Source organism: Rhineura floridana, chromosome 15, assembly GCF_030035675.1.
Source record: "Rhineura floridana isolate rRhiFlo1 chromosome 15, rRhiFlo1.hap2, whole genome shotgun sequence".
Taxonomy (NCBI): Eukaryota; Metazoa; Chordata; class Lepidosauria; order Squamata; family Rhineuridae; genus Rhineura; species Rhineura floridana.
In genome coordinates this window covers 12,975,079-13,100,378 of record NC_084494.1, presented here as the reverse complement: position 1 = coordinate 13,100,378, position 125,300 = coordinate 12,975,079, and the positions used below count along the sequence as shown (strand labels likewise).

At 42.5% G+C, this 125,300-nt stretch overlaps 6 protein-coding genes across 10 annotated transcripts in view; 5 read left to right on the top strand and 1 right to left on the bottom strand.

Annotated features, from left to right (window-relative positions):
• Positions 1–3,617: 3,617 nt before the first annotated feature.
• Positions 3,618–11,433, top strand: LOC133370747 (fatty acid-binding protein, liver). Its single transcript, XM_061597483.1, has 4 exons — positions 3,618–3,766; positions 6,297–6,469; positions 9,038–9,127; positions 11,313–11,433. The coding sequence occupies exons 1-4, from the start codon at positions 3,700–3,702 to the stop codon at positions 11,361–11,363; spliced, it is 381 nt and encodes a 126-aa protein (XP_061453467.1). The 5' UTR covers positions 3,618–3,699; the 3' UTR covers positions 11,364–11,433.
• An 8,312-nt stretch (positions 11,434–19,745) lies between these two features.
• LOC133370480 (interferon alpha-inducible protein 27-like protein 2A) lies at positions 19,746–27,907 on the top strand. 2 transcript variants are annotated; one of them, XM_061596871.1, is made up of 5 exons: positions 19,746–19,828; positions 23,444–23,501; positions 24,519–24,551; positions 27,372–27,533; positions 27,634–27,907. In XM_061596871.1, exons 2-5 carry the CDS (start codon positions 23,489–23,491, stop codon positions 27,705–27,707), a joined length of 282 nt encoding a protein of 93 aa, XP_061452855.1. In that variant the 5' UTR covers positions 19,746–19,828; positions 23,444–23,488; the 3' UTR covers positions 27,708–27,907. The 2 variants fall into 2 exon arrangements, with proteins under 2 accessions (XP_061452855.1, XP_061452856.1); XM_061596872.1 differs by having other exon boundaries at positions 19,801–19,838.
• Positions 27,908–41,942: 14,035 nt separating this feature from the next.
• SRSF10 (serine and arginine rich splicing factor 10) lies at positions 41,943–50,460 on the top strand. 3 transcript variants are annotated; one of them, XM_061596869.1, is made up of 6 exons: positions 41,944–42,160; positions 45,174–45,280; positions 46,766–46,867; positions 47,882–48,044; positions 48,314–48,367; positions 48,504–50,460. In XM_061596869.1, exons 1-6 carry the CDS (start codon positions 42,096–42,098, stop codon positions 48,799–48,801), a joined length of 789 nt encoding a protein of 262 aa, XP_061452853.1. In that variant the 5' UTR covers positions 41,944–42,095; the 3' UTR covers positions 48,802–50,460. The 3 variants fall into 3 exon arrangements, with proteins under 3 accessions (XP_061452854.1, XP_061452853.1, XP_061452852.1); XM_061596868.1 differs by having other exon boundaries at positions 41,944–42,166; XM_061596870.1 differs by lacking the exon at positions 48,314–48,367 and having other exon boundaries at positions 41,943–42,166.
• A 4,596-nt stretch (positions 50,461–55,056) lies between these two features.
• Positions 55,057–62,797, bottom strand: PNRC2 (proline rich nuclear receptor coactivator 2). Its single transcript, XM_061597295.1, has 3 exons — positions 62,674–62,797; positions 59,096–59,304; positions 55,057–57,816 (listed from the first exon to the last, which is right to left on the bottom strand). Exon 3 carries the CDS (start codon positions 57,796–57,798, stop codon positions 57,382–57,384), a length of 417 nt encoding a protein of 138 aa, XP_061453279.1. The 5' UTR covers positions 57,799–57,816; positions 59,096–59,304; positions 62,674–62,797; the 3' UTR covers positions 55,057–57,381.
• A 36,408-nt stretch (positions 62,798–99,205) lies between these two features.
• CNR2 (cannabinoid receptor 2) lies at positions 99,206–116,714 on the top strand. Of its 2 annotated transcripts, XM_061596488.1 has the most exons (3): positions 99,206–99,532; positions 110,261–110,382; positions 115,535–116,714. In XM_061596488.1, the coding sequence occupies exon 3, from the start codon at positions 115,604–115,606 to the stop codon at positions 116,675–116,677; it is 1,074 nt and encodes a 357-aa protein (XP_061452472.1). In that variant the 5' UTR covers positions 99,206–99,532; positions 110,261–110,382; positions 115,535–115,603; the 3' UTR covers positions 116,678–116,714. The 2 variants fall into 2 exon arrangements, with proteins under 2 accessions (XP_061452472.1, XP_061452473.1); XM_061596489.1 differs by lacking the exon at positions 99,206–99,532 and having other exon boundaries at positions 110,286–110,355.
• A 3,821-nt stretch (positions 116,715–120,535) lies between these two features.
• FUCA1 (alpha-L-fucosidase 1) overlaps positions 120,536–125,300 on the top strand; it is a 14,860-nt gene continuing 10,095 nt past the window's right edge. Inside the window, exons 1-3 of the mRNA XM_061597072.1 lie at positions 120,536–120,996; positions 123,942–124,076; positions 124,208–124,345. Coding sequence (XP_061453056.1) covers positions 120,551–120,996; positions 123,942–124,076; positions 124,208–124,345 — 719 coding nt within the window. The 5' untranslated portion in view covers positions 120,536–120,550. The remainder of the gene's footprint in view (positions 120,997–123,941; positions 124,077–124,207; positions 124,346–125,300) is intronic.

Below are 125,300 nucleotides of genomic sequence, written 5' to 3'. Positions count from 1 at the left end.
TGAAACCGTTTGTGCCCTGCTCTCCCTCTCTAAGGTCTAGGCCTTGTTAGCTAGTGCCACAGATCCTTTAGCATATCAGCTTAAATTTTAGCTTCCCAAGGCCAGCAAGAAGTCAAGAGAGGTAACACTGACAGAGTTGAGCAAAATTGACAAAATGGCAATGAACTTTTCCAATGCTATAGTTCAATGTCCTGGTAGAGCTAAAAGCTTGAAGGCATAAACGGCAATTCTGCTACCATGCAGGAGGCAAAAAAGAGGAAATGCACCAAAAAGAGGGTGCAGATTTGCAGAAAATTGACATGTGCTCATATGCTTATATGTATAGATGCAAGTTTAGAAATAAAGATGACACAGAGCACAAACAGAAGAATGTGAAGGTTTTACATCAGAATTTGTCTCAGTGGCATTATTTGTTGTAGGTCACTTTGGGACGAGCAGGGTAAGATCTTCTAAATGAAATAAAATTAAACATTTCATTCATAGTAGCAGCAGACTGGCAGTTCTGATGACAGTGATGCACTGAATCCATTCCAGGTTTTTGTCTGAATCTTCAAGGAGCTGTCCAAAATGCTTTGAGTTTGGATTAAAACCCGAAGTAGAACCACTCTCACACTGACATCGGAGCCATAGTCTCCATTGTGTAGTAGTTGAGAACAGCAGTGTAATCATCCAGAGTCTCAGGGGGTCTTAGACCCCCTACTCTTTTGGGAGCAGGCTCTCAACAGGGTCCCTATATCTCCAGCATCCTATGAGCCAATCAGCATGAAAGGGGAGTGTGTTAGCCATTGAGGAGAGTCTTCTAACATGCTTCCTTGTCCTTTTTTGCTGATTGGAGCCAATCAGAGTGAAAGGAGGTGAGTCAGCCACTGAGAAGACTCCTCTCAGTAGCTAACAGTCTCCCTCTTTCATGCTTATTGGTTCCTAGGAATGTCTTTGTTGGGGAAGGCATTAACAAGGGAACTAATTCTCAACCCAGCAGCAAAAAAGGGGGAGGGCCAATGGCTGTGACTACAGTAAGGCCCCGCTTACTGGAGCTTTGCATTCCAGCATTCCGCTAATGTGGCGGCGGAAAATTCCCCATTTTAAAGCCATTTTTGCGATTTTGCGGCATTTTTGCAGCATTTTCGCTGCATTTTCGAGCGACGCGCCCCATTATAATCAATGGGGTTCTGCTTTATGGCAATTTCCGCTTTACGGCGGGAGCCTGGTCCCTAACCCGCCGTATAAACAGGGCCCTACTGTATCATGAAGAGACCCTAGGATTCTGAATTTGCCACTGCACTACTGGTTGAGAAGTTCTCACTAGGGACGGGAGACATTTGGTTTGGTAATCTGCACTTCTCAATATGTGAACTGAAGGCCACCCATCCTTTGAACTGTGCAGTTCTCTGAATTTTGCAATGGACTTCATTTCCCCCCCCCATGCAGAATTTTGCATGCAATTTACCAACCAAAAGATGTGGACAAAAATGCATGTAGAAGGCAAAAATGTGCATAAAAATGCATATATCAGAGAATAACATCCAAAAATGCACCATATCCATGAAAATCACTTGCAAAAAATGTGCGGTTTTTATTGAGATGTTCACACTACAATGCTGCTGAATTCTCATGAGGACTTTTTCTTTTTTTTAAAAAAATGCAAACTGATACAGAAATGTGGAAAGAGAACTTAAGATTGGAAAAATGAGAAACTGAGAGAATACTGAAAGTGACAGATTCTCTGATCCTAGACTCAGGCATCTGTCCCTCAACAAGACATGCCACATAAGAAAAGGCCTGCAAGCTCAGGACAGGGAGTGCCCTGGTCACCAAGCCCTTCACCATCTGGAGCGACTCAGCAAAATAGTATTTTGCAGGTGCAGAAACAGGAATCGCAATGTCATCTGTCTCAAAGTTTGGTGTAGAGGTATTAAGGTGATTTCCAGCTCCTGGCACTTTGGAAGGGGGGGGGAAACAAGCTGCAAATAGTTAAGAAGGGGGGGTATTATTTTTCCACTCTGCTATTAAAAGGTGATGGAGAAGATAGATAGTGCTGTGTGTAGGGCTAGAAATTCAGAGCTTGGAAAAGTTACTTTTTTGAACTACAACTCCCATCAGCCCAATCCGGTGGCCATGCTGACTGGGGCTGATGGGAGTTGTAGTTTAAAAAAGTAACTTTTCCAAGCTCTGGATGATGACCTAGGTAGGTCAGAGCAGGTAGGGCACAAGCACTGCTTGAATTAAGCAATGTCATGGCAAACAGGGTTCAACTGCATGTAGACCCTGCCAAAGTTAATAAGCCATGTGTGGTCCTGGAGTGATGATTCATCTCTAGCCTTCAGCCCAGTGCCGGAGATGTCTGAGTACAACAGAAGCCACCACCCCAACCCCAACATCCTCCATGATCTTCAGTAGCCACTCACCTGACCATCCATGGTGAATCTAGACAAGCAGAAATCAAAGCCTTTCACAAAGTGGAAAAGAGTTTGAGTTACTTTTCCCCTTTTTCCTTTTAAGCCACACTGGGGAACCTTTTTGGCTTCTGGCCCCACCCTGTGAACTAACTTTGACAGGTGGGCAGGACAACCAACCTGTCAATCATATGGTGTCATTGTGACATCACATGAATGCCCGGTGAGTTATCCTTGCATGGAGTTCCAAAGTGCCTGACAGCCAGCCCTATGCTCAGTGCTATGGGAAGTGGCAAGCACGGAGCTAGCAAAGCACTTTTTTCTCCCTGATGGGGAGGAGAGAAAAAAGCTAGCCTTTTGTAAGTCCCTCTCACAGCCAAAGCTTACAAAAAAAAAAAAAAAGACCAAAGTTGCAGGCAAACAAGGGGACAGGCACATGTAGGATTTAATCCCTACCAGGAACGGGCATGTACAGCCAAGGCAGAATTTAACCCTGCCCTCCCACCTGTCAACTGGCATCAGCTTAACTAATTTTAAGATTGGAAAAATGCTAGATTTGTCCATCCCTAGCATTCAGTAGCAAAACTCTGAATTTAGGGATGGGGGAAGGGGGAATGGATTCAGTTTGCATTTAAAGGCAAACTACCTATTTCACCCTTTCCAAAACAATACGTCAACTGAAACACAGCCATCCTTCAAAGTGCACTTTTCTGAATGTTGCAATGCAGTCCTTCAGCTGAGTAACATATTCTGAAAAGCATACACTAGGGTAAAATGTGCATTAAAAGGTATATATTCATGAAAATAGCATACACAAATGCATTATATAAAGGGAAGTTGCTTCGCAAAACTTGTGTATATTTTCTATTTATTGACCAGTTTGTGAATGATAAAATTTGCGAAACTGATATAGAAATGTGGAGGATGAACTGAAGAGTGGGAAAATGAAAGAAGCCGAAATGGACAGATTCACCCAGGCCTACTCTGAAGTAAATACGTTGAGGCTTCTTCCCTTCGTTATTATGTCAACCCCTGAATCTTGACATAGTGCATGATTTAGCAACGCCTGTCTCTGTGAAGAGTCAGTCAAGGCTTACACCAACACAATGATCTGGAGGTTATTTCCACAAATCCTCAAATTAGGGTTAATTATTGCTAGTTCCCAGTCTAATCATTTGCAGCTTGAATCTGGCCAGGATGGGGGATTCCCTTCTTTATAAATGGCACCCAACCCATTTGCAGACACCCGCTGCCCTTCTCCGCACCAGCAGAGCTGCCTGCCGATCAATCAGTCCTCGTTTCCAAAATGGCATTCAACGGCACGTGGCAAGTCTATGCCCAAGAGAAATATGAAGAGTTCCTGAAAGCTATTGGTAAGAAGCTCCTTGCTTTTGCTGGAATAGACAAGATCTTTGCAGTATAACGAGGAGGGACCTGCTCTCCCTGCTGTAACTGCTGTCTCAAGGAGTTTGTAAAGTCCTCTGGCAGAAGGACAAAGCCAGGGGTTGGAGACCCATGGCTCTCTAGATCAGTGGTAGCTGGTGGGCTCCCTTGTCAGTGGGACAGTGAATCTGCTATGGGTTTTAGTCCAAACTTTCAAGGAGCTGTCCAAGGTGCTTTCCCTTGGACAGCTCCTTGAAAGTTTGGACTAAAGCCCAGAGTGGATTCTACTGCCCCACTGACATGGAGCTTACCAGCCACCACTGCTCCAGATGTTGCTGGACTCCAACTTCCATCAGTCCTGGCCACCATGGTCAATGGGGCTGGGATGATGGAAGCAACATCTGGAGGATTCCCCATCCCTGGGCAAGGGGAAGGATGAGCAACTTATAGTCCGGAATAAGGCACCATTTGGGGACAAACTACCAAAAGGAGATGCTGATGAACTTTTTTTATTAATGTTGTACAAAAAATGATGAGCATCCAAGCAAAGTGAAACAGTACAGAATATTGTGTTTTTGTTTTCTAAAAATATTTTCTTTTTTACAAAATAAAATCACTTGCAGCATCTCATGATTTTTCACTTTTTCATTGAATTTTTATTAATAGCACAATACATTTCATAGAATCATAGAATAGTAGAGTTGGAAGGGGCCTATGAGGCCATCGAGTCCAACCCTCTGGTCAATGCAGGAATCCAATTAATTCAGCTCAAAGGCTTTCTTTAGGGCTTTCTATAAGAGACAGACAAACATCTTTACAAATGTAAATGTAAACCTGTCTCTACTGATATTAATACAATAGTTTTGAGTTACTCCTATGATCACTATTATACAAATACTGTAAATAACCCACACTGGGCTATGCATAAAAAGTCATCACAAGTTTGTGGACAGCTGTAATGAGCCTGCAGTGGAGTCCCTCAGACTTAGGGTGCTGTGGTCCAATTCAGGGAGGGGCCCCCTGATACTATTGTTGATGCCCCTGAAACTATTGTCATTGAGAGGCTACAGGGAGGGCATGATTGGGGGGTGGCTTATGGATTGCATAAAGCCCCCCTATTCCCCCCCCAATAATTCAAGCACCAATACACTTTGATGAATTGGTGTCAGCACCAATACACTTGTCAAATTTCATTACAGTTTTTAGCTGAAACAATCTCTACAAAGGGTGTCATGTTTGAGTTTCCATATCCCCATCAAAGCAGGCTTCTGGCTAGTTCAGGCCTGAGTGAGCACTGCAAATATGGACACACATCCAGCATGGTAATTATGGATTCTCATTGGCTGGCCTGCAGGGAAGCGTATTTCCTCCTTGGCTACATAAGGGTGAAGAGCATGTGCTATTGGAGAATCTTATTTCAACCACTACTTGCCATTCCTGACATCTTTCCTTGCCCAGTCTAAATTCAAAATCGCCTGAATTCAGACTTTCCCCCCCTGAAAGTGTAAATCCTTTCAACTTCAGAGGATGGCTCTTTTTATTGAGACTATAACTTTTCTTACCTCCAGGCAAGAGGAAGTGACCCTTCAGACAATACATAAATAATGTGTGGAATTCACCCCCACAGGATGTAGTGTTGATAACCACTGCTTTAGATGCCTTTAAAAAGGGCTGAGGCAAATTCATGGGGGAAGAGAGGTCTATCGATGGCTATTAGCCATGCACAGTTGGCACCTGCAAGAAAATGTTGCCATTTAGAGGGCAAAAGAGATCCCAACCAATCGATTACCACCCTCCTCTGACTTCTCCATCTTCCAACAGTCAGCATTCTGTGGTCAATGAGCATGCTCAGTTTTCCTTGGGCTCTCTTGATTTGAGGTTGAGTTTTCCCTCTTAGGAGAGAGCCAGTGTGGCGTAGTGGTTAAGGTGTTGGACTAGGACCTGGGAGCCCAGGGTTCGAATCCCCACAGAGCCATGAAGCTCACTGGGTGACCTTGGACCAGTCACTGCCACTCAGAGGAAGGCAATGGTAAACCCTCTCTGAATACAGCTTACTGTGAAAACCATATTCATAGGGTCGCCATAAGTCAAAATCGACTTGAAGGCAATCCATTTCCATTTTTTTCCCTCTTAAGGGAAGGTGTTTTTTTAATCTCTGCAAGCCTTGCGATTCCCTCAAGCCTGCTGATAGCTCCCACTCATGTTTGGGTGGGACTGTTTTGGCTACACAAAGGATCATCACACACAACCTGAAGAATGGAAATAGAAGGAATTATAGCAAAATGAAGCTTCCATGTTCAGCAGTAGTATGCCTCTGAATACCAGCTGCTGGGGAGCTATGGTGGGGAAGGCTGTGCTCAGATTCTCCTTGTGGGCTTCCCCAGAGACGTCTCAGGGAACTGGGAAGCAGGCTGTTTAAATATGGAGTCCTTTGATCTGATCTAACCAAGCTCATTTATGTCCTTCATTCACGTCCATGCATTTTGGCTTGTGCTGCCTAACAAAGCCTCTCTCCTCCAGCTTTGTCAGATGATATCATCAAAGCTGCTAAAGACATTAAGCCCATTACTGAAATCCAGCAAACTGGGAACCACTTTGTCATCACATCCAAAACCTCCAACAAATCCGTCACAAATTCATTTACCCTGGGAAAAGAAACTGACATGACCACCATGGATGGCAAGAAAGTAAAGGTAAGCAACGTCTTTGCAGGTTCACAGCATCGGCAGGTGGCTCTTCATATAATACCTTGAAGCTGTTGGTCGATCGTTCAGGTGCATCTGCATTATACACCGGGGTGGAGGGAGCCCTTGCCTAGGCTTCCATGCAAGTAGCCTCTGGGGAAAATATAGCTTTGCCCAGACCTTGCTGTGGAGATCCCCAGAAGCCTCTATCAGAACTATAATTCCCATAGTTCTTTGGTGATACAGATGGCGGGAGAGATTCAATCCAGTTTGCAATTAAAGCTGAATTAATCAAATCTGCACTTTCTGAGACAATATGAGAGCCATCCTTATCCGAATTTTGCAGTGCAGTTCTCCAACCAATAAATGTTCACAAAAATGCATATATTAGGGGGAAATGTGCATAAAACAATTAGTGAAAATAACATACATACATGCATTCTATTAGGAGAAATTGCTTGCGCAAATGTGTACATTAGTCAAAACTACATATAAAAATATGTCTGTTAGGAGAATATCACACTAAAATGCTGAAGATTTTAATGAGGATTGTTGTTTTAAAAATGGCAAATTGCTGCAGAAATGCTGAGATCTGAATTTACAAATTATTATTATTATTATTATTTATTAGATTTATATACCGCCCCACTAGCATAGCTCTCTGGGCGGTGTACAACAGAAAAATACAAAATACATCTCATAAAATTGCATAATAAATATTACAAAAACGTATAAAGTGCAGAAATCAGATTACATAATTTTTTAAAAATTTAAATTAAAACGCCATAGAAAAGAGGCAGGTCTTAAGCTGGCACTGAAAAGACAGCAGCATCAGCGCCATACGCACCTCAACGGGGAGACTATTCCAGAGTTCGGGGGCCACCACTGAGAAGGCCCTAGTTCTTGTCACCACCCTCCGAGCCTCTCTATGAGTTGGGACTCGGAGGAGGGCCTTCGATGTAGAGCGCAGTGTCCGGGCAGGTTCATATCAGGAGAGGCGTTCCAACAGGTATTGTGGTCCTGCGCCGTGTAGGGCTTTATAGGTTAAAACCAACACTTTGAATCTGGCCCGGAAGCATATTGGCAGCCAATGTAAGCAAGCCAGAACAGGTGTTATGTGTTCCGACCGCTTGGTCCTCGTTATTAATCTGGCCGCCGCATTTTGGACAAGCTGTAGCTTCCGAACTGTCTTCAAAGGCAGCCCAACGTAGAGCGCATTGCAGTAGTCTAATCGTGAGGTTACCAGAGCATGTACAACTGATGTAAGGTCCTCTCCGCTCAGGTAGGGACGTAGCTGCGCTACCAACCGAAGTTGGTAGAACGCGTTCCAAGCCACCAAGGCCACTTGAGCCTCCAGTGACAAGGAAGGGTCTAAAAGAACTCCCAAATGGAAAAATGAGACACAAAGAGAACCAAACGGACAGGTCCTTCCATCCCTGTTTGGTGGAACGTTGTTATAATTACACTTCTTTCAAACCAGCCTATGTTTAGAGAAGATAGGGCCAGTGCAAGATATTTTGGTGCATAACACAGGAAACCACCAACTCCTCACAGACATGAATTTAACATGCTGCACGATCCCCTCCCATGCTAAGCTTTAGTTCGTGTTCCTCTGACTGAGACTTGAGCAAGAAAACATCCCATAAGGTAGTACCCCGTGTAATTAACTGCCAGGTCAACCCCCCTACTCCAGGTCAATTGATCCCAGTTAGGCATAATCTGTGCCTCCCTTACTAGGGCTCAGTTAAGCAAAACACCAGCCTTGTAAGGTAGGTAGACTGCTACCACCCTTTCACCTGGTCTCCCACTCTGGGCCACGGAGAAACCCAAAGAGCCAGAAATTCTCTGTTAGATTCTTGCCTAACGGTCATGGAGTTTCTCAAACCTTTAGGCAAAACCAGATCTTCTTTACACTTCCAACTCAAAACTATATTCTTTTACTCCACCACCCTCAATGGCATGTGATATCGCAGCTCCCTGGGGCAGCCACCTCATCCTGCTTCGTGATAGGGCTGCCTCTGTCTCTGAATTCATTGCAGACTTGCCAAATCTGGAGAAAAGGGCAGCCGAATGGATGTTTCAGCATTCACAGTTGGATGGGCAGAGAAGTGCTTGCAAAAATGTTTATATTGTGGGAAAGTCACACCAAAATGCTGGTGAATTTTCATGTGGACTTTTTTTTTTAATTGCAAACTGATGTGAAAATATGAAAAACTAAATTTAAGATTAGGAAAACAAGGAACTGAGAGAAACTGAACGGGAGAGCTGCTACACAATGTTTCTTTGGCCTGGGCAGGGCCCTTTCCGGGTCTGGAGCGGGCAACCCTTATTCTCAGGGGTATTCCCTCCCAAGAGGCTATTTTGCTCATGTCCCCTTGCAGTCTATGGAGAAGCTTCTGTTTGCTTGAAGGGGTCAATATTATGCATTATTTCTTTTTAACAGATATATAGCTTTCCCTCATTTTGCTGCAGTTCTGGCTTTTGCAGGCCCTTTGGCTTTGCTCACAGTCAGCTACGCATTTCCTGTTGCCCAAATCTTGTGCAGTAATATTTTCCCCTTCTTCTTCTTTTGAACAGTGCACAGTAACCCTAGTAAATGGAAAACTAATAGCCAAAGCAGACAAATTCACCCATGAGCAGGAAATAGTGGGAAATGAAATGGTAGAGGTGAGTAAACGCCGATATTTTAGGATGAAGAGTGGCAGAAGGGTTCCTTTCTCAAAAAAGAGGGGACTCTAGTCTATCAATCAATTACAGCAGAGGGTGTGCAACCTCAGGTCCAGGGAGCAATTACTGCCCTCCAGGCCTCTCTGTCTGGCTCTTCCAACTCTCCACAGGCCACACCTCCTTTTCCCTGGCTACACTTCATACTGGCCTGCTTCACCCCTCAAATGTGTTTTTGCCTGGTTGGTATCCACAAACTCTGCTTTTTTTTTTGCTGCCTAGAAAGGGGTGTATGAGAATGTGTAGAAAGTAGCCTGTACAAAAGTAACATTTATATTTGTTGCTCTGCCCAGTTTCCCTTCTGGCCCCACCCACAACTGGCAGGTGGCTCTTGGACTGAAAAATGCCCCCTCCTCAATTACAGGCACAGACAAGCATGAAATAGCCTGGCTGTGTCCTTTGCCTTCGGAAGCTCCTGTCCTCCCAATGACAGATAAGTGGGAAGTGTTGATTGAGAATGCAAGTGCTTTACTCATATTTGGGCATTTATATCCTGCCACATGGCTCCACAGAACCCTCAGGCCAACTAGTGAGAGAAAGGCATTTTGTACATGCTCAATGACACAGCTGTGGGTTTTTTTTAAGTGCACTGCCTCTTTTCCAGCTCCATCAGCAGATAATCAGCACTTATAAAGTGCAGAGCTTTGCAGCATGCAAGACCTGTGGGAGGTATTCAACACTAGTCCTGCTCAAAGTACACCCAAAGTAAATGTGCATGACTAACTTTGATTCATTAATTTCAATGGGTCTACTCTGAGTAGGACTTTGTTGACTACCACCCTGCGTACTTACCTGGGCCACTTGACATCATATGTGACGTCAGGTGGGTGTGGCATGGACAAAATAACTTTGTGGGCCAAATGGGGAGACCTGGTGGGACTAATCAGGCCCATAGGCTAGAGGCTCCCCAATGCTGCTTTAGGGGGCTACAGTGAACACCTGTGGTCCTCCACATGTTGCTGGGTGACAACTCCCATTATCAGTAGAGCCTGGTGACTCCATGTCAGTGGGGCAGTGGAATCCACTCTGGGGTTTTCTTGGGGCTGTCCAAGGTGCTGAAACCTATTTTGGGAATAGATTTCAGCACCTTGGACAGCTATGAGGAAAACCCTGGGGCGGATTCCACTGCCTCACTGACATGGAGCCACCAGACTCCACTGCCCATTGGCCATATTAGCTGGAGCTGTTAGAAGTTGGAGTCCAAAAACACAGGGCCTCAGGCTCCCCACTCCTGCCATAAATGAATTCTATCCCACCCTTCTTCTCAAGGAGTTAGTGGTCCTCATGCAGATGTCATGTTATTCTCATATGCAACTCATGGGGGTGGTGAATAGTGTGTGTGTGTGTGTGTGTGTGTGTGTGAGAGAGAGAGAGAGAGAGAGAGAGAGAGAGATGGTGTTCCATTTTACATTCAACGAGTGTACAGCCAAGCACCTATGTACACAAACAGTTGAGCTTCACATGCATAGTTACTCACACGTAATGTCCAATAAGTATAGTCTTTGTACCTGTGTATAGCAGTTGAGCTGTACAAATAAACAAGTGTACACTCTTTCACACAAACACTTGTACATGTGTAGAGATAGCTTGCAGTGTAATGTGTGAACAAGCCTAGAGGGACTTGTCCAAGGCCTTCCAGTCACTTTTATGGGAGAAGGCGGCTTTGAATGTGGGACATCCCTGTTTGGACAGCCATGTGCAAAAGAGGACTGTGCTCCTCATGCACTTTTAATTGTAGTGAGGAAGAGGAATTGAAGCAGGCCTGGTTTGTAACGCATACAAGACGTCCTAGCCCCAATCCAAGGCCAGCCTTCTATTGGCTCCATCACACTGGATCCCATAAGACATATGCTCCCCTGATATACATTGCCCATATTAAACAAAGTGAGAGCCCACTCAAAACAGAATAGTTTCCTTGGAATATGTTTGTTGTTAAGTTTTATGTTTCAATTAATTTCCCATGGAATCCTCTTGTTAACTGCTCCGCTGGCTTCCACGATTGCATCAATGCTCTGGTTATTTGCATCGCCTTGAAAACGGTGTGGTGTGTGCTTGCATTACTTAGAGAAGTTTTACATCTGCTGGTTGCAAGGCAATTTAGATGTCTGTTCCAACTTATCTTCCACAGACCATCTCATCTGGCTCAGCAACTTTTACCAGACAAAGCCGGAAGGTTTAAAAATGCAGAAGACGGCCCTGTTTTGTAGTAGACATTTTTATATTTGGAAAATAAAGTGCACTGTCCATCACTGTTTCCTTTTGTTTACTTGGCTGCCGTGTTAAAGAAAATGTAAAGGGCTGTTGCTCCTGAAACTGAAAACCTTTAAGAAATTTAGTTTTGAAAAGGTGTCAAGAAAATCTTTGGGAGGAAAAGAACACTGGTGTCTCCAAATGAAACAGGTGCTATTTATAAAGAAATAAATCCTACATCCTATCCAGATTCAAGTTGCAAATGATTAAACCAGGAACTACCAATAATTATTTTATAGATACGAGCTTTGTAGAAATAATCTCCTGTTCACTGACCTGTTCATTCTGTTCACTGCAAAATCACATAGTTATAGGAACATATGAACTCAGGAAGCTGCCTGCCTTATAGTTAATCAGACCATCGGAACATCTACCTTAGTTTTGTCAATACTGACTGGTAACAGCTCTCCTGGATTTCAGGAAGTGCCAGGGATTGAACCTGTGACCTTAAGCGTGCAAAGCAGATGCTTTGCCACTGAGCTATGGCCCTTCTGCTAAAGATTCAGCGGTTTAATAGCAATGAAGAGAGAAGGCCTCAACATGTTTACTTCATTCTCATCACTGTGTACGCAGATTTCCTTCAGTGCATGAGTGGATTCTTTGGAACAATCTTCTGAATGAACGAAATAATAATAATTGAATTAGCCAAAGGCATGGAGTGTAATTCCAAACTGATAGGTGATTGGGAAACAAAATGCAAAAAGAACAGACAGTGATAATTACTGAAAGGCAAAACAGTTCCAAGAATAATTAACAAGGCTCTGCTGGCCACGTAACTATGTTGCATTTATGCAACTATCACTGCCTGTTCTTTCTGCGTCTTGTTTTTCCTCTTGACTTTTCCGTGCCTTCTCCCATCCCCCCCCAACCATGTGTGTAAATATCTCTGCCAATTTAGGATAACACTATGCATCTGATAAAGTGGACTCTGGTCCACACAAGCTCATATGCCATAATACGATTGTTAGTCTTTAAGGACCCTTTCAGATTATTGCCATTTTCTGGTGCAATTCAACCACACCCCAGTAAATTTAGGTTGCACCATTAAAGCTTATTTGCAGCCCTTGTGCAACAAACCCACTTCCCCCGCAAATTGGACTTTTTGCATAAGGAAAGTGACAGGGAAATGCACTGGAAAGTGTGGGATAACTTTTGCTTGATGCAATGGCATGAATGAATGCTCAATAAACAGCCGACATTATCTAACCTCCCCACAAACTTTGTGCAAATAAATCAGGATGAATGCTCAATGAACGGTCGTCTGGAAATGGCCCAAGGCAACCTTTCCCAGCTTTGGGTCCCCAGATGTTGTTAGGCTACAACTCCCATCAGCCCCTGCCAGCATGAGCAATGGTCAGGAATGATGGGAACTGTGGTCCAGCAACATATGGGGACCCAAAGGTTGGGAAAGGCTGGCCTAAGGCACCCCAAGATTCCTTGTTGGTATTGTTGCAAGAGACTAACATGGTCAGCAGGGCCAGCACTAAAGGGGTCCCTCCTCTTCCATGATCTGTGGCAGAGTACTGCCACAGATCACAGGGAGAGGGCTTCCCAACCACCCTCCCATTTGCTGGCTCCATCTACCTGTCTCTCTTTTGTGGCTGCGCGCACAGGACTGCCATTAACCAAGATTGTGGCCGAAGTTTCCCTAAGGTGCTGATGCCCCTGCCGCCATCTTGGTTGATGGCAGGGATGAGCATGCGTAGAAGTTAAAAATCTTGCTAGAAAAATAATCAGAACCTCTCCTTAATGTTGATCTGTTTTGTTATTAACAAAATTGGTGCTGTTTTTATTCACGCTTACAAGACTTCATTGGTTTTTGTTAACCTTACCCAGTGGGAATGTTAGGAACTATTTTATTTCTAGGCCCCAAGAGTTGTTCAGAAATGCTAAATTGTAGTTAGAGCTAGTGCCGCAATGAATGACGGAACTAAGAGAGGGTGGGGAACAGAAAACTCTAAGTTTTGTTTCTTCTCTCGTGAGAGATAACACCCAGAGGCGCCTCTCAGGCTGTAACATCTTGGAAAGAAGATAAAGTGTATCCCCTCTGGATTGTTGCTATTTCTCTTGTCTTGCTTCATTTTACACATCCTGTGCATTGTAACAAACTCAGCACAAAGGAAGAAGTGTTCCCAAAATACTTTGCTAGAATTGTATCCATAGCTTTACGTCATACTGCTGAGTGGATAACTTTTACAGGCATACTAGCCCTATCTTTATCTTTTACTGGTGTCAATCTAACTCTTCCTCAGTTCTTATCTCAAATTAAGTTTTCTTAGATTGACAAGTGTATAAACTCTTTATCAATTTCTTGCTTTTTAGGAATTATGAGAAATGTAACAAGGATAAGAAGATGCGCTTGCTTATCTCTGTAATACTGTATTACCCTTTTGTTAAGATTTTAGTAATATTATACCTTGTTTTGCTTCTGAAATCTATATAATGATGCTTCAATTAATAAACCGTGCTCTCTTCCCTGTCAGACTGCTGTCTGTACAGTTTAGAGACCCCTCTTGATCAAGCAGTATTGTGTGTCTACTTTATGTTTGATATCTGGCTGAGCCACTGAGACAGGTAATTAAATTACAAAGCTTGCACTCCTATCCAGGGCTGAGGGGTGCGTTAGCTCGCCCCTTCAGAGGGAAGGGGGGCGCTTAGATTTGGACCCAGCAGGGATAAGAGCCATAACTGGTATGCACCTGATACTGCTGAGATAAATTAAGCAGCATGGCTTGTATCCAATACTAGTTCTACTCCATGGGAGGGTGGTCATTAAGGCAGGATGGGGCAGAGCCCTACCAGCATTTTTACTATGGCATTACTTAAGTGCCCACAGTATCTTTGCAAAGGAGGAGGATGGGAGAAAACCTGAACATATTGGTCCTACCTCTTGTAGGGGTGGGGGAGGACATTGATTCAGCTGAAGCTGAATCTACCTAATTTGCCCTTTCCAGAATAATATATGAACCAAAACAGCCTGTCCTTCAAAATTTGCACTTCTAATTTTGCAGTGAAGTTCTCCAGCCAAGTAATGTGTACAAAAATGCATCATATTGGGGAAATTGCTTGGAAAAAATTTTACATCAGGGAAGGCTGCATACAAAAAGGTGTATATTAGTAGAAAGCCACATTAATATAGTTGCTGGCTAATTTTCCTGAGGACATTTTTATAAAATCTCATTTTGAAATGTGGAAAACTCACTTTGACTGGAAAAATGAGAAATTAAAGACACTAAAATTGACAGCTTCACCCATTCTTAGCCTCTGATTACCTTCTTGACTGCCCCACCAGGTTCACTGGTTATCAGCTGACACTGTTCTACTCATAATTAGATCCATTGAAATTAACAGATGTTACTAGCTTTGGTTCAATAATTGCAATGGATCTAAGTAGGACTTGCCCCACACCTGACCTCATATGTGACGTATAGGGCAAGTGGGCATGGCATGGATGAAACAGCTTCATGGGCCAAAAGAGGAGGCCTGGTAGGACTAATCAAGTCCATGGGCTGGAGACTCCCCACTACTGCTTTAGGAGCCTAAAGCGAATATCTGGGGTGTCCCAGAAGTTGCCAGACTACAACTCCCATTGTTCCTGGCCATTGGCCATACTGGCTGGAACTGTTGGAAGTTGGAGTCCAAAATCACAGGGCCTCAGGCTCCCCACTCTTGCCATAAATGAATTCTATCCCACCCTTCTTCTCAAGGACTTAGTGGTGTGCATGCAGATGTCGCCATGTTATTCTCACATCAATCTCATGAGGTGGGTGAATAGGCTGTGTGTGTGAAAGAGAATAGGTCTACTCTAGGGACGGGTGAGAAATTTGATTCAATTCACATTTAAAGCTGAATTTATGAAATTTGCACTTTCTGAAACAATATGAGAATGGAAACACAGCCATCCTTCGAAATTCGCACTTATCCAAATTTTATGATGCAGTTCTCCAACTAAGCAATGTTTACAAAAAATGCATATATTAGGGTCAAGTGTGCACAAAATTGAATATATTGGTGAAAAGAACATACAAAAATGAATTATATTAAGATAAATTGCTTTACAAATGTGTACATTCATCAAAACTGCATCCAAAAAATGTATTGATTGGGAGAAATTCACACTAAAATGCTGAAGAATTTTCATGAGGATTTTTTTTAAAAATAGCAAATTGCTGCAGAAATGTGGAGAACCAAATTTAAGATTAGAAAATCAGAAACTGAGAGAACCAAAATTGACAGATCATTCCATCCCTAGTCTACTCTGAGTAAAATTTAGCTAGATAAACCCCAGGTTAATTATGTGGAGTTTGCTTCTCATCTAGTGGCAAAGAATAATCTTTAAGCATGAAGTGCCACTCCTTTTCCAGCCTTTTCACTTTCATGTCAGCCAGTCACATATGCTTCCCAGTAGTGCAGTTCCAACCACCCATAGTGTTATGCTGACATATGATAGACCCGCAGCACCTGAGACAAAAGAAGATAAGGGAACACTGTTACTGTGCTGTAAAGCCTCAGCTAGAAGGTCAAACCTTGGCTTGTTCATGTAATCGCTCTCCAATAGTGGCAGACGTACCGATTGACTGGAATAGGGCAACAATGCTCCATGAAGAAACTCCTCCATCATAGATACATGCTAATAGCGACATCATCCATGCAGCTATGGACCCATTCACAATTCCATGAGCACCAAAGCCCAATAGATTTACAATTGTTGGGATAGCAGCTGAGATACCCTTAAAAATATAACAACAAATTAATTACCTTATAGGAACCTTAAAAATAAGTTCAGAATTATTACCCCACACACATCTTTTACAAGCCTGCCTGGATGGACACGTATACCTATTCATCATTTATATCTGGGGATGGGGGAGAATTCAATTCAGTTCACATTTAAAGGCGAATTTATATATTTTGCACTTTCTGAAACAATGTGGACACCAAACCATAGCCATCCTTCAAAATTTGCAGAACACCAGCAGGTGCCCATCTCCAAATTTTTGCAATGCACCTTTCAGCCAAGTAACATGTACAAGAATGCATATATTGGGTTAAAAATGCATAAATTAGTGAAAATAACATACAAAACTGCATTATTTTAGGAGAAACTGCATTGCAAAAATGTGTATATTCGGCAACGTTCTGATTCATGGCTAGTATGTTTTGATGCTATGTTCCTGTTCTAACCTCTGGAATGAAACTCCATTCTTCCAGTCCTGAGACGGCTTCTCTGGTTGGGAGCCAGAACAGCCTGATGTTTTCCAGATGTTTTGAACTACAACTGCCATCACCCCCTGCCAAAATGGGGAAAACTGTGGTTAGGGACGGGGGAGAAACCTCCCTAATTCACATTTTCCAAAACAATACATGAACTAAAACATAGCCATCCTTCAAAATTTGCCCTTCGTTAAATTTTGCCGTGCACTTCTCCAGCCAAGTAATGTACACAAAAACACATGTACTAGGGTAAAGTGTGCATAAAAATGAATATATTGGTAAAAAAACCATACCAATATGCATTATATTAGGGAAACGTGCTTGCACAAATGTGTGCTTGCATTATATTAGGGGAAATTGTTTGCAAAAAACCCCAAGAATTGTAACAGATGGACCTCCAAACGGCCAAGGTGTTGGTTAAAAGACGCCTAATTGATATAGATAATCAAGAATTGGTGGCAGCTGCCACAGGGCCGTGCTCTCCCAGGGCATTGGAACTGCCTGTTTTGCCCTGCTTGGAAGGGATGCGATATCTGTATTGGCTCTCTATTCCTAAGTATAGGCGGGCCTTTACCTTGGCTCGTTGTGATGCCCTTCCTTCGAGATTGTTGGAGGGCAGGTATGAAAAGATCTCAAGGAATCTTCGATTTTGTCCCTGTGACGTGCAAGAGGTGGAGACGACCACGCATGTCCTTTTTAAATGCAAATTTTATGACGGTCTCAGGAGAGATATTTTAAACCCTATTTTTTTAAATTATCGTGGGCGATCAGCCAGTACACTTTTAATGATTCTTATTCAGGGCTCCGATGAATCAGTTACCTTGAGTGTGGCCAAATATTTAAATCAAGCAATGATGATCAGAAAGGACATGATGGGTCCGAAGGCCTGATTATATGCTACCTGAAGTCATCTGACGGTTTACAGCTTATAGTTACTTTGTATTGTAAGTACTGTAAACCAGTGCACTGTAAGAGATTTTGAAAGTGTACAACAATTGTAAAATGTATTTGTCTGTGTATTTGTATCTTGCTGTGAGTGCCTGCTATGGTTTGTTGACTATGCAATAAAGGCTATTGATTGATTGAGAGTTGCTAGGAGACACCTTGTTCCCCTCACAGACCTTCAATCAGAGTGGCTGACTGTTAAACCAGTCTGGCCACTGGAGCTCTGTCAGTGGAACAGGAGTCTTCTCTCAGCACCCTTCACAAACTACACTTCCTAGGATTCTCTGAGGGAAGCCATGACTGTCTCACATGAAATCAAAGTCTGGTGTGGGTGTGGCCCCCTGATTAGCCAAGCCCAGCGGCTGTGAGGCTTTTAGAACACTGACAGTTGGTCCTTATTGAGCATGCCCACCCTTATCATTGGCTTCCAGCCAAAATTTCTTAAATTAATTAAAAATCAGCCAGGCATTTTTTTAACTTTTAAACTGCAGAAAATGAAAGTCACAGTATGGGGCAACGTCAATAACAGGATTACAGGTACTCTGTGAACATGGCTGATTTCTAATGAATGTCAACAGATTATGAGAACTCAGAGAAAAAGTCCAAAAGGGCTCTGGGTCCCCCCCCCTCTTTTTAGGCTTTGAACTCTCAATTCTCTTGGACTGTTTCGTGTATCACCATGAAAATTGAGAGGGTTGTTAAGCAAGCGTTTCTGAGTTCAGGACTATAAGTTTTGTAAGGTTTTGTTTTGAAATGAGCTTATGGGAATCATCAGAATGGCATGGGGGGTATTTACAAAAGCAGGAAGGAGTATTCCATCACTCTGTTTTGTCTTGCATTCCTTCCAACATCATATAAAAGATAATTCATTTTCAAAAAGGTTTTCATTACATACCTCCTGTTGTTTCACTCAGTAATGCCCATGTTAATTTGCTTAATATGATTGCATGTATTCCATAATTTGACATGCCCTCCTAATTTTGGCATTTGTGAGCTCTTCCAGTATGAAGTCCCTGTCGATCTTGGTTTCACAGTTGTATGAAATAACCATTTTTTTCCTATTTTGATTACTGCCCCTTTAATTATTGTTAACAAGAATGTTTTAGGGTCTAAGCTGAGTCTTCCCCCAGAAAATAACATCAATTGCTTTCAATTTTTGTTTCCAACAGCTTCTAGCATAATCATAGGTCCACAACAATGAACGCCCCCCATTTTCCTCTTTCAAATTTCCAACATTTGTCTAAAGAATTTTGAATCATTTTTGGTACATGTACTTGAGTCTCATACCACAGGGTTATAATTTCATTCCTCCCATACATAGTTCCATTTCTTCTCAGAGATTTCCAACTGTAAATTAATTTATATATACTGGATTTTTAAAAAAATAAAATTATTTTGTAGCAAAAGACAATATATTTGGGAAAGTGTTTTCTTAGGGTTCATTTCTCTACGCAGTTGCCTGTCCAAGATCTGTCCTGTGAGGGAGGTGTGTATGTATTGTATTTTAATTTATTTTAATGTTTTTGTGATTTTAATGTTTACAATTTTATTATGTACGTGTTTGATTTTATTTTTGTAAGCTGCCCTGAGTACCCTATTATAGGGTAGAAGCGCAGATAGAAATATTTTAAATAAATAAATAGTATGGCTAGATCAGTTCCTTCCCTAGTAACCACAGTGGTTGCAGCCATTGAGCCAATTCCAAGTTTCCTGCCTCTGTCAGGTTGCATTCAGGGCAGACTGGATGAACTTAGATGGCAAGACAATATATTTGGGAAAGTGTTTTCTTAGGGTTCATTTCATTACCAAAATATGCTCAAACATGTTCGTTTTCTCATATTTCTCTCATGGATCCTAATAAAATGCTTAATTTGTAAATACTTCCATAGGGAGTATTTTTCCAAAAGGGGAAAAAATATGGGCCATGCCTGTAATTGACTGTAAACTAGCCAAATTAGCTAAATAATTTTTTCTCAAGCAGGTATCTAAAAAAAAAAAAGACTATTAATAGGTTTCACTTTCATTCCTTATCTTTTGAAAACTGGGAAACAGAAACCTAAAAGCTTTCTGGGTGTGGTCTCTGGGGAAGAGGGAACTGGATAGTGACCAATCTCTCTGTTCCCATTGGTGGAGGATGCTGTCAGTCACTAGCCACTCCTACCACAGAGGACTTCATAAACAAGAATTTCTCTCTCTACGCAGTTGCCTGTCCAAGATCTGTCCTGTGAGGAAGGCGTAAGTACCAGTGTGTATCAGGGTTACCCAGAGGAATTGAAGAAAGCTGGACTGATAGTATTTTATGTCTTCTACATTAAATTTTACCTTTGTAGTCCCTTTATTTTCACTCCATATATATATATGCGTATATGTGTGTATGTATTGTATTTTAATTTATTTTAATGTTTTTGTGATTTTAATGTTTACAATTTTATTATGTACGTGTTTGATTTTATTTTTGTAAGCTGCCCTGAGTACCCTATTATAGGGTAGAAGCGCAGATAGAAATATTTTAAATAAATAAATAGTATGGCTAGATCAGTTCCTTCCCTAGTAACCACAGTGGTTGCAGCCATTGAGCCAATTCCAAGTTTCCTGCCTCTGTCAGGTTGCATTCAGGGCAGACTGGATGAACTTAGATGGCAAGAATTCTCCAGGTGTGGTTAGAGGCAGACAACAGAATTTAAGAGAGTTTAAGGAAGCTTGAGAGATGTTTTGTTTTTCCATATGTCTTCTGGACCATCCGGGGATGTAGTAGAAAAGACGTCCAAGGTGTAGTGTTTGGTATATTGAGTATCTTGAGCCTGGATCAGCCACTTTTACTGAATTGTTGCAGGGGACCCTGGTTGCTGTAGGTCAGAGCCTTTAGTTATGTCAAGTCTCAGATATTAAATCCTCGGTACTGAATTAGTATGGCAAAGTTATATTAACAGCTTCTGTCTGCTGGGAAAACGGTTGCATTTCTGTCCTAAAGGTACTGTTAAAAGCAAATGGAGAGGACCTAGAAACCATTAAGGTAAGGTAAGATTGGGAAGGGCTGTAGGTCAGTCAGCGGCTGCCACTAGCGGGAGTGCGGGGGGTGCAGACCTCTGGTGCGCGCCCTCCCAGGAGCATGGACGAGGTGGCTGGGCTTGCGTGTGTGCACGCGTGCGCGCGCACTCAAAGCCAGCCACCCCATCCATGCCCCTGGGAGGGCGCGTGCCGGAGGGGCACCCAGCCGGAGAAGGCCTGGGAATGCCAGCGCGCCTCCCTCGCCCCGCCGACGCTGCTCCCTGTCTCGCCCGCCCACCCACCTCTGAGGAGGAGTTGGAGCAGCCTTGCTGGGCAATGGCGTGGGGCGGCTCTGGGTGTCACCCCCCTCATGGTGACACCTGGGTGCGGGCCACACCCTCCGCACCCCGGTAGTGACACCCCTGAGGTCAGTGGTAGACCTTTATGTAAGAAAGTCCCAGGTTCAATGGCTGGCATCTCCAGGTAGATTGAGGAAGACCCCTGTCTGAAACCTGGGGGACCACTGGCAATCACTGGCCTAGGCCAATGGCTGGACTTTAAAAATGCCATTTCCTATGTTTCTGTACTGAGCCTCTCATTATGTTTTTGCTTCACAAAAAATTACATTTTTAGTAGTACTTGGAGGCTACTACAATAAAGCAATAAGATTGTAGATTTAAAATGTTAATTAAAATATAATTCTAAACAGGTGTACTTGGATATAAATCTTATTAAAAGGCAGTATTACTTCTCAGTAAAGTTTTTAGCATCAAATCATTAATTTGGAACAAAGAGATGTTTCTCTTTGGGAGAGTTTAGCATGTGAGACTATGTATCGCCCCTCAGAATCCATGGTTCTTAAGGATGAGTGGATTTTAAATATGCTTGGTGGATGTGTAATGATATGCAGTGTTTTTGGCAGGCTGTCATAAAAAGAATTCAGGGAACATTGGGATGTGAAGTTCCCTTGACCCCCTGGTTTTGTTGTTAGACAAAATGAAGACTCTTGTACAAAGAAAATATATAGCTGTAAAGTTATTAATATATTGTTTGCAACACAAATACCGAATGCTGGTTTTTGAAACAGCAGTATCTTCTATAGAAAGGAAAATCTGGCAAAAGGTAACCTAACATAAACTATTGATTGCATTGTTAACAATGTTAACTTATTATAACAATTATGGGATGGACCGAAACAAGCAAAGATTCCTTGTAGAAATGGAAAGCCATTTGTTAACATTTCTGGAAACAGTTAAAGCCATAGAAAAATGTTAGGCACAACTGTGTCATTGTTCAGTTGTATGCTCCGCACTTAATAATAGTATAGCTTGGTGGGTGGTGTTAACTGGTTTTTTTCTGACACTATGAATGATAAATTGTATATGTTTTCATGTTTTTAATTTCTATTTGGTTATAGTACAAATACAGGGTGGTCTCCAACTAATCTGTTCTGTCAGCAAGGATTTCTTTTTTCACACAGTGGACCTCCATGTCCACCCCCATGAGCTCCTAAATCTTTTCTGGTGTTTCTCCAACCCTTAGCAGCAGATCTGTGGAGGGTGGCTACACCACAGAGGGAGGGGGGAGGAGTTCCACTACACAAGCAGAAATCCTTGCGCTGATGGGTTAGTTGGATACCACCCACAGAACTGAAAAAAGAATTGAACGCTGTCCCTACTCTGTCTCCACCTCCACCTTTTTCTCTCTCCATTTTTTTCTTCATATTTCATCCAAACAAATGAATTTGGTAACCTTCTGAAACAATCCAGCCACCTGCCAAATCTGTTTTATCGGAGGCAAAACCGGGATGAGCGGACAAAGCAAAAGCAGCAGCTCCTCTGTCAGACTGCCTTAAGCTCCAGTGGAGGCTGGTCCATTAGGGCAAGCGGGGGCACTGCCCTACCAACCTCAGTCGGTCCCAAGCAGGCTACCCCTCCCCTGCATGTCTTTCAACTTGCATCCAGTTCAGGGGGGGGGGGTCACTGTCTGGCTGCTTTCTCAGTCTCAGTGTTGCCCCTTTTAGAATTCAGGAGGGTGGGGACAAAACTAGAATGAGTAGCCTTCACGTCACATTGGCTCTGGCTCCACCGACTGTGGGTCTCCCTGCCTTCCGCCCTACCTGTCCCAGGAAGGATGGGATATAATTTCAATTAATAATAATAATAATAAAGGTTGCCTGATACCTAGTGTACGCTAACAATATGGCCAACAATCTCATAGCTGTCTGTTGCAGGGGAGATCAGTTAGTGCTGGAAAAGCTGTTTTTCAGGGACGGTTGCCTTCCATTTTGTGTCTTGTCATTGCATGATGCCTGCCAAGTTCTTGAGATACCTCGGGATTCCCTGAATCATAGTTCTAAAAGCACTATTTTATGCAAAGAATCTTGTCACACTTTAAATACTAACAAATTAAATATGGCACAAGCTTCTACAGTAGGGCCCCACTCATACAGCAGGTTATGTTCCGGACCCCCGCTGTAAAGCGAAAACCACTGTAAAGCGGAACCCATTGAATAGAATGGCGTGCGATGTCCAAAAACCGCAATAAAAGCAGAACAAGCGCCATATGATTGGGGCTTTAGTCTAATTGCATCTAATTGAGACCGCTGTATTAGCAAATCGCTGTAAAGCAAATCGCTGTAAAGCGGGGCCCTACTTTATATACCGGAGCTCTCTTCCAGTCCATGAAAGGTTAGCTTCTGCTGTACAATATACTAGTCTTTATAAAGCACAAAACACTCTTGGCCTCTTTGGGAATTGTTTTAAGTAAATCACTAACAGTGGGGCTGCATAATGTGCAACTGAGTGGTTGTTAGGTGTATGCTGCATTCACCTAACCTGAGTTTCTGGCATCTCTATGCAGGTCTCTTAAAGCTAAGCCAGCACGAACAAAACTACACCAACCAAGATGGTCCTAACATGTAAGAAAGCCTGTTTACTTTTTGGGAACTGGGTAATAATTTTCTAGTCCAAAGTAGTTTCCTCAAATTCTCATTAGTCTGACACAGGTTACCACCACCACCACCCAACCTGAATTAAAATTGGAATTACACTTCCTTGTTTGGCTATGTCCACGCTATGGATGGGGACATTTTCCAAAACTATATGAGAACTGAAACACAGCCATCCTTTGAAATTCGCACTTATCCAAATTTTGTGATGCAGTTCTCCAGCCAAGCAATGTTTACAAAAATGCATATATTCGTGGAAAGTGGGCATAAAAATGAATATATTAGTGAAAACAACATACAAAAATGCATTTTATTAGGAGAAATTGCTTGCAACAATTGCTTACGTTAGGAGAAATTGCTGACATTTTTCAAAACTGCAAAGAAACACGTTTATTAGGAGAAATTAGCACTAAAATGCTGAAGCGTTTTCATGAGGATCTTTTAAAAAAGCAAATTACTCCAGAAATGTACAGAACTGAATTTGACTGGAAAAATGAGAAACTGAGAGAACCAAGTAATGTGCACAGGAATGCATGCATTGAGTTAAAGTGTCCATAAAAATGCATAAATTAGTGAAAATAAAATACAAAATGCATTATTTTAGGAGAAACTGTATTTTAAAAAAGTATATTTGGCACTGTTGCACACCGTTATGCACACTCCACACAGGCTCCTATCTTACAGATATAAAATCACAGGTTTGGAGGGGACCCAGACATCATCCATAACAATCCCCAAATCCTATAACAAAACAAAATAGGTATATTAAGAAAAATCAGCATGAATTTTCTTAGAATATTAATTTGGAAACTAAAGCAGAAATATGAAGAACTGAACTTAAGAATGGAAAAATTGGAAACCAAGAGAAACCGAAATGGACAGATTTGCCCATCCGTTGTCACAGTTGTACCTTACCTGATGTGTTGACCATCTTATATGTGCTTGAGATCTCTAACGTCTTATTAATGCAAGTGTCTCTTTCCATAGCGACAGCGGTTTTGGGGGCTGTGGCCAGCTTTGGTAAGTCGTTGGTTGAATAGCTGTTGGTTTATAGGAGTTGCACTTTGCACAAAACAGACTTTTAGCCCTAGGAAAAGAGAACTGGTGAAGTATGGTAGTTAAGAGACTGAGCTACAAATCTGAATGTCCCCATTTTTGAACCTCCTCTTTTGAATCTCCCCTCTGCCATAAACTCACTAGGTGACTTTAGGCAACCCATTCTCTTCCAGGCTATCTGTTTATTTATTCATCCCGTTTTTTTCAGGGGGGAGGGAAAACGAGCAACATTGGCGATCTAATGAGCATTCATTCTGATTTGTTGGGAGGTTAGATGATAATTGCTTCAAAGCAAGTGTTATCCCATGCTTTCCAGTGCATTTCCCTGTCATCTTCCTTATCGCAAAAAGTGAGATCTTTGGGGGAAGCGCGTTTATGGCGCAGGGTCTCCCAATCAACCATAATTGTACAACCTGAATTTGCCGGTATGTGTTTGAATCGCACATGAAAATAGTGACAGTCTGGAAACGCCTTCAGTCTCAGTCCCCCCAGTTTGCAGTATGGGAGATAATAATACTAACTTGCCTTGCAGGGTTGTTGTAAGGATTACAACTAGATAATGCGTGTGAAGCACTTTGAACGCTTGAATGCACTATAAAATGTTTAATAGTGTAACAAACCATTTAGGAAACTGTAGGAACTTGGTCACATGCTACTTAAAAGCACAACCAAAGGAAGCACCAGCAGCAATTCCAACAGCAGTAGAAAAGAGAAGGAACCATTAATTAGCTTCAGAAGAACTGACACGTGAGGTGTTGTGCAGCAGCAACTCCCAGCACAAAATTAGAACCTAGGCTCTGCCAAAGCTTGGAAGATTACTTTTAAAAAGAAATAAATTAGTTATACTTCCATGGCCCAAAAAAGTAGTAATTACCATTACAATTACAATTGCTCTGAAAGTAACTGATTGCTTTACTTTTTCTCAAAAGTAATCAATACAATTACATGCCTGTTACTTAAAAAAAAAAAAAAAAGCCTACAAGGTGCTGGCCTTGGCTGCTGCACATCTAAGTAGCCTAAAACAACATTAAAAATAAACACACACATACAGAGGTAGTAGAATAATTCTTTTTATCCATAAGATAGCAATGGTGGTCTCTCCGCTGGTAAGGGAGGTGGGGAGGGAGGCAGAGGCCACAGCTCAGACTCTGCATGTCAAACCAAGTGCAGCCCCCTCCCCCAATCAGCCAGCAAGCATAATCTTTCTCACTTAACCACCTCCCGGACCCTGCCCTGCCACCAACTAAGGGACACTCACACAAGCAAACATTTCCCCCCTGAGATGCAAAAGAGTTCATAAGAACTTAAGAAGAGCCTGCTGGATCAGGCCAGTGGCCCATCTAGTCCAGCATCCTGTTCTCACAGTGGCTAACCAGGTGCCTGGGGGAAGCCCGCAAGCAGGACCCAAGTGCAAGAACACTCTCCCCTCCTGAGGCTTCAGGCAACTGGTTTTCAGAAGCATGCTGCCTCTGACTAGGGTGGCAGAGCACAGCCATCATGGCTAGTAGCATTTGCAGTTCAAATACTGCAAATGTAGCACAGTAGCCAGAGAGGGTGGTGGAGGCCACTTTGAGTGCCAGGTGCAAACACAATATTCACACACGGACGTGCGTTGTCATTTTTCACCTCCATGGTTCTTTATCTCCATTCTGCTGCTGCCTCCTTCTCCTCCTTTATCCATGTTCTTGCCCTCCAGCTCCTTTCTCCCTCCACTCCATTCTTCTCCACCATCATCCATTTTTTAAAACAATTATTTTTTCTACTCTACCCCGTCTCACTCTCCACCTCCTCCCTCGTCGCCTCCTAAACACCCAGAGAGCACAAGGGAAGAGTGATGCAGCCTAGAAGCCCAGTTTGAGGCACATGATTTTCATTCACAAATCAGAGGAGTAGAAGACTTCTCCTGCTTCCCTCCCCCCAAGTAATGCCCAAAAGTAATGCTGGAAACATTGCAGTAGGGCCCTGCTTACCAGCGCTTCACTTCCCGGTGTTCTGCTAATTTGATTTCCCTTTTTTAAAGCCGATTTTGCCATTTCGTGGCATTTTCACACAATGCGCCCCATTATACTCAATGGGGTTCCGCTTTACGGCGATCTTCACTTTACGGCAGGGGTCTGGAACGGAACCCGCTATATAAGCGGGGCCCGCCTGTACAATTACTCCACAAAAGTAATAAAATTACTCCTAGTTCTATTACAATCAAAATGTAAAGGAATTACCCACTCATTCCTCAAAAAAGTAATGAATCACAAGTAATTAGTTTTTTTGTAACTAATTACTTCCAAGCCCTGGGCTCTGCGTATTGCCTCTGACAATTTATTCAATTTATATACTGCCCTTACTTCCAAAGAGTCCAGGTAAACACATCAATGATCAAACAATTTTTTTAAAAAAGCATTCTAAAAACATTGTCTCAGCCAGTGATCGAGGGTTCCCAGTAAGAGTGTCTTTCAGCCATCAAATTCCTGGGTGAAAGAGAATGTTTTTAAATTCCTTCTGAAAGTCAGTAACGAGGCAGACAGATCACCTTACCAGGGAGGGCATTCCACAAACAGGAAACCACCACTAGAAAGGCCCTGTCATGGGTTAACACCGAATGGGCAACCAAAGCCTGACCTGCTGATCATAGTCAGAACTACTTCCAGGTGATCACATACGTGGTGGCTCTTTTCTTTTAGGGGAAAAGAGATCAATAGCCAGGCTAGGGAATAATCAGTGTGGTCTAGTAACTTTGGATTTTAGGTTTCTATAATGTAGCGTGTAACTAATTGTGATTTCTTGCAGGGGTGGCCACACTTATTGTCCCTGCTGCACTTGGAGCAGTAGGGTTCACTGGAGCTGGAATTGCATCTGGGTCTCTGGCTGCAAAAATGATGTCATTATCGGCCATAGCCAATGGTGGAGGAGTGGCAGCTGGGAGTCTTGTTGCTGTATGTCAGTCAATCGGTAAGTCTGCCCTTCTCAAAGAGTGATCACATGCTTGGCAGAGCCAATCCCTGCACCTGAGGATTTTCATCTCGATAACTGTTTCTTGATCATCTTCTAGGTGTTACAGGGCTGTCGGTGGCTACCAAAGCTGCTGTGACAGTTGGCGGAGCGCTGCTGCCTCTCATCTTGTAAAGAAAAGACACAAAGGTAGATGACCATGTCCTTGGGAAGAAGAGCACTTGAAGAACTATGCTTTCCTACTAATCAAAAGGACACCACCCCCACCTTGCATAACTTGTTAAGATTTATCATAGCAAACAGAGAGCATTTCGCTAACTTCCTACTGGCTAAAATGTGCAAAAGCAAATAAAGCTTTGAACATTTAAAAAAAACCAGCACTACTGTGTTAACAAGAAAGCAGATGGGTGGTATTGCACAAGGCACATTATAATATCTCCTGACTAATAAAAGATCCTGTTTTTTTCTAGCAGGCTTTTGCCATTGGTGTTTTAAAAGCATGTCTGTATGAGAATTTATCTTCCTCCAGACTGTAATTTTGTGCCGCAGTGGGGAAAATTCATTTCCTCCCCCTTTCCCTAATAATTAAGTTTGTCACTTGAGAAGTCCATTCTGATGTTGGGACAACACAACTAATGCGAACTTCCAGCCATGTACTTGTGGATAGAATCCTCCTCTCCCAGCCCTTAAAATACTTTTAAAACAAATGTATCTTTGAATGAATGAATCTTTATTGTTCAGAGCCATCGGCCGCCACAATAAAATACATTTAAAAGGGAAATACAAAAAACATATTAAAATACAAGTCATATTACAGTAAAACGCAGTTCAACAACATAGAGTAGAAAAATATAAATACATTTCAAATAAAATTTCCACTCCTGAGCGGTAGATATCCTAGCCCACCTCAGGTCTTAGTGTATAAATGCTATGGTCAGGATAACACTGGGGCACCCACTTAGATTTTGGTATCTAAGTCTTACTTTTCCTGCAGCTAGAGCAAATTCTGCCATCTGAGTGGTTATAAATATGTCATTGCCTGCTAGCAGAACTCTACTTAAAATGTAGAGATAGCCATAAGCTTTGATGGCTTTTTTTATCAAAGGGATGTGAATGTTCTTTGAGCTCACCTTTTCATATGTGTGTACCTGTAGCATGGCAGCAAATCAGATACTCATAGCTGCTTTGTGGACGTCACTTTCTCCTTTTTTCTTTACGGACAAAACAGCCAGCCAGCTTACCAGACCAATGTGCTAGCAAGCACTCAGATATACCAATCACATATGAACATACATCTGCTGGATCAGGCCAATGGCCCATCTAATCCAGTAGCCTGTTCTCACTGTGGCTAACCAGATGCTTACGGGAAGCCAGCAGGGAATAGTGATCTAGCAGAGGAAGGGCCCCCAAAAAAGAATAGGGATGTTGGAGTATGTCTTAATAATGCTTTATAAAGCCCAGCACAAGTACTCCTTCAGTCAAAGGTTGTATTAGAAAGCTGTAAGCATGAAAACAGGAAGGGAAGCTTCACTGCTGGGCTGTCAAGAAGGGTGGGTGATCCTTCTAAATTACCTAAGTATACTAAAGTTCTGCATTGTTACTGGGGTCTCATCTTAAAATTGCAGTTTCTCTACCTATGATACTAGGCTGCACTCAACTTAGATACAAGCCAGATTTGGGGGGAAAGTAGCCTATATTCAGACCAATACAGTATTAAGGGGAAATTATCAGTTGTTTCCTTTGGGTAGAAATAAGGATTAAGGAAATAAGGCGGTTGTATAGCCAGCTGCCAGCTGCCTTAAAGGTTTAATAAAGGCAACAGGCCAGGCAGAATTGCACCCTTGGCATTCAACTCATCAGTGCCCATGTGTTACAGATTTGCTCAATTTTTAAGTGCAGTCAGCTACTGGGGGCAGGGGAGAAAGAGGAAAAAAAACCGTGTTATATGCTGTCACCTGCCAGCAATAAATTTCAGCATTCAGTCTTTGTGGTGCTGATATTATAGTGGAGGATGGTGGGATGAATACACAGCCCTGTTCCACCTTGGTTTAAATTGCCCCATAAGCAGCACAGTCCTATAGTGGCATAACATTTAGGGCTGATTCACATATGAGCCTAGATCCATATTAAAAATGCTGCTTTTTCTATCGCGATTGATTTTGACAGTTCACATACTTCTGCCCTCGCTTTGAATAAATTGGCTGTTTTTTGTTGTAGCATTCACACGCGTGTACGTTTATTGCTATCAGCGTTTCCTTGTTGCCGCGCCCACACATTAGCATGTTAACTGCGGAGGCGGGGAAGGGGTGGTGTTTCCCTAAATGAAGGAATAGACGCTTGAAAGAAAGGGAATCGCTCCCACCCGTGGCTGTTAGGCTGTCCCTGCGTGAGATTGGTGTGCCTTTGGCACCCCGGGACAAGCCTCAGCATGTGTCCTAGGAAACATAAAAAAACCCAAACAATTATCTTTAGAGAGACATTAAAGCAGCTACTAAAGGAAGCACTGACCGTTTAATATTATCGCTCTCCCTGAGTGGAGCAGATGCTGGGATGAGACGCCAAGGCAGCTTCCCTTTCCCCTGTGCTTTTCGGCACTTATAAATTACCCCAGCGGCACCTTTGCCAGCCTCCTCTCACCATGGCTGCAAAAAGAGCGCATGCATCAGCCCAAGGGGGGGGAGTGATCCAGCTTGGGGGGGAGCGGAGGGGTGCGACAAGGCAGAAGAGGTCCACACACACACTTTCTCACACTCTCTCGCACACACATATGCCAGGCTAGACGTAAACAACAGCATCAAAACCACAGCTCCGCAGCCAGGCGAGGAGCGCCGCCAGCCAAACACAGAGAGCATGAGCCGGCTCCAAAAAGATAGATTTGTCTTTGTGAAGTGGCCAGGAAGGAATTTTATGAGCTCCAGCTCTTCCCTGCTATCCTTGTGGAGTAAGCGGGAGAAAGAGCGACCGGAAGTTGCTTCGTCAACGGCAGGAAACAAAATGACGCCCAGAGACAGCTAAAGGGGCGGAGAAAAGGGAGGATCTAATGACGAAGAAACTGCAGCCAAAAAAAGGCACTTAAAAGGTAATACACAGTAGAAGCGCACCGAAGCAAGTGCGGATATTAAAGGCAATTTTGGGTTTTTGTCTCATCCATTTAATCTGGAGTTAAAGGCAAAAGCATCTGAATGTAATCACGTTGGCAAAAACTTCATTCAAACAGTCCAAATTAAAAGGATCTGCAAAAAGCACCAGATCCAGATTATACCGGCATCTGAACAGGCCCCTAGAATAGCATCCTGTTGAAAGAAGGGTGAAACGATGAGCCCTTCTAAACAGAGAAGGACAACAAAGGTGGACTCTGCTGCCATCTCCAGTTCAGATCTGGAACTACTTTATACCACTCATTTTGTTGGCCTAAGAGCTGAAAAGCAGAAGGTGATAGTGTTATGATCAGAGCTTGGAAGATTACATTTTAAAAGGAATAAATTACTGTTACATGGACCCAAAAAGAAAGAAATTACCAATACAATTACAATTGTTCTGAATTGATTACTGTTACTCAAAAGTAATCACTACAATTACACTTAAGTTACTTTTTAAAAAACTAGAGTGCCTGCAAGGTGCTGGCCTTGGCTGCTACACACCTAAGTCACCAGAACAACATTAAAAATAAACACACACACAGAAGTAGTAGAATAATTCTTTTAATCCATAAGATAGCAATGGTGGTCTCTCTGCTGGGAAGGGAGGCAGAGGCCACTACTCTGATCTTTGCACGTCAAACCAAGTGCAACCCCCACACACACATACACTCAGCCAGCAAGCATAATCTCTCTCACTTAACCACCTCCCAGACACTGCCCTGCCACCAACTAAGGGATATCCACCCACACAAACATCCCTCCCCCGAGATGCAAAAAAGTTAAAACACTGCAAATGCAGCAAATTAGCCAGGGAGGGTGGCGGAGGCCGCTTGGTGTGCCAAGTGCAAACACAGTATTCTCACTCACGCACAGTCGCACACACACACACACACACACATACATTGTCATCTTTCACCTCCACACTTCTTTATCTCTTCTGCTGCTGCCTCCTCCTTTATCCATGTTAATTTAATTTAATTTTTAATTTTTTTGATTTTTAGGCCGCCTATCTGGCCGAAGCCACTCTAGGCGGCGTACATATTAAATTCAATAAAATACAATAATACAGTAAATACAATAAATACAAATAATCAACAATGACAAAATAGCAGCAAATGTAGTACATAGCAACGGGCATTAAGTATATAATTAGCCCATCCCGATAGTCCCAAAGGCCCTCCAGCTTCTTTCTCTCCTCCCATTCTTCACCACCACCATCCATTTTTTCAAACAGTTGTTTTCTCCACTCCACCTCTGTCTAGCTCTCCACCTCCTCCCTTGTCATCTCCTACCCACCCACAAAGCAAGAGGGAAGAAGGATGCTGCACAGAAGCCCAGTTTGAGTCACGTGATTTTCATCCACAAATCAGAGGAGCAAAAGACTTCCCCTGCTTCCACCCCCCCCCAAGTAATACCAAAAAGTAATGCTGGAAACATTACAATTACTCCTCAAAAGTAATAAAATTACTCCTATTACAATCAAAATGTAAAGAAATTACCCACTAGATCCTCAAAAAGTAATGAATTACAAGTAATTAGTTTTTTTGTAACTAGTTACTTCCAAGCTCTGGTTGTGATTGTTGAGAATATTTCTAATTAAAGCTAGAATTTTAGAAAGTATATTTTTAAGGCTAGATGCCTTGGAAAATTAGGCTCCAACACAAGATGCATCACATTGGAAAAGAGGATGGTGTGGAAGCAAGCTGGTATACCAATTTCTGTCATTTCAAGATACTCCTGAAGATAGAGGGTGGCCACTTGAAAATGGAGAACTGAAGTCTGTGCTGATGACAATTGATGTCATCCCCCAACCCTGCAGAGGTCATGTTTTATAGATGCAAGAAATGTTGCGCACAGGTAAAACAGCTAGATGATATATACCATGAACTTGGAGATAGTGTGCATGTTGACAGATCAATGGCCTAAACATCAACTTCCAAGGTCAACAGTGTTTGATCAAATTTTTAGATGTACCAAAATGTATTCAGGAAAAATAACAGAAATTCCTTTTTAATAGAATGGTATCATGTCCAACTATACAATTCTCTTATCTAACTTCAAATCATGTTATATACTGGTACTTTAACACAGGGTAAGTGAATCAGAGAAAGAGATTAGCAAGAAGATTATATATCCAACCTTGGGCCGAGCTTGTCTGGGAGTTAACAACCTCCAATTGGAAAATCTTCCTTATAATTCCAGATGAGTGGTTACTTCAGATTCCAAAGAGAGACTAGAGGTACACACATTCCCTGGCTCCCAGTTTGATATGGGATGTCTACATTGTTGAATGAGTAAAAACACAGCATATCTGGAAGAAAGTGAATGGGACATAACCAGGCACTCAACTAAGTTCTGGCTTTGAGTTGGTAGTTGAGGTGGGGGTTGGGATCCAACAAGTTATCTTTGCTGAAACGTTTTGCGTGTGAGACATCTTTTGCTAGAAATCCAAAACAGCCCCAGCAAACAGTGACTAGAAACTTTGTGTACGTATATGTTTGAGGGTGGGGGTTATAACTTCTACTGCAGCATCTGAAGCACTATTTAATAAACCTGATTGTTGTACCAAAAGGTATCACTGAACACTAACGTTAGGATCATTCAGTCCATGGTATTCCTGATCTCTATGCATGGATGTGAAACTTGGACAGTGAAAAAAGTGGATAAGAGAAAAATCAACTCATCAAATAGACTGCGAAACTGGGTGTTAGAGCATATTAAACCAGAACTATCACTAGAAGCTAACATGATGAAACTGAGGTTATCATACTTTGGACAAATAATGAAAAGTCATGATTCACTAGAAAAGACAATAATGCTAGGAAAAACAGAACGGAGTAGAAAAAGAGGAAAGCCAAACAAGAAATGGATTGATTCCATAAAGGAAGCTACAGACCTGAACTTACAAGATCTTAACATGGTGGTTCATGACAGATGCTATTGGAGGTTGCTGATTCATAGGGTAGCTTAAGTCGTGATCAACTTGAAGGCACATTTAATTTGTTAATTTATTTGTTCTATTTTTCGCAGTCCGTGGTATGAGCAAAGCTCTCCTCCATCACCACATTTCAAATGAGTTTATTTTTCTCTTATCCGCTTTTTTCTAACTTCCACATCCATACGTAGAGATCAGGAATATTAATTAATTGATTGATTGATTGATTTATATCCCACCCTTCCTCCCAGCAGGAGCCCAGGGCAGCAATACCATGGTCTGAATGATCCTGACTTTAGTGTTCAGTGATACATCTTTGCATTTCAGGACCTTTGCTAGTTCTCTTGTAGTTGCCCTCCCCAGTCGTAGCCTTCTTCTGATTTCTTGACTATTGTCTCCATTTTAGTTAATGACTTTGCCAAGGTATTGATAATCCTTGAAAAGTTCAATCTCCTCGTTGTCAACTTTAAAGTTACATAACTCTTCTGTTGTCATTACTTTTCTTGACATTCAGCTGTAGTCCTGCTTTTGTGCTTTCCTCTTTAACTTTCATCAGCATTCGTTTCAAATCATTACAGTACTGGCTTCTGCTAAGAGTATGGTATCGTCTGCATATCTTAAATTATTGATATTTCTCCCCCCAGTATTCACACCTCCTTCATCTTGGTCCAATCCCGCTTTCCGTATATGTTCTGTGTATAAATTAAACAAGTAGGGTGATAAAATACACCCATCTCACACCCTTTCCGATGGGGAACCAATCGGTTTCTCCATCTTCTGTCCTTACACTAGCCTCTTCTCCAGAGTATAGGCTGCGCATCAGGACAATCAGGTGCTCTGGCACCCCCATTTATCTTAAAGCATTCCATAGTTTTTCATGATCTTACACAACCAAAGGCTTTGCTGTAATCTATAAAGCACAGGGTGATTTCCTTCTGAAATTCCTTGGTCCGTTCCATTATCCAACATATATTTGCGATATGATCTCTGGTGCCTCTTCCCTTTCTAAATCCAGCTTGGATGTCTGGCATTTCTCGCTCCATATATGGTAAAAGTCTTTGTTATAGAATCTTGAGCATTATTTTACTTGCATGGGATATTAAGGCAATAGTTCGATAATTACTTTATTCCCTGGGATCCCCTTTCTTTGGAATTGGGATGTATATTGAACGTTTCCAGTCTGTGGGCCATTGTTTCATTTTCCATATTTTTTGACAACTTTTTGCCAACATTTGGACAGATTCAGTCTCAGTAGCTTGTAGCAACTCTATTGTTATGCCATCTGTTCCTGGTATTTTAAGAGCTGCTTTCACTTCACATTCTAAAATTTCTGGTTCATCATACGGTTCCTCCATGAATGCATCTGTCATCCTTGCATCTCTTTTATAGAGTTCTTCAGTGTATTGCTTCCATCTTCATTTCGTCTTGGTCAGTCAGTGTGTTCCCCTGTTGATTATTCAACATCCCTACTCGTGGTTTAAATTTCCCTGTAATTTCTCTAATCTTTTGGAATAGGGCTCTTGTTCTACCCTTTTTGTTGTCCTCTACTATTTCTATACAATAACTATTGCAATAGTTCTCTTTGTCCCTACCTACTAGTTGCTGTGTTGTTTCATTCAGGGTTCTAACTGTCAGCTCCACACTGCATCAGCAGTGTCAGGGGGGGCTGGAAATTCCTGGGTCTCTGGCAGGGAAGGAAAGTCCTTAGCCAGCAGTCAGGTTGTAAATCTGCCAGGCCTATCCGAAGCGTACTTGCCGAGTCAGAAGTCCAGAAGCGAGGCCAGTGGCGGTCCGGGATCAATTGCCAAGGAGGTCAGTCAAAGAGATGCTGCAGGGAAACTAGGTCTACACAAAGCCACGCCTGACATTGCAGTCAGCAACAAGCTGCAGCCAAGGTGTGCCTTATAAAGAGCAGGATGGACAGCAGGTGTGAGCCCTCTGCGTTTGGGCCTTAAGGAGACAGGCCTGCCTCTCTTCTGCCTGACCTTCTGCTGTCTACGTTCTGCAGGTGAGGGGGGAGTATCTTGTTCACTGTCTGTGTCTGGCTGCAGGGCCTCTGCTGTCCCTGGGGTGCTCTGCAGCTGAGGGGCAGAAGGAGCTGGATTCTCAGGAGGCTCCTCCGTGTCTCCTGCTGCTCCTGGGTCTGCTGCTGTTACTCCCGAGTCATCCTCATCTGAGGAGTCCTCTGACGGGGCCATGACACTAACCACATATCTATCTCCTTTTGCTTTTGTTTTCCTTCTCTCTTTAATCATTTTAAGAGTTTCTTCAGTCATCCATTGAGGTCTTACTCTCTTTTTAATTAGAGGTATTGTCTTTTTGCATTCTCCCCTGATAATGTCTCTGACTTCACTCCATAGTTCTTCTGGTTTAAAGCCTCAAAGCTGTTCTTATTTGATCTTTATATTCTTTTGGGATGTTATTTAAATTGTATTTTGGCATTACGATTGCTTTGTTCTTCTTCTTTAGCTTTACTCTGATTTTAGATATGACCAGTTCATGATCTCTACCGCAGTCTGCGCCTGGTCATTTTTGCAGAAAGTATGGAACTTCTCCATTTTCTGCTACCAATTATATAATCAATTTGATTCCTATATTGACCATTTGGTGATGTCCACGTGTACAGTTGTCTTTTCGGTTGCTCAAAAAATGTGTTTGCAAGAAACAAATTATTGGCTTCACAGAATTCGATAAGTCTTTCTCCTGCTTCATTTCTGTCTCCTAAACCCATTTTCCCACAGTTCCTAGTTCTTCTCTGTTCCCTACTTTTGCATTCCAGTCCCCCATGATTATCAGCACAGCTTGTCAATTTCTTCCTGTACTTCTGTGTAAAATCTCTCCAATTCCTCTTCTTCTGCATTTGCCGTTGGAGCGTAGACTTGGATGATGGTTATATTAATAGGTTTCCCATTAAATCTCATTGATATAACTTGGTCAGACCTTGTGTTATAGCTTTTAATTGTTTTTGCTACATGACCTCTCACCCCCGTTTCTTCTTAATTTCTCATTTCCAGCATAAAATACTTTGTAGTTGCCTGACTGAAAATGTCCCATTCCTGACCATTTTAATTCACTCACACCACTGTTACGAGGTGCAAGGCTTAGAAGTCTGCTGAACTATAACTCCTACCCCCACACCTTGTATGGCTGGTTATGCTTTCCTGAGGTATTGTGCCAAGGACAAGGGCAGCTGGTGAGAAACAAAATGAACCAAGAGAAACTGAAATAAGTGTTATCTTCTTCCTTGGCAGACTTCCTTTACGTCTAGCAGAATAATCCCATTGCTCAAGCAAGCATTAGAAAATAGCCTGGATTTTTTCAGGGTCACCAAGAAGCATGCACACGTGCACACACACGCACACACAAAATCACCTCATGCCCAGACCTTGGCAGGAGGGGGAGAGAGAAAAAGTCTTTTTAAAAAGAGGCTTGAATCTAGGGGGGGAAAGGGGGGAAATGGTGATCTGAGCTCCAACACTTGTAGCCACGCTCTCAAGAACGCATCGAGGGACGGCAGGGACAGAACCAGGGAGAGAGTCTGGGTCTCGGTGCAAACCTTGAGACCAAGAGATTCCTTCCTGGTTTGGGGCCAGAGCTCTTCCACATCACTTCAGCTGTATTCAACAGCACACTCCGGATAAGTAATCTCTCCTACCTGTCACTCCTTATAGCAATAGGGTTCTTTGATATCTTTAGTTTAAAGTTATGAATGGGTAGGATATTAATGATTAATGCTGCCATGCACTCAAGTAATTTTGTAATGCTATTCTTCTCTTTCTCTCAATAAAAGGCTTTGCTTTAGTCTGGTTTGGACCTGCATTTTGGGGTTATATACGCACCATTTTGTCATATTTCAGGGCAAAGTGCTTGTTTTTATCCCTAGCAAAAGATCCCCCTCCTCTCAAGGAGGTGTATTTCATAGGACATGTGGGTGGCAGGTTCACACACTCAGGTTCCCAACAGCACGTCATAACACCACGTATTGTAACAATACATTCAATTTCTTTCTTGACAATTTCTAACTTTCCCTGGTTCATGCTTCTCACATTCCATGTTCCTATTGTGTGCGTCATACAACTCTGAACTCTCCTTTCTCACAAGCCTATTAATACACTTCCCTAGGATATTATTGTATTAATTGTCCTCGGGCTGCAAGCTTTACCAGAAAGTGCTTGAAAATGGAAATGGACTGCCTTCAAGTTGATTCCGACTTACAGCGACCATATGAATACGGTTTTCATGGTAAGCGATATTCACAGAAGGTTTACCATTGCCTTCCTCTGAGAGGCAGTGATTGGCCCAAGATAACCCTGTGAGCTTCATGGCTGTGTCAGAATTCTAACCCTGGTCTCCCAGGTCGTAGTCCAACACTTTGACCACTAAACCACACTGGCTCAGATAGTGTTTAGAGGGTTAAAAAAATCCTAGGTGTTTGGATCAGGTTGAGTGCTTCTGAGCATATGCAGTGACCCCTGTCAGTGTTTGAAAACACCTTCCCACAGGCTGTTTATGAGCATGTTAAAAGTGAACGTCTGAAGGTCGCCATCTTTTTTAACGTAAAGACTTACAACTTAACAAGGCTTAACAAGCACACTTGGATGAAACGGATTATTTGGATCCATACCAATCGGGTTTCAGGACTGGACATAGTACTGAAACAGCCTTGGTCGCTCTGGTGGATGATATGAGGAGGGCATTAGACAGGGGGGAATCCACCTTTCTTGTCCTCCTGGATCTCTCAGCGGCTTTTGATACCGTCGACCACGGTATCTTGTTAGATCGCTTGGAAGGATTGGGAATAGGAGGCACTGTTTTACAGTGGTTCCGTTCCTTTCTCTCTGACAGGCATCAACAGGTAGCATTGGGGGATGAGGTTTCAGACCCTTGGCCCCTCACTTGTGGAGTGCCACAGGGTTCTATCCTCTCTCCCATGCTATTTAACATCTATATAAAACCACTGGGAGCTATCATCAGGAGTTTTGGGCTGCGGTGTCACCAATATGCTGATGACACGCAGCTCTATCTCTCTTTTAAATCCTCACCGGAGTCGGCTGGGGAGACCTTGTCCAAGTGCCTGGAATCCGTGAGTGGGTGGATGGGAAGGAACAGGCTGAAGCTCAATCCTGATAAGACCGAGGTGCTACTTGTGGGTGACAGGGGAAGGTTGGGTGTTGTTGACCTGAAGCTTAATGGGGTGAGTCTACCCCTGAAGGATCAGGTCCGTAGCCTCGGGGTTGTTCTTGATTCCAAGCTGTCCATGGAGGCTCAGATTTCGGCAGTGAGCCAGGCAGCTTGGTATCAACTACACCTCATACAGAGGCTGCAACCCTACCTCCCTATCCATCAGCTCCCACTGGTGGTACATGCCCTGGTCACCTCTCGATTAGACTACTGCAATGCGCTCTACGTGGGGTTACCCTTGAAAATGGTCCGGAAATTACAACTGGTGCAGAATGCGGCGGCTCTTTTGCTTACAAACAGCCACCGCTGTGATCACATCACGCCAGTGTTATTTCATCTACACTGGCTTCCAGTTGTTTTCCGGGCCCAATTCAAGGTGTTGGTATTAACCTTTAAATCCCTATACGGTTTCGGTCCAGTTTACCTGAAGGAGCACCTCCAGTACCACCAATTAAGCCGCCCGACTAGATCAGCCACGCAGGGCCTTCTCTCAGTCCCACCAACAAAAACAGCTAGGTTGGTGGGGACTAGAGAGAGGGCATTTTCAGTGGCGGCCCCCACTCTCTGGAACTCCCTCCCGTTCGATCTTCGCTATGCCCCTTCCCTGGATACATTTTGCCGAGCCTTGAAAACTTGGCTCTTTGGACAGGCCTTTGGGATCTCCGGGGTGGGCTAATTTTTCTGTGATTGTTTTATAATTGTTATTGATTGCCCTACATGGTTTTATACTGCTACATTAGTGTTGACTGCATTGTATTTTATTTTGTATTATATTGTATTTTACTGCATTTTAATGTGTACGTCGCCTAGAGTGGCTTCGGCCAGATAGGCGACACAAAAATTAAATTTATTATTATTATTATTATTATTATTATTATTATTATTACATAAATTATATATATATTATTTATTACATAATATATAAAGATATATATTACACACATTATATATATATATATTACACACATTATATATATATATATATATATATGAACGTAATTGTGATTAACCAGAGGTTTTTATTATATTAACAAAACGTTTCAGCTTCCGCCTTCATCAGCTGCTAACATACAAATGCTGCTACCAAGGTGGCAGTTATAGAGCTTTGAGGATGGAATGCTCAGAGGGGCTTCATTTGCAGAAGCTGTTTATACTCCAGGTTCAGGCCATGTGGTGCCAATGTGTCCAGAGAGTAAATCCAAAAGTTCTCCCTTTTGGTCAATGCTGCTGGATCTGCTGGCATCTCTATCGCTGTAATGGAAAAGTCCAACAGGCTGTGACCCTCAATGTTAAAATGCTTTGCAACTGGTTGCTCCACTTTTTTTTGTCATAATTGCCGACTTGTGGTTCCTGAAGAGCGTGAGTAGGTCAGTTGTGGTCTTTCCTACGTATTGGATATGACATCCTGGTCTTTTGCACTCGATGATGTAAACTATATTGCAGGACCTGCAGGTGATGTTCTGTTTGATGTAATATGTCCTGCCTGTCCTAATGCATATAAAAGTGGCTGTCTCCCTGAGGTACACACAGGTGATACAGCGTTTGGAGTGACAAGGATGAGACCCTGGATTGGTGATAAGTGGCTTAAGCACAGCTCTCACCAACAGTCTACGCAAATTAGGAGGTTGGCGAAATGCTATAACAGGAGGCTTGCTGATGGCTCTGGTGATGTTCAGTTTGCCAGCAATGGGTAGCTCTCCTTGATTGCTCGGTGATAGTTAGGAGATGCTGGATGGAAATCTACCACAAATGGAATCCGTTGCTCTCTGCTCTTTGACACCTCAGTATGATGGAGGTGGTTTTCTCTGGACAGAATGGAGGCTCGGTGGATGTTGCAATTCATAATATGTGGAGAATATCTTCAAAGAAGGTGTTCTTTGAGTTCACTGATCCTTCTCTGGTATTTATCTTCAGTGTTGCAAATAAGTTTGATTCTCAGAGCTAAGCTATACACAATGTTCTTCTTTATATGCCTAGGATGGCAGGATTTCCAGTTTAAATAGGTGTGGGCATCAGTGGGTTTGCTGTAGAGATCAGTGGCTATTTTGTTGTTTTCAGTGGTAAGAAGGACATCCAGAAAAGGGATGTGCGGGTTGTCATTTGTACTATTAAATGTAAACTTAACAGAGTGATGGATAGAGTTGATGTAATTTTTAAATTGTTCCAAACTCTCTTTACCATTCGTCCACACCATAAAGATGGCGTCAATGTATCGCCACCATATAAGTGGTTTGTTGATGGCCTTTTTGAGGATCTCCTGTTCCAGTTTACCCATAAAGAGATTTGCGTATGATGGAGACATGCGAGTCCCCATAGCTGTGCCTTGTAGTTGCAAGTAGTGTTCTCCATTGAATGTAAAGTTGTTACAAGTCAGGACTAGCGTAGCTAAAGTTGTGAGAACCTCTGTTGGAGGATTGTTCATATCTCTGGTGTTAAGGAACTCATTTAAAGCCTGAATCCCACCATTATGTGGTATATTGGTGTAAAGTAGCTAGTATAGTATTGTTGTGGAATTGATACTGCTTGTTTAAAGACTCAATTTTAAGCAAGTCCTTGGTGTCTTTGATATACGATGGGAGGTTTTGCACGTTTTGTAAATTTAAGTCAATGTACAGAGAAATCCTTTCAGTAGCTGTGTTGTTACCTGAGACAATTGGGTGACCAGGATTGTTGGGTTTGTGGATTTTAGGCAGCATGTAAAACCTTCCAGGAGTGGGATTTGGATTAACAAGGAGATCAGCATATATATATATATATATATATATATACATATATATAGTTAGTTAGTTAGTTAGTTAGTTAGTTTTGAAAGCAACAAACAGAACTTCACCCAAGCTTGCTCTGGCTCTCTCTATATCCTCCTTGGATGTGCCCAAGAGGATAAAAGCCTAGCCTGTTGCCAAAAACAACCTTCCCAGCCGGCCCAAAAAGTACGACAAAGAGACTCGCGACCACTGCGACAGACGCACATACGTACACAGCGCCGCGGATGAAAAAGAAACGACGAGGCCGCTAAAAGCATAGCGGGAGATGGGAAGAAAGAGAGGACACGAGAGCCTTCAGCGCCTGCGCACAAAAGCCTCAGCTTTTGCTGGATCGCCGGCGAAGATACTTTGGCGCATGCGCATCCGCAGCTCCTATTGTGAGCCCGCGTTGTCTTGCCGCCCGCGTGTCAAGTCTCGCGAGAGTTCACCGGAAGGCGGTTGGGCTGAGGCGCTTTTCTGCGTGTCTGTTCCTCCGGAGGGTCGCTTTGCCGACCTCGCCTTCGCCTCTTTCTCTTGGGAGTCACTCGCCTCCAGGACCGTCATGTCTCGCTACCTGCGGCCACCGAACACTTCGCTCTTCGTGAGGAACGTGGCTGACGACACCAGGTGTGTGTAAGTGAGGAGGGGGGGAAGGAGAGGGAATGGTAGAAACCGCCGCCGCGCTGGGCCTTATGGCGCCGGCGCGAAGATAGAGCACGCACGCGACAGGAACCCCCTTCGTCTCTTTTCTCCCCCCCTTCCCACCATAGGCTTTGACCAGGATCGCTAGGCCTCAACGTAGGCCGGGAAGAGAGTGGGCGGCGCAGGCCTTAAAGGGTCGCCTTCCCGCCATTTGTTTGCACCCGGTTGTTTTTTTTAATGGTCTCTCCGCCCGTCCCCTGCAGGCTGCCCGTAGTTTACACCGTCGGTTCAGTATTTTTCTCAAGAAGTACCAAATCCTGCTTCGTTCAGTGGTCCTTCATTCGTAATCGTTATATTTGTTTAGCAAATTAAAAACATAGATCATTCAAAGTTGAGACACAAAATAAGCTCTTAATTTCCTGGCTACTGGCGCAAATAAGGAAACGCGCATTAAGATATAATTTTCCTTGTCCTATAATAAAAACCACACAAGTTCACTTGGTGTAACAAAATTTTTCCTACAATTAAGCTCAGAGATCTCTCAGGAGGATCTTTGTATAGAAGACAGTGGGTAATATAACGAACAATATCTGCTATAGCTGTTTTACAAAACACAAAACTGGTGTTATAACATTAAGTGATACTTAACTATTAGCGAGGTGTGGTGGTGCTGCCATGCTGCGCACGCTTCCCTGGAAGTCAGCGCCATTTAACTTCGGAATAAACATGTACGGGATCAGGCTGCTTCTGTACACTGAGTTTTTTTTGTAAATTTTCCCTTTTGGAGCCAAAGGTGACCTAATCCCAGAGCAGTTGACAAATAAATTAAAAGAAAACACCATATTTGGTTAATCTTGCAAGGCTGTCAAAAGACCATTGTATGGTTACAACAATAAGCATTAAGTGTTGTTTTTATTACTTTCGTCAGGCCCCTCAACTCCTGCCTCTGCCTTTTCTTCTCTTGTGTTCACCTGCACGCTTTCATCAGATTCCAGAGCGTCCTCTGCCTTCCTTTGTTTTCCCACCATGCCACCATCCAGTTTCTATTTTGAATTTATCTTCATTAGGCGATTTGATCTCTTTTTTTAACTATTTCTCTTCCACAATCCAAATCGTCAACTCCTTTTTTGTTACTTTTCAATCCGCTTAAGTAGATGGCTCTTTTCTGTTTTGCTAGCCATCTCCACCCCCATCCCATGTGGTTGAACTGTGTGGCTGCAAAGCATCTAGAAATTACTTGAAACCTAGAATAGTTATATTCCTCCCTCAATCTCTTTCTCTGAATTTGTTTGCACCAGAGGTATTACACCTTTATAAGTATAGTCCAGGTCATTTTTTTGAAGCAGTTGGCCTTCCAATTACTGAATATATATATATTTGTTTCCTCATTGGAAATTAATATAATCAGTGTAGGAAAATGTGTTATGATTGAACTGTGTATGCATAGCGACTGCCTGACTGTTATACTCATTGCGGGAAAATATACCACACTACATATGCTCGTGTGTGTGTGTTAGTGTTAGTACAAAATTGCATCATGAGCTGTCATGAAACAGCTGATGGTGGCACTCCAACAAGAGAAATATTATCAATGCGTAATTTAGGCCTGACATGGTAATGGAGAAAATACTTACGAAGTTATTGCAGAGTTCATTGAAATTAACATTAAGATGGTGTGTGCCTAAATTTATAGAATGTAAGGTTCAGCGAATATTTTGCATAGAATTTTCCCACATGCAGGTGTATTTTCCCCATTTAGTGCATTAATCGCTCTTTGTCTGAATTCTGCTTTGTTCTACTGAACGTTTTCCACCTCCACATTAATACTTTGAGTCTACTCAGTTTGTGGGAAACTTACTTTTTCCTTATGTAATTATTTGAAGCTGAAGCCTGCATAAAACGTTGAACAGTTAGGGGAAACCATCCTTTGAGTTGCATTTCCTTCTAAAAAATTTAATTATTTTGTTACTTGCAAAATGGCATTCTGATAAACTTGGTGCTCAAATACAATTTCACCTAAAGGAGTTATGTAGCAATGAAGAGAGGTTGGATTTCTGCTGTGAATTCAGTCACCTTTCTTTTCTAAACATTTGTTTCTAAAGGATGGAAGATGCAAATTGCATTGTGAAGGAAAAGTGGAATTGGTGTAATTAACTTATAAAAGTTTTATCTTAACATTTATGTAGTGCTCTTTTATTTAGAGCGCTTCAGAGATTATTTCAGTAATCCTTATCGTAATTGAAAGTATTTTATACTCAGCAGTTCCACTTGAGATAGGGGGGGTTCTTCTTTACCTTTATATGTCCATTATTATTCTGTAATAATTCCTGAAAGCCTTAAGGGATTAGCATAGTTTACATTTTTAAGCATGAAAAACATTTCTCTTTCTAAACACATTTGTATCAAAACAATTTCCACATAATTATTTGGGATTGGATTGTTACCAGAAAATGCTGGGGGGGGATCTTATAGCTGAGTCCTACTCACATTTATTCTGAACCAAGTCCCATTGTGTTTAGTGAGATATGTTCCCTAGAAAGTTAGCATGGAATTGTATTGTAGTTTAAGGGTTGTATCCAATATTAATCCTACTAGGAGTAAATCCATTCATATAAATGGACATGATCTAACTTAGATCTGTTAATTGCTGTGGGTCTACTCTGTGTATAACTTAGTTGGATATAACCCTAAAGGATGTGTCCAGTGTTGTCATTCCACTGGCACAACAGAAATTCCCCCTGCAGTCCTCTGCATACCCTCAAAATCTGCTCATCAAGGTTGGGGACCCTCCAGAACAGATTTTAGAGATTGCGTGAGGATGGAAGGGGAAGTTCTGTTGTGTGATTGGAACACCACGTGCACAACATTGGATTCAGCCCTTAGTTCCAAATAGTGGCTTGTCAATTGTGCGCCAGTGTGTGTTTATGTAGGCTTTTTATTCCAACTAGCTTCTATTTTAATCAGTGAAGATATACAAATGTTAAGTGTTCTGTTTCAGGTCTGAAGACTTGCGTCGTGAATTTGGTCGCTATGGTCCGATAGTTGACGTTTATGTACCTCTGGATTTCTACACTCGCCGTCCAAGAGGATTTGCTTACGTTCAATATCCTTTCTTCAGATGGCTGATTAGTGAGGGGTGTTGGAAGTTTGAAATTCACGTTTGTGTATGAGGTAACAACCCTAAATGAAAAAGCTGTTTTCTTCTGTGTTGTATATAATGTCATTGTGGTGTGTTCCATTTCCCCCACAGATAAATATCTTATAAATTTCCATATTAAATGTAAACTATTTGCAGTAAAATGTGCTTTATTATTGCAAGCTTCATATACGGACTTATGCTTTTAATATTGAAATGACCTTTGCAGTTGCCTCAAAGTATATCATTGCAGTTTAATATTAGTGGCATTGAAAAACTTGTTCTTGTGCTTAGCAAAATGTGGCTGATATTTTATTGTTTAACTTCATGGAAACTGGAATAATTTGATCAAAAGCAGATTTGTATAAAATGAGGTGAAAAGTCTTGCTCTGATTATTGTCCCCTAATTTACTGTCCTCTGTTGTTGCCTCAGAGTGTAAAGCTGTACAGTAATGGCGACCCCAAAGAGAAAGCATGAAAGAACCTTTAGAGTAGAGTTCAAGAATTAAGGCAAGTAGACAAGCCAAAGACCTCTTAAGGATCAGGCTTGAAGAGAAGGGAAAGTTTGGGAAAAGAAAAGATAAAGAAAAAGCTGGAAGAAGGACAAGCCATAATGGGAGACAAAGCTTCGCTTTATCTGCAAATGGGGGAAAAGGTTGTTTTTCAAAGTATAAAGATAAAGCCATCTGTCATTTTTGACCAAGCATCTCATGACAAGTCCTTCTGACAAGCACTTAAAGAGTTAAAGGTCAAGATGGAGTTGACTGGTGGCCAAGATAAAAGGAGCCATACCTGATGTATCCTACAGAATAAGAGCTGTCCTCTTGCTGCTTGTGTAAGTGATTAACCAATCAATTTTTCTGGTTTAGTCTAGCTATGGGCCCTGTAATAATTTGCATAATATTGATAGTATCTTTTGAAATTATGGTTCTCAATTAAATGCAATTATCCTGATTTGAGATTATACCTGTAATGGGGTGAAATTTGGTTTCTGCTTTGGAGTTCGTATATGGGACATTTAATTTGTTTAGGCCACAGAGGTACGCAGAATGAGAGTTAGTACATTTTATCATAAAACTTGATATAATTTCATACTTTTAAACTAGTAGTGGAAGAATCTCAGAAACATCTAGTACTAGTTTCATCACCAAAGAGCAACATTTTAACATCTTTTAAAATATGTACTTAAAGGAAGCAAAGCAAAATTTCAGAGAGAAACCATTTTTAAAATATCAGTATAGATACCATAGAATACATTTTTAACTGAAATTTGCCTTTTGTCTCAAACAGACATTGTTAATGTCAGCTAATTTTTGTTATGCCATAGAACATGCCAAAAAATGAGGACAAATTGGTAAGCATGGGTGTGTGATGACATTATGGGAAAGCCAAAGCTTGCTAACTGTGTAGCTATAAATACCTCAAATTCTCAAGTACCTTAACATCTAGCACATTTGAAGATGTCCGTGATGCTGAAGATGCCCTTCATAATTTGGACCGGAAGTGGATTTGTGGCCGCCAAATAGAAATCCAGTTTGCTCAAGGAGATCGGAAAAGTATGTGCACAGTCTTCATACCTGTATAATGTAATAGTTGAAACTTAATACTCAAGACTATGTATACGAAATGTGTTGCCAGGCTTGTCATGCAACCACAAAATCAGGTATGAATTTAGCATTGTATGTAAGGTTGTAACCTGTGTGGTTGGGGACAGGGAGAAAATCTTGGAAACAAAGAAAGTGGTTGATATCCAATGTTAGTCATACTGTGAGTAGATCCATTGAAATTAATGGACATGACAAACTTAGGTACTAAGTTGGATACAATCCAGTTCTCCCTTCTTTACGTTCCAGTTTTGTCAGGTCATAACTAGTTCATATCTAGTGTGCAGATCATAACTAGAACCCTGGATGCAGAGTAACAATGGCAAATGAATTTGCATATTTTTCTGTGAATAACTTCTAGAGTGTGCATTTGTATTTCAGCAAGAAAACACTGTCATATAATCATCCACACATCTTTTACTTGAGCATGCATACAAGAATGTGGGACACCACTGAGAGTACTGTGGACAGAAATTTTGGTGTTGATCAGGGATGGGGAACCTGTGGTCCTCTGGGTGTTGTTGGATTGTAGCTCCCATCGGACCTAGCTAGCTTGGCGAATAATCAGAGATTATGTGAGTTGTAGTCCAAGAATATCTGGAAGGCTCCAGGTTCCTTGCATCTGCTGTTGATCAGTGGCAAGACTATCTTTGTCTCAGAATGCTTCACTGATGGAGGTTAAATTTTTGTGTCCAGTAATTACTGTTGTACATGCAGTTCTAGACATTGGGCACAGCCTGCCAAACTGCCTTGAGCTGAATCCTGAAGTGAGAGCATGGTCTATTTTTAAATTGTTCCATTTCATGGATGAAAACCCATTGATGGTGAGCAATTATTTCAGGAGTCCTTTACCTAATGATTGGACGGTATTGCTTTTTCAGAATTTACAGACACCCGCTGAGAATTTTTATTGTAGTAACTGTTAATAAATGTAATATTTAAAAAGTTTTTCAATTTTTTCTGCAGCACCAAACCAAATGAAAGCCAAGGAAGGAAGAAATGTGTACAGCTCTTCCCGTTATGACGACTATGACAGATACAGGCGTTCTAGAAGCCGCAGTTATGAAAGGAGGAGGTCAAGAAGCCGTTCTTTTGACTACAGCTATCGCAGATCCTATAGTCCTAGAAAGTAAGTGTTGTACTTGGATTGACCTATGCTGCCATGTAATGGAGAAGAGAGATCGTATTGACTGTTTGACACCTCTAGGTATCAAGTCACCTTTGTAATAACATGCATGGAAGTTGTTGTACCTTGCATGGACCATCAGAAAGTCTGTGCATCACTGAAGAAAAATGAAAAAGAAAGGCAACTCTCAAGAAACATAACTTAGTTGGGGGTGTGTGAATAATTTTTAAAGGTATATGCCACTGTTTACTTTTTCTGATGTACCTTTTTAGCAGTAGACCTGCTGGAAGACGTCGACGTAGCAGAAGTCGTTCAGATAATGATAGGTAAACATTATTTTATATAACAAATTCAAAATCAGAAAACAGTCTGTGCCTGCAAGAGTAAGCTATTTTGATGTGAGATACCCAACTCCTAGCAACTTGTCCATATTCAAATGTATTATCTTCCTCTTTCTGATAGGTTCAAACAGCGTAACAGATCTTTTTCAAGGTCAAAGTCCAATTCAAGATCACGATCTAAGTCACCACCCAAAAAAGAAATGAAGGCTAAATCACGTTCTAGATCTGCATCTCGCACTAAATCTAGAGGCACCTCTAAAACGGATTCTAAGACACAATATAAGTCCAGCTCAAGATATGAAAAAGAATCAAGGAAAAAAGAACCAGCTAGATCCAAATCTCAGTCGAGATCGCATTCTAGATCTAGATCAAAATCCAGATCCAGGTCATGGGCTAGTCCCAAGTCCAGTGGCCACTAACATTGTACCTTGTTTTTTAGGCATGTACCATCCAGTTACACAGTTGAGTTATGATGTTGCAACATTGCTTAAAATAACTTTTTCAGTTATCCTGGTAGCAGACAGTTACTACTATTAAAACACAATATTGAGAATCTTATACAAGAGAGTCCACTTTGTTAAATGTCACGGGCAGCTACTGAGGTTCTTGTGGTGTTTCTATGTATATTTTTGTAAAAGACTTGCATTTTTATGCTTCAAATATCAATGGTACCTTGATTATGACCATAGTTTACAGCTTGTCCTAATGATCTCATCCACAAACAATAAGTATTCCATGTATATTTAATTTCTCTAATAATACCTGCAGTACAGCTGGAAAACTGGGCAGTTGTATAGTGACTGCTGTGAAATAGAAATTGATACTTTCAAGTTTGAGGAGGGGATTTGCATTTGCTGTGACTGGTGGTGCCAAAGTGGCTCTTTCCTGGGGCACTGTGAAAGATGGTACTGAGGTTCTCATTGATACCAACGGAAGTGATGGTTCTGGCAGTGTAACAAAAAGGGGAGAAATCAAACCAGGAGAGCCTGTTGTGGCTTTTGTCACAATTCCAGGTGCTTTTTTCTGGCAACTATGTTAACCCCTAAAATATATTCAGTTAAATAATTAGGTAAATGTGTGTACATCTGTCTCCAGTTTGGTGTTTCTAGTGAACAGCTGACCTCAGAATTGCTTAGGGTTACTTGCTGTATAAGTGCAAATAAAACATCTCAGATTAATGTGTACAATATGTAAGAATTAATTTATGCCAATGAATTCATGGGTAGCTTGTGTATCCATAAATACCAATTTCTAGTCACCTATCCCTAATAATTATAACTGAGTTTACATGTCAGAACCTACATCATAGTAGGTCAAGAAAGTCTCTGTTTCTCCAGGGGCTGATTATGATTATACATTGTGCTCCAGTTGCAAGATAGCACATCTTAAGTGTGTTCACACTGTATGAAGAAGCGCTGCATCCTTAACGTCTGATTTGTTGTAACAAAGTATCAAAATGGAATATAAATTGCCATGGCATAATTTCAAAGTATTCTCTGCAGAGAGTTCTATGTTGTATTACAAACCATAGCTTTTCTGTTGACATGTGAAAGCCAGTATCAAACACTTAAAAGGCCCTCTACTTCTGTTTAGTAGGATAACTGAATGTTGATGAACTATTTTGCTTCTATAGAAAACTACTCTTAATTTTACTTGTTTTAACAGGCCATTCGGTGTAAAGCTGGCTTTTAACATTCTGGCTGTGGAATGTGTCTAAGAGGTGGTTCTAGAATCTTTGTATATTTGATAGTATTTCTTAACTTTCATTTAATGTTAAAAGTTAATGTTCTGCTATGCAATCATTTATATCTGCGTTTCTTTAATCTTGTAGACTTTTCCCTGATGTATAGTTTAAAACAAAGTGTAAAATGGTAGCATTGCTGTGCAGCTCTGGTCAGAGGAAAGTTGTGGAAATAAACTTTGTATTTCCTTTCTTATAGAGGCTTCTAAAAGGGTATTTTTATATGTTCTTTTTAAAATACTGTGTACTACTTTAAAACATCAAGGAAGACCCAGCTTATTCTCTGCTGTAAATTTAGCAAACATGCTGTAATAAAAAAAGATCCGGTGATTCTTTATTGCAGTCTTAAATTTTTGAAAGTGTTTGGAACAGCTACCATTTTTTGGTTGAAAGGGAGAAAATTTCAAGTAGACACCAGCTTATCTCATAAGAACGGACAATAGGGTGGGTTGGTCAAGATTTACTAATGATGAATTTACCAAGAATTACTAACGATGAACCTTTCCAACGGGTACCAGAAGATTGCTCAAATTGGAATAGCTTGGTATAGGTGCTTGTATAGGGTTGCCATTGGAAAATGGAAATGCCTTCAAGTCAATCCCAACTTATGGCAACTCTATGAATATGGTGTTCATAGTAAGAGGTATTCTGAGGGGATTTACCATTGCCTCCCTCTGCGGCTAGTCCTCCCCAGCTGGCTAGGGCCTGCTCAGCTTGCCACAGCTGCACAAGCCAGCCCCTTCCTTGTCTGCAACTGCCAGCTGGGGGGCAACTGGGCTCCTTGGGACTATGCAGCTTGCCCATGGCTGCACAGGTGGCAGGGTACGTAACCCCTGAGCCACTCCCTGTGGGGGTGATCTTTAGCTGGCCCTTGATACCCAGGAGACAGGAGCGGGGATTTGAACTCATAAACTCTGGACTCCCAGCCAGGCTATCCTTCCCACTGTGCTATACCAGCTATCTAGGGTTGCCATTAGACCAATTAGTTTGGTATTGATCAAATCAAGTAGTTAAAATAGGCTTTCAGATTATTATGCTAACTGGAAACTTCTGCTTTCTGGAAGACTCCATTTCTTCCTAGTATAGTGGCAGATCACATATCCATCTCCACATAGCAAATATAGCTGACTCCATGGTAGTCACCATTATGGCACAAAAGGCCCAGTCTCTGAGCATGCACAGAATCCCTTTTCTTGGAAGAAAATGCTTTTTGCCTGTGTGAAGATGAAAAGCTTGTGTTCTGTGATTGCCTGCTGGATCTACACTTTCTAAGAAGCGGCCTGGATGCAACAGCAGACGGCCATTTGACATGCTTGTGCCAAATGTGCCCTGCACAAACATGCATATTAATGGATTTAAAGAGCAGGGCTGCATTTGTAGTCACTGTACATACATACTACACCACAAATCTTTACTTCTATGCCCGTACAAGAGTAATTCCATGAAAACGTCGATCTACAGGCTCATATTTCATTTTCATAGATTACATGTTTTAAAGATAATTTTCCAAAGTTTCATTATCTGGCAACAGTTTTTAAAATGACATTTTACAATGAGTAAAACAACCAGAAATATGGCATGCAAGATAATTCAGAATTTCTCTATTTTCCCCCTAATCTTCAGTTGTAGATCTCCAAGAAAATAGAGAATAAGTTAATGACCTTTTATTGTATTGATGGTTTTGCTTTCTCATTTGGTAAACTGAGAAGAAAGTTTAGTTTTAACTTTATTCTCTGAGTTTGTAAGCATTAAAGAAAATGTGATGAAATGTTAATTGAAATGTGTTTTACGTGCAGCAATGCAACTTACATAGCATAAATGTGTTGTTGTGTGTCATTGAAATCCCTTCTTAGGACTCATAATTCTTTCCCTGACATACATTATTGCTTTTAGAAGAAAGCTAATAAAATTATGTTAATAAATTAGTAATTAGATAATTTTTGATTGATTATCAGTAAACTTCAACCTAAGTGTGGTTTACAAAAGTGTAGAATTGATATTTCTCTGCTAGATCCTCCACTTCCTTGAAGCATGTACCAAGTTTCTACCAATTTCCTCTCAGATGCATCAAGGAGACAGACCCATCCTGATTGGCTCTCCCTAGCTATGCTAACTAGATGGGGTCAGGGGGCACCAACCTTTCTGGACCAGAGGGCATGTTTCAAATGTTGAGAGCACGCTAGGGGCACCACTAACTAAATGGTTGCCACGGGGCTATGGCATAACAAATTAGACGGCACAGAGAAGCTTTTTCTATAAACATATTTCCATACCAGAAGGCTTGGCCTCTTGAATTTCTGCCTGCTGTACAGCTCTTAAAAATGCAAGAACCCTGTTTTTTCCCCAGTGCTAATCCTAATCTTAGCAAAGTTTTCATATTTGTCTTTTGGGGAGGTATTCTTTAACATTCACCCACACTTACTGTGTAGTAGTATTTCCAGGAAATTTCTAGATACTTCCTGACCTCAGGTGAACCAATCATACGAAAGTTGCATCCTGGTTGCTGGGGAAAAGGAAGGATGAACTATGGAGATTCCAAGGACTAAAAAAAAAACGCAGAAGCAGGAGAAGTGCACTAAAAGGGAGGGCAAAACAGCAGCTCTTTAGGACCTCAAGATTCCTGTTGCCTGGTGTCCAAATAACTCACCAGTCACAGTTCTGACTTCACTTATTGGATAATACTGACCAGCAGGAGCAGCCAAGCTGGCTCATTTAACGTAAATCACTTAAAAGGTTGCCTTCACATTTTGCTCTATAACTCCAGGAGGGCTAGAAACCTTTTTTTTTAATGATCACTTAGATTCTGGGCTACCTGCTGGGCATGCCAGAAGGCCTTTGTGGGGGCCCTGGCACCCGTGGGCAATGGGTTGGCAATCCCCAGGAGGGGTCAAGGCCATCGGGAATGCTTAAATGTGGATTCCTGCATTGAGCAGGGGGTTGGGTTTGATGGCCTTATAGGCCCCTTCCAACTCTACTATTGTATGATTCTATGACGTGAACTTAAAAGATCTGAACAGGTTCATGACATGCTATTGGAGGTCACTGATTCATAGGGTCACCATAAGTCATAATCTACTTGAAGTCATGATGACATAACAAACTTCATTAGGCCAAATTGTCACAAAAGGGTGACTGCTGATGACCATACATTTATAGCACATTGTATTTCTCAAAGAATCGTGGTAACTGTAGTTGACCCCCATAATAATAATTTCTATGTGGGGCTGCCCTTGAGGTTGGTCCAGAAGCTATAGCTGGTGCAAAATGCAGTGGCGAGACTGCTCACTGTGGCAAGGTTATCGCCAACATGTCACCCTGCTGCTCAAAGAATTGCACTGGCTACCTATTAGCTACCAGGCTAAGTTCAAGGTTCTAGTTTTGGTGTACAAAGCCCTATACAGCTTGGGACCAGGATACCTGAAAGACCATCTTACCCTTTATATACCCAGCAGATCACTACGCTCTGCGGGTGAAAGCCGCCTGCAGATACCATCTTATCAGGAGGTCCGTTCCACAGAATATAGGAGACAGACCTTTAGTGTAGTGGCACCTACCCTTTGGAATTGCCTCCCCTTAAATATTAGACAGGTGCCATCTCTGATATCTTTTCTGCACCTGACAACCTTCCTCTTTCAACAAGCCTTTTAAGCAGAGACCTTATCCCAGTCTGGAATTGCTTTTTAAGATGTTTTTAAAGCTTTTTTAAAAATGTTTTTAAAGATGTTTTAATGTGTTTTTAAGGACGTTTTTGTTTTAATATATTTTAAAGTCTTTTTTTATGATGTTTTAAAGTGTTTTTAGTGCTTTTGTTTGCAATCCTGGGTTCCTACTGGGAGGGTGGGATATAAATTTAATTAATTAATTAATTAATTTCTAGCAACCTTATGGTTCCCAGAATTGTTTGGGAGATGTTATGTGCTTAGATGTATTAGCTTAGATGCTTAGATGTACATACTGTATGCAGCCAGTGAGCAAACTTGAGTTCTGAACTTGTCATCAGGCTGGTATTATGGAAAAGGGGGAGAAGCTAGATTATTGTAGCCATAAAATCTTGCTTTCTAGGGAATGCTTTGTTTGCACACACCTCAATTTGTTTCCCTTTCAGTTAAGAAAATGAGCCTGCTGGCTCAGGCCAATGGCCCAACTAGTCCAGTTACTCATTTTCACAAGGCTGTTTGAGGCAGCAGACATAAGTGCTGATTCTATAATTAACATAAGTTTATTTTGAATCAGAACAAACTTCATCAAAACAGGCAGCCAAATTCCTCATATTAAATTTAGGCAGACTACTGAGCAGCATAAGTTACGTACGTTATGCCTCACAGAGGCCCTTTTCTTTGTCCCAACTGTTGTGAAAGCGTGGCCAAAGCAGACAAAAGGGCCTTCTTGGTAACCACATCCAAATTGTGGAACTCTGCCATCAGAGGATCAGTTGCTATAGCCTTCTGCCTTATGGCAAAACCTATTTAGGCAGGGGTTTTGTTCACTGATCCCTCCATTTTATGTGCTGCACCTGTCATATACGCTTATAGCTGGTTTTAATTGTTAGCCATTCTGTGCAGTAAGTCGAAAGAAGAGGACCAAAATCTTTGTATAAATAAATGTTAGGTTGTTTGCTCCAGTTGCAGAAGCATAAAGGAAATAGGATTCTCAGACTATGGGAGGAATTTCTCTCACAGGCATGTTTTTCTTTTTAAGGCCATTACTACCATAAGCAGGTCTAATGTATTATTCTTTAATAAGAACCTCAGATTAAGAGTGTGCCATATTCATCAACTAGGCACACCAAAATCTATGCTGCAATTATGGCCACAAGCAGTAAATGCAGTAAGTGACCAAGCGATTGTATCTCCCAGCTTTGCAGTACATTTAATATCACAGACACAGAGAGAGAGGATAAAAAAGGTTAATGCAAAAGTAATAAGCCAACACATTGTTTGGGGAGAAAAGGTTAGGAATTTTTATTTAAATTTTGTTTCCAATTCATACGCAAGCAGTACTTCAAACATGGAATTTAGATCAAAATTACATTTGGGCTATAACAATGTTTTAAACATAGTGAGGACGATTTTGGGACACGACTTAAGTTTTAGCAAGATGTTAAATCAATTTCATTTGGATATAAAGTTTTCTTGATGGTCGCTACAACATTTTGAATGTACAAGTAGGTAAAATGTGATGTGTTGCCAAGCACTCAAGACTTCACCAAAAGTTTCTTTTCAAAGTAACTGAACATGTTCTCTCCTTACTAGTAACTTCTGTTAGAAATCCATCTTTGGTATCACTAGACATTCATTATGGAATTTCAGATTTCATTGTTATCACCAACATAATGCACCACAAGTAATGTGAAATTGTACCGAATTCTAAAGATGCTTAGTTGTCAGCAAAAATTGAAAATTGGTTTCGGTGTGTGTGTCATGAAATAGTTCTTAGGGTTGTTTCCAAGTCAGTTCTGCTGAAGACCCACTGAAATTGACATAGGTTAGTCATGTTCATTTATTCCAGTGCATCTGCTCTGAGTATGACTAACACAGAGTGCAATCCTTAGTGACCTCATTCAACACTGCCGAGAAAGGTATTAAGTTCAAATGTGTAGTTCCAAACCAAATCAAATATCCAACAGAAATTACAACTAAGATTAGACTGTCACAAACACAAGATGGATTTTGGCAGATCTTTGTTTTACACTTACTACCATTTTGGATACTGACATTTCTAATAATCGTCTCTCCTAAAGTTACTGAATACATTCAAAATGAAAACATTCTTTACTGGCTGTTAGCCAGTGCAGTAATATGCTTCAAACAGGAGGACTTGAATGCTTAACTGCATGTTGGAATGCAGCCCCAACATTCCAATCCTAAACACACTTCATTAGCGTGGCTGTTATCAGCAGGACTTGCTTTCAAGAGTGTGCTTAGGATTGCAGCCCAAGGTTACAATTCAGCTCAGTTAAGTTTGTACAGCACTTAACGGCAACTGGATTGCTACCATGAACTTTAAGAACATTTGTTTTACCTTTATAAAAGTTTTTCTCTTTGTATCAAGCAAACATGGGTGCATACCCTCACTGATACTTGAGTTCAACGACACAGGTGTGTACTTTTAAGTTGTTTTTAACAATTTTTTTAAAAAAATCAGGCCATGTGCTTAGCATGGTCTTCTTACATTCAGCAGTTTTGTACTAAAAATATTTTATTTCGGCAGGAAAGCCCAGGATAAATTTACATATTCTACAAAGTTTTACATTTATTTACATGGCTCTTTTTTCCCTACATAAAAGATGTTTTACACTTGCTAAGTTCATTCAAACAAGTTCATATTACAAGTCATCCAATTTCTTCAGACTGGCCTCAACAAGACTGTTTCAGCAAAAGATACAAAACATACAGAATGTGTTTCAAACACAGCTTAAGTGAAATTATCTATCAAGAAAAAACACTTTTAAAAGCTTTTGGCAGTCACCCAGCAATGCAACAATGTTTTCTAAGTTGGCACACTTATAGACTGTGTTCAATGTAATAAATGTCCAGGTTTGTGTAAAAAGCTAAAAGATCATCTGCATGCCCATGTTTTCATTCTTATAAAACAAGTGCTATACAGATTTCCCAATTTAAATGTTCACATTTTGGTCACAGGGCTTTGGATGGATGCCTGCCTAAACCACCAGGTTCAAATGATAGTTGAATTCCACAAGACCTAATAATATAAATCATAATCTAAGTGGCTTTCTTATTAAACAATTTTAGTTTTTTGTTAATTAGGAGCTCTAGGCAGAAAGTTACTAATTTGCCTTTAATGCCTACAATATTTCACAGTATGTGGGAGAATCAATTATATTTTTCAAGTGTTGGAAATTTAGTCAGCTTGTGATCATTTTAATTCCCCCAAAAAGAAAAGCGCTATCAAGCAGCTCCAAGAGAGAAGGCAATGAAATTAGACGGTCCAGTGGAGTTTAGAGTGTACTTTTAGGACCACAGCTGGGAGTTGGTTCAGACTACCTATTAATTACAACAAACAGTGCATCAGTAGCGCAGAAGTCAATGCAGTGCACAGAACCCCCAAAATGGGTGAGTTTTTCAAAGGCAGGGCCTCCCACCCATTACATAAGAAACTGACTAGCCTCCAGTACACAGCTAATCTCATTCCATAATGTATGCCTTGCTTTGCATTTTGGAACCTAATATTGACTGACATTATGAAATTTGAAATTATAATGTGTATCATTTTCCCCAATGTACACTTAGATTGTATCTCAAGCCTGGACTTTTAGCAAGGTCTTAAGTTGAAAAGTCATTATTTCTTTGTCAGCAGGGTTAAGTGAAACAGTGACCCAGTGGCTTGGTGGTTTAGGAAGAACACTTGGTGATGGCGGCTCACTGAATTTTGCTCCAGCATAATTTTGGTTTGTTTGAGGCATGAAGAGGGAATGGGATAAAGTTGGACTCCAAGTCTGGTTAGTTGGGAAGTGCATCGTGTTCTTCCCCCCATTCTGCATGGCCTGCCATGCTACAGATGATGGGCTGCATCCATGCCCCCTCTCTTTTTTGTGGATTTTCTTTATCTGTGAATTCTGATCTTTGCTCTTTTTCCTGTTGTTCAGTTGTTGGTGGTTCTTGGAAGTATTCCTGGGTTGGGTAGATGGAATGTTGAACCTTTCTCCACCCCCCATCTTCAACTTAGGTGTCACCTACCCATGAAGTGGAAGGGAGAGAAGAAAGCAAATGCAATTGTCAGAAGCAAACAAGAGTACCTTCTTGAAGATACAATGCACATTGTTAATGGAATATTCTTCCTTTGCAAAAAGAGGTTAGACGACAACATCCACTGTTTACAAACTTAAAAGACAAAAATCTAAGTGGTTTTACTGGTCTTTCATGGCACAGTTGAGTTGTGGTAACCAACTGCTAATCCCAAGCAAAATGAAACTCAACTATTTGCAACAGAATACAATTTCTTTAACACACTAATCTTGGAGGCTTAGGACTGGTCCTAAATTATTTCTTAGAAGGCCAATTTCACTTTATGACAACATTCTATCAGGTTTTTGGTTTGTTTGTTTTTAAAACCACTGTAGTAGATGCCCTACTCAAGCTTTATCAAGGCAAAATAGCATGCCAATATGGTGTAATGGTTAGTTTTGGACTAGGACTAAGTTCAAATCCCCATTCAGCCATAAAGTGGGTGACCTTGGGCCAGTCAATCTCTCAGCCTACTCTATCTCCCTAGGGGAAGAGAGGATCCATGTATACCATTCTGAATTCTTTAGAACAGGGTTGGGGAACCTCCAGCCTGTGGTTTAAACTTGTCCTGCTGGGGGTCTCAATTTGGCCTGTGAGGCCATTTTCTCCAAACCACACTTAACCACCCCAATTGCTCCTTTGCTAGAGAAAGGCACGCCTTCCTCTGGGAGGGGGGAAGTGGTTTCCCTTTTGCAAATAGCACCATGCTGCTATATGAACCTCCGAAAACTAGCTGGTTTTCCACCCCTGCCTTAAGAGGAAAGGTAAGATTTAAATGAAATAAAGAAACATTTAAAACACAGCTTGGCCATAAAAGAAAAGCAAATGGAGACACTTCTTCATTGATTCAATGAAGTTCCTTGCTCAACAAGTTCTTACCACATCCTCTTCTTTCAAATATACTTTTTTAAAAATGGCCTTCAGTACTTCAGATGTTTTAACAGGATGGTGGTAAAAGACTGGTATTATCCATAGTTTTAAGAACTTCAAGGTACATTATGGAACAAGCCACAATGACTTGAATAACATTTTAACATTCATGGTTTCCTGCAAGGCTTTGTTAAAGGTACAGTGCATTCTACGCAAAGGGATCCCTAGTCCCTCACCAAGATATAATTTGAGGGGTTCAAGAAGCTTGAAAATTGGTTTCAAGTGGTTCCAAGATCAGGTTTTAATTGCAGAGATTTAAGAGCACTTGTTATAATGCAATACGGTTTTGTTCTCTACCTTTCAGTCCTCTTTTCAAACTGCACAGTCTCCACCTCCTGCTCTCTTTCCTGCTGCCAGACCTGAAAGAATAGATACTGACTCCTGCTGGACCCCTTCCTTTGGCTAGGAATGGTAGTTCTCATGGGCCAATTTGCTGTTTTCAGCCACAAAGCCGAGCCCAACATCAGATTCTTGGCACACGGGCTTCAAAAGTAGAAGTCCCGGCTCTGAAAAGACAGAAGTTCAAACAACAGCAAATAAAAGGCAGCTCCTAGTCAGAAACAGTTTGGAGAACAAACAGATAAAAACAGTATAAACACATTCGTGTCTTTGTTCTAAGATACGTAAATCGTTCACTGCATCTGAGTTTAAACATAAATCCACTGTTAGTCCTTATTCCATCTCTTCCACAATGGGTTTTAGATTCCAGAGGAGCAGCAACATTAGTATGCTGTAGCAAAAACACATAGTACTTTAAGACTACAATGTACTGTGGTATAAGAATTTGTGGGCTAGACCCCATTTTTGTTTCTGTAGATTTTCAGCAGAGCTTGAAAAGCCCAGTTCTATGCACGGCTGTGGAGTCGGAGTTGTGGAGTCGGAAGCAATTTTGGGTGGAGTTGGAGTCGGTAGAAATGTACGACTCCAACTTCAAAATAAAATTTTATTGACAAATTTTCTAAAATATAAATTCAAAATGTCAAAGAAGCTTCCCATGAAGTCAGCTGTAGTTGAGCATTTCACCATAACTCAAGATGGAAAACATTTTGTGTGTCAGTGTATGACACAGGACCCAGATGAAGACAAATGCTGTGATGCCAAGATCAGCGCATATTCAGGCAGCGATAAAGATGCTCCTATGAGAGCTTCCAATTTAAAAAGACATTTACAGCCCTTTCCAGGGCTGTGGAGTTGGAAGCAATTTTGGGTGGAGTCGGAGTCGGACAGTAGAAAAATAGAGGAGTTGAAGGTTTGGCCTACCGACTCCACAGCCCTGGTTCTATGCCTGTTTACTCAGAAATTCTATGGTGCTCAAAGGGAACTAACTCACAAATAAGTATGCACAGGATTGCAGCCTTTGTCCATCAGCAAAGTTAAGAAGAAGATAACAATGATAAAGTTATCTCCAAGAGTTACTGCCTTAAGAAGTTATTACATTAAGCCAGCCTTCTCCAACATGCTGCACTGCATCTGTTTTTGAATACAATTCCCATCAGTTCCACCCAGCACATCAGATGGGAATTGTAGTCCAAAACATCTGGAGGGCACCAGTCCAGGGAAGGCTGCATTAACCAGACACATCTCAATTAAAATACTTCAACAACAATCCCTAATAAGTGTAAATGTTCCACAGTCTGTAGTTAAGATTTTAGCAACAAGTGCCAAGACTCATTAATTTAGAACGGTTCCTATTTAAAACAGAAGCTCAGTATCCAACAAGCTCAATTTAATCACTAGACTACATTTATATTAACTGGAGTCAGTCCAATTTAAAAACTACTAATCCAGTCCCTAAGAGATGGATGACTACCAGAATCCTCATGGTATTTCAGACACAGTAAGAAAGCTTTCCCAAATTCTGTTGGTTTTTTGAACACAGATGGATCTTTGAACAGCCAAGGGGTCTCTGCAAGAAGCCAGTACCCCTATTACAACAGTACAACACACAGAGGAAGGCTGTTTGGGATTATAAACTGTCTTACACCCGATAAATATTTATCCATCTAGTCCGGGGCTGTCTATTCTACTGGTCGTGGCTTTTACATCACCAACTGCTTTCTAATTCTTTTATGAACTGGAGATGCCAGAGATTAAACCTAGAATCTTCTGCATGCAAAACATCTCTCCCCTCCTTCCAATTGAAGATACATGGCAGTACCTGCCTCTCCCCTCAAAAATAAGCAAATCCTCTCTCCACTGCCTCTCATATACTCTTAATAGAGACAGTATAATCTTGAACAGTCAGATGCACCCAATCCCCTTTATTTCAATGACTTAAGGAGTACTCTTACACTATGGCTTGAGGCACATTCCTTTTTAAATTGGTTTGTGGAGTTTACCTGGTTTTATCTATAGTTTTATTGGTACACTGCTTGGTGAACTCCTTGATCAAGAAATTATAAGTCTACATAAATAGGTAAAATAAATATAACACCATCCTTCCCAGGGCACACTTGTTCCACTTCCTTTGCCCACTGGAACAGAAAGATTTTTTTTTAAAAAAAAACTCATCCCACAATCATAAGCAGCACAGATTTCCACAACTCTGCCTTGCAAACATCTTACCAAAACTACATCATTTTGACCAGAGTCTCTCCAGCCCTGCTCCTTCCTTACCCGTTTCTCCCCATGCTTAGGGGAAAATCAGTCCTGGGTTCAAAATAAGGCAGGAGTCTTCAGCCACCTCCCTATACTTATCACTGTGGAATTCTTTTCCCACGATAACTGGGGCCACCCTCTGACACACAAACACAAAGGGGAATTCCCAAGGCCACATCGGAGAAAAAGAAACCAGCATCCTCTGCAGGCACAGCATGAAACCAAGTGTCTGAGCTTTTGCTTCCCACCGCCAACGCTGAAAGAGTGTTTTGATTTCCTCCCTCCGTTAGTACAAGTGCTCATCCGTACAGAAAAAGATGTTCCCCACATGACGGGGGTGGGTGGAAGGAGAGATGGGGAAAGAGGGGCATCCTGTAGTGTTCAGTCTCGAAAGGGGGTTGTATTCCACAAAGTCACCCACAAAGAGTAAACCCAGTGAACAAAATGGACATGATCTAACCCACGTCCAACGATTTCAACGGGTCTACTCTACGTTAGGTTTAGCTTCACCCACAGTGAAGGTATTTAAAAATCTTTTTTGACGTCAAGAATTTGCAAATAAAACTGTCCCTGTTGTTATTAAAGGGTTTCTAGCAGCCTTATTCATCTCACTCAAAGGATACTAGAATCTCCTCCCCCAAAAAAAGAAACGACCCCACAAATTTCTCTCAATTCTATGCCCATTTGTCTCTCTGCCCGAGTACACGCCATCAATTTAAAGCACATTCCACCCACCTCTAAAAGGGATCATGGGAACTGTATTTCACCCCTCACATATCTACCATTCCCAGCACTCTTAAAAAACTACAGTTCCCAGAATTCTTGGGGGCCTGCTTTAAAAGTATGGTGGGTAGACAGTCCCACTGTCTTTCACACACAGACACCTCAAATACCTGCGAATAAAGTCTCTACTGAACTCTATGGATTTTATCTAATTTTACTCCTACTCAGGAGTAGTCCCATTAGCTTTAGCGGCTATGACTAACGCAGATTCATGTCAGTGGGCCTACCCTCTATAGGGCTGGATGCAACCCTATGATCCGTACTTCCGCATAACCAGGGACAGGGTAGAGACTGCCCCAAAATCAAAGTTCTTCCATTCTTTCCCGTTGGGCGAAAGAGGTGAGTGGCTGGAGGGGAAGGAGAAAGATCCTTCTTATGCTTTTCAATGGGGGAGCACAACATGGCGGCGAACCCACTCGGAACCCTCCACCGGGGGGAGCCCCCCTCAGCCGTCCCCGCCACCCACCGACCGCCACCAGTTCTTTTTGCTTCACCTCTAAGCGCAGCTTTGCACTCTCCTCTCCTCTCTTCTACGCCCGCAGCCACCGCGCTCGCCTTCCACAGAAGCAATCCCGCACACAAAATGGCGGCCACCTGCCCCAGCTAGATACGAGAGGAAGGGGAGGGGGAACACGCACAAGGCCCCGCCTTCTCTAGCTCGGGTCAGCCAATGAAAGTGCGGCGAATCAGAGAGGCTATCCAATAGGAATTGTGTCCGCCTGTTGCTAGGGTTGGGTGGGAGCTCAGAGTGGTTTGAGAGGAAAAGGAAAAAAGGAGGTGGAGGAGCAGCTGTTCTTTGCTGTTGTTGTTTGATTTGAACCTCTCAAGAGAGGGGCATGTCGGGAAAATGAAGGGTTGGGGGAAGTTGGTGAGCGTGCGAGAGAAATGCTGGAGGGAGGGGGGAGTTTGGCAGCCACTGAGAGGGGATGTCCTACTCTTCCTCTCTGGCTGCCTACAAACAATACCTTTAAGGCACTTTCAAGGAGGAGAGATTTGCGCATACCATGGACTGCAAAAAAGACAAATAATTGGGTGTTAGAACAAATTAAACCAGAACTGTCACTAGAAGCTAAAATGATGGAACTGAGGTTATCATACTTTGGACACATCATGAGAAGACATGATTCACTAGAAAAGACAATAATGCTGGGGAAAACAGCAGGGAGTAGAAAAAGAGGAAGCCCAAACAAGAGATGGATTGATTCCATAAAGGAAGCTACAGACCTGAACTTACAAGATCTGAACAGGGTGGTTCATGACAGATGCTCTTGGAGGTCACTGATTCATAGGGTCGCCATAACTCGTAATCGACTTGAAGGCACATAACAACAATAAAACAAAGCACTTTCAAAGTACATTCTCCCCCCCAAAAAAAGAATCCTGGGAACTGTAGTTTACTCTTAACAGAGCTACAGTTCCCAGCACCCTTAACACACTACAGCTCCCAGGATTCTTGGGGAGAAGTAATGTACTTTGAAACTGCTTTAGATGCATGGATTCTCTAGCCTTCAAAGCTGCCGCAAGTCTCTTTGGTGTTTTATCCACAGATACCGGCTCTTCCTGAGGAAGCAGAGCAAACAAAACATATCAGATCCTGCTTTTGGGCTCCCCGTGGGCATCTTTTCGGCCACTGTGAGATCAGGATGGGCCACTGGTCTCATCCAGCAGGCTCTTACATTCTTAGCCTGTACTTCCTGAGAGTTGACTCTCAGCTTTTGTATACCAACGTGACAAACTGGTGGCTTTATGGCCACAAAATGATTTTATTTGGTCTTAAGGTGTGCTTTAGAAAGGAGAAAAGGAGGGAGAAAAGAATTCAGAACTTATATTCACATAAGAAGTAGCCATTGCTGGCCCTGTCATCCATGAATTTGTCTAATCTTTTAAATCCATCCAAGCTGGTGGCTACCATGTATATATCTTGTGGTATTGAGTTGCAATCATGCACTGTGTAAAGTAGTACTTCCTTTTGTTCGTCCTGCATTTGCCAACATTCAGCTTCATTGGACGATCCCAGGCTCTAGGATTATGACACACTGTACATCATTTGATACACCTCTGTCACCACCTTGGCCTCTACTGGAGAATGATGATTGCTTGGAACATAAGGAGAATACAGTTTCCATAATGGTCAGATCCAATCGTTTTGTCCTTGCTCCTAAAATAAATAACACAGTCTCAGCTACTAATCAATCAAGCTCTGAAAGGCTGACTTTTCCCATGTCAGGGTTTTTAAAACGCTGATCTTAATGCCAAAGATGAAATAAGGAGTACATGACCAAAGCTTCAGGTTTCACCATGTTCCAAGCTATGTGCATACCATAAAAGAAATGTAACAACACACATCTTTCTTAACATAGCCTCAGGTGGGTAACAGTTTCCAACCACAGACACCAGTTTAAATTTGTTCCAGCTTACATTTCAGAGAATTCAGTCCTAACATTTTTTTTCTATTGCTGGTCATGTTTTTCCCCTACAAACATGCATTCCGATTTTATTTATTTACTTACAAATAACAGAATTACCCAATTCTATGACATCAGGATGGCTTACAATAAACAGAAATCTTTTGTGAGTTCAACAGAAAAAATATTAAAAGCTGAAACGTCATCATTAAAAAAACAAGCAAAAACCCCCACAATATTTTAAATTAGAGGTATTAAAATTAATTCATCTTTTAGATGCATTGCAGTCTTCAGCAAAAAGACAAAGAATGCTGTCTGGAAATTGATAGACATGATAGATTTATTATGTATGATGTTATTCTGTCTTTTATATATTTATGGATTTCCTATAATTATAGATCTCTAAGTAGTTACGACAGTGATAAATATTTTCAATAATACATATCCACACACAAACAGTCAAAGTTTCATTGATGATGGGGGAGGGGAGAGGTCCCTCTTTAGAGAGCCCTACAGAAGCTAACCAATCTAAGCATTACAGATTCATTACTTCAGGGAGCAATCATATCCATCATGGGCAACGGACCAGCCTTATCCAACTGAAAGCACTTTGAACTGGCCTCTGGAGTATTGATTGGAGTCCATTTTTAAAAGGTAAGGGTTCTAGGCCTAAGGGCTGTCAGAGATATAATTTCTTGCCATTTGAAATGTCACTTACAAAATTGCAATAGCCAAAAAGCTATCCAGATCCATAGCTACTGAAGGATGAAGCAAGAAAAGTCAGCATCTCTGAAAAAAATGGTTATTAGAAATGAAGCAAGAACTTGTGTCTCATCATGGGGAAATTACAGGCTGCCTTTACTTCTCTTATTTTCTGCTGAACACAAACAGTTCCTTTCCCGTTAACAGCAGCAACAACAACAAAAGAGATGCCCCACGGTCAGTGAGAACTCCATAAACCACATCCTTCGATAGCAAAGAAAACTTCAACTTCTTCCAGAGCTCTTTTGATTGCATTGTCTGACAATGCAAACAAATATGTGATCCAACAGACTTAGTTGTAAACTTCATACTGAACAAATGCAGCAAGCTGTGTTGGCCAGATCCGACTCATCCCACAGGATCACTCTATTTCCTATGGGGAACTTGCATATGCTCCAACTATACTATTTTTGTTGTCCCTTATAAATCATAGTTCTCGTTTTGTTGCTATTCTCACCTTTGGGGGATGCCTTCTTGAAATGTTTTGTGTGTGTCACCAGAGTTGTCTTTCTGTACCGCTCTTCCCAAGATATCGGGAAGTTAACTGAGCCATCCTATACACACTTGCCTGGGAGTAAGTCCCATGGAAATCAATGGAGCTTACTTTTGAGTAGACATGTATTCACAGAATAGCTCTCTGCGCAGGGAATGGATGCATCGCTCTAATATAGCTGCAGGGAGTCTTTGGCCCTCCAGATGTTGCTGAACAACAACTCCCATCATTCCTGGCCTTTGTCCATGCTTGCTGAGGCATATAGGAGTTGTAATTCATAGAATCATAGAATAGTAGAGTTGGAAGGGGCCTGTAAGGCTATTAAGTCCAACCCCCTGCTCAGTGCAGGAATCCAAATCAAAGCATTCCCGACAGATGACTGTCCAGCTGCCTCTTGAATGCCTCTCTAGCTAATTGGTTCCATTGTCGTATGGCTCTAACAGGAAGTTTTTCCTGATGTTCAGTCGAAATCTGGCTTCCTGCAACTTGAGCCCATTATTCCATGTCCTGCACTCCGGGACGATCGAGAAGGGATCCCGCCCCTCCTCTGTGCAACAACCTTTCATGTACTTGAAGAGTGTTATCATATCTCCCTCAGACTTCTCTTCTCCAGGCTAAACATGCCCAGTTCTTTCAGTCTCTCCTCATAGGGCTTTGTTTCTAGTCCCCTGATCATCCTTGTTGCCCTCCTCTGAACCTGTTCCAGTTTGTTTGCATCCTTCTTAAAGGGCGGAGACCAGAACTGGATGCAGTACTCAAGATGAGGCCTAACCAGTGCTGAATAGAGGGGAACTAATACTTCACACGATTTGGAACCTATACTTCTGTTAATGCAGCATAATATAGCATTTGCCTTTTTTTGCAGCCACATCGCACTGTTGGCTCATATTCAGCTTCTGATCAACGACAATTCCAAGATCCTTGTCACATGTCATATTCCTGAGCCAAATATCTCCCATCTCATAACTGTGCATTTGGTTTCTTTTTCCTAAGTGTAGAACTTTGCATTTATCCCTGTTGAATTTCATTCTGTTGTTTTCAGCCCAATGCTCCAGCCTGTCAAGGTCTCTTTGAATTTTGTTTCTGGCTTCCACGGTATTAGCCGTGCCCCTCAATTTTGTATCATCTGCAAATTTGATAAGAATGATCTGTACCTCCTCATCCAAGTCATTAATAAAAATGGTGAAGAGCACTGGGCCCAGGACCAAGTCCTGTGGTACCCCACTTGTTACTTCCTCCCAGTTTGAGAAGGAACCATTGATAAGCACTCTTTGAATATGATTCTGGAGCCAACTGTAGATCCACCTGATAGTTGTTGCATCCAGCCCACATTTAGCTAGCTTGCTAATCAGAATATCATGGGGCACTTTGTCAAAGGCTTTGCTGAAGCTGAGATATATTATGTCCACAGCATTCCCACAATTTACAAGGGAGGTAGATGCGAGGTCACTGATTCATAGGGTCGCCATAAGTCGTAATCGACTTGAAGGCACATAACAACAACAACAAACCTGATCAAAAAACAAGATAAGATTAGTTTGGCAGGATTTGTTCTTCATAAATCCATGTTGGCTTCTAGTAATCACTGCATTGTTTTCAAGGTGCTTACAGATTGACTGCTTTATAATCTGCTTCAGAGTTTTTCCAGGGATTGATGTTAGGTTGACTGGTCTGTAGTTTCCCGGTTCCTCCTTTTTGCCCTTTTTGAAGACAGGGACAACATTAGCTCTCCTCCAGTCATCTGGCACTTCACCAGCCCTCCATGAGTTCTCAAAGATAATAGACAGCGGTTCTGAGAGTTCTTCAGCCAGTTCCTTCAATACTCTAGGATGCAGTTTATTGGGCCCTGCTGATTTGAACTTGTTCAAAGTGATTAGGTGTTATTTGACCATTTGTCTATCATTCTCAAGCTCCAATCATGTCCCTTCTACATTCAGCAACATCTGGAGGGCCAAAGACTTCCCATTCCTGCTCTAATGAACAATTACAAACACAGAGTAGAATTAAATGCTAGTCCTACTCAGAGCAGATCCATTGAAATTAATAGACATGACTAACTAAGGTTCATTAATTCCAGTGGGTCTACCGTGAATCATGGAATAGTAGAGTTGGAAGGGGTCTATAAGGCCATCAAATCCAACCCCCTAAGGAGGACTTAGTTGAATTCAACCCATAGGCATGGATTCTAGTCCACGTAATGCGTAGCCTGCCATTTTGCACACAGACACTGAAGTATATTTTGAAGTTGAACAGAATATTGTTAGACAATTACACTTTTCTCATATATGTTGGCTTTGAAATCCGTGCCAGGCTATTGCACAATAAATGAATCCCACATTTAGCAGACAGAGGGGAGCATTCAACAATATGCAACAGTGTGTATGGCTTCAGGCGGTATGCCTTGGTGTGGGAATAAAAACATCTCCCTATTTTCATTTGTGAAATGTTGCCAAGGATTCACTCCCAAACAATAGTACTCTTATATTTATCATCATTTCATGTAGAGCTCCCAAGTTTTTCAAGGTGCTGCACAATGGTGAAACCTGCTGGCTTACACTCTGAAAGACACGATACAAAAGGGGAAAAGGGGCGGGGAGGGAAGTAGGAAACAAATTCCCAACACCAATTCTTCAGCTTACACAGTTGTTCTGAAAACAAGCAGCTGGAATGGAAACTGTTCAGAAAGAGAGGGGAAGGGCTGTGGCTCAGCGGTAGAACACATGCTTTGCATGTAGAACCCATCTGGGAGAAGGATAGGAACAAAAAAAATGGAATGGTTGGCTCTGCCTGTCATTGGCTCTAACTCCACCTATTTTTGGACTCCCTGTCTTCTGCCCCGCCAGTCCCAATGGGCACTGGCCACCACTGAATCACCCTAATAAGAGATAGACCTGCATATGCTGACTTAAGAGGCACTGTGGTGTAGTTGTTAGAGTGCTGGATTCTGAGCTGAGAAGACTAAAGTTCAAATCCCCACTCAGCCACAAAGGTCACCGCCTGATCTTTGTCCAGACATAGTCTCTCAGACTAGCCTACCTCACAGGGCTTTTGTGAGGATAAAATGGAGAGGGAGAGGACCATATACACCCCCTTGAGCTCCTTAGAGGAAAGATGGCATATACATGTAATGATAAAATAAATAAAATAAGTAAGTGTACAGATTTGGTGTTCACTAATTAGTAGACTCTTCTGAGTTAGGTTTGCCAGGTCTCTGGTTTTCACCTGGAGAATCTGGTGTTTTGGGGTTCTCTCTGGGTGTCCGGGTGAGTCACCCCAGTCTCTGAACACTTAGCTTTCATTTCAAAACACCCTCCTTTAGTTAAGATTTCTATCTTCATTTCCAGTCAGATATTTTTTTTGTTTGAATGGTATGCTCCAAGACACTGTGGTTGATGCTTAATGTATCATGCTTAATGACATCACCAACGCCCGCCCCTAAAATCTCAGGGTTTGGGATGCTTCTGACCTGGCAACCCTATACTGAGCAGCTGTGAAAGGGTAGGGATGCCCTGGTTCTTCTGGACAATTAGGCTGTAGCCCTACACCCACATCTGGGAATAAGCTGAATTCAGTGGGATACACTTCTAAGCAGATATGTCTAGGACTGCTCCGTTGATTACCTGGGATTATCAGCAGGGAGCTGTGACATTTCTGGGTCATTCATAACTGTTGTATGTTGTGGGTTAGGTCACGTCTGATGGGGGCTGAGAGGAGAGGAAGCAAACAGGACACAGCAGCTTGGACAGCTTTCTAGACCATTCTCTGGGTTCTGTTAACAGATAAATGCCTATAACATGTTGAGGGTCTATGAGCCTACCTGGTTCTTGAGGTCAGAGTAACCCCTTCTGATGAGATTTGGAGGATGACAATGAGAGGACCTTCTCAGTGGTGGCTCCCCACCTGCAGAAAGTTCTTCCCAAGGAAACTCACCCGATGCTCACTTTACAGCTATTTTGGTCCTAGCTGAAGACATTTCTTTTCCCCCACTCCACCCCACTTTTTAGGAGTGTTAAAAGTTTTAATTTGCTGTTGTTATGTAGCTTAAGGTCGATTTCACCTTATGGCGACCCTATGAATCAGCGACCTCCAAGAGTATCTGTCATGAACCACCCTGCTCGCTCTTGTAAGTTCAGGTCTGTGGCTGCCTTTATGGAATCAATCCATCTCTTATTTGGCCTTCCTCGTTTTCTACTCCCTTCTGTTTTTCCAAGCATTATTGTCTTTTCTAGTGAATCATGTCTTCCCATTATGTGTCCAAAGTATGATAACCTCAGTTTCATCATTTTCGCGTCTAGTGATAGTTCTGGTTTAATTTGTTCTAACACCCAATTATGTGTCTTTTTTGTACGTGCAAAGCTCTCCTCCAACACCACGTTTCAAATGGGATGATTTTTCTCTTATCCACTTTTTTCATTGTCCAGCTTTCGCAACCATATATAGAGATCAGGAATACCATGGTCTGAATGATCCTGACTTTGGTGTTCAGCGATACATCTTTGCATTTGAGAATCTTTTCTAGTTCTCTCACAGCTGCCCTATCCAGTCCTAGCCTTCTTCTTATTTCTTGACTATTGCCTCCATTTTGGTTAATGACTGTGCCGAGGTACTGATAATCTTTGACAAGTTCAATGTCCTCATTGTCACCTTTAAAATTACATAAACCTTCTGTTGTCATTATATTAGTCTTCTTGATGTTCAGCTGTAGTCCTGCTTTTGTGCTTTCCTCTTTAACTTTCAACAGCATTCGTTTCAAATCATTACTGGTTTCTGCTAGTAGCATGGTATCGTCTGCATATCTTAAATTATTGATATTTCTCCCTCCAATTTTCACACCTCCTTCATCTTGGTCCAATCCCATTTTCCGTATATGTTCTGTGTATAGATTAAACAAGTAGGGTGATAAAATACACCCCTGTCTCACACCCTTCCAAAGGGGAACCAATTGGTTTCTCCATATTCTGTCCTTACAGTAGCCTCTTCTCCAGAGTATAGGTTGCACATCAGGACAATCAGATGCTGTGGCACCCCAATTTATTTTAAAGCATTCCATAGTTTTACATGGTCTACACAATCAAATGCTTTGCTGTAATCTATAAAGCACAGGATGATTTCTTTCTGAAATTCCTTGGTCCGTTCCATTATCCAACGTATGTTTATGATATGATCTCTGGTGCCTCTTCGCTTTCTGAATCCAACTTGGACATCTGGCATTTCTTGCTCCATATATGGTAAGAGCCTTTGTTGTAGAATCTTGAGCATTACTTTACTTGCATGGGATATTAAGGCAATAGTTCAATAATTACTGCACTCCCTGGGATCCCCTTTCTTTGGAATTGGGTTGTATATTGGACGCTTCCAGTCTGTGGGCCATTGTTTAGTTTTCCATATTTCTTGACAGATTTTTGTCAGAATTTGGACAGATTCAGTCTCAGTAGCTTGTAGCAACTCTGTTCCTGGTGATTTGTTTCTTCCAAGTATTTTAAGAGCAGCTTTCACCTCACATTCTAAAATTTCTGGTTCTTCATCATAGGGTTCCTCCGTGAATTAGTCTGTCATCCTGGCATCTCTTTTATAGAATTTTTCAGTGTATTGCTTCCATCTTCCTTTTATTTCATCTCGGTCAGTGTGTTCCCCTGTTGATTATTCAACATTCCTACTCGTGATTTAAATTTCCCTTTAAATTTCTCTAATATTTTGGAATAGGGTTCTTGTTCTACCCTTTCGTTGTTCTCTTCTATTTCTACACAATAACTATTGCAATAGTTTTCTTTGTCATAAGAACATAAGAACATAAGAAGAGCCTGCCCGATCAGGCCAGTGGCCCATCTAGTCCAGCATCCTGTTCTCACAGTGGCCAATCAGGTGCCTGGGGGAAGCCCGCAAGCTGGACCCGAGTGCAAGAACACTCTCCCCTCCTGAGGCTTCCGGCAACTGGTTTTCAGAAGCATGCTGCATCTGACTAGGGTGGCACAGCACAGCCATCACGGCTAGTAGCCATTGATAGCCCTGTCCTCCATGAATTTGTCTAATCTTCTTTTAAAGCCGTCCAAGCTGGTGGCCATTACTGCATCTTGTGGGAGCAAATTCCATAGTTTAACTATGCGCTGAGTAAAGAAGTACTTCCTTTTGTCTGTCCTGAATCTTCCAACATTCAGCTTCTTTGAATGTCCACGTGTTCTAGTATTATGAGAGAGGGAGAAGAACTTTTCTCTATCCACTTTCTCAATGCCATGCATAATTTTATACACTTCTATCATGTCTCCTCTGACCCGCCTTTTCTCTAAACTAAAAAGCCCCAAATGCTGCAACCTTTCCTCGTAAGGGAGTCGCTCCATCCCCTTGATCATTCTGGTTGCCCTCTTCTGAACCTTTTCCAACTCTATAATATCCTTTTTGAGATGAGGCGACCAGAACTGTACACAGTATTCCAAATGCGGCCGCACCATAGATTTATACAACGGCATTATGATATTGGCTGTTTTATTTTCAATACCTTTCCTAATTATCGCTAGCATGGAATTTGCCTTTTTCACAGCTGCCGCACACTGGGTCAACATTTTCATTGTGCTGTCCACTACAACCCCGAGGTCTCTCTCCTGGTCGGTCACCGCCAGTTCAGACCCCATGAGCGTATATGTGAAATTAAGATTTTTTGCTCCAATATGCATGATTTTACACTTGTTTATATTGAATTGCATTTGCCATTTTTCCGCCCATTCACTCAGTTTGGAGAGATCTTTTTGGAGCTCTTCACAATCCCTTTTTGTTTTAACAACCCTGAACAATTTAGTGTCGTCAGCAAACTTGGCCACTTCACTGCTCACTCCTAATTCTAGGTCATTAATGAACAAGTTGAAAAGTACAGGTCCCAATACCGATCCTTGAGGGACTCCACTTTCTACAGCCCTCCATTGGGAGAACTGTCCGTTTATTCCTACTCTCTGCTTTCTGCTTCTTAACCAATTCCTTATCCACAAGAGGACCTTGTGATGCGTCCTTCCCTGGCTCTCCCTGTCAGGTTCCTACCTGCTCGTGGTTACTGCCTGTCTCTAGGCACCACCAGGGACTCCACCAGTCCGGACCGCTCTCTCTTATGATTTCTCTCCCCGCTCTAGCACAGATCTCAACAGATCCCCCTGCTAGGCAACCACCAGTAACGTCCCAATACTAGTATTCCCAGAGACTCTGAATACTGGTATTGTTATTCTCTTCACCGCTGCCACCATTTGTTACAGTTCCCCTTCAGCCTTGGTCATTACCTTACCCTCCCTTCTGGTCTGTGAAACCCCAGCCAAGGATCAGGCCTTTGGTAAACCAAATTAAGTATTTATTACAGATAACAAAGCTAACAAGATTAACAAGATTTCTTCTTAAGGCACATAAGCATATGGTTTTACTCAATACTAATCCGAACTCCACCTCCCTCCTGGTAAACAACTCTCTAAACCCCACCAAGCAATCCACTCTTTCTCTTCTCCCTCCAGATTCCACAATTCACCACCTCACATTCACCCAGATTTACCTGTCATCCTTTCATTTATACCGTCAGCCATTTTAAACATTCAGCCAATCATCAAGCATTCTATTGCCCATTCACTCCCCCTCCTCTTTCACTACTTACCATGTATACTCTAAACAACCAGCACTTACCATATATACACTAATATATAGGAACATCACAGACCTCTCCTCTTATTCCATGACTGCTAAGCTTCCTCAGAAGCCTTTGGTGAGGTACCTTGTCAAACGCTTTTTGAAAGTCTAAGTACACTATGTCCACTGGATCACCTCTATCTATATGCTTGTTGACACTCTCAAAGAATTCTAATAGGTTACTGAGACAGGACTTTCCCTTGCAGAAGCCATGCTGGCTCTGCTTCAGCAAGGCTTGTTCTTCTATGTGCTTAGTTAATCTAGCTTTAATAATACTTTCTACCAGTTTTCCAGGGACAGAAGTTAAGCTAACTGGCCTGTAATTTCCGGGATCCCCTCTGGATCCCCTTTTGAATATTGGCGTTACATTTGCCACTTTCCAGTCCTCAGGCACGGAGGAGGACCCGAGGGACAAGTTACATATTTTAGTTAGCAGATCAGCAATTTCACATTTGAGTTCTTTGAGAACTCTTGGGTGGATGCCATCCGGGCCCGGTGATTTGTCAGTTTTAATATTGTCCATTAAGCCTAGAACTTCCTCTCTCATTACCACTATTTGTCTCAGTTCCTCAGAATCCCTTCCTGCAAATGTTAGTTCAGGTTCAGGGATCTGCCCATATATGAAGACAGATGCAAAGAATTCATTTAGCTTCTCTGCAATCTCCTTATCGTTCTTTAGTACACCTTTGACTCCCTTATCATCCATGGGTCCAATCGCCTCCCTAGATGGTCTCCTGCTTTGAATGTATTTATAGAATTTTTTGTTGTTGGTTTTTATGTTCTTAGCAATGTGCTCCTCAAATTCTTTTTTAGCATCCCTTATTGTCTTCTTGCATTTCTTTTGCCAGAGTTTGTGTTCTTTTTTATTTTCTTCATTCGGACAAGACTTCCATTTTCTGAAGGAAGACTTTTTGCCTCTAAGAGCTTCCTTGACTTTGCTCGTTAACCATGCTGGCATCTTCTTGGCCCTGGCGGTACCTTTTCTGATCTGCGGTATGCACTCCAGTTGAGCTTCTAATATAGTGTTTTTAAACAACTTCCAAGCATTTTCGAGTGATGTGACCCTCTGGACTTTGTTTTTCAGCTTTCTTTTTACCAATCCCCTCATTTTTGTGAAGTTTCCTCTTTTGAAGTCAAATGTGACCGTGTTGGATTTTCTTGGCAATTGGCCATTTACATGTATGTTTAATTTAATAGCACTGTGGTCACTGCTCCCAATCGGTTCAACAACACTTACATCTCGCACCAGGTCCCGGTCCCCACTGAGGATTAAGTCCAGGGTTGCCGTCCCTCTGGTCGGTTCCATGACCAACTGGTCTAGGGAATAGTCATTTAGAATATCTAGAAACTTTGCTTCTTTGTCATGACTGGAACACATGTGCGGCCAGTCTATGTCCGGGTAGTTGAAGTCACCCATTACTACCACATTTCCTAGTTTGGATGCTTCCTCGATTTCATATCTCATCTCAAGGTCTCCCTGAGCATTTTGATCAGGGGGACGATAGATCGTTCCCAGTATTAAGTCCCTCCTGGGGCATGGTATCACCACCCACAACGATTCTGTGGAGGAGTCTGCCTCTTTTGGGGTTTCCAGCTTGCTGGATTCAATGCCTTCTTTCATGTATAGAGCGACTCCGCCACCAATACGTCCTTCCCTGTCCTTCCGATATAGTTTATATCCAGGGATAACCGTATCCCACTGGTTTTCTCCATTCCACCAGGTCTCCGTTATGCTCACTATATCAATGCTCTCCTCTAAGACCAAGCACTCCAGTTCTCCCATCTTGGTTCGCAGGCTCCTAGCATTTGCGTACAGGCACTTGTAAGCAGTGTCTCTCTTCAAGTGTCTTTGGCACTTGTGGTTTGGCCTGTGGTAATTTTGCTCTTCTGAATTTATATCCTGTGCCCCTGCTCTCACAATGCCTACTTCTAGGCCTACCCCTTTTAAAATTTCATCATTTCTTTGGTTTTTATCCCAGGGGGGAGGTTTATTCCGAACCGGACCTTTCTCAGCTCCTGTCGGGTTTCCCCCCTCAGTCAGTTTAAAAGCTGCTCTGCTACCTTTTTAATTTTAAGTGCCAGCAGTCTGGTTCCATTCTGGTTCAAGTGGAGCCCGTCCCTTTTGTACAGGCCCGGCTTGTCCCAAAATGTTCCCCAGTGCCTAACAAATCTAAACCCTTCCACCCGACACCATCGTCTCATCCACGCATTGAGACTGCAAAGCTGGGCCTGTCTGGCTGGTCCTGCGCGTGGAACCGGTAGCATTTCAGAGAAAGCCACCTTGGAGGTCCTGGCTTTCAGCATCCTACCTAGCAACCTAAATTTTGCTTCCAGGACCTCACGGCTGCATTTCCCCATGTCGTTGGTGCCAACGTGCACCACGACCACTGACTCCTCCCCAGCACTGTCTACCAAACTATCTAAACAACGGGCGATATCCGCAACCTTCGCACCAGGCAGGCAAAACACCTTGCGGTCTACACGCCCATCACACACCCCACTGTCTATGTTCCTAATGATCGAATCACCCACTACAAGGATCCCTCCACCCCCTGGAGATATATCCTCGGCACGAGAGGATAGCTGCTCATCCCCCAAGGAATGGGTCCCTTCTAAGGGATCGTTCCCCTCTTCCTCAGCTGGATGCTCTCCTTCCCCGAGACCATCGTTCTCCATGATAGCAGGAGAGCTATCATCGCTGGAGTGGGACACAGCTATAACGTCCCTGAAGGCCTCCTCCACACACCTCTCTGCCTCTCTCAGCTTTTCCAGGTCCGCCACCTTGGCCTCAAGGAAATGAAGTTGTTCCTGGAGAGCCAGGAGCTCATTGCACCGAGAGCACACCCATGACTGCTGTCCAACAGGCAGATAGTTGTACATGCTGCAGGCGGTGCAAAACACTGGAAAGCCCCCACACCCCTGCTGGCTTCTTACCTGCATAGTTTTGTTTGAGGTTTATTACGTCAATGGGTTGGAGACTGTGGTTTAGTTGAGGTCAGGGAACAGAAAGGCAGAGTGGGGGGCCCTGGCCTCCTCGCCCTCCTGCCGAACTCGCTCTGCTGCTTAACTCGCCTTGACGCTTTGTCAGCTGGGGCCTTGACGCTTCGTCAGCTGGGGCTCCCTCTAGCTCGTGGAGCTATGTACTAGTCCCTATGTACTAGTCGCTGTATTGTTGCATTTAGGGTTCTGTGTTTCTATCTCCTTTGCTTTTGCTTTCCTTCTCTCTTTAACTATTTTAAGAGTTTCTTCAGTCATCCATTCAGGTCTTTCTCTCTTTTTAACGATAGATATTGTCCTTTTGCATTCTTCCCTGATCATGTCTCTGACTTCACTCCACAGCTCGTCTGGTTCTCTATCAACTAAGTATAAAGCCTCAAATCTGTTCCTTATTTGTTCTTTATATTCTTCTGGGATGTTATTTAAATTGTATTTTGGCATTATAATTGCTTTGTTCTTCTTCTTTAGCTATACTCTGATTTTCGATATGATCAGTTCATGATCTGTACCACAGTCTGCTCCTGGTCTTGTTTTTGCAGAAAGTATGGGGCTTCTCCATTTTCTGCTACCAATTATATAATCAATTTGATTCCTATATTGACCATTTGGTGATGTCCATGTGTACAGTTGTCTTTTTGGTTGCTCAAAAAAAGTGTTCACAAGAAACAAATTATTGGCTTCACAGAATTCGATAAGTCGTTCTCCTGCTTCATTTCTATCTCCTAAGTCCAATTTTCCCACAGTTCCTAGTTCTTCTCTGTTCTCTACTTTTGCATTCCAGTCCCCCATGATTATCGGAACATCTTCTTTCGGTGTGATCAATTTCTTCCTGTACTTCTGTGTAAAATCTCTCCAATTCCTCTTCTTCTGTGTTTGCCATTGGAGCATAGACTTGGATGATGGTTATGTTGATAGGTTTCCCGTTTAATCTCATTGATTATATAACGCTCAGACCTTGCATTATAGCTCCTAATTGCTTTTGCTACATCACTTCTCACTATTAAAGCAACGCCATTTCTTCTTAATTTCTCATTTTCTGCATAAAATATTTTGTAGTTGCCTGATTGAAAATGTCCCATTCCCGTCCATTTTAATTCACTCATGCCAAGTATTGTAATGTTGATACATTCCATTTCTTGCTTGACAATTTCTAACTTTCCCTGGTTCATGCTTCTCACGTTCCATGTTCCTATTGTGTGCATTGTACAACTCCTAACTCTCCTTTCACATCTCTGCGCATCAGCCTCTGGGCTTCCTTTCGGCTTTGACCCAGCTGCATCATTAGTCACAGCGCTATTCGTACTTGTCCTTTGTTCTTCCCCAGTAGCTCAGTGAGTGCCTTCTGACCTGGGGGTCTCATCTTCCAGCACTATCTCGTGTTGCATTTTGGATACTCTGTTCATAGGAGTTTCGTGGTAAGAGGTATTCAGAGGTGGTTTCCCATTGTCTTCCTCTGAGTTTGGATGCATCTTAGTCTGGTGTCTCAGCTTTGACCATTCCGCCTTGGGTGCCCCTGCTAGGAGTCTAGCCTCTTGGTCTAGACTCCTGACATCATTGCTCTCGGCTTCTTTTACACTCTCAAAGCTTTAATAGGTCAGGTTAAACTTTCATTGCTTATTGCCAGTGGTCTTTGCAAAAGTTCAAACAGGCTCAAAGGCGCACAACAAATCAAGTTTGTAAATGCAAATACTGAAAATGCTAGTGGTTGTATTAATGTAAATTCAACTCAGAGTACACTCATTGAAATTAACAGCCCTATGTTAGTCATCTTCATGAACTTCAATGGTCTACTCTGAGTATGGCAAACATTGGATACAATCTTATGAATATAAAACACAGTACATAAAAATATGATTTTTTTTAAAAAAAGCAGTGTAACCGTTTTTAGTATTTTACAGTTAATTTTTTTCTCAGCCAGTCACTAAATATTGTTTCTTGTGGCTCCTACATCTGTGTTTTATTCAGGTTTGTGCTCGATGAGGGCTTGTTGTTGGACATTTCATTGTGATGTTTATGTATTTTTTAAAAAATTGTACCAGCCTATTATACGTTTTGTTTTTAACAGCTGAGTCATAAAAAGAGGCTCCTGTGTCGGTGAAGCATCAATTCAACAAACAACAATAACAGAAACTTGTTATTCTTTATGAAGTCAGATATGCATTCTCTGTTACCATATCCATGTTTGAAAGCCAGACTCTGCTATGCAGCATTCAGTCACATGCATGCGATTTCTAGACTTCCTGACTTTGTAAAAGTTAAAAGAATTTTACTTCCTTCAGTTGCTTCCTTGTGGTGATTTAAAGGAACCGTTGTCATTGTTTACCATCTAACTGGGTGGATGTTTCTCATGGGGGAGAGAGCCAGTGTGGTGTAGTGGTTAAGGTGTTGGACTACGGGTTCAAATCTCCACATAGCCGTGAAGTTCACTGGGTGACCTCGGGCCAGTCACTGCCTCTCAGCCTCGTGAAAACCCTCTTCATAGGGTCGCAGTACATTTAAATTTTTTCTCATGGGGGATGAACTCTAGAACAGTCCTGAAGGCTGGTGGTTTCACAAAAAAACCGCTTGACTGGAAATCCTGGTATTTAGATGGCCCTCTTTTGGCCTTGGGGAACTATTTATGGCGGTACTGATATGCAAAGCATTTCTACCATCCCAGAAATGAAAGACAACACAGGGGGAAACATATGTAGAGGGGGGAAGGAGAGGTTGGGAGTGATGGGGAAAAGCACTAAAACCTAACAGAGAATATATGTGTATCCGACTACTTCTACTGGAAGTAGACGTAATTAATAGACCTAAGTTACTTATGGAATTTGCTCCCACAAGAGGCAGTGATGGCCACCAGCTTGGATGGCTTTAAAAGAGGATTAGGACAAATTCATGGAGCATAAGGCTACCAATGGCTACTTGCCAAGAAGGCTATGTTCTGCCTCCACAATTGGAGACAGCATGCTTCTGAATACCAGTTGCGGAAACCACAGGAGAGGAAAGTGCTCTTGTGCTCAGGACTTGCATGTTTCCCACACTCATCTGGTTGGCCACTGTAAGAACAGGATGCTGGACTAGATGGGCCACTGGACTGATCCAGCAGGCTCTTCTTATGTTCTTAAACATATTCATTTCAATGGATGTACTGAGAAGGACTGCACACACACCATGCATTTAAAGCACATGGCTTCCCCCAAAGAATCCTGGGAACTGTGGTTTACTCCTCACAGAGCTACACTTCCCAGCACCCTTAACAAACTTCAATTCCAAGGATTCTTTGGAGAAGTCATGTGCTTTCAATGTATGGTGCTGTTGCATGCCCCCAATTTCCAAGCTGTGAGAGACTACAGGAGTGCAAGTGCTTACCCAGGGTTCAGTTTCCTTGGAATGAAGGTCACTGGAGACTGTGATGTCTTTAGGCTATATGGCTTTATCTGCATATAGATACATATGTAGAATTAGCCATATAGCCTCCGGTTATATATATAACAGGTGTGTAAAAGGGTAGGGCTCACAACATTAACATCACAACAGATCTTGCTTCCCCATTAGATTTCCAGGGGATGGGTTCCCAAAACCTTAGTGTTAGCCTCAGCAGCCGCGTGTGAGAGAGCTGCCTGCAGCAGCCGCAATCCACTAGACAAGGAGCCACATTTTGACTATGACAGAGGGTGCATCCTTCCACATGCCCCACACACCGAAAAATGACTTTGTTAAAAGGAGCTTTCCTGGAGGATTTGTTAACTGAGGTATTACTGTATTTAATTTGAAGTTTAAGCCATCATTTGAATACCAATTTTCCTACTGAGGAGTATACAATGTTATGTGCAAACAAGCACATGTAACGCTAGCCCACCGACCTTTTTAAAGAAAATGCCAATTTGGGAGGAGATGTTTGGGAGTGGAGAACCAGACAGGGAATGGTGCTTAACTCTTTCACTCCCAAATGCCCCCTTCTGAACTGGATTTTTCCTGTAAAAGGAATCCGGTTACCATGTAACAACATCCCCATATTGGAAGCATTCAAAAGTAAAACATTCCAGACTAACCTAGGGTACAATCCTACTGGTACTTAGGCTGGGTCAAGGGGATACAGCCTTTTGCAGGTCTTCACAATTCATATCACATGATCTCAGCTGCTTTTGTTATGGCGCATCTATTGAAGTCTGTTCAAGGACAGCCTCCCCCAACACAGGCAGACACACAAGTATCTCTTAGATATTTTGAGAACCCACTGTTTCTTTCTCTTTGTCAGCTGTGATAACATTATCTAAAAAGGTTACACAGATGTGGCAGAAAAGAAAGTTAATAAAAAAAAATCTAAGCAGAAATGATTCAACTAAACTAGTGGCTTTCAAACTATTATTGGGAACTGCAAAGTTCCTCAAAAATGTATGAAAGGTTCCTCAATGTGAAGATCAGTCATAACAAACATCCCTGAAAAACAATGCTCATCACTACCTGATTTTGCAATGTGCAACAAACCACGAGAAAGTGTTGTATGCATCTACATCGCATTTATTGTTCACACAAAGCAGTGGTGAAGCCTGATGTCCCCATGTGAATTGAGTGTGTGCCCCAGAACTCTCTGCAATGTGCAGGATTTTCATGACTGGCAGATGGGGATTCCTTGGCAGATAGATTGAAGGTTCCTTGAGGTTAGAAAGTTTGAAAATGATTGAGCTAAAACCAAGGTTAGTGGTCACATCTGAAATCATGCATCATGACCAGGAGGGCTAAAACTAGGAATAGGGGAGAAAGTTGATTTTGTTTGCATTTTAATGAGAAACCACCTAATTTGCACTTTTTGAAGTACAATGCCAGCCAAAACATAGCTATTCTTCAAAATTCGCACTTGTCGAGATTTTGTGATACAAGTCTCAGACCAACCAATGTGTACAAATTGCACATATTAGGGAAAAAAGTGGGATAAAATGCATATATTAGTGAATTTTCAAGAACATACAAAAATGTATTCACTAACAGGCAAATAAAACCCTTGTAGTTTAAGAATGTACCTATAGCCAACAGATATTTCTATCAAACTTTAAAAAGCAGGGAAATTGGGTAGCTATAGTGAATGTACCAGGGGAGCAAGAGACCTGACCTCCTCTCTGAGATATTGTACTGCCCAACAAATTTGTAAAAATGCAAACACAATTTGGGTTAGTCTTTCACAGTCCAATCCACTTCCTGTGAAGCTTGGAAGAATTTGGTAGCATGTGCCTCTCCACAAGTCCAACAGGGCTCTGTTTTTTCTCTCTTTTTATACTTTGAACTCTCTATTCTCTCTGAATGTTTTGTGTATCACATGAAAATTTAGAGGGTTGTTGTGAAGCAAGCATTTCTGAGTTCAGGACTATAAGTTGTAAGGTTTTGTTTTGAAATGAGCTTATGGGAAGCCTCAGAATGGCATGGGGGATATTTTCAATTTAACATTGCGGAATGCAAAAAATCCATGTTAGCTATAGTATAGAGCCACTCTTGTGGCTGTATAATTACATTACAGAAAATTGCTTGCAAAACTCCTAATATCAAGTAAAACTAAATAAAAATAAATTTATTAGAAGGAATTCACACTGGGTTGTATTAATTGATAGAGCAGACCCACTGAAATTAATGGTCATGACTAGCTTAAGTCAGAGTTCTCTGGGAAGTGGGATAGATTGTTAAACCACTCTGCAAATGGTAGCTCTGAGAGGGGGAATTGTTGTCTCCTGAGACCCCTAAGCACCCTTAACAAACTACGGTTCCCACGATTCTTTGAGAGAAGCCATGACTGTTAAAGTGCTATAACAGTCTTTAAATGTAAGCAGCCTTAAGGATGCAGCCTTAAGGAGCAATCCTAACTATAGGATGCCAGTATAATTTATGCTGTTTTAAGGGTAGAAAGACATTCAGTATTCTGCTGGTTCCAGTGCATCTCCACCTCTCTCTTCTGAAAATGGGGACACACAACGTTACTCAACCCCCCTCCCTTTTTACTGTAAAACCTGTTGGTATCACTTGATTGTGTGTTATTTTTAATTTCGCTTCAAAGAGATTTCACAACTGATCAAGCAGATCAATCCGTTCCCCCTCCAAGTATGGCCAATGCAAATGCTTTGATCTGGCGACTAGTGTGTTTACAGCCTAAGTTAAGCTGGTGTGAAGCATGCCAGATCCACGCTTCATTCAGGAGTGAGGCTACTGCCAGTTGAGCTGGCCCAAACTTGGCAGAGGGGAAACAAGCCTTTAAAACAGAGTTTTATTTATTCCACCCTTGTTGCCGGTGTAAGTTCTTCTGGGTTGCCAGGCCATGTGACTGAACTGAATGGAGTTAAGATCCATCGTAGGTCCCCTGTAAGTCACCCCTGCCTAGTCCTACCATGCCCCTGGAACCACTGGCTTGTCTTCAGCTAAGCCAGAGTTGTCTCCTGGGTGTCAAGGGCCAGCTAAAGATCACCCCCGCAGGGAGTGGCTCAGGGGTTACGTGCCCTTCCACCTGTGCAGCCGTGGGGGTCCCAAGGAGCCCAGTTGCCCCCCAGCTGGCAGTTGCGGACAAGGAAGGGGCTGGCTTGTGCAGCTGTGGCAAGCTGAGCAGGCCCTAGCCAGCTGGGGAGGCGTAGCCTCAGAGGGAGGCAATGGTAACCCCCCTCTGAATATCGCTTACCATGAACACCCTATTCATAGGGTTGCTATAAATCGGGATTGACTTGAAGGCAGTCCATTTGCATTAAGTGTCTAGGTACACTTTCAGGCCACAACCCCCTGTATCTTTCTGTCTTTAAAGACTACCGCCCTGGGTTGCCTTTGGATACCTGCTGCTGATATGCTAACCATTCACTGCTGCCACCATAGATACTGGTTCCAGCTTTGGTTTTTTATCTGCCCACCCTTCTCCTCTGAATGAATCCAGCAAAGGATCAGACGATTTATTAAATAACACTGCGAATAAACAAGATTACTTTGAATTCAGTCGTCATGCATGTGGTTACATATAAATGATTTTCAACATATTATAGTTTCTCTGACTTCATATACTTTAGTCCTAAACCTGCCTCGCTACCTGCCTAAATACACATCCACCCCTCACCCTCTTCAACCCGAAAGGAACTCTCTTGACCAACTGTCATTCTCCCATATACCCCTTCAACCACCCAGATGCTCAGCCAGTCACAATACAGCATTCCTCAACATTCCATCCCGTCTACTCCCCCCACCCAACTCACACTACTTACGATATTTAACCTACAAAACTGGCACTTACCATACATATTACACAAACATTACAGGGCCATCACACCCTGCACCCTCCCTCCCGTGTTGACTTACAGCAGAGCTTATCAGAAGAAGCAGGATGTGACTCAGAAGCAGGTGACGATGCTGAAGTGGATGCGAGACCTTAGGCAAGCCAGCTCCATGGTTAAATCCCCACTCAGCCATGAAGCCCAGTGCGTGACCTTGTGCCAGCCATTGTCTCTTAGCCAAACCTACCTCACAGGGTTGTTGTGAGGATAAACTGGAGAGGGGGAGAATCATGTACACCACCTTGCACTCCTTGGGAGAAAGGTGGTATATTAATGCAATAATAATAATAATAATAACAATATATGCCAGCACCAACAACAATATTTTAAAATGTTATTAGATTTCTTTAATTGTTTTAAAATGTTATACATGGTTATTAAATGTTTTAAATATTTATTTTTATTATCATTATTACTTGTATTGTTTTCACTTGTTTGCGTTTGCCACCCTGAGCTTCTTTGGGAGGAAGAGAAGTATATTAATTAATGAAAAATGAATGCAAAATAGTGAAGGTCTGTGTGAGGTCATCTCAGTGATCAAATGTTGTTGTTGTTATGTGCCTTCAAGTCGATTACGACTTATGGCAACCCTATGAATCAGCGACCTCCAAGAGCATCTGTCGTGAACCACCCTATCCAGATCTTGCAAGTTCAGGTCTCTGGCTTCCTTTATGGAATCAATCCATATTCTACTCCCTTCTGTTTTTCCCAGCATTATTGTCTTTTCTAGTGAATCATGTCTTCTCATGATGTGTCCAAAGTATGATAACCTCAGTTTCATCATTTTCACGTCTAGTGATAGTTCTGGTTTCATTTGTTCTAACACCCAATTATTTGTCTTTTTTGCAGTCCATGGTATGTGCAAAGCTCTCCAGCACCACATTTCAAATGAGATGATTTTTCTCTTATCCACTTTTTTCATTGTCCAACTTTCACATCCATACATAGTGATCAGGAATACCATGGTCTGAATAATCCTGACTTTAGTGTTCAGTGATACATCTTTGCATTTGAGAATCTTTTCTAGTTCTCTCACAGCTGCCCTACCCAGTCCTAGCCTTCTTCTGATTTATAATAAAATAATAAAATTTTATTTGTTAGTCGCCTATCTGTCTGAATTAACGGACACTCTAGGCGACTTACAGCAGCAACCAAATACAATACACAATACAATAAAATACAACCACATTCATCAATTAAAACTAACATCCAAAACATCAGTTAATACATTACAAACTAATCTAGCTCGAGTTCCTGTAGGCCTGCCTGAATAGCCAGGTCTTTAAAGCTCGGCGAAAACTCATCAGGGAGGAGACATGTCGAAGATCGTAGGGGAGAGAATTCCAGAGAGTGGGAGCCACTACCGAGAACGCCCTCTCTCTGGTCCGCACCAGCCGAGCTGTTTTGGCCGGTAGGACCGAGAGGAGATCCTGCGTGGCTGATCTTGTGAGGCGGCTTAATTGGTGATACTGGAGGCGTTCCTTTAGATAAACCGGGCCGAAACCGTATAGGGTTTTAAAGGTCAATACCAACACCTTGAATTGGGCCCAGTAAACCACTGGTAGCCAGTGAAGATCTATCAACACTGGGGTGATATGTTCCCAGCGACAGCTATGCGTAATCAAGCGTGCCGCCGCATTCTGCACCAGGTGGAGTTTCCGGACCGTCTTCAAGGGTAACCCCACGTAGAGCGCATTACAATAGTCTAAGCGAGAGGAGACCAGGGCATGTATCACTCGTGGGAGTAGCTGTACAGGAAGGTAGGGTCGCAGCCTCTGTATCAGATGTAATTGATACCAAGCTGCCCGGTTCATTGCCGAAACTTGACTGTTGTCTCCATTTTGGTTAATGACTGTGCAGAGGTATTGATAATCCTTGACAAGTTCAATGTCCTCGTTGTCAACTTTAAAGTTACATAACCTTCTGTTGTCATTACTTTAGTCTTCTTGATGTTCAGCTGTAGTCCTGCTTTTGTGCTTTCCCCTTTAACTTTCATCAGCATTCGTTTCAAATCATTACTGGTTTCTGCTAGTAGTATGGTATCGTCTGCACATTTTAAATTATTTATATTTCTCCCTCCAGTTTTCACACCTCCTTCATCTTGGTCCAATCCTGCTTCCCGTATGATATGTTCTGCGTATAGATTAAATAAATAGAGTGACCAAAAAAACCCGCTGTCTCACACCCTTTCCGATGGGGAACCAGTCAGTTTCTCCATATTCTGTCCTTACAGTAGCCTCTTCTCCAGAGTATAGGCTGCGCATCAGGACAATCAGATGTTGTGGCACCCCCATTTTTTAAAGCATTCCATAGTTTTTCATAATCTACACAGTCAAAGGCTTTGCTGTAATCTATAAAGCACAGGGTGATTTCTTTCTGAAATTCCTTGGTCCTTTCCATTATCCAACGTATGTTTTTGCGATATGATCTCTGGTGCCTCTTCCCTTTCTAAATCCAGCTTGGACGTCTGACATTTCTCGTTCCATATATGGTAAGAGCCTTTATTGTAGAATCTTGAGCATTATTTTACTTGCATGGGATATTAAGGCAATAGTTCGATAATTACTGCATTCCCTGGGATCGCCTTTCTTTGGAATTGGGATGTATATTGAACACCTCCAGTCTCTGGGCCATTGTTTAGTTTTCCATATTTCTTGACAGATTTTAGTCAAAGTTTGGACAGATTCAGTCTTAGTAGCTTGTAGCAACTCTATTGGTATGCCGTCTGTTCCTGGTGATTTGTTTCTTCCAAGTATTTTAAGAGCAGCTTTCACCTCACATTCTACAAGTTCTGGTTCTTCATCATACAGTTCTTCCATGAATGAGTCTGTCATCTCTGCATCTCTTTCATAGAGTTCTTCAGTGTATTGCTTTCATCTTCCTTTTATTTCATCTCGGTCAGTCAGTGTGTTCCCCTGTTGATTATTCAACATCCCTACTCGTGGTTTAAATTTCCCTTTAATTTCTCTAATCTTTTGGAATAGGGCTCTTGTTCTTCCCTTTTTGTTGTCCTCTTCTATTTCTATACAATAAGTATTGTAATAGTTTTCTTTGTCCCTATTTACTAGTTGTATAGTTGCATTTAGGGTTCTGTGTTTCTGTCTCCTTTTGCTTTTGCTTTCCTTCTCTCTTTAACCATTTTAAGAGTTTCTTCAGTCATCCATTGAGGTCTTTCTCTCTTGTTAACTAGAGGTATTGTCTTTTTGCATTCTACCCTGATCACGTCTCTGACGTTACTCCATAGTTCGTCTGGTTTTCTGTGAATTAAGTTTAAAGTCTCAAACCTGTTCCTTATTTGATCTTTATATTCTTCTGGGATGTTATTTAAATTGTATTTTGGCATTACGATTGCTTTATTCTTCTTCTTTAGCTTTACTCTGATTTTCAATACAACCAGTTCATGATCTGTACTGCAGTCTGCTCCTGGTCTTGTTTTTGCAGAAGATATGGAGCTTCTCCATCTTCTGCTACCAATTATATAATCAATTTGATTCCTACATTGATCATTTGGTGATGTCCATGTGTACAGTCATCTTTTCAGTTGCTCAAAAAAAGTGTTCACAAGAAACAAATTATTGGCTTCACAGAATTCATTCAGTGTTTCTCCTGCTCAAGTGATCAAATGACGTAGGGGAAAAAGGCAAATTAAGGGGGGAGGGTATGCAAGAGCCAAACCATACAGGAGGTCCTCAGATCTTCCTTTTTAAGAAATGCAAAGCCCCAGGATTTGATTAGAAGGAGGGGGTGTTTAACTCTTACCCGTGATCTAAGTCACTTCCACCAAAGTGGCTAGTTCCTCAAGAACAGAAACATCAGTTGCTTTAGATGTCTTGTGAAGACTTATATTTTTGCCAAGGCTTCCCCAATCCATAAGATTGGACCCTATTTTACATGTTTGAATCCTTTGAATGTCTGTTTTATTTGATTGTTCTGAGTTTTTATAATGCTGTTTTGTTGGCTATAAGGTGTGTTTTTGTTTTCATGTTTTAATGATACATTGTTTGTGTTTGGAGACTGTTCAAGGCTTGGAGATTTTTGAAATATTAATAAATGCTAGTTTATAAATGCTTGTAATTAAATAAAAGAAATAAAAATGAGATGCTCCTTCTTGGATAAGCCCTGCCGAAAGCGAAATAGGGTGGCTGCATCTTTACGATGGGAGAGGCCCACAGCTCAGTGCCAAAGCAGCAGGTTTGCATGTAGAAGTCCCAAGTTCAGTCTTTGCCATCTCAGGTAGCCGAGCTGGCAAAGTTCCCAGCAGGAAATGTGGATGATTATTGCCACAGCCTGGTGACTCAGAGCTACCAGCTGCAGCTCCAGTCTGGTTTCAGGGGAGGCATTGGGTGAATCATAAAAACATCATAGGAGAGCTGAGAAGGAGCTTGGCTGGCCGGCCCTATCATTAGACAGGGTGCAGCAGCCTGCCTCAGGGGATAGATTTTAGAGTACCATTTAAAATCAGTTGTCTAGTTTCAGGATCATGTTGTTACAAGTGGGTCCTGCAACAAAATGTTGCAGTATTACCATCATTCCGCAACAGAACTGCTCTCAGTGATGTGGTGGAATGCAGGTGAGTGTAGTTCTGTGGCTGCTTCTTCTTTTCTTTAAGAGCAGGAGTGATGATCTCATCTGCTGGAACAATGGGGGAATTGATTCCAGTGTGGTGTAGTGGTTAAGGTGTTGGACTACGACCTGGGAGACCAGGGTTCGAATCCCCACACAGCCATGAAGCTCACTGGGTGACCTTGGGCCAGTCACTGCCTCTCAACCTCAGACGGAGGCAATGGTAAACCCCCTCTGAATACTGCTTACCATGAAAACCCTATTCATAGGGTCGCCATAAGTCGGAATCGACTTGAAGGCAGTCCATTTCATTTTCCTTGCCGTGGTAAATGAATGAAGTGATAATGAGGCTTTCAAGTTTATTTGTGACAGATTAGCACAGAGGAGAGGACCTCCCAGCCAATTTGGTCCTCCCCTGGTCCTTTTTACTGCTGCGTCATGCTAAGGTAAGCCAAGATTTGGCTTAGCATGCTATCCGAACAGAGCCTTGGGGTTAAGCTCTCTCTCTCAGCAGTCCTCATTAACCATGAGGTGTAACCAAGAGAGAACTAAACCCCACAAATCTCAGTTTGGACAACACACTAAGCCAGGGGTGGAACATAGGAAGCTGCCTGATACAGACCATTGGTTCATCTAGCTCAGTACTGTCCACACTGACTGGCAGCAGCTGTCCAGGGTTTCAAGGCAGGAGTCTCACCCAGCCCTACCTGGAGGTGCTGGAACCTTCTGCGTGCAAGGCAGATGCTCTACCACTGACCTATGGTCCTTCCCCAAAGGTGGGTAACGAACCTGTGGCCCTCCAGATATTGTTAGACTACAGCTCCCATCCTCCTTGCCCATGCTGACTGGGCTGATGGGAGCTACAGGCTAACAACATCTGGTGGGCCACAGGTTCCTGAACCCTGATAATGTTTCTGGCTTACCTGGTTGGATGATAGAGAGGGATGTGTGTGTCTGTGTGGAAACAAACCTGCTGTGCAAAGAGTTAATTAATATTCATTGCTCCACTCACTTTGGCTTCTGGCCCGCCCACCACTCACATGTGCCCTCCCCCAAAAGGTTGCCTAGAAGGGAAGGTGGCCCTTTGGTTAAAATCTCCATCCCAATGGAAAAAATAGACCTCTTGCCCCTTTTTTATATTTGAAGGCATTTCTTTCATTCGGGGTCATCCTTAACTCCCAACTGTCCATGGAAGCTCAGGTTTCGGCTGTGAGCTGGGCAGCACTATATCAACTCCAGCTGATATGGAGGCTACGCCCCTACCTTCCCAATCATCTGCTCCCATCGGTGGTACATGCCCTGGTCTCCTCTCGCCTAGACTACTGTAATGCGCTCTACGTGGGGCTACCCTTGAAAATGGTGTGGAAGCTGCAACTGGTACAGAACGCGGCGGCGCACCTGATTAAAGGCAGCTGCCAGCGAGATCACATAACTCCAGTGCTAAAAGAGTTGCGCTGGTTACCAGTTGCTTACCGGGCCCAATTCAAGGTGTTGGTTTTGACCTTTAAATCCCTATACGGTTTCAGCCCAGTCTATCTAAAGGAGCGCCTCCAGCATCATCAGCTATGCCGCCCAGCAAGATCAGCCTCAAAAGACCTTCTCTCCAACCCATCAGTCAAAACAGCCAAACTTGTGAGGACTAGAGAGAGGGCTTTTTCAGTTGTGGCCACCACCCTGTGGAACTCCCTCCCAAATTATCTCCGCCATGCCCCTTCCATGATGAGTTTCCTCCAGGCCTTGAAGACCTGGCTCTTCAGGCAGGCTTTTGGGGTGGGCTAGATTTTATCTTCATTGTTTTTAGATTTTTAATGTCTAGGTATTGTATGCCTATTTTGTACGTCGCCCAGAGTGGCTGGACAGCCAGCCAGATGGACGACTAATAAATTCAATAAATAAATAAATAATAATAATTTGTGTCAATATAATACACAGGGATGTCCCATCGTGTTCAGTTTTGGCCTTGTGAATGCACTTGGGGGCCCACCCTATGCTCCCCTCAAACTGCACGTTGCAGGGGCACAAGATGTCTTTCAGGGGAGCTTATCCCCAATAAACTTGCAGAGTTCATGAGGGATCCTCAATAAGCTTCCAGATACCTGCAGGAAATGGAAATCCCAACTTATTACAATAGGGTTTTCATGGTAAGCTGTATTCAGAGGTGGTTTACCATTGCCTTCCTTTGAGGCTGAGAGGCAGTGACTGGCCCAAGGTCACCCAGTGAGCTTCATGGCTGTGTGGGGATTCGAACCCTGGTCTCCCAGGTCGTAGTCCAAGACTCTAACCACTACACCACACTGGCTCTCCAGACCTGCAGGACATAGTTTGAAAATCACTGGGCTGGAGGCATATAAGCCAACAGCTTTGTGGGTATTGTGGTACTGTACTGAGTTCCCATCACAAGATGGAGACACACCTGGCCAACAGCTGGATTGTATGTTCTCAAATGTGGTAGACTCATCAACCATTGTATATTTCTCCTTCCCAGCAGTCTGACACTTGCATGGCACCTAAAACAGCCTCACCTGAATGTCTGCTACCTCCACAACAAAAAAGGTAGTCAAGGGTGTCCAAATGTGTAAAAGCTGCTGTATATAAAAACCCCAATTATGGCAAAAATACTTATAATGTCTACAAACAAAATTTATTGTAAAGAAATAAAACCTAACAGCTGAAAGTTTGATGACACAAAGATACATAAATTTCACAACATAAACAGAAAATATACAATAATATAAAATACTGTTGCATGCCACCCCAATCTCTGAGCGGTGAGAGATCTCCAGGGGTCCTTGCACTTACCCAGGGTTTGGTTTCCTTGGAGAGAAGGCCAGTGGAAACTGTGGTGTCTTTATGAAATATGGTTTATTTATTTACACACATTCCAACCTGAGTTTAAGATGGAGGGGTTCAAAGCATCAGCAGTCCAATAGATCTTTCTTTTCCATCAGGCAGAACAAGGTAAGTTAAGGAAGGGAATGGCGGAATCCCAAAGCTCTCGCCATGTGCAAGTCGCTGAAGGGGAGCGCTGGGGCCTGGGGCAGGCTTTTGCCCAAGGGCTCCAGCGTGTCTGGGGCTGGCCCTGGGCGTGCACACACGTGTATGTGTGTGTGCGCATATGTGTGCCAGGGCCCAGGGCAAGCTGGTGCCCAAGGGCCCCGGCATATCTGGGGCTGGCCCTGGTGGCAGAGCATCTTTCAGGCACACCAAGTCTTATAAAACACATGGCAGACACCAAAGGAGACTAAGGGTGGAGCTACCAGGAAGAAGAAGGAATTACTATTGCTGACTCCCGTCTCCTCGCACGGCTGCTGCTGATGACGTTCTTGCTCAGAACAAGAGGAGAGGGCTTTTCATGAAGCAAAAAGAAGCAAGGCTTCAAAGAAAGGCTGCTTTCCCCTTTCCTTCCTGACAGCCACCTGTCTGCCTTTCCTGGCTCCTGCTTCGCTGCCACCTCCTTTTAAAAATTATTCTTATTTGCGAGGCTGCCCAGATCTCACCTTTGGTCCACAAAGAGCCAAGGAACAGTGAGAAAGCCCAGGACTTGCTCGGCCCCCCATCTATGAGGCTAAGGGTGTGTGCCAGTGTCGCCCCTTTCTTCCACCTACACTCTATCCTCCAATCTCTCTCTCCAAGACGCTGTGGCAGTTGAAGGCTTCTCCCCTCCCATGTGCCCGAATGCATGCATGCCAGCAGATGCTTGCAGGAGGGGCAGGTGTGCTTGTGTGTGTGCATGCACTGATCTGTCTTCTGCTCCACTCTCATTCCCCAAATGCACACTGACCAAGTCATCAGTTCTGATGGTCATCCCAAGGTCTAAAAGCACTAACCACCTTCTTTAATTCATTCACCCTGTTGTTTGCAGTGCACAATCTAGCATCCCCATTCCCACATTGCTGCTTCTTGATTATTATTTCTTTTTTGGGGGGAGCTCAGCAGGTTGGCTGAGGCTGGGGTCCTTGCATTGCAGCAGAAATATATTTAATTAATTCATTAATGCATTTATATCCCACCTTTCTTCCAAGTTGCTCAAGGTGGTGCACATGGTGTGTCCCCCTTTCCATTTTATCCTTACACCAACCCTGTGAGATAGGTCAGGCTGAGAGACTGTGTCTGGCTCAAGGTCACCCAGTGGGCTTCATGGATGGGTGGGGATTTGAATCTGGATCTTAGTCCAACACTGTAACCCACTGGTGTTGGGAGACAGGACTGTACATCTTCAGACTATGTGTGTGTGGAGGGAGGGAGATACCAATTTGATTGGACCTTTGCATTAAGAAAAGAAAGCAACACCTCCCTGTCTGCAGGGAGCTTTTTATGGAAAGGGACATTTGGAGATGTGATTTTGCCACACCATTTTTTTCAATTAACAGAGACTAAAATTACAAATACAAAACTTACAATACAAAATTTGAACAGCAAAAAGCTAAACATGCGATAAGCTGAGTTGTGCTACCTCCTTCCACATTCCCTCTTAAGACTGAAACCAGATGCAGCCCTCATGGCTTCGCCATCATCAGCCTAGTCCTCACCTTCCTTGCTCTGTTTGCCATCTAGCCTGATGAAGAAGAGTTCTGCAGTACTCAAAGGATTGCACACTATTGGCCTGGTACTGCCATCATATGGATTTGGGGGGGGTTATTGTTGTTTTTCTTATGGGCCAGTCCAACTACTTTACTTTTCTAAAGATGCAGATGTGGTCGCATTTAATGTGCATCCAATGTTTATCAAATGAAATAAATCAGAAATAATGGGAAATGCATGCATTTGCAATGGGTGGCAGTGGGGAGTGCCATATATACCTCCTGCATGCCCATGCCCTCAATGCAGACTGGCATGAAAAACATAGCATCTGGAGCTAGTCTTCTTTGGTCAGCTGCTCTCTTTCTCCCTCTGCTTATATTTTTGCCTGCTGTCTGCTCGGTGTAGGATAATGGCCTCCATTATTTAATTCTATGGCTACCAAGATATTTACCTGAACAAGAAGACAGGAGGCTCACTCGTTCACTGCCAGCGTTAGAGTTATTTCATTGGCTTTATAGCTTTAATTCTCTTTCAAGGCTTGATGCCTCCGTTAGTTTTCCAGCTACATATATGCATTCCCAGCTTTTAATCTAATGGTTTGACCCAGCCTGGTTATTTGTCTTTGTGTGACAGTAATTGGATTACTGTTTTTGAAAAAGCAGGATTCTTTCCCAATTCTGAACCCCACCAAAGGCTGCATATTTTCATGGGAATGTGTGTGTTACGTGCCTTCAAGTCAATTGAGGCTTATGGCGACGGTATGAATCAGTGACCTCCAAGAGCATCTGTCGTGAACCACCCTGTTCAGATATTGTAAGTTCAGGTCTGCGACTTCCTTTATGGAATCAATCCATCTCTTGTTTGGCCTTCCTCTTCTGTTTTTCCCAGCATTATTGTCTTTTCTGGTGTTCTGCAGTACCCAAAGGATTGCACGCTATTGGCCTGGTATTGCCATCATATGGATTTGGGGGGTTGTTTTTTTTTCCTTATGGGCCTGCTAAATACAGTGGGGCAAACAAAGGAACTGAAGAAGCTGCCTTTATACTGAGTCAGGCCATTCATCCACCTAGCTCAGTATTGCCTATTCTGAACTACAGAGGCTCTCCAGGATTTCACGGAGGAATTTCTCCTGGTCCTAATTGGAGATGCAGGGGATTGAACCTGAAACCTTCTGAATGCAAACCAGATGCTCCATCTCTGAGCTCTGACCCTTCCCCATGCATAGGATCGGGGAAGCAACATGTGTGGCATACATGCCCCACATATCTGGGGTAAAAGGAGCAATTGTTCTTTGAATCTGCAGAGGTCAGTCTTTGTAAGACAGCTCTGAATCTCCTTGCAAGACCAAAGACTTTCACGGCACCTTGGCTTTAGAACTCTCTCCCCTTTCAGGGAACAACTAAAAATGCTGGGTTTTGCTTGAGGTGTGGATGCATCTGCTGCTTTTATACACTCTTCTTGAACAGATCATGTTTATGTTACTGTTAATTGCCTTCAGAGGATCCTTGTGATCAAGAGGCAGAATGTAAAGAATTTCAACAAACCAACCAGCCAATAAGCTCAGAACAGTCGTGTCCAGGCAGGATTGCCGTTTTTCTTTTTCTTTCAAGGTTTCTCTGCCAGACAAAATGGGGAAAACTCCCAGTTGCTCCACTTCTGCCTCTCCTGCAGTTTTTAAAGGCGGAGGTGCCCTGCTGGGTGATTGGGGGAGCTGTCAACCATAGCAAAATCTCAAAAGGACTGCATTGAGTTTATCTCACAACTGTGGCATTTCAGTGACTCTGCTTCAGGTCCAGGCTGCAGGCAACAGACTGAAGTGAACCTGGAGCTGGGAAACAGGACCCAGCAGACAGGACAAAGGATCTGAACCAAAGGACAACCTAGGAGGCAGCAGCAGGCCAGAAATCAGGACCTAAAAACAGCCAAAAACACAGGAGTACATCAGAGTTCAGAAAGACCTTATTTATTTATTTATTTATTGCATTTGCATACCGCCCCATAGCCGAAGCTCTCTGGGCAGTTTACAACAATTAAAACATTAAAAACAAATATACAAATTTAAAAACACATTTAAAAAAAACAATTTAAAAACACATGCTAAAATGCCTGGAAGAAGAGGAAGGTCTTAACCTGGCGCCAGAAAGAGAACAGTGTTGGCACCAGGTGCACCTTGTCAGGGACATCATTCAATAATTTGAGGACCACCACTGAGAAAGCCCTCTCCCTTGTTGCCGTCCTCCAGGCTTCCCTCAGAGTAGGCACCCAGAGGAGGGCCTTGGATGTTGAGTGTAATGTACAGGTGGGTTCGCGTCGGGAGAGGCGTTCCATCAGGTATTGTGGTCCCAAGCCGTGTAAGGCTTTATAGGTTAAAACCAGCACCTTGAATCGAGCTCGGAAGCCTATTAGCACATTTATAGGCCACCTTTCCTCCAAGAAGCTCAAGGTGGCATACAAACATGGTTTCCCCCTTCCTGATTTTATTCTTACAACAACCCCGTGAGGTAGCTTAGGCTGAGATATAGTGACTGGCCCAAGGTCACCCAGTGAACTTCATGGCTGAGCCGGGATTTGGATCTAGTCTGCGAAGGTATCAGTCTGACACTCTAACCATTATACCACATTGGCTCTCACCTTCTTGCTCAAACAAGGCTCAACTGGACCAGCAAACCCGTTATACTTCCTGTCCAGAGGAATCCAGTGGCCTGCCTGGGTGGGCAAAATCAGTCCAGGGCTTAAAGGTGAAGCTGCATTTGGAATACTGTGTACAGTCCTGCTCGCCTCACCACATAAAGGATTCACTAATGGGCAAAAATCCTTGCGGTTTAAGAATGTATCTATAGCCAACAGATATTTCTATCAAACCTTAACAAGCAGGGGAATTGGGCAGCTATAGTGAATGCACCAGGAGAACAGGAGACTTGAAGGGGGAAGGAAGGAGCAAAAGGGAGGTGATGGGAGGGAGGAGGAGGGGAGGGCAGGTTTGATCATTTGCATGCTGATTGAGTTCTTATGTTTAAGGTATTTTGCTGAGAAGATGCCACCTGCTGTCCAGTGGCTCAGTGTACAGGGCGACAGCTGCCCAGCAACACCTGACATTGTGTTCTACTGGCTCATGTGGCACACTGACACCTGTGCGTGCCACACTGGCAACCCATGCATTATAAGTGGAGGTCAAAAGTGAAGGCATGTTCCCTCTTGATTTGTGCAGGGAACAGGAGATGGGTTGTCTGTGAGCTTTTTCTGGCTGTCTTCATGCCTGAAATGATAGTGTGTGCACACCTGAGTTTGCTTCAAAGCAATGCTGAAAAGAGAAAGTCTTTCATTTTTGCTGCTACAGTAAAAGTGCTCGCTCTCTATGTGTCCCATTCTCCCCAACAGTTGCACTGGAATGACCAGTGTGCAGACCAGCAATTGCTGCAAGGGAACAAAATAAGAAACAAACAATGTAATCCTTTGTCACAGTCACAGACAAGGTGCAGTGATTGGAGCACTTGGATGGCTTTAAAAGAAGATTAGACAAATTCATGGAGGACAGGGCTATCAACGGCTACTAGCCATGATGGCTGTGCTCTGCCACCCTAGTCAGAGGCAGTGTGTTTCTCAAAACCAGTTGCTGGAAGCCTCAGGAGGGGAGAGTGTTCTTACACTCAGGTCCTGCTTGAGGGCTTCCCCCAGGCACCTGGTTGGCCACTGTGAGAACAGGATGCTGGACTAGATGGGCCACTGGCCTGATTGGGCAGGCTCTTCTTATGTTGCCATGCAAGTATGTAAGTCTTCAAGGTATGTGGAACACAGAACACAGGCAGCCTGATGTTCTGTACAACTTGGAACACTAGTCACATAATGAAATGAAATGCACTGCCTTCAAGTCGATTCCGACTTATGGCGACCCTAGGAATAGGGTTTTCAGGGTAAGCGGTATTCAGAGGTGGTTTACCATTGCCTTCCTCTGAGGCTGAGAGGCAGTGACTGGCCCAAGGTCACCCAGTGAGCTTCATGGCTGTGTGGGGATTCGAATCCTGGTCTCCCAGGTCATAGTCCAGCACCTTAACCACTACGCCACATAATACCACAGCTACAGATGTTGACCTAATAGAAATTTATCTAATAAATAGTGCCCTTCTCAGGCACCACAATGGCAGCTGAGTTATCAGAAGTGTAAGAGCACTGCATTTTACTAAAAGAACCCTGTTCTGTTTTAAATACTTATTGCATCATTGGAGGCTGGTCCGTTACGGCTACCAGGGCTCAGCCCTATCAGGTAAAATGCCCAGCATTTTTTTTTAAGTTTTCCCCAAAATCTTAAACGCTATACTCTTTCCTGTCCCACACACCTCTATAATCTAGTTCAATGCAGAGAGAATTCTCGTCAATCAGCTCTTTGCACCTCTCAGCTACTCTGGGTAGACCAGGGAGCTGTTCTGAGCATGCTCAAAGCTGTTTCCTTCAAGGCCACACCTCTTGAAGCAGACTCTTTGCCTGCAGGCTGGAGAAGGAAGTGGTTGTTAGTTTCAGCAGGTTGGTGTTTTTTTTAAAGCATTCATAAACAGAGAGAGCAACAGCATGAGTCTCCTTCTATAATAAAAAATGTGTTTTTTTACTTTTTGAACTATTTGCATTTATTTTTGTGAATGGGCTGCTTTGTGTCCCGACACTTGATGGTAAATTATTTTCCAACCCCATCCCTGTGCCCACGCCCACGCCCACCCTCCACCTGTTTGGCAGTTGTTCTCTTCTGCAAATGTGCTTGTTCCCACAGGCTTTTGGCAAGTAGGGAGCAGGAGGTTGCAATAAATCTCCACCTTCCTAATGCCCCGCCCACCTTTCTGTTCTAAAAGCCCACAAGATTGCTGTGTCATAAAGTTGGGAGGGGGGTAATTGCTCCAATCCAGCTTTTGCTCCCTTAGTACAGTTGCAGTCCAAACCGCACTTACATAATAAGCCCCACTGAATTCAATAGGGCTTTTTTAAAATTCCTCATTTATCAGTATTACATTTATATCCACTCCATGTTTCCTCCAAGGAGCTCAAGGGTCTTCCTTTCTCAATGTTATCCTCACAACAACCCTGTGAGGTAGGTTGGGCTGAGAGCCAGTGACTGGCCCAAGGTCACACAATGAATTTCATGGCTGAATGGTATTTTAACCATAGTCTCCCAGTCCTAGTCCACTTAATTTTCATTTTGGAAAAAAGATGTGAAAATGAATAAGGTAGGGGAGGGAAAAAAATATTTTCCCATAAGTCTGGAAATGTATGGGGTCCCTTTTTAACAGTCCTGTGTGGCACCTTTAAGACAAACCTTAAAGGCTAGTCTGCAGTCCTGTACATACTTTCCAGGGAGCAGTCTTCATGGAATTCACAATTATTCTGGTATCAACCCACACTAGAAATTATGACAGCAGAGACCCTTCTGAGCCAACACTTAGGTGCTAAATACTAGCGAAACTGCAGTGTCCATTGTTTCTTTGCAAAGGAGGACCATGGGGAGAAAACCAGAACAGGCAGAGGCCACACAACCTTTCTCCCAGGAGAGAAGCAACTGTGACAGCAGGAACCCCTTCTGAACCAAAGTAAGACATTTTTCAATTTATTTAGGTGCTTTAGTGTTTACAGTATCTTTGCAAGGGAGGATGGGGGGGAAATCCAGAACAACTTGGCTGCATCCCCACCAGATCTAGTAGGCATCAGCCACAGCTGGCCTCATTCTGTATAACAGGTGGGGGGAACCTTTGGCCTTTCAGATGATGCTGAACTACAGCTTCCATCCTCCTTAGTCATTGGCCATGCTTGCTAGGGCTGATGGGAGTTCTACTTCAGCAACATCTGGAGGGCCAAAGGTTCCTTTCTCCTGGTGTAAAAAACACTAAGTGGATTATGGTCTGGCGGTGACATATTCCCCCCAACAGTTGGTGGTAGAGTACACCAATAAAAAATTGGGTTAAATACCTTTTAAATATTAGCTGAATTCTGCAGATTGCTGCGGAAATGTGGAGAAATGAATTTAAGATGGGAAATGGACAGATTGATCTATCCCTATGCAATGGTTAAGTGCTCGGCAGATGTTTATGAGGCCTTTAAAATGCAGCAACCTGCCTGCCTACCTTCTAACCTACACAGATGCATCGCAACCGTTCAACCACCTCACCGAGGTTTACATAAAATTGACACACAGCAAAGCCACTGCAAAATAAAAGACTGGGCTTTTTCCTTTGCTGACAGGCTCCTGCACAAGTCAGAGATGGAGAAGTAAGAAATGCTTCCTTGTTCTGGCTTCCAGCATAAAACACTTATTTTCTTGTAGCTCAGAGGGAAATGTAACTTGAGGATGAGATACCACCGAGGCTGCCTACCGTGGCAGCGGCAATGAAACAGAAAGGAGGGTTCCTTCTACCATCCTTATTCTAAGAAGAGATGAACAGTGGAGCATTTCTACTGAGGAGAGGAGGGTGAACCTTGGCCAGTTACCCCACCCAGTCTGGAATGGTAGCCCTGGCAGAGCCAAGAGGAGGAGACCCGTAGGATGTGCAGTGCCCAGTTGTTCCAGGAGAGCACCATAAGGAACCCGCTCAGTGGAATGGAGAGGAGCTAAGAGATGATCCAGATCTGGACATCCCACTGAAGGAAAAGCAGCCTGAAGCTTTGATCTACTACCCAAAGGGTCCAGCTTCCCTGTGAAAAGGTACCAACACAAGAAAAACAGTGTTTATTGACTCTTTATTTACATTTATTAATTTATATAAGCCTAAGTGCATGTGATGACATTTGTGGAGAGGTGCCCCTGTTGCTTCACTGCCTGCTTTGGCTCTCCTTGCCTTTCATTCAACTGTCTTTCCCTGTTGAAATGTAGATTGCAATCTCCCTGGGGCAGGGACTTGTCATTTTGTTCCTGCTCCTTTGTTAAGTGCATATACGTCAACAGCACTGCAGAAATCATTTATCTGTTTCTTATTTCTTTGCATTCTTTGGATAATACTTAAAATTAATAATTAATAGTATTCCATATATATAATAATTAATAATATATACCAAGTGCTTTACAGAGAGACGATCAATAGCTGAGCAGCATTTAACATGTATGCATGTGGGGAGAACTGTGGAGAGCTAGGCTGTATTTAATTTCTCAAGGGAGAGGCTGCAGCTGCAATTCTGTACATGCTTACATGGGAGCAAACCCCATTGATCTCAACAGGGCTTCCTTAAGAGTAGTCATGAGTTATACACAAGATTGCACTGTGAGGCTCAAGTCTTTCTGGAAGTTGTGTTCTCTCATTTAAATCTACATATCTGAGGAACTCTGCACATCCTCAGAAGCTACTGCTGCTGCTAATCACACTAACTGTGGGTTGTATCAAATATTAGTCATATTCAGAGCAGACCCACTGAAATTTATGAACCTGAATAATTTGGGTTCATCAATTTCACTGGGTCTACTCTTAATAGAACTTAGATGAATATAGTCCTGTTTTCGAGGACTGAATCAAACGTTTCCTAAGTCAAATGAAATCCTCTAGCCTGCTTAGGAAAAAATATCCTCCTGACCACAAAAAAAGTGAGAGATCTTAGCTTTGTGACTACCAAGAGAGGTTTAGGAACACAGAAACATTGGAAGCTGTCAGAATTTTGGTCCATCTTGTTAACAGTCTGGCAGTGGCTTTGCAGGGTTTCAGGCAGGAATCTGTCTTCCACCTTACCTGACCTGGAGATGCCGGGGATTGAACCTGGGGCCTTCTGCGTGCCAACCTGGTGCGCTACACTTTCATCTAGTGGCTGCCTGTTCTTCACTTGCTTTTAAAAGGTGTTTATTGTATGCCCCCACTCTTTGCAGTGGCCTCAAGGCAGGTTACAGAAAACATCTGCCATCAAATGAGGGTGGGCATATGCAAAAAGAGGACAGGGCTCCTGCCCCTGTAACAGTTGTGTAGAATTTCAGCAGGAGTAGGTTGTGGTGTAGTGGTTAAGGTATTGGACTACGACCTGGGAGACCAGGGTTCGAATCCCCACATAGCCATGAAGCTCACTGGGTGAACTTGGGCCAGTCACTGCCTCTCAGCCTCATGAAAACCTTATTCATAGGGTTGCCATAAGTCGGAATTGACTTGAAGGCAGTACATTTACATTTAGGTTAAAACATGACACAGCTGCAAAAGTGGCTCTTTTGCTTCTCTGCACCCTACATCAAACAGAAAGAACACATGAAAAGAAAGAAATGAAAAGGCAATGAGCTGGCATCTAAACTACCTCCACCTCTGGCTAAAATCAGCAGATCCACCTGTTCAAGGGGATCAAGGTTCCTAAAATGCCATAAAGCCTTTTCATTATAACGGCTTTACTTTATAATGGAGAAAAAGTAGCCTAGGAGAACTTTGAGGCAGGTATGGATCTCACCAGCAACCTAGAAGTCCCCTTGTTAGAGTGGGATGCAGAAGTCTAATAAATACACAACAACAGACAGGTGCAAAAGGGGACAGTTTGGAGCTCTTTTCCCTTCAACAGTGGCATGGGACAGATTTCATTGCCCTTCAGAAATGAAAAGATCCACTTGCTGAATTTTCCTCTCCTCCCCAACTATTAATGTTCTCCTCTGCCAGTAAGTCATCCTTTTTTTTAATACAGTCGAGACTGTAAACCTGTCATGTTTATAACTTGTTGTGTTCTTTTCCCACATTGCACCAGTTCCTAGATTGCAATGTTCCTGTTTTCGTGGGTGAAAAACATGGGCAGGGTTTTAGATACGGTTTTGCTGTCTCCCTCAAAGCCTCACACCCAAAACAGCACAGACAGGACTGAAAGGGAAGAGCCCGAAGTATACCACCACGCTCACCTTCCAAGGTTTGACTGAAGGAAAATGAATTTATGTGGTATGAGTGATGCAGGAAACAGCTGGTTCATCTGCGCCAGAGCATCGCTTAATGACAACATTGACAGGTGATGGCTCTGCACATGTAGCAGCCCAAATCATAGAGAGAATGTCCAATCTCACTTCGAAAGCCATTCTTTTTCAGTACACTTGGCTTAAACATTTGGCTGTGAGTAGGGGCAAGCACCCCCCAAACGAGCTAACCCTCCCAAACAAGGAGCTCGCCCCCCACCTAGCATATTTCACCCACCTAGAAATATACTTTGCGCCATCGGTGCCCCCCACCCATAATTTTTTTTCTGGTGTCTGTGCCCTCCCCCCAAAAAATCTTTTTCTGGCGCCGTTGCTGGCTGCAAGTTGGGTGAACGCAGAGTCCTGTTCACCAAGTGGTAAGTTATCGTTCTGCACATACAGCCACTTGACAAGCCAGTCATCTGTATTTGTTGGTGAATGGTGAGGAGACTCTTGCTGTACCTGGTGAGAAATCTAGGGGAATAGGCAGCAGACATTGGTCCATTAGGGTGAAGTCCAACTTCAGTCTGCCCTCAGGCAGCCTCCAGCTTGCCTGCCTTCTTACATCCAGTCCAGGGAAGTGAGAGCACTGGCTGTCAGCCCACTTCCTTAATCTCTGTGTTGCCTTTGCAGACTCAGCAGGGAGAAGGATGGGGCATACCTAGAATCAGTTGGCTCTGCCTGTCATTGGCTCTGGCTGCACCTATTGTTTGGGCTCCCTTCCTTCCACCCTGCCAGTCCCAATGGGCACCAGACACCACTGGAAGCAGGGGAGTATTAAGATTCTTCTTGTCACTTGGCAGCAGAGCAGGCCTGTCCTGGGAAAGGACTTGGCCGTTGCTCAGTGGTAGAGAGTCTGCTTTGCATGCAGAAGGCCTCGGAGACAATCCTTATGATCTCTGGGTGAAAGGATGACACATAGCAGGACCCCTGCCCCAAAGGTTGTAGCTGTAGACAATACGAAGGCACTAGATGAACCAATGGTCCGAGACAGCAAAAGCAAACTGCTTATGTTCAGTCAACTAGGGTGGCCTGAGGGAAAACAGAGCAGGATGCTTGCAGTTTGAACAGATACGCAGAAGAGGAGATTTCAGCAGGTGCACCTTGTGTCCATCCCCCTCAAAATTGGCAGGCACCATGACGGACATCTTGATAAATATAAATACTTGGGCTGTAACCCAATTCAAGAAATTTTATTTGATTAACTGCATAGGTCTTAATATTCTCGTCAACTGTGTGAGTCTCTGTATTCTCATAAATTCAATGAAGTATTATATTAAAATTAGTGTAACAAAGTATTAATTACATTTGTATAATAAAGTATTGTTTAACTTTGCATAACTTCCATATGGGTAAATACAATAGCCTGTTTTCTCTGTTTTCAGAATTATATTCATGTGTGCTGCGGGCCTGCAGCATTATCTTAAGAGGCATTCCTGGGTCTTACATTCAAGAAAAGTGGGAAATGTCTCTTTTGAGATGGTAAATATTTAAGACAATCACAGTTTTTAAGAACTGATCAATCTGTTAAAATATTTAATTGACTAAAACATTTCCCCAGTTCCCCAATTAAACATTAGAGCTTTAAATTATTTATACATTTGATCTCACTCTTCCTCCGAGGACCACAAGGTCATGTAGATCTGGAGTGGGGAAGCTTTGGACCTCCAGATGTTACTGAACTACAACTCCCACTATCCTGGGTCATTGGCCATGCTTGCTGAGGCTTATGGGAGTTGTAGTTCAGCAACATTGGGAGGGACAAAGGTTCCCCACACCAGGTGTAGATGGTTCTCTCCCCTTTTTCTTATCAAGCCCTATAACAATAGTGAGGAAGGTTAGGGGCAATGAGTTTGTCATCTAGTGAGCTTTATTTATTTATTTAATGCATTTATTTATTAAATTTATATACCGCCCGACTAGCATAGCTCTCTGGGCAGTGAACAACAGATCAATACAAAATACAATAAAATCCAATAAAACGAACCACAAGATACAGAGAATGGGAGATCTAAAAACAATTACAATACAATTTTAAACAGAATTAAGTTAGATTAAAAGCCCTGGAAAATAGAAAGGTTTTAACCTGGTGCCGAAAAGACAGCAGCGTCGGCGCCAGGCGTACCTCATCGGTGAGACTGTTCCACAGTTCGGGGGCCACCACCGAAAAGGCCCTAGTTCTTGTAACCACCCTCCGCGCCTCCCTGTGGGACGGAGCTCGGAGGAGGGCCTTTGCTGAAGAGCGCAGTGTACGGGCAGGTTCATATTGGGAGAGGCGTTCCAACAGGTATTGTGGTCCCGCGCCGTATAAGGCTTTATAGGTCAAAACCAGCACTTTGAATTTAGCCCGGAAGCAAATTGGAAGCCAGTGCAAGCGGGCCAGAACAGGTGTTATGTGTTCGGACCGCTTAGTTCTTGTTATCAGTCTGGCAGCCGCAATTTGCACTAGCTGTAGCTTCCGAACTGTCTACAAAGGCAGCCCTACGTAGAGCGCATTGCAGTAGTACAGTCGCGAGGTTACCAGAGCATGTACCACTGATGTAAGGTCCTCCCTGCTCAACTGAGAAGGGATTAGAACCCAGGTCTTCTCTGTCCTAGTCTACATTCTAGCCACTGTACTACACTGCAGGGTTGATTTGATTTAAATCAAATTGATTTAAATCGTTTCTCTAAAGGACTCAATTTTAATTTTAATTTTTTAAATCACAGTTTAAATCACGAGTGAGGAAGATTCTATTTAATCATCATTTTTAGTAGAAGTACATTATTGTTTAATATAACCTTAATACATATTCAGAGATGTAGGTTTCATTAGAAGATTGGTATACACTAAGCAATTATTCTGAATGGTTTTCAGATTAATTTTCATCAAAAATGGGATGATAATTTGGTCATTTTACTAAAGCAGAATGAACTTATGAAGCCATTCAGGATATGAACCAGTTCCAACTGTTCAGTTAATCATGATATTTTTGTCATGATATGCCAGAATCACCATCACCAAACGGGGTTTTATATTGTACTAATAAGATTGTTTATTCTTCTAGTTAGTTTTCTTCTCCAACAAACAACAACATTAACAAAACACGCACACAGATTTTTGAATAGTTAATTATTTCAGTTTTTAGATAAATGTAAAATTATTTAAAAAATAAAATGTAGGCAATTTCAAGTCAACATAAGAAACTTAAAATATTGGGAGTTACAGTTAACTCAGTCTTCTTCTTTACCTTTGTCTTCTTTGTTCATTGTTTGGAAAAGAAACACAAGGTTTCCTGCTTTTTCAGTTCCCACTTTATTTCTTGGTTTAGAATGAATTAGTCCAAAGGAGAGACAAATCCTCTTTGTGCCTGCAGAAGAGGCTATTGGCTGTTAAGAGTTGGATTACCACTGCAGTGGTCTCTGAATGCAAATGTATAAGTGACTTCAACCAGATCACAAATGTGATTTCCCTTAACTCTTCATAAGCAAACATATATTTCTCAAACTGGCCACTCTTAGCCCTGAGGTTTATAAAGGAGGGATAATTGTTGGATGCCCATGTCATAGCCAACTGCTCTTCTTCAGCCGTTAAAAATTGACCCTGATACTGAGTATTAAGAATATTAGCTAATTGTTTTAAGAAAATTTTGAATCTGATTTAAATTTTTAAAATTCGATTTCATTTTTTTTACAATCCAATGTATTTATTTTAAAAAGCATTGATTTTTTTATTTGCCCTGCTACATTGCCGCTTTTCTCCTTGACTCATCATAAGCATTGGTCCCACCCGCTGTGCCACCCTAATGCAGGAGCCATCTCCCCCCCCCCCCGGCATCTCTCAATAGCATCCCCTCCTCCTCATCGCAATCCCGGTTTCTTGCATCTGTAGTGCCTGTCTCCAAACATCCACTACACCAGATGCAGTTACTACAGTCAGGGCCCTGCTCTGAAGCATATTTAGCCTAATAGTTAATATGGACTTAATTCTGTCTCTCACATATGTGGGGAATTCCAAACTATCTTAACAGAGGGATATAGCAGTTCCTGATCTGTGCAGTATAAATAATACTGTGGAAAGGAAAGAGAAGTTAGAGGTCATTCCCCATTCCGTTGAACACTCTACCAGTTCCTTTTCATTTACCAATTTCTGTCTTCCCAGTTCCCACCAACCTGGCAGAAAGCATGGCTCAGGGCCTTTGCTCAATGGCAGAACATCTGCGCTGTATGCAGAACATCTCAGGTTCAATTCCCTGCATCTACAGGGTGGGGCTGGGAAGGATTCCCTGCCTAAAACCCTGGCAAGCCACTGCCAGTCAGTGTAGACAATACTGAGCTAGATGGGCCAGTGGTCTGACTCATTATAAGGCAGTTCCTATGTTCCCATGCTTAACAATGAATGCACTTTATGGGCATTCAGCATAATTGGGATGACTTTAACACATGGGAGATTCAGGCTTAATTCAGCTGAAGAATCATGGCAACCTGTTGTGTACATGCTGATTCCGCTATTGTCTCTTGTCAGCTTGAGGTTGCAGGGCCTTTTGAAACATTATAACAACCTGCACATTTTGTTTGACCATAGATAAAAGTGGCCCAGAAAAAACGGAGCTGAACACTGGTTGCCTCCAGACCAGTGGAGGCCGCTCCATAGGGCTACTAGGGCTCAGCCCTACCAAGTGAAATGCCCAGGTATTTTTTTTTTTTTTTTTAGTTTTCCCCCAAAATAAAGCCACACTCTATCCTGTCTCCACGCAGGAGAGTCCTAGATACCTTTCTGTCAATCTCTCATTCTCTGGCCAATAAACTCTCTGCAGCACTCAGCCAATTTAAATCCAAAAGGATTGTTATGGTCAGGAGATTTCTCCCCCTCCTATTGTTATTCTGAGCATGCTCAAAGCTATTTCCTTCAAGGCCACACATCTAAATAGCTTGAAGCAGATTCTTTGTAGGCAGGCAGGAGAAGGGAGTGGTTGTTTAGTTTGAACAGCTTGAGAGCAACAGTCGACAGTGTGTCTCTTTTTGTAATAAATGTTATTTTTTACTTTTTAAACTATTTGCATTTATTTTGTGAAAGGGCTGGTTTGTGTCCCTACACCTGATGGACTGTTGGGGGGTAACTGCTAGAGATTAGTTATTTTCTTATTCCCACGCATGCCCACCCTCCAAGTGCTTGGCAGTTGTCATCTTCTGCAAGTGTGTTTGCTTCCAAAGACTTTCGGAAAGCAGGGAGCAGGAGACTGCAATAAGTCTCCACTGTCCTAACCCACCTTTCTATTCTAAAAGCCCACAAAGTTGCTGTCAGAAAGTTGGGAGAAGGTGGTGGATCAATGCTCCAATCTAGCTTTTGCTCCATTACTAAAGTTGCAATCTGAACCCCATTTACATTTATTTACAAATACATAACCCACTTAATTCAATAGGACTTCGTTCTAAGTAGATGTGGCTACGATTGCCCTGTAAGGTGGTGACTTGCACAATTAAAAACTCTTCTGCAGGTTTGTTTGCTCACAAAGGGTTGCAGTAAGTATATCACTTACTGGACCCCTCTTTCTGTAAGTTTGTTTGCTCACTGGGGCTTTTAGAAAGCTGGAAGGGGGGCGATGTTTTGGTCCTGAAGTCTCTGCTCTCCCATGTTCCATCACCTTCTTCTTCGAGGTTTGCCCACAAGGGTTGTTTGGGGGGGGGTTGTGGCTGCCCATCTCTCCTGCGAGTTTGTTTGCTCAGGAGAGCTGTTGGAAAGTTGAGAGGAGGTGGTAGATAATTGCTCCAGACCAGCTTTTGCTCCCCTTGCTAAGGTTGCAATCCAAACCCCATTTACCTTGGGAGCAAGTCCTGTTGGACATATCTCTGAGTAGACACGGTTTGCACTGTAAGCTGAAGACTTGCCCACCAGGTCTGCTCGGCACCAGCCAGCACTGCACCAGACAATCAGTATTTTATGGGAGAGATTCAGTTGCAGACCACAGAGGTTCCCAGTCTCTGTTTCATGGAGCACCAGTGGTCTATGAGCTTCATCCAGGTGGTTGGCAGCACGTCTGAGAATCTGTGGCTGAAGATGGGAACCGGCACATCCATTGCATGGAGTAGTCATACTGATTTTTAATGTTTGTATTGTTTCTTTTACTTGTTACGTTGTATTTTATTTTATTACCGTTTGAATAGTATGGAATTATAATTGCTACAACAGGCAGAAAAATCATGAAGTGGTCTGTCAAGACCCTCAGCAATTTTCAAGTGTTCCGTGGGGGGGAAAGTTTGGGAATACTGTAAATGGTTTCTGCAATTAAAATGGATTAAAGAGCTGTGGCACAACAAATTCATTTTTTAAATAATCCCACAGGCTTTTTGTAGTTAGAAAAGTAATGGGGCAATGCACTGAAAAGTGTGGGATAAACAACTGATTAATGGGAAGATGTATAACCACTGTGTAAGGAAATCAGGATGAATGCTCATTGTTGCATACCCTCCCCACAAATAAATCAAAATGAATGCTCTGACATTGTCTAAACTCCACATAATCTTTGTGCAAGCAAATAAGGATGAATGTTCAATTAGGGCAGATCCGCACCATACATTTAAAGCACATCCAAGTGGGGATGTGCTAGAATTCCACCCAATTCGGATTTGGCATTGAATTTTCCATTAAATCCGCTTATTCTCTGTCACTGTGGATCGGATTTTTATGTAGTGATTTTCTGCTGCCTCTAAACTATTGATATTAGGAACAATAATTTTATCAATATTTCCTTTCAAAATATAGATATTTTCTTTCAAAATATCTATTTCATTTAAAATTATTGATATTAATATATATGTTTGTGAAGGGGAAAAACACTGATCAGTTAAAGCAGCAGATAGCGGACAATAGTGAAGGGCTCCGTTTCTGCAATAACTGGAGTTGCCATCGGATTGATTATTATTTCTGATATTCTCTGTCTTTGCAGAGAGAATTTTGTAGCAACTGTCCTGGTTTCTGATTCATTCTTCTTGTTTTCTGATTCTTTTTTAAAAATTTGCTTTGAAATTATCTATAATGTGAATGATACTTTTACCAATCTACTTTCTATGTGAGCTCTTCAAATGTGTATTCCCTTTCACTGATGTCAATGAAGTGTTGATTGTAACTGACAGACAGAAAGCAGCGGGGGGGGGGAATGAGATGTTGATTGTAAGCAGCAGGGGGGAAGACACTGACTACTTTAATCTGTTCTGCAATGCACTTGAAAAGGAATGTAAGCAGGCAATAATTACAGAGTTCAGAATAAAGATTGATACCAGTGGAGACTCATGAATAAATAGCGATTATAATATCAATAATTCTCTGCAAAGCAAAAAGAGAGAGAATCAGATTGTTAATGACCACTAGGGGGCCACACTTAAAAACCAAATATAAAAAAGGAGAGGATTCCATCCCTGGTGGACAAAGAAGAAACTGGAATAGATACCAGCTTGTTAGGTCGATGGAATGCTTTCGAACCGACACCAGCCAACAGATCCTATCTCTACATCCAACACACGTTTAAAGGACATGAATTCCCCCAAAGAATTCTTGGAACTGTGGTTTTCACAGAGCTACAAAATGCTAGCACTACAGTTCCCATGATTCCTTTGGGGAAGTAATGTGCATTAAATATGCATTAAATGTGTGTTAAATGTATGGTGTGGGCCTGCCCTTAAAAGGATGTCTGGAGGAGCTCACTTATGTCTATAGTGTCATTATTTCAGAGAGTCAAAGATGCTCTGGCAGAATCACTGGTGCCTCTGATGCTCTCCTATCCCAACTCCATCAAGGGTCAGCAGGTTTTTGCAGGGTTTCAAGCAGGGCTGGTGTCAGGCACCTGAAGATGTCAACACCCTAAACAAGGGCCCACAATGCTGCTCCTTCTCCTCCTTGTTCACTTGCCCTTTCTAAGTGTGCAAGAAGAAGACTGGAGAGAAAGAGCAGAAGCCGCTCCACTTGCCTTGCCCTCTCCACCTGGGCAGTGGTGCAGATTGCATCCAGAGGCAGAGGGTGAAGGTGATAAAAGGTGCTACGCAAGGTGGAAGGCTCATTCATGCCCTCTCACCCAAGGGCTTCTCAAATTCTGGAGCTGACACTGGCTCCAAAAACTGTGTGAGAAGAGAGACAGCAGTAAGACAAATGAGCATGTTACATCACAAACAATGAAGCCTTTAGCATACAACTTTTGAGTTCTCTTTGCAACATTGCTCACCTCCAGAAGTCCATTTTCTGGTGGTAGAAACTGTTGAAAATGAGATCTCTGTCCCCAAAGCCCCTTGTGGTGGCAGCCTTCTAAGAGCTGTTCCACTCCTGCCACCTGCTCTCTTGTCAGAGCTGATGTCTTCCTTCCATTTCAAAGGTCACTTGGAGACAGCCAGACACGATCACGAACCAGGCACGATTCCTGGAAACTTCCAGCGCAGACCAGGCCAGCGTTGAATTTCACACACTCTTCTTCTTCCGCTCCATCCCTCTACCCTCAGATATGCTATGATTCATCTTTTGCAGGCTTCTGTGGTTCTTCTCTTGCAATGGCTGTTTCTTTGTGGTTTCAGCTCTTCAGACGTCTGTTCTGCCCGCAGACTCGTGCCTCTTCTGTCAGAGTGGAGATCCATGTTCAGGCTGCTTTTCTGCAACTCTCTCAGCTCAGGTGAGGAAATTGCAAGAAATCACTCAGGTAGGTTCTTGGCATCATTTTCTTTTACAGGTGTGATAATGACAGTCCTGGATTTGCAGTTTGTAGTTGAAAGCAAAAAGAGTAAAATGGTCTTTTATGGGTTTCTTACATACATGAATGTAGAAAAGAGACATGAAAGTCACATGGAAATAATTTCATCTGATGATTGCACACATATCTGGGGAATTGCTGCCCAAAATGTTCTCAGTACACACTGCTTCTGAGCACCTCTCTAGAGCCAGTGTGGTATAGTGGTTAGAGTGCTAGACTAGAACCTGGTAGACCAGGGTTCAAATCCTCACTCGGGCATGAAGTCCACTAGGTGACTTTGAATCACTATCTCTCAGCCTAGCCTGCCTTGCAGGATTGTTATGAGGATAATATGAAGAGAAGAAAAAGCATATATGTCACCGTGAGCTCCTTGGAGGAAAGATGCAATAATAATGCTAATAACAATCAAGGCTCTCTGTGCAAGAATGTGCAGCTATTTCTTGTAAGAGATTGAAATGTCTTCCCTTAAGAAAATACCAGGGATCTCAATAAATCTTCAGGCCTTTTTGGATGTATCACTAAACTGTGGTTTAGCATTATGTGAACAAGCCTGCTCTGTCTACCTTCAGGTGTACTCCACAGAAGAACATAGAGAGTGCACCAAAGAGATCCAAAGCTTCTGCTTTCTATTTTAAATTAATGACAGTTCTTTGTTACATCTGAATCCAGGTAACATGGGTTAGTTTAAACCAGGTGTGGCTAACCTGTGACCCTCCATATGTGGCCCTCCTTGACTACAACTCTCATCATCCCTGACTATTGGCTGTGCTGGCTGGGGATGATGGGAACTAGAATCCAACAACATCTTAAGAGCACCCAGGTTAGCCTAGGCTTAAGCTAGTTAGCTCAAACAAAGCAGGAATAAACCATGGTTTGTGATCCTGCCTTGTTCACTAACAAATATTTACACAAACCAGAGTTTAGACATAACAGGGGACTCTGGGTTGTTTAAAAGGGGAAGCACATACCTACAGCCATGCAAGAGGACAGAGGGTGGGTGGTGTGATGTGGTGTGGTGCATACAAGTTTGAGGCTCAGGTAGGCTTTTTCATCCCTGAACCAGCCCGTGGATTTTTAAAATTTTTGCTAAATTGACCCTTCTGTAAGGATGTAAGGACTGGAACTGCACATTATGAGATACACTAGGCTGCTGCTGGAAATGCTTGTCGAGTTCTTGACCTCTATAATGTACTACATAAGACTTGCTCCACTTTCTGCTGTCATCACCCTTTGCATTTTACTACAAAGTGGCGGAGGGAGGGCAATGAACATGATGATGTCAGAACATGGGGTAAATTTTGCTACAAAGAGAGAATTTGACATGAGGCTACTGATTTCACCAGCAGCCCAATGTTTTTTGGGATGTATAATTCTGCCCCAAGCAAGGCCTTCTCTCCTAATTAGGAAAATAATGCATAAAAGTTGACATGCTAAACTTTAGTCTCAATATTTTCTCTTAAGTGGGACCAGCAAGAGACTCCTGAGAAGCTCACAAGCAAGGGGACAGCCATCTCCTGTTGTTTGCATCCATGATCCAGTAATTGCAGCTATGCTGCCTTTGAATGTGGAGGTTCCCTTTAGATCTCATGGCTAAATGCTCCATGGATTTATGTCAAGTAGCCAAGGTTCAGAAAAATCCAACGCACAGACCAGAATCTACCCAGAACTCTGTGTGCATCCAAGGCAGCTGGCATTAGAAGGCTGGGGACAGCAAGAGCAGAATGCAGTCATGTGAAGAAGTGGTCATGTGAAGAAGTTGTGGAGGCAAGAGTTAGTGGGGAGTGTCACATTGCTGCAGACCCCAAACTTTGACAAAGACTTCCTGCTCCCTAGTGGTTAAGGTGTTGGACTCCAACCTGGGAGACCAGGGCTTGAATCCCCACACTGCCATGAAGCTCACTGGGTGACCTTGGGCCAGTCACTGCCTCTCAGCCTCAGAGGAAGGCAATGGCAAACCCCCTCTGAATACCATTTACCATGAAAACCCTATTCATAGGGTCGCCATAAGTCAGAATCGACTTGAAGGCAGTCCATTAGCAGCTCCAAAGGCTGACTAACCTTCTTTGCTAGATTTCTCCCTGAAGTGCTTTTAAGGTTCTCAGCCTTTCCCAACCAGTGTGCCTCCAGATGTTGTTGGACCACAATTCCCATCTTTCCTGACCATTGGCAATGCTGGCTGAGGCTGATGGGAGTTGTGGTCCCACAACATCTGGAGGCACACTGTTTGGGAAAGGCTGTATCTAGTTAAAGCATGCTTGTGAAAACAGGAAACGGAATACAAACAACTTCCTCTTTAGACAGAAAACTCCTTGAGCACTTTCTTTTGTTTCTATTCTGTCATTGTTTTGGTTTTTCCTCTAGTGGGATTTATACACAAAAACATACAGCAGGCCACATGCTGATATCCTTAAAAAGGGCAAAAATTATTCTGCAAATATATACATTAGTATACATGCAACTGTAATAAATAACTTGTAGTTATTTCAGTCCATGCATGAAGTAAATAAGTATATAAATGAAATGTAGACTTTGCTTTAAAACTCATAGAGATGGCACAGACACAGTGGTACACAAAAAAGATATATAGGTTTTGTTCCCTGCATGTTCTTAAGAAACAGGAGCACCTGTTATGGAGGAGAACCTGCTTATTGAGCGTTCCTCCCAGTTTGTTTGCACGTTTGCAAGGTGGTGATATGACGTCTGCTTCCTAAGCATCCATTCTGATTTGTCTGTGGGGAACATTACGCCAAGCCATTGTCATTTCATACATTCATTGCATTTTCTTGTCACTTCCCCCCCCCTTCAAAAAATCTTGTTTTTGTTTTATTTTTTTTGATGTGGGTTAAATGCACAACTTGAATTTGCCGGAATGCAACTGAATTCTACCTGCAAAATAGCAACAGTCTGGAAGTGGCCATGATAGCTCATTATGGTGACTTCAGTGGCGGATTTATGGTCCACGAGGGGCCCTTGTGTGCAGCCCTTGTGGGGGTCCCTATTTTTTCAGCAAAATAAACGTGACTATGTCCGAAAATATGACAAGAGCTAAATACATTAGAATGCATAAGAATGAGTTAGTTAATAATGTGGGGTTTTTTTTCACCAGTATATAATTAAACAAGGGTATTTTTTGTTTCTAATTAATGATACACATATATAGAGAGGTAAAAAGAAAACACCTCTTCTTCTGAACATGAACTTTATATGAAGGAATAAAATGAATGAAAATTCAAATCTGCCGCTGAAAAATAATAAAATTCAACAGTAGTTAATTGCTTATACTGTACAGATGTTTCAAAGGTATCCTCTCACAGTTAACCATGTATACTATAGTAATCATTCGGGGAGAGCACAGGTCAGGGGAAGGAGCTATGCATACTTATGAATTCGCCACTGGGTGACTGGCTTGCTGCTTACTGGATAGCAGCTGCTCATTATCTTTAAAATGTTAAACCTACCTCTTTAAGCGGAGGTGGAGGAAGAGAGGAAGTCCAAAGGCCCAAGCAGATGTTATGTGGGAGATCCCTGATTAGATCTTCTAAGGGTTTCTTTATTAATGAAATGTAGCTGGGGCGGGGCGGGGCGGAGGGGAGGCTGCCTATTTGATCAGAGCAGCAATGCTGGGGAGCAGGAGATATTTATCATCAGTCCAGTTGGGGAGATTAATTCAAGCTTTAGCTGATTAGCTGGGGAGTGAAGGGAGCACATTGGGTTGTCTGATTGTTCTTATTCATGTGCTTTAAATTGGATTCCTGCATTGAGCAGGGGGTTGGACTCAATGGCCTTGTAGGCCCCTTCCCACTCTACTATTCTATGACTCTGTGGTGTGTTATGGTAATAATAAAAAAGAAAATATTAAAGATGGCTATTCCTTAGGAGTGGTTGCTTTTCTTTACTATATTGCTTCTGTCTCAAAAAAGCACTTATATGCATGGTATAGTTATATGCAAATCTATTTAAATACAGTCAAATAATCAATCATTTAAAATATTGGTGATGAATAAACTAAGGCTGCAATCCTAAGCATTCTAAATTAAGAACAAGGCTGCTATCCTGTATCCATGCACCTTTGAATTAAGTCTCTTTAAAAGTGGGGCTCACCAGTAGACATCTACAGGATTGCAATGTAAGCCTCATAGAACTTAATGGAATTTACTTAGGACTATGCAGTAAAAATCTTTAATGAAGTGCTATTGGTTCTAGTTTATTTGACATGAAGGGGGATTAAAATTTAACAACTTTTTTTTAAATTGGAATCCCTTTCATTTATTTTGGAATAGACAATTTGATCAGAAACATTTGAAACATTAAGGCTGCATCCTATACATCCATGTAGCTTGAAGTAAGCCCCTTTGAACTCAGTGCGACATACTTTTGAGTAGGGATGGCAGAGAACTCAGACAAAAACAGAAACAGGAATGGAAATTACTGGTATCTGCTTATTCGTTCCATGTCCGAAATGGAAATCAATCCGGTTAAAATGATCAGTATTCGCTGTTCTTGTCACTTTCAGCTCACAAAGGTCACATAATTATGCTCTCCCCTCCATTTGCACTATGTTTTCTTTGCCCTGAAAAGAATGGAGTGGAATCATGTAATGACAACATGCCTTACATATTTAGTTATATAAATTATGTAAGTTACATAATTTCCCAGCAGCGGATAGCAAAGCGAATAACATAATTTTTGGCAGAAAACAAACTGCAGCAGAAAGGAAACAGTGCTGCATGCGACGAATCCAGGACCAAATGGAGAACGATGCTTTCTTATATCTCTACATCTGAGTAGGCATATATAGAATTATGCTATAAGATATATGACAGGCTTAAAAGAAGACAAGAATACAACTGAGTAAATGTTGTGGAATTTGTTTAAAGTGTATCCTTGTACTGAAAACACTAAGGAAGATAAATAAAAAGCAATATACAAATACTGTAAAATGAGAAGGGAGAGAGAGTTGGAAAGGAATCTATCCAGAAAAACATAAAAGTATACACACTATAGAACTTGGTACATCCAGGCTGGATGTGAGCAGAACACACATGACAGTATTTGTACATTACTATATATTTAACTTCCCTCACTTTCAACTCTTTTGCAGTTGTGCCACAAATATTACGGAAGACATCACTTTTCTGAAGAAAGATTTCCTCCTATTGAGTTCACCAGCATGGAGAGTTGCAATATTAATGTCACAGTCAACGTCTCTAGATGCAGTTCCAGTGCAATGCCCATGGAGTGTTACATGGTACTCAATGATTCAGCTCAGACCGTCATCGCTGTGCTGTGTTGCACCATTGGGAGCTTCTGCATCTTGGAGAACACCTTGGTGCTATACCTCGTATTTTCTTCTCCCAAGATCCGGAACAAGCCTTCCTACCTCTTTATTAGCAGTCTGGCCTTGGCAGATGCACTTGCCAGCATTATATTTGTCTGCAGCTTTGTTAATTTCCATGTTTTCAAACAGATAGATTCCTCAAAGGACATCTTCTTGTTAAAGCTTGGAGGGGTCAACACATCTTTCACGGCTTCCCTTGGCAGCCTGCTGCTGATGGCTTTTGATCGGTACATCTGTATCCTTAGGCCAGCACAGTATAAGGTCCTTGTCACAAGCAGAAGAGCTGTAATGGCTCTGGTGATGCTGTGGTTCACAATCTTGTTCATTGCTTTCTTGCCATTGCTGGGATGGAACTGCTGCAGCCTTGACTCTGCCTGCTCTGAGCTCTTTCCTTTCATTGACAACAGGTATCTCTCAAGCTGGATTGCCTTGGTGGCGGTCCTTCTCGCATCTATTGTATACGCCTACATGCACATTCTTTGGAAGGCCCGAAAGCATGCATTGTACATGGAAAAGCATCATCCCCAAACTGGCCAACAAAACACAAAGATGAGAATAGACATAACGCTTGCCAAGACCTTAGTAATTGTCCTGGTGGTTCTCGTGATGTGCTGGTCACCATCTTTAGCTCTCATGACCTACAGCATCTTTGAAAAACTGGACAGCTCTGTTAAGAAGGTGTTTGCCTTCTGTAGTACCCTTTGTCTGGTGAACTGTATGGTGAACCCTGCTATCTACGCCTTACGAAGCAGGGAGCTGTGCTCCTCTCTGAAGAGAGTCTGCTCCTGTTTTGGAAGGATGTCGGGCAACTTGGAGAGCAATCCAGAAGCCGAGAGCACTCAGAAGTCCTGCCCAGTTGAAACCATTTGCAATGAAATTGTTACCATACAGAGGCAGGATTGTTGAAAGTGCGTGCTCCAAATGGTGACAAAATATATTGAACAGAAAAAGTAAATAAGTCCCGACAAACCAAAAATGTAATAAAAAGAATTGGGTTTGGTCACATTCTTTGAATTATCATTGTTTCCATATAATTTATATTTTGTTTCCATGATTTTGTTAACATGCACATTGCTTCTGTTCAGTTTTCTATGGTTCTGCAACAAGTTGTGTATGTTGTTTGTTTTTAACTTGTTTTATGATTCGATATGAAGTGTTTGCATATTGTAGTTATTTTGGTGACAAAACATTTACACAGAAACTGGGGTTGTTTCCTGTTCAAAGAGACTCTAAAGCTTTTTTCTACACAGGACATGGCAGCAATTTGTAGGCTACCATGATTTTTGGGTTTGCAGATGCAACTCTAGATAAACCATCAGATTGTCAGCAATGGATGTTAGGGACAATGTGGCACCAGGACCATTAAAGTGGCTCTAGGACTTAGAATCTCCACTTTTGGCTGTAGGACTTTGAATATACCATTGGGTCTGACTTGAACAAAGATCTGACCCCACTGGAGAACCCCCTTAGGAAAAATTCCTACGTAGCCTGTTCTTTGAGGCATGAGGTTATTTTTTAAGCATTTGCAATAACAGGATGGCATCTGGATAGCTGATTTATTATTTAATAAAAAGCAAAGTGAGAGCATCTCTCTACAATATGCAAACACAAACTCCATTTTTTGTAGACCAGTATTTGATATGAGCAGGACTATGTGAATATCATGATTATATGGGAGGGCAGAAAAAGGACAGGATTTGACTTTTGGGGAACTGATCTTGGCTGAAAACAGGTTGCAAGGCTGATACACAAATAGTGGGTGCAAAATTTGGCTTCCTAAAAATCTCAGCTTTCATTTTTTTTAATTAAAAAAAGATTCTAGCCCTTATAAATAAAAAAAATGCATGGCAGTCTATGAGAAATTTGTGCTGACATCTCAGAAGCCAGAGAGGGGTTTAAATACACTTTCCAGTAGTTTGGGACACAATCAGCAGTTCCCCCTCCGTTCTTATCCACTAGCAACAGCTGGAATAAATTAGAAATTATGCAAAAATAAATAAATAAGAATAAAGCATGCAAAATAAGAGAAATTTATATTCATTTATTCTTGTGTTGGGTGCAGAATTCTCAGTTATTTTAACCAAAACAGAGACAATAGTCAAGAAATTAGAAAAAGGCTACGACTGGGGAGGGCAGTTATGAGAGAACTAGAAAAGGCCCTCAAATGCAAAGATGTATCAGTGAACGCTAAAGTCAAGATCATTCAGACCATGGTATTCCCAATCTCTATGTATGGATGTGAAAGTTGGACAGTGAAAAAAGCGGATAAGAGAAAAATCAGCTCGTTTGAAATGCGGTGTTGGAGGAGAGCTTTGCGGAAACCATGGACTGCGAAAAAGACAAATAATTGGGTGTTAAAAAAATTAAACCGGAATTATCACTAGAAGCTAAAATGATGAAATTGAGGTTATCGTTTTGGATACATAATGAGAAGATATGATTCACTAGAAAAGACAATAATGCTAAGAAAAACCGAAGGCTCCATTGTTGTATGGATCTAACAGGAAGTTTTTCCTGATGTTCAGTCAAAATCTGTCTTCCTGCAACTTGAGCCCATTATTCCATGTCCTGCACTCTGGGACGATCGAGAAGAGATCCCGGCCCTCGTCTATGTGGCAACCTTTCATGTACTTGAAGAGTGCTATCATATCTCCCCTCACTCTTCTCTTCTCCAGGCTAAACATGCTCAGTTCTTTCAGTCTCTCCTCATAGGGCTTTGTTTCCAGTCCCCTGATCATCCTTGTTGTCCTCCTATGAACCTGTTCCAGTTTGTCTATCCTTCTTGAAGTGTGGAGACCAGAACTGGACACAGTACTCAAGATGAGGCCTAACCAGTGCTGAACAGAGGGGAACTAATACTTCATGTGATTGGAAACTATATTTCTGTTAATGCAGCCTAAAATAGCATTTGCCTTTTTTGCAGCCACATCACACTGTTGGCTCATATTCAGTTTGTGAATATCTTATAACTGTGCTTTTGGCTTCTTTTTCCTTGATGTAGAACTCTGCATTTATCCCTGGTGAATTTCATTCTGTTGTTTTCAGCCCAATGCTCTAGCCTATCAAGTTCCCTTTGAATTTTGTTTCTGTCTTCCACAGCATTAGCCGTGCCCCCCAATTTTGTATCATCTGCAAATTTGATAAACATGCTCTGTACCTCCTCATCCAAGTCATTAATAAAAATGTTGAAGAGCAGTGGGCCCAGGAGCGAGGCCTATGGTAGCCCACTTGTTACTTCCGCCCAGTTTGAGAAGGAACCATTGATAAGCAAGCTTTGAGTACAATTCTGGAGCCAACTGTGGATCCACCCGATAGTTGTTCCATCCAGCACACATTTAGCTAGATTGCTAATCAATATCATGGGGCACTTTGTCAAAAGCTTTGCTGAAGCTGAGATATATTATGTCCACAGCATTCCCGCAGTCTACAAGGGAGGTTACCCGATGAAAAAACAAGTTAAGATTAGTTTGGCAAGATTTGTTCTTCATAAATCCATGTTGGCTCCTAGTAATCACTGCATTGCTTTCAAGGTGCTTACAGATTGACTGCTTTATAATCTGCTCCAGAGTTTTTCCAGGGATTGATGTCAGGCTGACTAGTCTGTAGTTCCCCAGTTCCTCCTTCTTGCCCTTTTTGAAGATAGGGACAACATTAGCTCTCCTCCAGTCATCCGGCACTTCACCAGTCCTCCATGATTCCGCAAATAGACAGCAGTTCTGAGAGTTCTTCAGCCAGTTCCTTCAATACTCTGCAGTTTATCGGGCCCTGCCAATTTGAACTTGTTCAGAGTGATTAGGTAATTCTTTTACTGTTTGTCTATCAATCTCAAGCTCCAATCCTGCCCCTTCCACCATGTTTCATGGCTTCCTCCAAAGAATTCTGGGAAGAGTAGTTTGTTTAAGGGTGCTGAGAATTGGTAGACCTCTTATTCCCCTCACAGAGCTACAGTTCTCAGAGCGGTTTAACAGTCAATCCCTCTTCCCAGGAAACTCTGAGAATTGTAGCTTTGGGAGGTGACTAGGGGGTCTTCTAAAAACTGTCAGCACCTTTCACAAGGATACCTTTCCCAGGATTGTTTGGGGGAAGCCATGACTGTTTAAAGTGGAATAAATGTGTGGTGTGGATGGGGGCTAGATGTTTTTACAAATCCCGTCATCAATATAGGCGTGACCTGCACATGTAGCAGGAAGTGGTAAAATCCTACGGTAGTAGGAAGGCCTGTACCACTTCAGACCACAGGTGGGGATAATCGGGGAATGCTGACTTTGAACAGCTCACTGAACCTGGATCTGTCATTGGCACTACGATCACTACACCTAAGCACAGTGGTTTTCCTTTAGCGTTATCATTTAGTGTTGTATGCCCCTTTTTCCAACTGCTATTATGGCTTAGTTATCTTAACCTTGTAAGGAAGCGGTCTCGGGAGGGGAGTTGCCCTAAAAAGCGGCTGGTGTATGTTCTAAAGAATAAATTATAAACCACACCGCCCAGTTCCTGCCTCTAGAACAAGTTACTGAGCAGGGAGCCTGCACTAGTTCTGCTCATTCCACTGCACCGCAGCAGCCTTCTCCGTTCTGAAGCGCGGCTCCACGTCCGCGCGCACCCCCTCCGGCCGCGCGCGCACCCCCTCCGGCCGCGCGCGCACCCCCTCCGGCCGCGCGCGCACCCCCTCCGGCCGCGCGCGCACCCCCTCCGGCCGCGCGCGCACCTCTTGTACCACGTGCCCTAATACCGTGCCCTCACCAGAGCGAGTCGCGCGCTTATTATGTATGAGTACCCATGGGCGCAAGGCTGCGATTGGCCGAGGAGGCTGCCGCCGCCGCCAATCACTGCGGCGGTGGCACTGAAGGAAAAGAAATGGATCCCTTCGCGACGGCGGCTCGAGGGTTCTTCTTGTGGGCGGCGGCCTTTTCTGTGTCCGCAGCCTCGGCGCCCCCTCAGCGCTACTCCCCCGACTGGGCCAGCTTGGACGGGCGGCCGCTGCCGGGCTGGTTCGACGCCGCCAAGGTCGGCGTGTTCGTCCACTGGGGCGTCTTCTCGGTGCCGGCATGGGGCTCCGAGTGGTTCTGGTGGCACTGGCGGGGCGAGCGCAACCCCTTCTACGAGCGCTTCGTCCAGGCGCGCTTCCCGTCGGGGACCTCCTACGCTGACTTCGCCCCCCTCTTCACCGCCAGCGATTTCCAGCCCGCGCAGTGGGCGCGCCTCTTCCAAGAGGCCGGCGCCAGGTCAGCAGGCGCGTCCTCGTAGGGCAATGGGAGCTCAGAGCCTCGGGGTGGGGAGGGGCTGCTGCTTATTTGTTATTATTATTATTATTATTATTAACACCCTTATCGGTCTGTTACATAGTATAATTAAGTGATAACAATAATAGGCAGTGTTGTAATGCTGTGTTCATGACATTGTCTTTATACGACATGCACTGTTAGAAATACATAGTATGCTTACATAGGAATCTGCCCTTCTACTGAGTCAGAGCATTGGCCCGTCTACTTCAGTCTTGTCTACACTGACTGGCAGCAGCTCTGCAGGATTTATTATTTATTTATTAAATTTATTTTCCACCCAGAAGGAGCCCAGGGTAGCAAACAACTACATATATATATAACATAACAAAATTAAAGCATCTTAAATTTAGATGTCCCTCAGAGGCCTCTCCCAGCGCTACCTGGAGATGCCAGGGATCAAAGCTGAGTCTCCCCAACATTTATTTGGCACTTGCAAAAAAAGGAAGTTGCCTTATATGGCCCATCTAGCAGCTGTCTTGGGTTTCAGGAAAGGAATCCTCCCAGCCCTACTTGGAGATGCCAGGAATTGAACCTGGGAACGTCTGCATTTGAAAGGGATGCCCTACTGCTGAGCTACAGACTTTTCCCAAGCTAAAGATGTCAAGAATTATACGTCTAATTGTTAATCATCTCCCTTGCATGTGTCTCGAGGCAATGTACAAAATACAATGCAGAGTTAAAAACAACACAAAATAACAGCAGATACATTTAGAACAAAGTGCTATTACCTGTAAAGATATACAAAGAGCTGCTTACTTTATTTGGACCGCATAGGATTGTTGCAGCTAAAGGCATAAAGGATAATACCATTTGTAATTTTGTATATAATAGTACTGTGTTGGCATAATATATTTTCTTTTTACAACATGGCATTGTAATAAATGATGATAAAAAGAAAAACAGTGCTGTGTATAATTTTAATACTATTCTGATGAAACAGGCTGTGAGAGGCCGTCATGTCCAAAGCTATACAGACGTCTGCAGCAGGGGAGAGGCTCAAACCCCATCCTCCCTGATCCATCCAGCTCTTGACCAGCTAGACCATGTTGTCTTTTGACAATGCTTCCTATGAGGCTGGGCTTGATTCGAAATATGGGTGGGTTCCCCTCACCATTGTGTCTATTTATTTGAATGCATTTATAAACTGTTTAATATTTCAAAATTCTCTAAATGGTGTACAGTCTAAAAACAATATATCATTAAAACAGCAAAACAAAAACAACCTCAAACCAATAAAATGACAATATAAAAACACAAAAGCAAATAAAACAGAAATCCAGAAAATGCAACAAGTAAAGCAAAGCTGGGCAAAAAGGTAAGTCTGCATAAGTCAATGTGGTACGCTTGCATGTGCAAGTTGGCTTAAGGGATTCATTGTTTCATCTAGCTCAGTATTGTAGACTGACAGGCAGCAGCTATCCTGACTTGGAGGCTGGGTTCTTTCCTAGCACTTCCTAGAGAAGCCACAGATTCAACCTGGGACCTTTTGTAGGAAAAGTAGGTGGTCTACCACTGAGCTAAGGCCCATCCCTGAAGTTGGACATTGTGGTCCCTCATGGGACTGAGCCTGGACATCTCTTAAAAATTAATCGCAGAGTGTTTGTAATCAGAAGGGGAAGTGTCTAGTAGAGTAATCTTAAGCAAAGGTACTCAGAAGTAAGCCCCCATTCAGTTCAGTGGTACTTAATTCCAGGCAAGTGTGTAGGACTGCAATCTTAAGCCTCTCAACTTTTGCTGCCATTACAGTATACAGATCACGAAAACCAGTTAGCAATGATCAGCTGTTTTGCTGACATTGCTGTTGCGATGGTCAAATTAAAAATGATAAACTTACTGTTGATGAAACACCTCCAAAGTTATTTGCTGTACAATTGTTATATTTAAAAGGACAAAGGTTGCCCACAGGCTTAAAGTACAAAACAGGATAATAAGGAAAGAGGTACAAAAGGAAGTGGGAAAGGAGAAGTAGATGCAGAAGTTAGAGGCCACAGGTTCTGGAGGTACTCTGTTGAAGCACTTGCAAAGAGGAAGAGAAAGATAAGAGTGTGAAAATGAAAAGTAGTAACTAGATAAAATGTAAGTTGATGAAAGTGTAACAAAAGAGAAATTGGCAAAACAAGAACTGGGGAAAAAACAGCTGTGGAAGAAGCAGAAATAAGAATAGAAGAGGGGGGTGAATCTGAGAGAGCCTATAAAGAGAATTTCATAGTCAAGCTGGTAAAGAATAAGAGACCAGCTGCTTTGCAGAGGAGACAAAAAATAAAAGGAAAAGAGAATTCACTTTAGCTACATATAAAAGTTGTAAATACTAAGCTTAAAGAGGGCTCTGTTGTTTGGTATGTGGAGAGAAGGCAAAATAGAAGCAGACTGCTTTCAGATGACCTTATTGAACGTTCATCCTGTTTTATTTGCAGGGACATTAGACAACATTTGCTATTTAATAGGCACACATTTTGATTTGTTTGCGGGGAGGTTAGACGATGGTGAGTCAAAGCAAATGTTATCCCATACTTTCCAGTGCATTTTCTGACCACTTTCGGTATTGCAAAACATCAAATCTTTTAGGGCAGTGGGTTTGTTGCATAAGACCTTCCCATCACCTATAATTGTGCAATCTGAATTTGCTGGTATGTGATTGAATCTCACCCCAAAATAGCAACAGCCTGAAACACCCCCGGAGTGAGAGAAACTGGAGGACAAGTTAGTAGCACAACTTTGGATCAGGATAAAAAGGTAGTCTTGCCATCACCTTCTAGAGTTTTTCTGCAAAGTTTTATCCAATAAAAACTGGAAGAGCCTTAGTCTCCCCTACACTGCCTAATAGATTTGGGAATATTTTGGATGAATTTCCTTCCCTACTGATCTTATGCCTTTGGTGCCTACAGATACGTTGTGCTGACCACAAAGCATCATGAAGGCTTCACCAACTGGGGGTCTGCCGTGTCCTGGAACTGGAATTCAGTAGATACAGGGCCCCATCGAGACTTGGTGGGTGAACTGGGTGATGCCCTCAGAAAAAGGTATCTATGTGGGTTACAGGGTGGGGAATGGAGGGTCATTGCGGTGCAGGGAGCTGGGATTAACAGCCCTCTGCTGACTTTCTGACCTATCTAATTCTATGATGGTGCTTTCCTGTTTGTCTAATCTTTAGGAACATACACTACGGACTGTACCATTCCCTCTTTGAGTGGTTTCATCCGCTCTATTTATTGGACAAAAAAAATGGCTTCAAGAGTCAGTTTTTTGTCTATGAGAAGACTCTGCCAGAACTTTATGAGCTTGTTTTGAAGTAAGTGAAAAACCCTCGCCTGCACATTTGCTCCCTACTATACCCCATTGAATGAAGTGAGATTTTTCAGTAAATGCATGGAATTTGAGTGCCAAGAAGTTCCCTTTGCTTGTTGTCATGATGGATTATTATTTATGCAACACTTAACAGTGTATGCAGGCTTACAGAGTTACATGGGCTTCCTCTGTCATAGTCCAACATTATGCCACCATGTTCCTTATAGCCAAACTATGACCTATCTATAACATTTCAACTGGGTCACGATGTATCAGCCTACATTACTCAGAGTTGTTGTGAGGATCAAATGGGAGAAGTTCATATGTACCATGAGTGTTGTTTTGCCACTCTCACTTCCAGGATTTCAGCAGACAGCACTGACAGACATTCAAGCATATATTTGCTGGCAAAAGGGCTAGAAACTTTAAAAAATACTGTATCTAATGCTATTCTGGAATTGCAGTGCACGTACAGCTCTGTAAATTTGTCATTGCTGAAATATTTTTGTGATGTACAAAACTCTACAGTTTTTGTAATAATATTGTGGGGTATCCCACATGCCCATACGATGCATGGGCCACTACACCCTCTTCCCCTTCCAGCAATCATTTGCAAACAAATATAATTACAGGAATACCCCGCTATACGGACCTTCACTTTAAGGACACTCATGAGTATGGACATACTTACAGTAGCACCATTCGCCTGTTGACGTACGCTCGCTTCGCAAGAACGGACACTTAACCTTTGGTTGTGGCCTGTTCTTTCGGTGCGTGGGGGGTGGTGGAAAGAGATGCGATCGCATGACCACGAATCAGTTGGGAGGCGGGATCGCGATCAGCTGAGAGGCGTGGCGCCGCAGCAGAGACTTTGGCGCGGGGCTTTGAGGCTCCGTGTGAAGGAGAGGTGGCACAGTGGCGGTGCAAATGAAAAAAGGTAGTGCTTCACTTTAAGTACA

What these genes read in the sequence shown, in the direction of transcription:
- PNRC2 (XM_061597295.1), bottom strand. Translation starts at nt 57,798, where the DNA reads ATGGGGGGTGGAGAAAGGTTCAACATTCCATCTACCCAACCCAGGAAT.
- CNR2 (XM_061596488.1), top strand. Translation starts at nt 115,604, where the DNA reads ATGGAGAGTTGCAATATTAATGTCACAGTCAACGTCTCTAGATGCAGT.
- LOC133370747 (XM_061597483.1), top strand. Translation starts at nt 3,700, where the DNA reads ATGGCATTCAACGGCACGTGGCAAGTCTATGCCCAAGAGAAATATGAA. An exon ending in TGGATGGCAAGAAAGTAAAG is followed by an intron (nt 6,470 to 9,037) that starts GTAAGCAACGTC and finishes TCTTTTGAACAG; the next exon opens with TGCACAGTAACCCTAGTAAA. An exon ending in TGGGAAATGAAATGGTAGAG is followed by an intron (nt 9,128 to 11,312) that starts GTGAGTAAACGC and finishes TATCTTCCACAG; the next exon opens with ACCATCTCATCTGGCTCAGC.
- LOC133370480 (XM_061596871.1), top strand. An exon ending in GGGGGCTGTGGCCAGCTTTG is followed by an intron (nt 24,552 to 27,371) that starts GTAAGTCGTTGG and finishes GATTTCTTGCAG; the next exon opens with GGGTGGCCACACTTATTGTC. An exon ending in TGCTGTATGTCAGTCAATCG is followed by an intron (nt 27,534 to 27,633) that starts GTAAGTCTGCCC and finishes ATCATCTTCTAG; the next exon opens with GTGTTACAGGGCTGTCGGTG.
- SRSF10 (XM_061596868.1), top strand. Translation starts at nt 42,096, where the DNA reads ATGTCTCGCTACCTGCGGCCACCGAACACTTCGCTCTTCGTGAGGAAC. An exon ending in GCTGACGACACCAGGTGTGT is followed by an intron (nt 42,167 to 45,173) that starts GTAAGTGAGGAG and finishes GTTCTGTTTCAG; the next exon opens with GTCTGAAGACTTGCGTCGTG. An exon ending in TGCTCAAGGAGATCGGAAAA is followed by an intron (nt 46,868 to 47,881) that starts GTATGTGCACAG and finishes TTTTTTCTGCAG; the next exon opens with CACCAAACCAAATGAAAGCC.